General features: G+C 36.1%; 7 protein-coding genes across 7 annotated transcripts in view; 2 read left to right on the top strand and 5 right to left on the bottom strand.

Annotated features, from left to right (window-relative positions):
- LOC129239675 (palmitoyltransferase ZDHHC8) overlaps positions 1-43,642 on the top strand; it is a 44,100-nt gene extending 458 nt beyond the window's left edge. Inside the window, exons 3-9 of the mRNA XM_054875370.1 lie at positions 1-152; positions 3,631-3,825; positions 3,969-4,230; positions 17,990-18,285; positions 20,868-21,050; positions 38,321-38,550; positions 42,282-43,642. The exon at positions 1-152 is cut by the window's left edge and continues 21 nt beyond it. Of these exons, the coding sequence (XP_054731345.1) occupies positions 1-152; positions 3,631-3,825; positions 3,969-4,230; positions 17,990-18,285; positions 20,868-21,050; positions 38,321-38,550; positions 42,282-43,225 (2,262 nt within the window). The 3' untranslated portion in view covers positions 43,226-43,642. The remainder of the gene's footprint in view (positions 153-3,630; positions 3,826-3,968; positions 4,231-17,989; positions 18,286-20,867; positions 21,051-38,320; positions 38,551-42,281) is intronic.
- Positions 43,643-63,013: 19,371 nt separating this feature from the next.
- LOC129237989 (probable isoaspartyl peptidase/L-asparaginase GA20639) lies at positions 63,014-64,306 on the bottom strand. Its single transcript, XM_054873014.1, has one exon. It carries the CDS (start codon positions 64,221-64,223, stop codon positions 63,159-63,161), a length of 1,065 nt encoding a protein of 354 aa, XP_054728989.1. The 5' UTR covers positions 64,224-64,306; the 3' UTR covers positions 63,014-63,158.
- Positions 64,307-81,156: 16,850 nt separating this feature from the next.
- On the bottom strand, positions 81,157-81,889 carry LOC129239343 (60S acidic ribosomal protein P1). The gene is made up of 2 exons (XM_054874787.1): positions 81,688-81,889; positions 81,157-81,520 (listed from the first exon to the last, which is right to left on the bottom strand). The coding sequence occupies exons 1-2, from the start codon at positions 81,757-81,759 to the stop codon at positions 81,254-81,256; spliced, it is 339 nt and encodes a 112-aa protein (XP_054730762.1). The 5' UTR covers positions 81,760-81,889; the 3' UTR covers positions 81,157-81,253.
- A 1,107-nt stretch (positions 81,890-82,996) lies between these two features.
- On the top strand, positions 82,997-84,583 carry LOC129237480 (protein yippee). The gene is made up of 4 exons (XM_054872259.1): positions 82,997-83,141; positions 83,311-83,599; positions 83,736-83,895; positions 83,976-84,583. Exons 2-4 carry the CDS (start codon positions 83,482-83,484, stop codon positions 84,058-84,060), a joined length of 363 nt encoding a protein of 120 aa, XP_054728234.1. The 5' UTR covers positions 82,997-83,141; positions 83,311-83,481; the 3' UTR covers positions 84,061-84,583.
- Positions 84,584-85,068: 485 nt separating this feature from the next.
- On the bottom strand, positions 85,069-85,859 carry LOC129237901 (mitochondrial import inner membrane translocase subunit Tim9). The gene is made up of 3 exons (XM_054872877.1): positions 85,652-85,859; positions 85,477-85,572; positions 85,069-85,418 (listed from the first exon to the last, which is right to left on the bottom strand). The coding sequence occupies exons 1-3, from the start codon at positions 85,709-85,711 to the stop codon at positions 85,287-85,289; spliced, it is 288 nt and encodes a 95-aa protein (XP_054728852.1). The 5' UTR covers positions 85,712-85,859; the 3' UTR covers positions 85,069-85,286.
- Positions 85,860-88,331: 2,472 nt separating this feature from the next.
- On the bottom strand, positions 88,332-99,607 carry LOC129237249 (protein wings apart-like). The gene is made up of 7 exons (XM_054871842.1): positions 97,637-99,607; positions 92,825-95,593; positions 91,884-92,720; positions 91,656-91,816; positions 91,497-91,585; positions 89,529-89,716; positions 88,332-89,429 (listed from the first exon to the last, which is right to left on the bottom strand). The coding sequence occupies exons 1-7, from the start codon at positions 98,600-98,602 to the stop codon at positions 89,172-89,174; spliced, it is 5,268 nt and encodes a 1,755-aa protein (XP_054727817.1). The 5' UTR covers positions 98,603-99,607; the 3' UTR covers positions 88,332-89,171.
- A 7,795-nt stretch (positions 99,608-107,402) lies between these two features.
- LOC129237772 (uncharacterized) lies at positions 107,403-125,078 on the bottom strand. The gene is made up of 5 exons (XM_054872700.1): positions 124,606-125,078; positions 115,038-115,175; positions 112,020-112,143; positions 110,905-111,061; positions 107,403-107,660 (listed from the first exon to the last, which is right to left on the bottom strand). Exons 1-5 carry the CDS (start codon positions 124,738-124,740, stop codon positions 107,501-107,503), a joined length of 714 nt encoding a protein of 237 aa, XP_054728675.1. The 5' UTR covers positions 124,741-125,078; the 3' UTR covers positions 107,403-107,500.
- Between the last annotated feature and the right edge of the window lie 19,101 nt (positions 125,079-144,179).

The following is a 144,179-nucleotide window of genomic DNA, read 5'->3' as shown; positions in this document are numbered from 1 at the left end:
TGGGTGAACAATTGCATTGGACGTCGGAATTATCGTTTCTTCTTCTTCTTTTTGGTTTCCTTGTCCATACACATGTTAAGCATATTTTCATTATGCTTATTTTATATACTGAAGATAACACCACACATCAGGCAGACATCGCCCATCGTAGCGTATCCTTTTTAAAATGAAATGTGATTGATTATTTTCCACTTACTCTACCGCAAATATTAATAATGCGGGTTAAATGAGTTTGAATCTTGTATTAAAGCAAGTGTTACAGTTGCAGCCGTACAGTGCGTATGATGAACATGGTTTTTCTATAGCAGAGTTGTTTTTGTAACGCCACAATATCTTCCTTAAAAATTGATAGGTATGCTACTAGAGTGACAAATCCTTGGCGACAAATCTGGATTGTTAGAGTAGACGGTCATGGGAGGTAGTTGTAAAGTAGGGATGTCAAACGGACTAGTTCTGAACTAAATTATAATTCTAATAGAATATACAATTAGCTTGGGGAGAAACGAAATACATTATTTTTGCGTAAAATTCAAAACTTTATTTAAGATGTTTGTCATTGTGACATTTAGGTCATATAAGCATCGTTTTGTTGTATAATTTGTTGTCATTTTAAAGGTAGCCTCATAATGCCTCTTTCATGGAAGTCCTAGTCCTTATTGGCAAAAAATTCTAATAATCGATTTTTACAATCTTCTCTTAACACCAATTTCTTAGCACTCAGAAAGTTTTGCAATGAGACAAAAGGGTGTTAATCGCTTGGTGCCTGGTCCGAACTATATAGTGGATGCCCTGAAACTTTCCAACCAAGCTTTTCGGAGTTCTTGGTGAGTCACTACCGACGTGTGTGGTCTTGTGTTATCCTGATGGAACACAACACCGCTGCTGTTGGCCAATTCCGGCCGATTCTGGTCAATTACTAGCTTCAAACGGTCCAATTGTTGACAGTAGAGATCTGAATTTAGTGTTGGGCCATACGGGAGCAACTCATAATAAATGATTCCTGTCAAGACCCACCAAACACACAGTAGAACCTTCCTGGCCATTAGTCCTTCTTTGCCCACTATTTGAGCTGCTTCAACACGCTTTGACCACAATCGCTTTCTCACAATATTAACGTATGGTCGCATTTCTCATCCCCAGTCACCATAAGTTTAAGAAATGGGTCGATTTCATTCCGTTTTGCCAAGGTTTCGCAGAGGGGCAAATTCGATCCGTCATACTTTTTTTGGTGTTAATTGGTGTGTCACGCAAACATCGAACTTATTCTGTTACAGTATCGGCACCATAAACACCATTCCCAATTTTAGCTTGCATTTTCGTCTTTATCAAAGAAAAACTGTAAAATGTGTCGAATTTTCTCGTTATTGACTTTCATGTTTCTTTGTTGACTGAATGGAACAAACAAAAAACAGCAAAAATTTTGTTTTAGTGTGGAATGTCACATTGATAACGAGCATAAACTTTAAATTGTTTGATCGATACTTTACGAGATTTCGATCACTACAACCATCTTCCGAGAAAATAATGTATTTCTTTTTCCCCAATCAATATATATAAATCTTCTATAATTTTTCAATGCTATAAACTGGTTCGTGAGTAGGCACCTTTATTATTGGAAATTAAAAATCATCCTTTTTACCGTTCACACCTCATTGCACTCCTTTGAAACAGCTCGTTTCTTGGTTCAACCATTGGATGTCAATGTGAAACCTGTCCGACTAACCAACTTGCGCATGTTCTTACCCAGAAGGTGAAAACAGTGGTTTGAGCTCTGCATAATTTGAAATTACCTTATTTTTGACTTGGTTGGTTTAAAATGAAGTCACTTAGATCCTACAAAAACTCACTGGGAAGCAAAAAAAAAAAGGTTAATTTAATTCTCGAAAAATAATATTATATAGTTTGACCTATGGAAGGCCACGTGTTCAATAAATCACCAAGCGATTTGAGGCCATTCTATATCGTTCCCAAAACAATCGGTTCTTCGTTTCGCACCGAGTCGAATTTATACTCGGCCAAATGCCATCACTCCAGCAGCATGCCCTAAACATTTATGCGCAATGATTATGCTGTTACAACAACAACAGCTCATTCAATGTCTTACAAATATATAACTATGAAAAATTGTTGAAAATATATTTCGCGTAAAAGCTTTTTCTGTTTAGTTAATTTAGTTTAAATTTTATTCTATTCTATCACAGTTTGATTTGCCTTTTATCTGTTTTTAATTTTGTTTACGTATTTTATGAATTTTAATTTTTTTCTATATTAGTTTAATGTGATTTAGTTCATTTTTAAATTAAATTAAATGCATGGTTTTCATAATTTTTTTTATATTTTATTGCTAATATGTTTTCAATAAATTTAATTTTACTTAGTTTAATTTTTAATTTTTTTATTATTATTTTATTTTGTTTGTTTGTCTTTCAGTTTATCTAAAACTTTCATTTTAGCGATTTTACTACTTTATGTTGTTAATATAATATTTATTAATATAATATTTTATATCATCTTACATAATTTTTTAATTTATATTTTTTATGCAATTAATTGTTTTTAATTTATTTTAATTTTTATTGTCTTTTATATTTTATTTTACTACTATTTTATATGTTTTCAAAAAAATTAGTTTTTTTTATTATTGAATTTTTTTGATTATGTTTCAGTTTTTTTAAGATTTTTATTTTGCCGATTTGTTTTAATTAATTTAATTATTTTACAAAATATTATTTTAATAATATTTGGTTTTATATTATTAATTTTGATATTATTAATTGTATTACTTAATTGTTTTGTATTGTGTTGTCATATATTTTATTTTATGTCACTTAATTTGTTTTCAATAAATTTACATCTCATATATTGTTTGTTCATCTCTCAGTTTATTCATCATTTTTATTTTGGCTCATTTTTTATTTTTATTTAATTTTATTTTGTTTTATATATTTTTTTATTTTTTTTTGGCTTTTTTTATTTAACTTAATTTGTTTTTGCTTTAATTAAATTTTTAGTTTGTTTCATCTTATTTTATTTTAATGCAAATTAGTTTTCGATAAATTTAATGTTACTTAATTTGATTTTAACCTAATTTTAACCCTTATCGTTTTTGTATGTTTAATTTTTTGGAAATGTTTCCTTATATAATTTGTAATTTACTTTAATTTATTTCATCTTTTTTATTATTTCATTTTATTTTGTTGGTTTGTGTTTCATTTTACTTTACATTTTTTAAGTGCTTCATTTTTTTATTTTTCTGTTGCCAATTTTTAATTTATTTTATTGCTGTTGTATTTTCTTCTTTTTTTTTGCATTGCAGTTTCTGTTTTCTCATTTAATTTAATTTTTTTCTTCTTCTTTTTCTTTATATATTTTTTGTTCTTTAAATTTTTTTATTTTAATTTTATTTCATTTTATTTACAATAATTTAATTTTATTTCATTTTATTTTATTTTATTTCATTTTATTTTATTTTATTTTATTTTATTTTATTTTATTTTATTTATTTATTTTATTCTTGCATTTCTAAACACAAACATGTACAATAAGTACAAAAAATATATATTGTATGCCCACGCGCTGCATTTAATATCAATTGGCGTTCCTTAACTGATGCCTTTTGCTCGTCGACAGTATGGTGCTGATGGCCATTGTTATAATCCTAGCGATTCCGATTTTCGGTCTTACCGGATTCCACATGGTACTCGTGTCACGTGGGCGCACAACAAACGAACAGGTAACAGGCAAGTTTAAAGGCGGCTACAATCCATTCTCGCGTGGCTGCTGGCACAATTGCTGCTACACTCAATGTGGGCCACAATATCCCAGGTATGCGTACACATTAATCAACACTTTGCTTTATTAACTTATCTACGTTTCGTAATTTAAATACATTTTTCTTCTCGCACATCGTAATGCTGTTGTTGCTGTTGTTGACGTGCTAATTCTGACACCCGCGCATCGCAAAATAGTCTTCTTAAGCCAGAAAAATATGCAGCTCGTCGCTCCCATAAGGATGGTCAGGGTATTAGTGTTATCACCACCGAACGTCGCTCCAATCAGCAGAGCAGCAGTATGCGAGGCAATAGTACACCTGGAAATGCGCCGCGTTCACCGCGCGAAACGCTGAAAAACTATTACGATAGGGACAATCGACACACTCAGGTAAAGACTTATACGGACCAGGGCAATGGTTATAATCAACGGTCGGGCAGCACAACGCTTTATAGTAAGGTGGGTAAATTGATTATTGCTGGTTATTGTTGCGAATCGTTGCGAAACTATCTTTTGTAAAAACAAAAACAACTATTAAACTTACTTTTTTTCTTCTTATAAGTATGTATACGTTGTGTTGTTGTTGATTTAATGTACCTACCAAAAAATGCTCGTACCTTTGAATGCACTTGTGTATGTATATATTTGATTTAGTAAATTTTATAAGAGTACTTTGGTGTTATAGTTTCCATTAAACAAACATAGTACAGACGCACTCACAATCACACCCCCACACACACACTTGGTAAGCCATAATCGGTGGTTGGTTGTTGTGCATACATACATACATCCTACATGGCTGCATATGTAGTTGCATACATTTCTCATTAATTGCTTGCATTGTTTTTGAATGACGCGATACGTACGTACGAGTAGCACACTTTGATTCCATCAATTTATTCTAATCATTTACAATTTACTTTAATATATTAATTGAGTATTTGAACTATAGTTTCTTCCTATATTATTTCGTATTTTTTCACTTTGCTCTAATTGGTGATTGCATTTATATAAGTTTAATAGTGTTGTCACTGCCTGCCCGCCTGACTACGAGACAATATTGTTTTTTTTAATAAAAATATTTTTTTATGTACAAATCGTTGTTTAAGTATATGAATTGAATACATTTTTATTTTAACTTATAATTCGGCACTAACGAAAGGGGTTTGCCCATAACTGCTTGCACACAATTAAAATATTCGCTATTGTATGTAGAGCATTCAAAAATCTGAAAAAAAATAACTGAGCTGTTATTTTTAATTTGAATTGAGATTTCAGTCTTATACGAATTTTAATTACATTTGTTTTACCTTCTTATTTTTGAATTAATTGCGATCTAAATATTTTTCGTTACACACTATTACATGATTACAAACTAAATGATGATAGGATAGCTCATTTTCCGGCGTACTCACGAATTGAATGAAGAAGTCTGGCATTTTCAACTCACGCGTTTCTTTCGTTCGAATCACTTTTCTTTAAACTTGAGAGTTGAAAGAGTATTTATTGTACTACTTGTATTGCTAGCTGCATTCCTACCAGTTTCATTTGCTGCAGGAAAGGTGTCAAAGCTCGTTGAATGGGATCTACTTCAAATTTGGAGAACGTGAACTCAATTTAGATTGTCGTCAGTACCGTTTTAAAGCTATTAGGTGCGCAACTAAGTTTATCGCTGTTTGCCAATAGATGCCGCCATCAGTGTGTGCTAGTCGATTCTAACATAACCTAAACATCATAAACCAAGCTTAGACATATAGTAAACAAACTGCTTCGATACATTAGTGATTTTGTTTTGGTATCATGTACTTTTGGTTTCGTGAAAATGTTTGATTTTGTGCCGAATAATCGTCATTTGCGGGAAGTGTTGATTTTCCTCTTTCATTCGAAAAAAATACGGCTGAAGCGCATCGAGAGCTAAAAAAAGTTTATGGAGATACTGCTTTAAGTGAAACAACGTGCCAAGATTGGTTCCGTCGCTTCAAAGACGTTGATTTTAATGTTTACGACCGTCCGCGTGAGGAAAGGCCAAAAATTTCGAAGACGCTGAATTGGAGGCATTGCTCAACGAGGATTCGTGTCAAACGCAAAAAGAGCTTGCTTCAGTATTAGGAGTTACCCGCCAATCCAATTCCAAGCGATCGCAGGCTTTGGGAACGATTCAGAAATAGGGGACTTGGGTTCCTTATGAGTTAAAACCAAGGGATTTTGAACGTCGTTTTTTCGCCTATGAACAACTGCTCCAGCGGCAAAAAAGGAAGGGTTTTCTTCATCGCATCGTGACGGGTGATGAAAAATGGATTCATTACAGCAATCCAAAGAAAAGAAAGTCATGGGGACTGCCCGGTCATGCTTCTACATCGTCGCCTCGCCGAATATTCACGCTGAAAGGTTATGCTATGTATGTGGAGGGACCAAGTTGGTGCTATTTATTATGAACTGTGAAAACCAACCGAACCCATCACTGGGGATCGGTATCGACTTGATGCGATTGAGCCGAGCACTGCGCGAGATACCGCCGCAATACGCGGAGAGGCATGAAGAAGTCGTTCACAGCATGACAACGCTCGGCCTCACGTTGCCAAACCCGTTAAAACTTATCTGGAAACACTGAATGGGAATCGTACCCCAGCCGCCATATTCTGCAAATATTACACCGTCCGATTAACACCTGTTCCGATCGATGGGACATGGTCTAGCTGACCAGCAGTTCCATTCATATGAAGACATCAAAAAATGGCTTGATCCGTGGATAGCCTCAAAAGATTAACAGTTTTACCGCGACGGTATACGAGATCTACCAGAAATATGGGAAAAAGTAATAGCCAGCGATGAGCAATACTTTCAATGATTCACTTGTAACCAGTTTTTCAGAATAAAGTTGTATTTTCATCAAAAAACAGCGAGAACTTAGTTGCGCACCTAATATTATTCCCATAAAATTTCGATCCTTATAGGTTTATGTGTGTACATTAAGGCGGGTCAATTTGTAAAGAACGATTCTTTCGACATTGCTCTAAGCCGTTTTGAATTCTACATAAAATTTTAACAAAACAAGTCCATTAGAGCACAGTTCTAAGGGTAATTTAGAGTACCCCAAATTTAACAAAGAAACTATCATCAAATAAGACGAAGTTAATATGAATTCTATATTTACTAAAGTATTATGAATGTTATTTTTTTTTTAATAAAAACATCTTCTTGGAACTTTTTGCTACCAATAATTTTAAAAAGTCCCAAGAACAAGTTTATATTAAAAAAATAGTATTCATAATATTAAGGTAAATATTCATCTCCATATTAACTTCGTATTATTTAGTGATAGTTTCTTTTCTAAATTTGGGGGTCTCGAAATTGCACTTAGAACTACGGTCTAATGAACTTTTCTTGTTATAATTTTATGTAGAATCGGAATCAGTTCAGAACAATGTCGAAAAAAATCGTTCCATACAAATTGACCCGCCCTAATGACACTAATTGACAGTTGTCCACAAAATAAAGAGAATGGCGGCATGAAAAATATGCAATGTTAAATTTTCAATAAAAAACGGTTTTATTTCAAAATGTTTGACACAAAATAAATCACATAAGTTGCATTTATATTTCCGTTGACATGTTTCAGTCAAATGTAAACAAAAATTTGAATTTAAATTTAAGTAAAATTAAAAACTAATTTCACATAAAGATAGCAGTAGTTTTCATAATACAAGATTATTTTAACTGTTAGCATAAAATGCCTTCAAATCTTGATAAAACGAAGATACTCTAATATTTCATTGAATACCCTCGGTTTTTCTTGACATAGAGTCGTATGAAATCTTGACAACGTTTTAATGGGATTCCTTTCCATGCATAATTTACTATCTTCCATAAATCTTAACAGTTGGTTGATTTCCTTTCTGCAGTTCCAATTATACATTTTCGCCTTGAAACAAACTGTCGAAAAAGTTCTAAATTTCTAGCTCTGTAACTATTGTAAAGAAAAAACTGTTTCGCCAGGAAATTCCTAAATCAAGAGTCAGTCTCCATAATTAAGTTAAATACAATAGTTTATATTTTCCATTTCGTCCAATGATTATTTCCAATCCTGATGTATCTATAACATTTGTATTGCTTCTATAACATCTTTTTTTGTTCAAAAAATATCCAAAATGTGTTTGAAGCAAAGGAGTTGTTTGTTGTTGAATGCTATGGAATAATCTACGTTTAAATTTTGATTGATTTGGTTTAAATTAGTTTGAAAGTTGCGTTTGCTTCTTCATTATTATTTTCTACTGGTTTAATTTTAAATACAATTAAAAAAAAAATAAATAATTCGATGTGTGACCTGTGCGTTTGGCTTTTGTGTTTTATTGAATATTCTTCTAGTAATGACAGCAGAAATATCTCAATTTAGAAGGAATTGAGCAATGCAATGCGATTTTTATTTTATGAAACTTTATTCATATATGTTTGTATGTATAATCAACGGATTCATATTTTTTTGTAAATTGTAATTTGCAGTTTTTTAGACAAGCTCACAGTTTATTTTATTAAATACCTCATAGCACAAATTATAGTTTTTCCAAAAATTCAGATTTTAATGAATAAATAAAAATATTTTAAAATGGTTAATTTTTTTTTCGAATTAAATTAAAGAATCCTAATCAATTTGTACAAAAAATAAAAATAAATAAATTGGAAATTCCACTAAGCTCAGGTTCTTTAAGAACAAAAGATTTCTCAAAAAGACAAATTCTTCGGATTGAAATGGGGTATCATATCAATTGTATAAAAAATATTAAGAAAGCAATTTACGAAAAATAAATTTAAAAAATTTTGTTACAACGAAATGAGATTTCTTTTAAATAGTCGAATTTATAAGTTTTTTGTTTCGTTAAGTACAATTGAAACTTTTTATGTTGCTTTGTAGCCAAATAATTCTTTTATGTTATTTATGTTTAATGAGATTAAAAGCCTTTAATTTTCTAATATCTGCCTTTTGGGCGTTAAACTTTTTTGGTCGAAAATACAAAAATTAAATTACGAAATTTATATTTTTTTAACAAAAAAATCTGGCAGTACTGTGCACGTTGAACAATATATGTATATAGGGTGGCGCAAAATTAATCTTCCATTTTTTTAATAACTTTTTTATTGAATAAAAAAATGATTTTGCTTGCGGGTTTGTAGTTGGCAAGTGTTAAATATGATTGATGTACGACGCCATTTGCAAAATTATAAATCTTCAAACATATTTATTTTAAAAGCCAATGAACATATTTCACGGTTAATAGGCACTAAAAAAGGAAGTACAAGCAAACTATTTATAATAAATATTAAAAATTAAAATAAAACAAATGAAAAATCTATCTCAACAAATTTTGAGATTTTATTAAACTCAATCAGGGCTCTAGTAATAAGAGCATTTCGAGCATAAAGAGATTTTGTGAGACGAACATAGAAGAACTCCGAACTACGAAGAGCTCTGGCCGGAATATTAAAGAAAATTCTCTCAAGAAACACCGAACACTGAACAGCTCCAGGAATGTTTGGCCTAGCTGCTCCTGCTATTTGTGGCGTGCGTCTTGGTGTTGTACCTATATTCCGATAGGGGGATTAATTGTGCGCCACGTTGTATACATTATGTTGGGGAATAAGTTCGTAGCGTTTTTACCCAAGACTTTTATTTAAACAAAATACAATAATTATATTAATAGGTTAATCAATTATATATTCGCCGTTGCTGTTTACAAACTCTTCCCACCTCGCGACCAATTTTTTTGATGCTGCTCCGCCAAAAATAGCCTGGTCTGGTGTCAAAGAAGTTGTTGAGCCAGTTTTTAAGAACCTCTTTGTTAACGAAGTTAACACCCTTCATATGGCTTGGCAGGGAGCGGAAAAAACGGTAATCGATCGGTGCAAGGTCCGGAGAATACGGCGGATTCTGAAGGGCCTCACATTCGAGCTCTTGGAATGCGACTTTGACGACTTGTGTCTAGCGTTGACGTGAAGGAGTATGTTTAGACCATGTCGATCAGGTCTTTTCAGTCGAATAACCTCATTCACGCTAGAGCTCCTTGTTGATCGTGGCATTCTCTTCGAGCATTTCCCAGTGCACCATGCCCACCCAGTCCCACCAAACACATATCATGATCTTTTTTGGATGAAGATCCGGCTTGACCCTCGGCTTTGGCGTATCTCCTAGATTATTTCTCATCTCTCGTCACGATCCTGTACAAAAAGCGCTGTTTATGATCGCGTGTTGCTCGATAGCGGGCGAGATGCTGAGAAGGAATTTGAAGGCGACATCTTCTCCATACACGTCGCAAATGTCCCAGACGGTTTTTGATCTCTATAAGAAGCAAAGAAGAGCAGGTGCCGAATATGTTGATTTTGGCCTCCTGTGTATTCCATTTCTAAGCCTCAAAACTACTAAAAAATTAAATAACTCAAAAATACAAATAAAATAGTTTTGTAGAGCAGAAAGAGTTCTATCGAACTTTGCCAAATGATAAACAAATTATTGTAAAATAAAAAAAAATATCAAAACGATATGAACTTATTACCCAACCAATACATATGCACCTGCATATTTTTTTACTGAACCATATAATTGAGTTGCCGATGTCTGGCAAGTGTAATAAATTGGGAAAGAAGCTTAAATTCAATAAATTAAATTTTTAGCACAAACTCTACTTAAAATTTTCTTCCATTTGTTTGATATTTTTCTTAATATTTTCTTTTTTATATGTAAAAAATTTGTATTGCACATACATACATACATTTAAGTTCGAATATTTTTAAAGTACTTCTTAAATAGATAAAAAACATCAGTTAAAGGCTAATTTAATTAATTTTAAAAAAATTTACAAAATTGAAAAAAAAAACCTTCCTAATAAAATTACGTAAAGTAAGTGTAAATTTCCTACTAAGTGTTAGAGTCGTTTCCTCATCTTACCAATAGACTACACTTTATTAACCGAGACCATAAATTGCTCCTCACTTTAGAGTGCCCTTTGCTTTCTTTTCTCAGCAATCCGTTAAACAAAAATTTGTCAGTTTCGAAACTACGGCAGGGCACTGAAGTTTGAAAATTACAATTCGAACTCACTTCACTTTGAACCTAACAACAAGCTTTTAAAGTGTAGGTATATCAACTAGCTTTTAAATACATATATCGCTCCGAAAATTTGATAAGCGCTTGAGCGAACTAAAAGGTGTACACCGTCACTATAAAGTGGCCTGTAAAATTAGAGGTTAGTTGTAAAAACGGCCCTAAGGGCAACACGTTGCAATGTGCTGCTGAAATATCACGTTTTTCTTCGGCAAAAGACTCTACTTATATTAATAATGTGCGTTTTTTAAAATAGATGTGTGACTTTTTTGCTATATTTCAGGTTATGTAGCAAGATAAGATACTCTTTTTGTAAAAATGTCGTTATGATTTCTTCCGTATTTTCTGGTATTTTGTTGCTTATTTTTACTATAAATGCCCTTTGTACCACTAAGGATTGAGGACCACAAGAAATTATACCTCTATGGTTTCAATTCCCATTCAGTAAATTCAAACGCTTTTTAAAATGTGTAAAAAGGTTTTCAATGTTTTCCTCAAAAGGAGAAAAAATTAAATTTTCACTTTCACAATGTCAGATTTTATAAGAACCAACAAATTCTCATTAATACTAAAATCTTCTCAGAGTGACCTTTTTAACCTTCTTTTGTTTAATAATACAGTTTTTTTAACATACAGTTTTGGTAGCTTTAAATTAAAAATAAGAAACAAACACCAAACTTAAAAATTCTCGCATTTTGGGTATAAAAAAGCACTAAATTTATCGCGAAGAGCAAATGGTTGGCAACACTGCACAACTCAGATAATGCGAAGTCACGCACACTCTGGTGGGCGCAATCTTGTTTCTATCATTCTTGAGTCAAATCTAAATTGCGCCATTTTGTTTAATACAAAGAGAATTGATATGAGTTTTTCGTTTAACGTAGTACGCTTAATAAAAAAGAAAATAAAGTAAAAATTGTTTTGATAGCTTATAGAAATTTTATGTTCTAACAATTTTCGCCCGACAAATATTTTTCGTGTCCATTCATTAGCACGAATGCGAAAATGTGTTTTTTAAGAATTGACATAAAAAATTGATAATTAACCCTTTGCCTTAAAACAGCGTGTGGGTATCGTGATCCTACTTCCGTGCCATGAGAACCTCGTATGAGACACGTGATGACTTTTTCTAGCCAGAAGTGAGAACCTCGTATCAAATACGAGATTGTTTTTACGCACGATAAACGCTTTCACTGAAAGTGGCACACACAATCGTCGCTTGAAAACAAGGGGTTAAAGGCTGATAAAAAATGTATAACACAGTTTCAAGGTTTACGACCTACACCTGGACACTTCAAATGTGCAAAACCAATGTGCCACCATATATTTAATGCGATTTTTCGAACTAGTGCAGCATTTTCCGCTATGTCACAGTTCTATTTATATGAAAAAAAACGCATTTTGTTTGATTGTCTTTCTATTTCATATATTTTTCGATGATTTGAAGTTGTTTTTTTTTTGTTTGTTTTGTTTTTGCATGTGCAGTTTCGTTGAACTTTCTCTTCTTCGTAAATGTATGTATGTATTTAGTACGCCACCATTTACTATCACTAATTATAATTTTTGAATGAATGCACTATCGTAATGGTATGCTATCATATTAGTTAGACAAGCTCTATATTGAAATTGGTCAAAAACAAAAAAGCAAAACAAAACTCTACACTAAATGCAAGCACCGAAAAAGGTAAAAAAAAATTCTATTCTAATAATTCATTTTTTCTATATATTTTGCGAAAATACATTCTATTATTATTCATATACATATATTTGTTCTTACAACAACTTTTTGGAAATGATTTCTCTTTAATAAAAGTATCTACTCTTCATGTCATCCGTTTCTTATTAAGGTTTCCATTGCGATTTGCAAATTTCAATATATTCTAAATAACTTAATTTGTTTGTTGGTAATTTGAGCGATTTTTACTCGTATAAATTCCGTAATGATTTCATCATTCATTCAATTCGCATTCACCCATCGAAAACTCATTTCGTTCTTAACAACAATACAGTTTTCATTCTCATATTCTCATTGTTTGTCAATGATTGGTTTCGTTTTATTTATCTTTATATACACATACAAACAGACATTTTTCGTAGTGTCGTACATAGAGGGGTGATTATCAACTTCTTTTACGAATTTTCAGTTTTAGTCCTAACCGCCTTCGCTCTCCAATTTCTAATTATTATTGACGATAGATTCCCACCAAATAACTTGAACAATTTCGTTTTCATCAAGTCTTGCTTGGCTAACATCTGATTATTAAATACATAAATAACTAATTGGCGCGTACACTACTGTTATGTGTTTGGCTGAGTTCCTTCTCCTATTTGTGGCGTGCTTCTTGATGTTGTTTCACAAATGGCGGGTCCTACAGTTTTAAGCCGACGCCGAATGGCAAATGGTTTTTTATGAGGAGTTTTTTCATAGCACAAATACACTCGGAGGTTTGCCATTGCCTGCCGAGGAGCGACCGCTATTGGCAAAAACTTTTTCTATAATTTTGCCGTTTCATGCACGCAGATTCGAAGCTACGCATTCCCGAATGGTAGTCACGCATCAACCCATTCGGCTACGGCGGCCGCCAGCTGGTAATCTGTTGTGAATACTTTAAAGAATATCTCTCAAAATCTACATTTCAGCCTATTTTTCTTTGCAATATTTAAATTGAAATTTTGCTGGCCCTGATAATATTTTTGACGTATCATACCAGTATTTATTGAATACAAAAAAAATAAAATAAATATTGCTTAAAAAAGGAGATCAGCTACCAAATTTTGCCAAACCTTTCTGTGCAAGTACATATTTTGCTCAAGATATTATAAACAACTGCAAAACCCTCAAGCAGACTGCCAATTCAAAGCGAGTTTAAGATACTTTCTTGTTCTCAGGTTTCTGGTCCCCATATTGTTATTCAACAATCTCCATTCCATAGGTTCCTCTCTGTAGTTGAAATATTTGCTTCGAATTGAATAGCAAAGCGAATGCAGTGATAATAAAGAACAAGCGAGTTCCTTACTTTTGAAAGCGAGTTACAGAGAAATCAAGCTCTTATTAACATGATTAGATCGTATCCATTGTATAAAAACCTTGAATGCTCGGCTATTCAGGAGCAAACTTGAAATATCGGTACTTTGAATTTTTTTGTTTCGGGTACCATTATAAAATTGGAAGAAATTGTGAGGCTGGTTTTCATTTAATATTATATATAATATATATACATTAGCCAACTTCACTCTGGTCCACTAATGACTGAACTGAACCCAGGTAGACTAAACATTTTGGCTAACTGGGATTATAAAGCATGCAAGGTGTGACTAATAAGTAACGAAACTGATGATGCATTTTGATTTCATACATATTTACGTATTAATGCTTTATGTATATTCATACATATTCTCCTATATCCTTACAGTCCTACGTGCGAGTCTTAACCATTGTCCGTAGCAGTGTTAGAAGTATTCTTCTATCAACCCCTTTAGGAAGCCTATTATTATCGCAGTTTTTGTGCACAGCTTCAATGCACTCGAAACTCCATTTAATCCAAGTTGCAACTTAGGAGTCAAATAGAAGCAGCTAGAAACATTTGTATTGACAATGCAGAATGAGCCAGCACATTGACTTGATGGAACTTATATTTTCAAGTATGGGCCGTTTTTTTAATGCTTTCACCGAGTTTAGCAGTACAGTGAATGTAATAGTAATATTAACTAACAGTGAAGGCGTGCAAGCCCATGAACATAAAAAAACAAGCATCGTAATTTACTCACTCTAGATTTTTTAACTGTCGGTTAAGTTGGGCCTCTCGTTTCAGGATTATAAGTAAAAGAACACGGTTCGTCGCATTTTCTTTTCACAAAATGTGTGCAATTTTCAACGTCATTCAAGCTGTCAGTACAAACATTTTTTCGAGTTTCTTGTTGTTCAAATTTTAGGCACCCTTTTACCCAATAACATTTTTCCGGCGAAAAGAAAGAAAAATTCTCAAGTACCTGTTCGCTGTCTTGGTATACTAATTTGTTTATAGAAGCACGAAGTGCTGCATCTGAATTATCAGATAATCGAAGAAGAGCTTGAGAACTTAAAATTTTAATACAAAACAGAAATATTGTTGGGATTAATTTTTTTTTTTATAATCTGATAGATAATTTCATCGTATTTCTTTTTTGAATATAATAACCGGCATACCCTATGATCAGAAAGTACCGGAAATGTTTAAATAAAACTAAACAGAGTTAAATTTCAGGGAAATTTATTTTATCTTCTTATATAACCCGTCTGAAGCAGCACACATGTGCCAAAGCTTAACCCAGTCCTCCATGCACCCCTGGTAGGCCGACGAAGGGATGGCCTTCAGCTCCTTCGTCGCATTCTCTTTGATCTCCTCTATCGACTGAAATCTCCTTCCACGAAGGGGTAACTTTAACTTGGGAAACAAAAAGAAGTCGCACGGGGCCATATCAGGTGAATACGGTGTTTGCACGATGGTATTTACTTGGTGCTTGGTCGTACCGTTTGCGACGTACAGCATCTCTCAAACGCTTCGAAACGAATAAATAGTAACAGATGTGTGTCTTACAGTTCTACCAACATAAGAAAAAAATATGGGCCGGTTCCCACGTGCGCGGTTCGTTTAAATTAAATATTCCCGGTACTTTTTGATCATAGGGTATGTCCGCCGCGACTACGAGCTACGTATTTTATACGTACCAACGAGTTGAGAATGATTTTTTTTTTTTTTGCGATGTAAATTTCCACACAGTTTGCCATTCTCAGCTGTCAAACCATAGTTATCGATATCGATAATTCTCATGCAGCTTAAAAAACACGCACGCAGCTTGCATATTTCTCGCATGACAACGTCAGTCTCTCTATTTTAAGGCCTCAACTCGTTCATAATTACAGTAGTTTATAGAAAAAGTGGAAGTCAACATGAAGCGGAAGGTGGAGAAAATTCTATAGCCAAGTCAACCTACTATAAGCCACAGTGCGCATTGCCAATTTGAAAGCGATTTATTTCTTATTTATTTAATTTTAATCTCAATGAGGGCGAATAGTATCTGTAAAGCTTAGCCGGGCTCTCTATCGTTCAATCATAATTCAAAAGCCAGGACTCTTACTCTGCTAGCCATTAGCCTGTATTATTTCACGGTCTTTCGAAAGTATTTAGTGTTCCTTACCAATAGGGTGACCTATTTTGCAATCAGTTGCATTAATGTATATCCAGTGATCAAAAGAAAAAAAATGTTTCTATAAATTCCTGCAATTATGTGGAAACTGTGTTAAAAAGCCAAATTTAATCGGTTTAGGATCAAATATATATATATATTACACAATTTATATATATATATATATATACATGGTATATTTACTTCTTCCTGAAATGCGCTCACCCTAAATTCGGTGGTCCCCCAAATGCCAACAACAACATGCTCATTCATTGACTTGATGGAACTTATATTTTCATATATGGGCCGTTTTTTTAATGCTTTCACCGAGTTTAGCAGTACAGTGAATGTACCATAGTAATATTAACTAACAAGCAATGTAATTTGCTCACTCTAGCTTTTTTAACAGTCGATTAAGTTGGGCTCCTCATTTTAGGATTATAAGTAAAAGAACACGGTTCGTCGCATTTTCTTTTCCCAAAATGTGTGCAATTTTCAATGTCATATAAGCTGTCAGTACAAATATTTTTTCGAGTTTCTGGTTGTTTAAATTTGAGGTACCCTTTTACACACACACCCTTTTACACAAAAACTCAAATACCTGTTCGGATAATCGGATAAGAGCTTGAGAACTTAAAACGATAATACAAAACAGAAATAAAAAACAGAATATTAACTTTTTTTTTTGTTATAATCTGGTTGATAATTTCATTGCATTTCTTTTTTGAATTTGACTACCGGCTATGCAACTCGTAGCATTTCGATCAGTCCAATATTTGAAAACTTTTTCCAATAAATCTGAATAACAAATCTAAATGAGCCCAATTAACAAAAATGCGACGTCATTTAACACGAAGTCTTGCACAATCTGTATTTTATAGGCACGTAAGCCAAGATCCGTACGTAAAATGTTACACGTAGTCGAAGGACAATGACGACCAGCAGGTGGAAAATGATTTTTGTGTTTTTTGTTTTTTTTGCAATGTAAATTTCCACACAGTTTGCCATTCTCAGCTGTCAAACCATAGTTATCGATATCGATAATTCTCATGCAGCTTAAAAAACACGCACGAAGCTTGCATATTTCTCGCATGACAACGTCAGTCTCTCTATTTTAAGGCCGCAACTCTAATTACAGTAGTTTATAGGAAAAGCGGAAGTCAACATGAAGCGGAAGGTGGAGAAAATCCTATAGCCAAGTCAACCTACTATAAGCAACAGTGCGCATTGCCAAATTGAAAGCGATTTATTTCTTATTTATTTATTTTTAATCTCAATGAGGGCAAATAGTATCTGTAAAGCTTAGCCGAGCTCTCTATCGTTCAATCATAATTCAGAAGTCAGGATGTTTTTCAAGGAGTCTTACTGTGCTAGCCATCAGCCTGTATTATTTCACGGTCTTTCGAAAGTATTTAGTGTTCCTTACCAATAGGGTGACCTATTTTGCAATCAGTTGCATTAATGTAATATATATCCAGTGATCAAAAGAAAAAAAATGTTTCTCTAAATTCCTGCAATTATGTGGAAACTGTGTTAAAAAGCCAAATTTAATCTGTTTAGGACCAAATATATATATATATATATTACATAATTTATATAATATATATATTATATATATATATATATAGTATATTTACTTCTTCCTGAAATGCGCTCACCCTAAATTCAGTGGTCTCCCAAATGCCAACAACAACATGCTCATTCAATTCCATACTCCATACATGAAAACTTCAATTGAACTCAAAAAAATTCACTGTCATAATTTACATGCCTACATACCTACATACATATTTTATGTTAAATATTTCACCTCAAACCGCTGCTTCCATGTTCTTTTTTTTTATTAGTTCTCATGCAATTTCGATTTGAATTAGTGTTAGCTTTATACGTTCTATTTTACAAACGATTTCCCATTGTCACCTAACACCGCGCCTTTCTGCGCTCCTCCCCCTCGTTTAGCTATCGCCTGGACGTGAATGTTCGGATACGGACATGGAGCCGCAAGCATCGCAGAGTCAAGATTGTGAACCCACACCGCCACTGCAACGACATAATTCGACAAATTTCTACCTGCCCCAAGTGGAGGCAGGCATGAGCAATTTAAATAACGGTGGCATAGCAACTGGCGCCGGCATGATGCCCAACGCTGGCGGTGGAGGTGGTGGTGCCATTGTTGCACCAGGTGGAAGTGGTGGTGATTCGCCACGTCACATGCGCATGTATCATCCGCGACACAGTCCATTGGCGCGTCAGCGGTAAGTTGATTTGTTTTTTTGCAAATTTCCGATAGGTAAAAATTGTACAGTCCTTGAAAAATACTTAAGAACGTTACCGAGTTCTCTGCATTTGAAGCCTTTTTCAATGAAATCTCCTTAATGTTTTGCATATTAGGTTTTATTTTATAAATTTAAAATGTTTTCAATCTGTATCAGTCTTTTCGTCTAAGAAAAACATACATTTTTTTACTTCTTGTACAAAAGGTAATACAATTTGAAAATACTTTGAGAAAAATACTTAAGAACGAATCAATATAATAGTCAAATTTTAAAAACTGCAGCCGATTGCCGCTTGGCTATCGGAGTAAATATTTACTTTCTTGACGGCTAATACGCATGTGAGTAGCCAATCATCGGCTACCTCTGCTTGGGTACACTGCAGTGGTTCGATAACCTGATTCTGCTCCTCGCAGAATACTTCTCCGCCAACCCTTCCTTACAACTTCGAGCCATCCCTGAACAAGTTCACCAGGCCCTGTCGCCAAGTGTAGCCCCCCGTCCACTCCTCTCTTGTGCTTCTTTATGATTGGTGAGATGAACTTGGAAGCGAATGCTGAATAAAATATAATGCCACTGATTTTGAGTCCAGGATATGTGCTCACGAAGATATATCTGTCAATTCGCGTTGTCGCTGCGATACTGTTAAAAATGGCTTCTCCGTGCCAGTAGACCGTGAAGCCGTGATTCTGCAAAGCGAAGTGCAACTGTTTTTTTCGTTATTGGATTTTCCCTGTTGAACAAAAAATTCTCAATGGACGTTCTGCGTACCTGTTTTGAGAATCTAACGATCAATTCCGATTATTTCATTTCGGTTCCGCATTTCATAGGGCAGCTTGGTCTGTCGGCTTTAAAATCAATTTTGACAAGACGAAGGTGATGAGTCTGGCAAATAAGTTGAGTGAGTGTGCGGAAATTGCAGGTAACCCCATCAAAACAGTGGAGGAATTTACTCACCTCGGCAGCAAAGTTACACCGGCCGGTGGTACGGATGTAGACAAACGCTCCCGAATCGAAAAAGCCAGAGGGGCACCCCGAATGTACTCTGTATAGCGAAACAACAACCTGAGTTTCAGTTTAAAGGTTAGGCTCTTTAAGTCGAATATGCTGTCGGTACAGTTTTACCGTAGCTGTATCTGGAAAATTACCACCGCTATAGCCAGTCGCTCACAAGTTTTTGAAAACCCTCTGTCTTAGATGGGTAATATACCGAATTTTCTTACCAAAACTAATGCCAAACAAGGAATTGCTCGAAAAATCACGGAGTTGCTAGACATTTGGATTAGAAGCCAGAAATGAAAGTATGATAGATTGGTCACACTTTACGCAAGGAAGACGGTAACATAGCGAAGAAGGCAATGGAATGGAACCCACTCAAAACGAGAGGAAGAACGTCTGGCAAGCCAAGGGGAACCGGGAAAAGAACTGTGGATCGCGAGACGGCTCAACTCGGGTTAAGCTGGAAGCAGGTGAAGGTGTTATCCAGTAATTGGACGAGATGCCGCGTACGTGTTGTTGGTCCCCTATGTCTCGCTAGGAATTCAAGGAAAGAATGATGGTGATGAACGATCATCCTATCAATCTGCCGGGTAGTCTTTCGCGATTTATTTTTTTCTCGAAGCATTTTCCTTTGTTTTATACTCTGAAAAATATTTCAAAGCAAAGATAATCCGGTCTTTGGCAACTCTATGATTGTTTTTCGAAGAGCTGGGGTACATTATTTTCCTTTCGACATTATTGAATCGTTTCAACTAAAGTATGATAAGTGCGGGAGGAGTACTTGTTCTTCTCTTAATTGGCGCGATAACCGCTTACGCAATTTTGGCCGAGTTCAACAAAAGCGTGCCAGTTGTCACATACCAAGTGAAGTCAAGTCCTTCTCCACCCGATCTTTCCAACGCAAAGGAGGCCTTCCTCTTTCTCTGCTACCACCAGCTGGTACCGCATCGAATACTTTCAGAGCCGGAGCGGTTGTATCCATTCGGACGACATGACACAGCCAACGTAGCTGCTGGATCTTTATTCGCTGCTCTATGTCTATGTCGTCGTAAAGCTCATACAGCTCATCGTTCAATCGCCTGCGATACTCGTCGTCGGCAACGCGCAAAGGTTCAAAAATCTGCCGCAGATTCTTTTCTTCAAACACTCCGAGGGACGCCTCATCGGATGTGGTCATCGTCCAAGCTTTTGCGCCATACGTTAGGACGGGCATGATGAGAGCGCGGGAGGAATACTCCAGATATTTTATTTTTTACTTACTTACCATTTAAAATATAAAACAAAAAAATTCACAAAATTTTGGACAAAGAACAAATCGTTCTTAAGTATATTTCTCAAAAAATATCAGTGATCCTATAAAACACAAACAAATCAATGCGACCCCTTGAAGAAAATTAAATAATGAAGATGATCACGACAAATATATTAAAGTGCAAAAAGTACCGTTACGGCACCGTCATATATGGTTGGCAACGCATCGTTCTTAAGTATTTTTCAACGGCTGTATATACATATTTATATATATATATTTTTTTTTTATAATTATATTTATTCTTATTTCAAAGCGGTTTGGAACCACAACGCGGCTATAATCCCGCCGATCCACTGTCGCCCGATCATCCAGCTCATCCGAGTAATCAGGGCGCACAGCAACAACGCAGTGGGACAACTGCAACGCCCACAATGCAGCAACGAATAAAACCGTTGGGTGTGGCGACACCACTCGTGATGGCAAGTCCAGTTAGAAGGTGAGTGTTTAACGTAGTCTTTGCCGCTTAAACGATGTACGTACATGAATTTCCATATACGTGCGCATGTGTGCGCGCGCACGAGTGCAAGTGCAAAGTGCCAAGCCAGAAAGGATTGGAAAGAATGCAAATGCAACGGCAACTGCAACTGCTCTCCAGTGGCTTTATTGCGCTCTACTAGTTCACGCTATAATTTCTAATATCTGTCTACAATTATCTGTTATAGTAACTACTATTATATTTCTCAAAATGTACGCAAACAAATGTCATTGAGTACTTAATACCTGCCTTCTTCGTATGTTTTCCAACTCAAAACTGCTACTTTTGTTTAACCACAAAATTTATATGCGCCTTAAAAATGTGTGAATCAAAAAGAATACTTATTTACATATTTAAGCCCTACCTTTATATTCTAGCAAGTGTATGGCATAATTTGCTTTCAGTTCCTTTCGTCAAAATTAACACATAATGAGATGTTTTTATAATATTATAGTTTGCTTTCGATTTTGTGAATATATTTTGATTTGTCTATTTTTATTTTCGTTTTGCATTGAAGATGGACATAGCTGGAATTAGCGACTCTTAATTTATGCCAATGCGAAATGCAAAATCGGTAAATAACAAGAATTTAAAGAAAAGAAAATGTTGTTCTAATATTAATTTACGTCGCCAGAACGCTTTATTTGGCACACGCTCAGAGAGTTTGTATTTATTTTAAATGAAGAACCAAAATAAAAATAAATAAGCCATTCAGTCCAATGAAATCATGAAATTTCTTCGAAAAATCAATTCGATGCAATTTTGCAAGCTAAATTTCGAGGCTTTCGAAAAAAAAAAAATTATTTACTTATCACTACTTTCTTTATAAAAAAATATTATTATTTTATCACATATTATTTTTCATTTTATATTTTTTCGTTCGAGTTAAATTTACAATCTGTCTTATTATAATACAGTAATAAAACAAAAACAAAATAAATAAATAAATAATATTGGGTATTGGAATAAGTTTCCCTCCTTTCTTAGCCAAAGTTAGGAATTATTTAAACAATTAATTATATATATACGCTGCGGTCAATATAATAGCACCACGCGCAAATTTATACTGACTCCGTTTACATCTGTTTAACTGTTGGGCCGATGCAACTCAAAACAAAATAATAATTCTTTGATGTTAATGGTTTATTATCATAAGAAAATTATTTGTTTTTTTTTTCAACAGTTTATAATACGCTAATTCATTTAAACAAAAAACTTAAAAACTACACAGTCAAAATAATAGCACTTCAGTTCATTTTGAACCAAAGTTAGTAAAATAAATAAAACATTTCACTCAGATATCTTCTAGATAAATTAATTGTATGGTTTCAATACTTTGTCGCGTGCCCTTTATTTGCTATTACCGCGGCACAATGCCTTCCCATGGAATCCACTAAATGCTGGCATCTTTCAGCTTTAATGGAACTCCAAATTTTCTGCATAGCCTCTCAGAGCCCTTCAACGGTTGTTGGTTTTATTGCAGATACGTTCACAGACTGTGAAGGCCACTCCATTACATTGATAAAGTTATCGTTGAACCATTTTTTTTGCCATTTTGCTGGTGTGTTTGGGGCCATTGTCTTGCTGGAAGATGCACACCAGCGGCAACATACCCCGGACAAGCAATCAACTGTGTCACAACAAAACAGCGGTAGCAGCACCTCTTAAAGAGAGTTCTTTTTAGAATATTATTATATGAATGAATGTGAGAAATTATACACAACCATTTGTATGTGCAACACATGATTATAAACTTAAGTAACTATTAAATAGTAATTGACGTAATAGCTAAAACATGGATAATGTATGAGCAATTACTCCTTTTTGATAAGAAGTTTAACTTATATTCAAATACAATAGTACTAGTGAAGCATACGGCAACATAATTTCATCAGGGATTTTTACATAAACCGATGAATCCATAACGGTTTTGATTCAATATATAGTACCCACACCTTGAAACGAGAAGCAACCCCATACCATAATACTATGACCTCCATGTTTGATAGTTTTTGCTGTGAATTGTGGCTTGTATTCGCTGTTAGGTGGCCTACGGACAAAACATCTGAAACCCTTTCCACCAAAACGAACAGTTTTGGATTCGTCAGCCCATAGCATATTTCTCCACTTTTCTTTTGGCCAATTTAGATGCGCTTTAGCAAAAGATATCCGTTTAGCAACATACTTAGAGGAAAGGAGCGGCACTTTTCGAGGACTACAGGCATTGAGGCTGTTGTCTCGAAGTCTGCGGCGAATAGTTTTCACACCTGCCGGCACATTCAATTTTTTTTTTAGCTCTGTAGCTGTCATAAAGGGATTTGCTTTAGTAACCGTTTTACTATTAAGGGTGACAAAACTCGCTTCCTACCACGGGATTCAACTTTTTGCTCATATCTTAGGGCATTTATTATCCTTTTATTGGAACAGCCCAGCAATTCCCTTATTTGGGAATACAATTTACCCTCGGACACAAATTTTTTTATTAGTCAGGGAAACAATGCTTTCCGCGGCCCATAACTATACAATTTTTATAATATTATTGCACGATTTTATAGAAAGTATTTTAAAACAATTTTATTACCTTCCGTTTTTACTTTTTTCACAAAATTTTGCAAAACAAAAGTAAAAAAGCCTACTGGTGCTATTTTATTAACTGCACAAAATGATAAGTGTTGACAAAAGATCTTTTATAGCTGATTAACAATTACTGAAATTGAGATAGCGTAAAAAAATGTAACTGTTTTTTACACTCCAAAAAATAACATAGTAAATAGGTGAAATTTTTACATCTTTCGAATCAGAATATTGCCACTGGTGCTATTATATTGACCGGCACTGTATATATATATATATATATATTAATTGGCGCGTACACCCTTTTTGTGTGTTTGGCCGAGCTCCCCCTCCTATTTGTGGCGTGCGTCTTGATGTTGTTCCACAAATGGAGGGACCTACAGTTTCAAGCCGACTCCGAACGGCAGATATTTTTATGAGGAGCTTTTTCATGGCAAAAATACACTCGGAGGTTTGCCATTGCCTGCCGAGGGGTGACCGCTCACATGCAAAGAATTAATTATCCTTCAACTAAGACCATTACTAGGCAAAATTGAGTATTATGGAAATAACTTAGATGGCCCCAAATGACCTCAGAAATGAATTTAGATCTCAGGTGGCACAAAATTAATAGCCCTAACGGAAGATTTATACATTTTGTAAATGGCGTCGTACATCAATTATATTTGACGCTTGTGAACTAGACAGCTCTTATTGAATACTGGTCTATTTGCCAAGTCAGTGGGTATCGCCTATAATGCCAATTCCAGAAGCTCTAATACTAAAAATAAGTTTAAAATCATTAGCTCAAATCACCACAGAGTGACCAATGTGACTTAAGCTGCAATTAGTGGTGCCGTGCCTTAGCCATAACCACCGTAACCGTAGGAATCAGCTGTTCTGATCAAACATATGGGCATCAATGTAAACGAATATAGGTGCCACACCATAACACCATAGCCATAACCGTACCCGCATACATCTATTGAATTTTGATTTTTCCCGTAACTGTAAACAGCTGTGAAATAAAGGATTTTCCAATAACAGATGTTACAGGTGAATGGATTGCGTTATCGAGAGATGATTAACGATTTTTATGGCTGGAATTGGATGGTATTGAACTGGACAACGCTTATTTTCAACAAGACGGCGCTACATGCCTTACAAGCAACGATACCATTGATCTTTTACGAGAAAAATTTCCGGACCGTGTTATCGCTCGAACAGGTGATCACAATTGGCCACCGAGATCTTGTGATTTATCACCTTGTGACGTTTTTCTTTGGGGCCACGTGAAAGAGAAGGTCTACGCCAACAGCCCAGGGTCGTTTCAAGACCTCAAAGATTGAGTTCGTGAGGCTATCGAGGGCATAGGACAGCCACTTTGCAATTCGGTTATGGAAAATTTCATGAAAAGGACATTGTCCTGTAAGCGTGGTCGTGGTGGTCATTCGCCTGATGTTATTTTCCACTATTAACGGCATATCTTCCTCTTTAAAATGAAATAAACATCCACTCATTTATATTAAAAAATAGCAGTTTTCTTTGAATATCAAAATAGCACTTCTTATTAAAAAACTTTTTACTTTACATTTGTTTTTATATTTGCGATAAAAATTGAAATAATATATTAGAAATGACCGACGAAAAATAAACTGACTTAGAGAAACGTTATGCGTGTTTTTATGCTAAAATACAAATATTTCCCTTAATTCTAATTCAATGTCAGCTGTTTATGGTTACGGCATGGCTAATCAACAAATGTTATAATATTGCGGCAATGGTCAAGGTTGCGGCTATGGCGTTATGGCTACGGCACCACTAATTGCAGCTTTATTTTTTTCAATGTTCTCTAATAATTGCACAACGATAATTGACTATTTATTTATTTCTTTAGACATTTTTTTAAATTTTTTATAAAAATATAGGTAATATAATAACCAAGACGAATTTATTAAAGGTGGTGTTGGTAAATCAGCTGATTTGTGTTTTTTCTTTCGCTGTGTCCATGTGGCTGTCAGCACAGAATAAAACAAGGCGAATTAATTTTTTGCCGTGGCAATCAAACGTACAAAACATTGTTGTTTTAGGTGGTGGCACTACCACCTTCAATAAATGCGCCTTGATAATAACAAAAGCAATATAACTGAAAGTTTCAAACTTTGTACAAAATTAAAAAAAAATTTAACTCATTCAGTAAATTCAACCAATTCTCATTAAAATTCAAATTTTTTAATCGAATTTTTTAGAAAACTTCTGGGTGTGTAGTTTAGCAAATTTAAGTGGCCCAGAACTTGCATTTATTTTGAAAATTTTTTTTCTTTTGTTTTTTTTTTTTTGCTATTGCGCAATCTCTTCTATATAAAAAACTAATTCAAGCATTCATTCGTTAGTCCGCTTACTTTATTTTAACTGCCACAAAAACGGAATAGTTCCGTGATAGAAAATATTTTGATTCAAGTTTAGCATTTAGAAAATTTATTAATATTAAAATCTTTAGAAATATTAGTATATTTTAATCTTGAAACATATACGGAATGATATTTTGATTATATTTGATTTTCTTTTTTAATAAATGCAAGCTCGCTCTATGGCCGATCATCTAGTAAATGGCAATCAGTATTTTACTTGGTCGCAATTTCTTGTATATGTATTCCTAATTTTAGAGATCCATCGTGCTGCTCATAATTGTTGTAAAAGCTACAAAATAATTAAAATATTAAAAACGCACAAATAAAAAAAGTTAAAAACTGCTTAACAAACTAAAGCGTGCAAAATTTGCATAACTCAAAAAAATAATGCTTTATCCAGCTTATCACAAGCAATAATTGAATTTTGTAAATAATATTTGTGTTCTTACAGAGTGTGGTAGTTTAGAAAAAGATCATTGTTTAAAAAATAAAAATAAAAATTAAGTCAATTATTTATGTCATCGATTTCCATTGGATAGCAGAAGGTTTTTTTGTTGAGTTGGAGCATTCCCTACACTATTCACCTAACGGCGCTTATGCCTATACAAATTGTAAAATTTTCTGTGAAAGCAGAATTTTAAAGCAAAATCTTCAAAATTGCCAATACTTTTCAAAGAATTTATTTACATTTTTTTCTTTGTCTGTATAATTTTGTACTACATCTATTCTTATCTTCTTTTTCATTCTTTTTTCGCTAGTCAATTCTCAAAAACTGATACAAATTTTAACTGCTAAGCTTATATTAGTAAACTGCTACATACATAGAGTTCAAAGAAAATTGAATTTTAGTGCATATTTAAATGAAATGAATCAAAAATAGTGTTTTAAATCAACTTTTGACATATGAAATTCTGCAACACTATCTAAAACCACAATTAATCCTACTATGTACTACTACTACTACTACTACCACTACTGTGTACTACTTCTACTGTGTACTACTACTATCAATAAAACCACAACCACAATCGCCACGACCATCAACCACCACCACCTCCATCCTATTGCTCTACGACTTGAACTTCAACTGCAACTTGAATTTCTTCCTGACTATGACCGCGCTTGTGCACACAAACACACACGTACACGCCTTCACCACCACAAGTACCACCAACCGTACCTCAAGCCCAAGCTCAGCTTCAGCCTCAACTTCAAAGTCTGCTCTGCCAAGCTTTGTATAAGCTTAACGTTGTTTAGCAATCGTTTCAAAGTCGTTCGGTCGTACGTACAGTTTCCGTCCAATTCTTCTATCACCACTACCACTACTACTCTGTTGTAATATTCATTGGAGGTGAGTTTTACGTTTGTTACGTTCGATTTTCTTTTCGCCACGATTTTTTTTATTATTAAATCTAATTAATATGTAATCGACTTCCATGATATCAAAAGCAAATAATTTTCTTAACTCATTTTTTGTTTGCTCCATATATTGTCATTGTTTTGCTAGAATCGTCTTGGATCACAACAAACAAAAAAACAAAAATAAGCCGAAATTCATTTACACTCGTTTCTCTTTAACCCTATCTCTTTTGTCTATATCTTCCGTATTCTGTCCGTTCATCGTTTTATTGCAATCATTGGAAATGACCACGCTAATCTAATTAATTTTTTCATTTGTTATTACTTGGTTTTTCAATATCACGCATATCAATTTTACATATTTAAATTCGAAAAATTCAATTTCTGGGCGGTGCTCTCGTAGATTGTAGCTAAAAACTAAAACGAAACGAAAACTAATGAAAAACTAACGCTTGTCTTATATAACTACGGTATACGTGAATTGTAAAGTACAGTCGTTTCACTTGGGTAGAAAATTATTTTGTGGTCTTTAAATAAAACAACTTAAATCGACTCAGCACTTTCTACCTTTCAAGCACGAAAGTACTGTTTTGTTTTTATTATTCATAATAGCGATTTTAATAATCTTTAAATTTAAACATACAATTTTTCTAAGAAATATGGAAGTTTATTAGGTTAAAAGCAAAACTGCTAAATAAGTTATTTTGCCGAAATTCCACGCATTTAATTTTGAAAATCCCTTCTGCCAGAAAAATGTGACACACAGATGTTGCTCCAAGCAGTAAGAAGGCGTTGTTCCTAAGCAACGACAGGTGGCCATTCCCGCTACTTAGGACTGATAGTGGCAGGCTAATCACCTACCCTGTCAGAAATCAAATAGATTAACGAAACCTACGCAAGACAAGTCTTGTCGAGGCCCTATGCTCCCGAGAGGAGTGAACAAGGAAAACAAAAAATTGAAAATCGTGTACTTGCCCTAGCCGCTAATAATTCGCAGTCTTCCGATTTCTTGTCACATACACCTTATTGCGACAAACTCAGTATACCTCGGAGAGTCGGAGAGGACTGATTATATTGTTTCGACGGTAACATTTAACAGGAATTTTGCCACTCTCTTTCCATCTAAGTAAGAATGGAATAAGGGATTCTCTCTAAAGAACTTCGGCACTACAGTCAGTCGCTCTAAAAGGGATTGTGGTGTTGGAGCTGGTATATATTCTCATAGACTTAGAATTGAAAAATCTGTACGGCTTCCTAATACCAGCAGTGTATTTCAGGCGGAAGTACTGCCTTCTAGGTTACTAATCGCAGGCTTCTTAAAGGGCAATATCGCTATTCTTTCAGATAGCCAAGCTGCAATCCAGCACTGGGTTCGGCTACAACAACCTCTAAAGTGGTGGAACACAATAGAAATAGCCTTACCACCTTAAGTGAAAACCATAAAGTTATCTTAATCTGAGCCCCGGGACATCGGAACATTGAAGGTAATGAAAAAGCAGATGAACTGGCAAGTGGGGGATCTGCCATGAATAGCATTCTTGCAGAATCGGTATTCACACCACTGGGTGCAATAAATAATGCAATCTCGTCAAAATATCTCCGAATCGCTGATTGTAGATGGAGATACCAGACGAAATGCAAAATTCGCAGTACGTTATAGCCCACCTACAACCTCAAACAACCGTCAGCATTGGCAAATATAAAACGAATGGATGGTTATAGACTCACGGCAGTGCTAACTGTCTTCTAGTCCATAGGAGACCAGGCAGCCAAAATGCGTATCCCTCACAACTTACCGACACTGCCAGTTGTAAACAACCGGAGAAAAAGGATACAATCTTCCATTTCCTTTGTGAATGCCCTGCTCTATGGAAGGACAGAACAACTGCCTGGCTTAGACGTCAACAATCTGAATAAGGTTCTGAAACCGCACAGACTGGATATAGTCATGCTGTAAATAACGGTGGACAAGTTGGTAACGAGGATGTGGCAAGAAAATGGCGTGGAAGCGCTAGTTGGCTTCTGGATGAATTACCACTCTAACCAACCAACCAACAATCTGTTGCAGACCACTATTTTTTTATAACAATTTAATTCTTACCATACAAAAATCATGCAACGTAAACTTTAAAACCTCTTAAAAATTTTCAAAATTTCATCATTCATCTAATGTTGAATTTTGGGATAACAAGCGACTACAAAATACCGTTGACTTTTTACAATTTTTTTCGCTAAGGTGAAACTCCTTTTCTTCCATACTCGAATTTTTTTTATATGGAAGAGAGAGCCTAGAATTCAACTAAAAAATGCCAAAAACTTAAAGGCATTTTGTATTTACTTCAAATTTGCGTTTTTTTTTTTTTCAAATAATTTATATGGAAGAAAAAGCTTAGAAAGAAAATTTTTTTTTATCAACTGTATTTGGTATTCACTTGAAACTTGCATTTCATTATACTAAAATTCAATGGGCTATAAAACTTCATACCCAGAAAAATTCGGTTAAAAAAGTTGATGGTTTTGATGAAATTTTCAAAAATGATGTACGAACTTTGATACTTTGCGTTATATGGTTTTTGTTGTCGTATGAACTATATTTTTATAAAAAGTGGTGGTGTGTTTATAATTTTGCCACCGGGTGTATATGAGAAAAAATCGTAAACGTACGTGGCTAGGCCAAGTATAGCATTGACGCAATTCCATGTCAAGTGATCCAAATACCTTGGGCATTGCCGTCAATTTTTCTGATAACTGATTTTCTTTGTACGCCTGAATATAACAAAAAGTAAACTGAAAAAACTTCGAAAAGATTTTTTATAATTTTGACATTTATTCAATCTTGACAATTTTTGTATAAAGTTTTTTAGAGTTTTATTGAAAATTGGCTCGTTTTAATATTAACTTTTTATTTTTTATTTTTACTATAAAATATACTATAAGTATATGAAATATCTGCGGTTCCTTTTAAAATTTAAAATTAAAAAAAAAAAATTATATTTTTTGTATAAAATATGCGCTAAAAAAATGTGTTTTATTTTTCAAAATTTGTGGAGGAAATTTTTTTTGTCATTTTTAATCTGAACATCATTGAGATTGATTCAATTTTCAAGATTTTAGTGTATATAAAAAAATGTTTTGTTTAATTTTTCAGTATAAAATATGCTGCTTAAAAGAAATATTTTTTGTTCAAAATTTTTGGGAAACATTTGTTTTTTTATTTTGTAATTTTGAAAAAAAGTACCCCCTCAGAGTTTTTTCAGATTTTTTCCATTAAAAACTGAGACTACGCTCAGTAGTCCCCATAGAATCCCAATAGCTTTTCGGGTTACATTGTTCAATAAATATAATGCAAGTTTGTTCAAAATTAATCGGAAGATTTGTAATTTTTGCAAATGGCTAGACAGCTGCAGTATACAAACAGACAAGCAATGGCGCACGTAAAGGTCAAAATAAAGATCTTCACTCACTTACATTGAGTTTTTTTTTTTTTTAATTAGTAAAAAGTTATTTAAACAAAAATGTTTAATTTTGCGCCACCTGAGTTTCCAGAATACTTGGTCCACTTGGCATGGAATCGCTCATTGGCCCCTTTTGTTTTAAAGCATACTAATAGTCGGGAATTTTCCAATACATAGAATTGCGTTTGTCTACTGTTTAGCAACTAAGTTGTAAATTTTTATTTACGCTTTAGGAATAAGTGCATCTGATGTTCCACTACGAAATAATTTGGAACTCTCTCAAATGGTTATTTTTTTATCAGCGATTAACCGCGCGTGTTCACGCATATCCAACTTATTTTTACTCAAATATTTGTGTATCGCCTTTTACTTTGCCTTGAACTCGCCTACAGAAATTTTCTTCTGACATACTTCCCTTTTGGATATATTTCATAATTTTTTGATACAAATGAAAAAATTGCCGAAAAGTCTCTAAAACAAGTTGACAGATCCCAGTAAATTAGCAGCAGTTTGCATATATTTGCATTATGCAGCGTCCAAGTGATGGATATCGACACACAACCGGCGCTGATGCCTACGACGAGCGAATCCTGAAAACCTTTGATGAAAACGGCCTACCATCAGAACACAAACCTTTAACCTCGGATAATCTAAATTTACAATTGAAAAATGCCAAATCATATCTAACAAAGCCCAATAATGACTCAAACGATGTGCGTCACAGTTACGTGCCGCTATTTGATGAGCGCCTTAAAGCGCGCTTGCAACCGGATAACCGTCATGTGAACTCTGATCTGAACACATTAGTGAGCAGCATGATAAATAGCAATCCTCGTTACAAGTGTAGCACCTTCGAGGTGAACAATAGAAATGACAGTGACTTAACCAACTGCAAAAGCACCGTTACTTTGACGTCGAAGGACACAGCTTTAACAAATGGTAGTAAACACTGGAAGAATTTGTCGAAACGTGTGTCGATGCATGCAACCCGACCAGCAATGGCCACACAGGACGAAAGCGATAGCAATGACACGGACACAATGAATTCGGAACGCAACACGAGTATACACTACAAAGTTTCACCACGCACTGATTCTACCTCGAAAGCATCGTCGCGTTCATTTAACGAGGAGGTGTATAACGAATCAATGTCATCGGTATTCAGTATGTTGGGCAAGAAGACATCTACAACGCTATTAGATAGTAAGGCAAGCGATCAAGCGAAAATTATAAACGAATCTCGTTGTAGACGTACACCTTCGAGAGGTAGTTGGCCACAAGAGTCTGAAATTAATTTGATCATGCTTGGAGGACTAATGATCGGCTTATTTATCTCGAAGATACTGCAATATCTGCAAACGTACTTTGGTTGGTTCCAGGTGCAGGTGTTGCATATTCGAAACATGTTTCTAGGTCATAACGGTAGTATATGGGAATTCTGCAATTTCGATGACACGTCACGTTATGGTCTGCGTACGAAACTGTTACTGCTGCCAGTGGTGGGCACCTGTACACTTCTTTACGCTCTGAGTTCCGTATTCTACAACATCATACGCTGTTTGCGCGCACAGGCGCCGAATAGCATAATCGTTTTCATACAAAAGCTATATTTGGATGCTTGAGCTGGGCAAAATAACTGAAGAAATATGATCATATTGCATACACATATGTTCTTGTACTGGAAAATTTCCCATAGTTTATTTTTTTTTTTTGTTTGAAATACAATAAATTAGAAAATATTTTTAATGCATTAAAATGTTCGATTTATTCCGGTACGGTGAGCTGGCATTGAGCTCTAGTGGTACTTCTGAGTATGCACTCACAATTGAACAATTCCTCAATGAAGACACTTGTATCTATATTCATACATTTCATTCAACGTCGTTAATCCTTCAACGAGTAGCGGTAACCAATTAGGATGAGACTTTTAGGCTACGACCCAAAGAGTACGAGATTTTTGGATCACTCATATCTTCGGTCTTTAGGTCTGCCCTAACCGCTATTAATTCGTACTGGTCTGGTACGAGTTCTTCTCATATACACCCCGTTGCAAAATTATAAACCCACCACTATTTTTTTATATTATATAATAAAAATATAGTTCATACTATATTACAACAAAAACCATGTAACGCAAAGTTTCAAATCTTTTACAAAATTTCATCAAAACTTTCAACTTTTTAACCAGAATTTTTAGAATGTTTCTGGGTATGCAGTTTTACATCCCATTGAATTTAGTCAAGGTGAATCTATTAAAGGTGGTATCGGTAAATCAGCTAATTTTTTTTTTCTTTCACCCTGTTCATGTGGCTGTCAGAACAGAATGAAACTAGGCGAATTCATTCATTGTTTCCTACTTTGTCAATACTTTCCCGTGACAATCGTACAAAATATTGTTGTTGGTGGTGGCACCATTAAGGGGGTCCTCTAGTTTCTCGTCTGTTTTTTTCGGGTTTTTTCAATAATTTTTAACGGGCAAACGATCAAAATAATAAATCTCATTGTGTTCACATAATCTTTAGTAACATTTAAATGAGCTTTACAAATTTTTTGAAGACAAAATATATAATAGAATAAAAGTTATAGTGGCCGACAAGAAGACATAAAGTAAAAGAGGTGCTTGACGGTGACCAAAATTGCGGCTGTTTGGCTTATCTGAAATCGAAAAACCAAACGACATTTTAATCTTCATATTTAAGACTATCGATTGAACTAGAATGAATTCTTAATTACAAAAATTAATTTTTGTATACACTTTTGAAAATTAAATTCTATTTTTTACTTATTTTTTCTTAATTTTTTCGCTCATAGGAAAAAAACTATCGAAGCAATCATGATAATCCTAGTTCAATCGCTGGCTTATAATATATTAAAGATGAGGTATATATTTGAACAAGATCGGTTCAGTAGTTTTTGAAATATCGTGGTCACTATTTTGAAAAATAGTGTTTCGAGAAAAACGCGCTTCAAAGTTCGCGCAGCGTTGAGCGCGCTAAGTATACCTGCTCCGTTCAAGGCCGTAACTTGTGAGCCACTTCGAATATCGAAAAATCCTTCAGCACATACTTTTAGCACATGTTGTAAATGTGATTTATGAAAAAAAAAAAAATTCGATATTTTCGACCCAAGAAACTAGAGGACCCCCTTAAGGAATGCGCCTTGGTTTCAGTATAACAAAGTGCAAGTTTCAAGTTAGTACAAAATAGCGTTGATTTCTTTTTAATTTTTTGTTGACGGGTCTAGGCTTTTCTTCCATTTAAAAAATTTCGAGCATGCACTTTGTATGGACGAAAAGGCATGACACCTTACGTAAAGCCGCTCAAAAGTAGTTCAATGATTTTTGACAACTTTTTCGCATACGCTCTTGAGAATTTTCTTGCATATAAAAGACTTCTGAATATGTGCTTTACCTAATTTGTAGGTTGTTTGACTGAGCTTCTCCTCCAATTTGTGGAGATGGGCCTACAGCTAGTACCGCTTCCGAATGACAGATGGCTTTTTATGAGGAGCTTTTTCATGGCAGAAATACACTCGGAAATTTGATATTGCCTGCCGAGCGGCGACCGCTATTAGAAAAAACATTTTCTACAATTTCGATGTTTCTTCCTCCCAGCGCATTTCGAACCCGGGCATTATCGAATAGAGATTATACGCCAAACCAATCAGCTAACGTCGGCCTTTTTACGGCAAAACCTTATGCCATTTTAATTTTGCAATTTCCATCAGTATCATTATTTTAATCTTAGTAAATAAGAGAGAGTAAGAAGTTGCAGGCGCTATGCATTTAATTTTTTTTTAAGAGGCAATTTTCCAGCTCTGCGCTCAAAAGGCCCACCGATAACCTCCTCAACCTTTGGATGCAAAGTGAAAAAGTCAGGTTGGACAATAACTTTGTAAAAAAATTAATTTGCAGAGAAACTTGTTTTTCACGAATGGCAATTTATGTTGAAAGCTCATAGAATCCTAGTATTGCCCCGTCAAACTTGACACCTGTCACTCAGAATCTGAAGTTTTGTAACATTTCTTCATATTGGAAAACATGAATGCTAGCTGGAGGCACAGTGTGGAGAATATGGTGGATGAAAGTGCGATTCGTGGCATAATTCATACAATTCTGATATGGAAGAGAATTTTTTTTTTGTGAAAAGCTGTTCATTTTGTTTCTAATAGCTCTGTATAAAATGCGCCAATGCTCATTTACCCCTTTCAAAATAGTTGATGAGAATGACGCAAAGCCTCCAAAAAAAAATTGTTTCATCCGCGGTTACGAAACGAAGCGAAAACTTGTTCGGATTGCGATTCAGTATTTGCTGCGAATTCTGTATAAACTGATACAACGGATCCATGTCACAAGCCTGTAAACTCTTTTTCAAGCTAACGTTTCTTCACTCCCCGAACGTGTTACCCTGAATTGTATCGACCATTCCGCTTGTGTTGACCTCGATTGGGGAACAAGGAATGTTGGACTGGACGTCACTGGCACTGCTGAAATTGCGCTGGTATAGAGTAAGCTTGTGTTGTTGTAGCAGCATAAGACATTCCACATAATTTTTTTGAGAAATGCTGCTGAAGTGACAGCCCTTGGCCGAATTTACAGTTTGTCTAATGGAAGTGTAACCGCCATAATTTGTAAATTACATAGTTGACCAATTTGGTTCTATTAAACTGCATTGGATGAGCTTATAATATTATTATACGTAATATACATTTAATAAAATGTATAGTCATCACCGTCATCACTATTAGCTTTAATGGCTTCACATCTGAGAGTATGTATGTATATAATTCATGTTTTCCTTTGAGCTTTTGCTTAACTATTGCCCACACATTTTCAATAGGGTTGACATCAGGCGACTGTGAAGGCCAATCCGACATTTCAATCCCATTTTGCTGTTTTAGAATACTCATCTTCGGCTTCGATGCTTAGGTTCACTGTCTTCTTGTAAAATCCAAGGTTGGCTAGTTCTTCCAAACGTCTTCGTAACTGACGGTAATAATGTTTTTTTGACAAATTAAATCCCTTGCCCTTTTAACAGTTTGTTGAACCTGTCGATTATCAACAGCACACCTGGACTGACGTATGCAACTATTCGCCCAAAAGGAAGATGCATTCATGAATATTACTTATTGTTATCAACACTTACTTACTTCTCCCAATGGAGCATAGAGCCTCGACAATCCCCCTGAATCTAACTCTGTTTGTATTGTCATACAATTCGCTATCAACAGTTATTCGCCAGGTTTTAGCAGGGCAACCTGGCCGACAGGATCTTTGCGGGTTGCACCTTAGTGCTTGTTTTGCAATATAGTTGTTCCCTTTGCGAAGTGTGTGTCCTATCCCGATTATTATGTTTGCCCGATATTATACCTGATATTTACCTACAATTTTTTTTCAATGTGTGATAATGAGAGCAGAGATTTTTCCAATGTACTCCGAAATTTAAGGTGTTTTGCACGCAAACGTCTTCGAATCGTGTCTTTGGATACATTAACTCCACTTTTCGGTAAAACTGCTTCAGCTTCGCGGAGCGGTAAGATCGGCTTTGTTACAAACAAATCAATGATCTTCGTTTGGAGAGGTTTTTTTTTGGCTTGGCCGCCGGGTAAGTCGTCAACGTTTTTAACTTTGGTTCACCATTGCACCGACTTATTTATGAACGTCTTCGACTTCTTCAAATATTTTGCTGATGCGTATGCACGTGACATTTTTGGACATTAGTATGTGTACATAGGAACACGCATTTTTTCGATCACGCTTTCATTAGATGTAAATGCGACCAACGGAGGACTTCATGAATAACTTTAGTAATTTTCCAATTCCTCAATCGAAGCTGGTTTATCCACAAAGCAGTTAGAGTTTACATACCCCCACAAATAAAAGTCCAAAAGTGTGATATCACACGATATTGGTGGCGAATCAACTGGTCCGAGATGAGAGACAAATTGCTCACCGAAACGAGGACGCTGTAAATCCATTGTTTCACGAGCTGTATGGCAAGTAACGCCGTCTTGTTGGAACCAAATGTTGTGGAGATCACGGGCATCAAAAAGTGATTTACCATGACGCGATAGCGTTCGCCATTCACTGTTACATTGGCGCCAGACTTGTCTTTGAAAGAATATGGGCCGATGATTCCTCCAGTCCATAGACCGCACCAAACGGTTTTTGTTTTTAATGGATGCAATGGCTGTTCTTGAATGGCTTCGGGTTGCTCTTCAGCCAAAATACGGCAATTTTGCCTATTGACGTAGCCATTAAGCCAAAAAGGGGGCTTATCGCTGTACACCATAAGTTGGCCTGAGCGCGCGATGAACACTTTTCACAGAGCGTCGATTTTCGTAATACAGTTGTACGATTTCTAGACTTTGTTAAGGCGTAACTCTTTCCATGATGAAATGTCAATGAATACTGAAAACAATTATGTATTTAGTTTGACATTACTCACGCGTCATCTGTCAAAAAAAATTCTATTGAAAAAGGTACCTCCAATCTGATCACTAGATCACCAGATCGCAGTGCTAAATCCTCTGACTCATAATAATTGTAATAATAAATTTAAATTTGAAATTTGCTTGGCAAGCAAAATGTTGTATTTGAGGTGGCTATGCAATCTGTACCAACTTTCAGAGGCAGGATTGTCCCACTCTCATATAGAGGAATATTTAAAAAGTAATCAAGACAACTTTCGCTGATAAATACTTGTTTTTGTTCTCTATTCTTCAACTGTAAATAGCATACTTCGTATGAAGAAATTATTATGCGCGCTTTTCGGGCGGTCTTCTCCGAGAAATCACGCATGTTTAGAGTTTCGTGATAAGAAGTAGTGTCTTTCATTCGTTGCGTGATACTTCAGAATTAAAAAAAAAAATCATTTTCATTTACTTATGCTGGTAGCACGTAAAATGTATAATTAAATGTAAATATGTACGTGTCAACACGCGCGCATTGTGATTACTCGTAAAATAAGGCATTTGAAAGAACTAATAATTTATTAATTACCGTAATTTGGCGCGAACTCATTGCGATAATTTGATTCAGTAATTTCAGCACATTTACAGTAATTAATTATAACATCTTCTCTGCTCTATGTATGTGTGTATAACTGTTATGTGCGTGTCGTATTAATTGCATAACCATTTTTGTATTTAGTTTATTATTAAAATTAATAATCAAAGTTTGTAAGTTTTGTGGGACACAAAAAAAAAACGTATTTCTACACTTGATTTATTACATTTCATCTCAAAATTTGTTCATACTCGTACATCCATACATATTTATCTACAATAATTTATTCTCAACTAATTATTTGTTGCTAATGCATACGAATTGTCGTGAATTTAATGCTTGTTGTTGTAAATCATGGCTATTCAAAAAATTTGCAGCTTGGAAAAAATTGATTAATATTAAATTTCAAATTTTTTCCGCTTCACTTCAACTACTTTTTCTACTAAGGTCCAATCCTGGTACGCCCACCCAACCAAGACGACCCGATTTTATTGGTCTAAATACGCAACAACAGCAACAGCCGTCACAGACTTATTATGATTATACGGCTGGCTTGCCGCCCCAACATCCACAACCGCCTACCATTCAGCAACAGCAAATTATGTTGCAACAACAACAACAACAACGTGCCATGATGCAACAACAGCAGCAGCAACATCAACAACAACAGCAACAAGGTGAGAAACAGAATGATCGAAAATTTAGTAAACGATCGTCAAATGAAAACAAAAGGAAACGCAAAAAATTACTATCCATGGCCAACGTATTTAAGAGCTCAAAATCTAAGTCTAAGCCATCGAAAAGTCAGAAAAGGCGAAGCGCCAATTAGTCAGTCCATATAAAGCAAAATCAAAATGCAATATATTTAGCTACTAAGTCAGTTTTAACCGTATGTACCTATTGCATATTTTCGTACTTGTTATCTATATTAATTGTTTCTTTTTTTCATTGTTTTTTTTATAACAATATTTTTTATTTTTTTTATTATAATTTTTTTGTTTTTATTAATTTTTTTTTTCATTTTATTTTTCATTTCAATTACATTTTTAAATTAATTGTTTTAATTTTATTTTATTATAAAATTTTTTTATTATTATATTTAAATTTATTATTTAATTGTATTATTTAATTTTATTCATTTAACTTTTTTATTTCATTTTCATTTAATTTTTTTTTTTTTTTTGTTGCGTAGAGAAGAACCAAAGGAGTGAGAATAGTGAGGTTGGAAATACAAGGTGGCGCAAAATTATTCAACCAATTTTGTTTTTAAACAATGTTTTTATTGAGCGATGAAAATCTTTATTTTTACCTTTACGCGCTCTATTGCTCGCCTGGTTATATTCTGCAGCTGTCTAGTTCAATATGATTAAATTATGGTTAAATTTGATTGACATACGACGCCATTTGCAAAAATTACAAATCTTCCGCTAGGGTGAAACTCATGTCACCTTTTAAACCAGGTTTTCACCCAAATTAAATAATTTTTTCCTCCTTCCTTCTTTTCACGCTCAAACAAATACAATGCATGACAATCATTTTTTTTTTTTGAACTTTGCTTAAAGCGAACGGAATTAGTTTGATCCCTTGAAATAAGATTTAAAAATTTATTAGAATTAATAGAAATAGCCAAATTTACTCAAAATGTCGCACACCTATTTTACTGTCCATTAGGATGTCTCTTACAATAAAAACTATGATATAATAGTATACACAAGAGAAATTTATTTATTTATTCATTTATTCATATATAAATTTAGTCTACGAAAATAAAAGTTTCTTACAATAAATTTTTTGCTATTTGAACATTGCTTTCTGTTATAGTTACTAACCTTCTGTAAAACTCTGAGAATCGTACGGATAATGGTAACTCTGCGTACAGAATTTTGCAATGCAGAATTTTATAGTACTTTTTGTTTGTTGCGATGCTTTCGCACTTACAGCTACCGTCGGCTGCTGCGTCGAAAGGTGTGCCACTAAAGCAATCCCTCCTCTTCCTTTCCTGGATGTTTCCTCTGTCGCGGAACTACGATAGCATTTCATCGCACAGAGAAGATCCAAGTAGGCGTTCTCATAAAGACTGCCTCTTCTACTTTCCCTGCGTCCAGGATCGTCAGTTTTGGAGCCAGCATCATGCTATCGGCACAACTTCTAATTAGATGGGTAGGTTAAGGTTAGCATGTCGGTTAAGCATCTCTGTACGTGTCAAGTTTTTTGGCGCACGGGACTCGCTCTATGTACGTGCCAATAAGTTGCCAATTATGTGCACTTTCTACCGATGATGTTGTCTGCTCTTAAGGGACCTAGCCTGAAATCGACAGCTTCACCATGTAATTTCCATCTCTCACATTTGAAGAATGTGTGAACTGCATGTCCGTAGATATGCAATCCCGGTTCCCGCTTTCTCTATATTGTTTAGACATTTGCGATAATACCCATGTCAAGATAGCATCTGAGTAATATATAATAGAAGTTCACCTCTCCGAACTGCCTGTCATACCATTTATCTATGTTTGCTATAAGTCTCGGCATCCATTTGGTTTTCGACTCTGACTCCCAGCGCTCTTCCCATACTTATAAAAGGTGATTTTTTAAGAGCTATAGGAAATGTTTTTCAAAAAAACACACGTAAAATTCAAATTTTTATTTCTATCGATAGTACAGTCCATATAATTAAATGTTTAAAGATTATTTCATGCAAATGTTGAGCGCGACTGCGTTTCAAATGGTCCATCCGCTTAGTCCAATTTTGGCATACTCTTTCCAATGTTTCGGCCGGTATCTCACATATAAATGCTTTAATGTTGTCTTCCAATGCGTTAATTGAAGCAGGCTTGTTTGAATAGACATGAGCTTTAACATAGCCCCACAAAAAATATTCTAAAGGCGTTCTATCGCACGATCTGGATGGCCAATTGACAGGTCCCGAACGTGAAATAAAATGTTCACCGAACTCGCCTCTCAACAAGTCCATTGTTACGCGTGCTGTGGGGCATGTGGCACCGTCTTGCTGAAACCACATGTCATGCAAGTCAAGCTCTTGCATTTTGGGTAAAAAAAAGTTGGATATCATTTCACGGTAGCGCTCATCATTCACAGTTACGTTACGATCCGCAGCATCTTTGAAGAAGTACGGTCCAATGATACCTCCAGCTCATAAACCGCACCAAACTGTGACCTTTTCTGGGTACATTGGTAGCTCTTGCAATTCTTCTGGCTGATCTTCACTCCAAAATCGACAATTCTGCTTATTTACGTACCCATTGATCCAAAAATGAGCTTCGTCGCTGAACACAATTTTTCGATGAAAAAGTGGATCTTCGGCCAACTTTCCAAGAGCCCATTTACCAAAAATTCTGCGTTGCGGTAGCTCGTTCGGCTTCAATTCTTGCACCAGCTGTATTTTGAAAGGCTTCACACCTAAATCCTTTGGCAAAATTTTCCACGTTGTTGAGTAACAGAGGCCCAATTGCTGCGAACGGCGCCGAATCGATAAATGCTGGTCATCATTAACACTGGCCCATACAGCTGCGATATTTTCTTCAGTTCGCACTCTACGTAAGCGTGTTGGTGGTTTTATGTCCAATAATGTAAATTTGGTTCTAAATTTAGTCACAATAGCTGGAATAGCCGTTTCAGTGGGTCGATTAAACCGACCATAAAATGGAAGAAGCGCACGATAAACTTTCTTAACAGAACACGCATTTTTATAATAAAATTCAATGATTTGCAAGCGTTGTTCGTTTGTAAGACGATTCATGGTTAAATTATAGACCAAACTGAAGATGTTTGACAGTGAAACAAAACTCGAAACGTGCGTCAGCTGTTTAAACCAACTGTTTAAAAAGATAATAGCTAAAAAATCACCCTCACGAATTTTATTGTCTGTTCGTGTTTAGTCCGAGAACGAAACGAAAACATTGTAGCTGAATATCGGCGGTACACGTTGTTCATCTTCAAATAAATGCTTCCCTTGCTTGCCTTGCTTGCCTTGCTTGCCTTTGGTCGCACTAAACAGTACCAAGAATGTTGCTTCCATGTCTTAAGTTTATTGCGAACGTTTGTTGTTAGATTTTCTTCTCTGCCTTTTCAAAAACGCGGTGGTAAGACCTTTCCACTCCCATATTGTTTCCTCATATTTTTTTTGTGGAAGGTTTCTTTTGTCTGACGACCAGACTCTATTTGCGGCCTTAGACACTCTCATCATCTACGTAGGGCGGTAATGTCCAACTACAGTAAACTACAATATTACAAACATTATCATGGTTTTATTTTGCCTCCTCCAATTCTCGCTTCTTTATTCTTGCGTTAAAAAATTTATTTATTTAAGATCTCAAATTAATTTATTTAAGTTCTCGCACTTTTGTGACATTGCATTGATATTTTCTTCGCGCTCATTTCTTATTCACAGTTCCGCTAACACATCACCAGCAACAGGTGCTGGCCTCACAGACCTATGGCGGTAGCCCCCAACGCCGCTTTCTCTCCGAAGGTGAGCTAGTACGGCAAGGCGCTAGTGAGCTGTCGTATGCGCGCTCCAACAACACAGTGGACAATATACGCGAATTAGCGGGCAGTCCACAACGCGGTGTCTATATGTGGAAGGATACTTCGCCCGGCTTCAGTAGCAGCAGCGGAAGTGCTAGCGGTGGTGGTGTCGGTGGCGGCGTTGGCATGCCACCCGCTTCTATGGGCATCGGCAGCAGTGCCGGCGGCACAATGGGCAACAACATTCATCACGCACAGTATATCACAGTAGTGGGCAGCGGTCAGCCACATCCGTTGATAATGACTCATTCGCGCATGCATCAGCCAGGCGAGTATGCGTCGCCATCACAGCAACAACAACAATATCGATCCAATCCGACCAGCCCTACGACGATGCCACCTACCTCGTCGACATCCGCTCCAACCTATATGATGCGTTACGGTGTTGGTAATCCCGTTGCTTCACAGCCAAACAATTATGTGCATGCAACACAATCGATCGCAAATACGAACTCCAGCGGCTATCAGCCACAATTGCGCGGTGGAGTTGCCGTTTTTCCACCAAATCCTAGTGGGCCTAGCATTGGCGGTGGCGTCGTCGCCCAACTACAAACACAACCATCGCCTCAAGTGAAACGAAAACAAACACCAACGCGTCCCATGTCGTTTGTGCGCGCGCTTGAAATGACCGACTCAATGGAGATGCAATCGCTGGAACAGCAGCAACAGCAAGGCCGTGGTGGCAATATGCCAGCATCAGCCGTTGGCGGTCCAGGCACACAACATTTGGTGGGTGGCGCACGTACGACCACACCCACACCAGAGCGTGCCAGCGTTTACGACATGAACTATGAAATCTCTGTATAACCCGTGGTTGTACCGGTTGTCGTGCCACCCGCCTCAGTGACCATTTCTGCAACAGCTGCAGCGTATGCGCGCAAAAAGGGCGCAAGCGTTGTGGCGAGCGCAGCCGAGCCATCGGCATACGCATCAGTGCCAGTTATGGCGGCGAATACGCCAAATAGGCGCAAGTTCTCCACCTTCTTCTAGAGGAGAGGTGGTGCGCGCGCCTTTTCTGACGGCTATTGCCAGCCACTCAACATAATATTTAGAAATAAAAGAGACAATTTAGATTTTCTTTTTTTTCTACGTTTTACTACGTATATACGAAACCATTTTTTTTTTTAATACCGAGTCATCGTTTATGTACTATATTCACTAAACACTCTACGCTACCAAATGCAACTATCCGTATCGCCAAATGTAAATAAGTATACAACCTAAGATACACCTCCTACGAATACTGCATATACATACATACTTTATAATAATATGTAGTTGTAAAAAAAAACAAAACAAAATATCTATTAATCTTTATTTACGCCACATCAATTAGTTTTCAATTGAATATTCTCATTCGCCGTTTAATTGTAAAAGTTTTAAATATGTATGAATTGTTAAACTGCTTTTATAAATATTTATTATTCGAGTCTACGAGTGAATGTATTCAGACATATACGAATGTCCATGTAACATTAAATATAGTTTAATCAATTGGTCTAATCACAAAGAGTATCAACTAAACGAAACAAAATTTTGCTATGTACATAGATGTGTATGTTTGAATAAGTGCAGCGGCAACTGCAAATATGATATGTATGAAATATATGTACTATAATAAGTATAGCTGCTGCATATACCAATGCAATTGACAGCATGCGACATACAGAAGGGGCACGGTGTGGGAACCACTTTCTCGGTAAGAGTTAGGTGCATATTTTCAGTGGTAGTTTATCAAGGGTGAGTGCTCAAACAAAAATTGAGTTTTAAAACTTGCACTGTGTTGTGTTAAGCTTACACTGAAAAACTGCCTGTTAGTGGTGAAATTGGTTTTTGACAAAACGGTTTGATTGATTTGGTTTTGAACTGACACAATGAAATACCACTTTAGTCGTTTCATTTCCCATGTGGGTTATAAATTTGCTATTCAGCGTGCAATTCTACAAGAAAAAAAAGAGAAAAGAATGCTTGAGCTCACTTCTCGTATTCGGAAGCATTGCAGACAAAGTGGTGTGGTGAAATCTGCATGGAAAAATTGCTAATTTTTTAACTCTTTCTAATAGTGGGAAGAAAAAAAATGTAATAGCGAAATTCTACGTAGTTTGTCACCTCTTATTAAGAAGAATTTTAATTTTTTTTTATTTTATTGTAGCAGTGCAAAACATTACGCATACATTTTTTGAGTTTGCTGCTGAATTAATTACATCTTCACCTAAGAACGTGTGTGCGTGTAATGTCGTGTATGCACGTGAAATAAGCTAAACCGCTTAGCGTTTCTAATTATAAACCAATTTTACGCTTATCTAGAGAAATGCAGTTTTAACCTATTATAGATGCACTCTTAAATTAAGATTTCATATAAAATTTTAATAAACAAGTTTTTTTTTTGTAACCTTCAAGCCTTAACCCTTTTGCGTCATTTGACGGAACAAAACAAAAAGAGCGGAATAGTCTGCGCGAATAAAAACTATTTCTTACCCCAATGAACGGATTAATCGCAATTTTTTTTTTTTTTGTTAAAGTTTGAGGAAAATAAGTAATTTTGGTAGTCACTGTAACATTATTTTTCATTAGAACAAACAATTAAAGTCTTCCGTCACAAGGTCTTACTCTTTGATAATAAGCAAACTATTGAGGAAGTTATTTCCAAATACAAAAAAAGGTATTATGTACGCAAGATGTTTTGAGTACATCGCGCATTTCGAGCGGTGATGCAAAAAAACGTTTGGCGCGCCACTTGAAAACTTTCTTATACTTACCAAAAGTTTCAATATTATTATCAAAGTTTTGTCACAAACCGAATTTCACCAACTCACCCTAATTCACTGCTCCTGCCCAATATGTATGTGTGTATAGCGAAAACTCCTTACCAGGCGTTGCAGATATTATGGTTTTCAGCACTAACACATCTTATTGCTGAATAAAGCGCGCTTAAAGCCATAGCGCCTAGAACGCTTGTTACAGAGTTCCAGCTCATATTCTCCTCCCGATCACATTTGGTTACGCCAAGTGTTTTGTCGCACCATTTTGTATATTACACATATGTAGGTATTATGCCATTTTGTTGCTCGTTCATACTAACGACAACATGAAAAGAAAACGAAAATGAAAATAAAAACAAAAACTCCCTTAGTCCATCCCAGTGAGGCTGCATACCACCGCCACTTATTTGGTTAAATGGTATGCGCGCCTTCTTTGTTGTTATTGCCGGCCATTGAAGTATACAATCCATAATTGCGGTGGTAAGGTAGAGAAAGTGTAACAGGTGTACGATGTGGAAAGTAAGAAATTATTAATATAAAAAACCAAAACACAAAACAAAAACTCACCATTATGAGTAAAAAAATTGTTTGCATTCACCTTAGTTGCATCATATTGATGTTAATATTAGTGAAACAAATAGGGATTGCACACTTTTTGTATACTTGTACCATTTAACAATACACTACCTAAATTTCTGGAACTTTCTTGGCCCACCTCCGCCCATGAACTGTAGAGTTGCCGAAGGATTGTGTGGCTTTAAGCATTTGATTTGCTTGTCAACGTTTTAACTAGAGTTATAAGAAATTAAAAAAAAAACATTGCTATGAACTTTTTATAATCAAGCATTAAATTGTATGATCTGATGTTTTCATTGTAAAATTTTTGTTAAACAAAGTCGTGCGTGTGTGTGTGCTTTTTTTTTTAATAATATGTAACATATGCAACTATTAACAACAATCTTAGCATGGTTCAGTTCAGTACGCTAAAATGGCGGCAATTCGGCAATGAGATTCTGGAATGCGCAATCGCTGAATTCCCAATGCTGGAAAGTATAAAAATGTGAATGTGTAAACTTAACGCACTTCTCATACGTTAATGCTTACATACATGCATACATACATATTGTAAGCCATCTACTCGTACATATCTTTTGCATTGGCAATTTAGTGACTGCGAATTTTGAAGCCTCAAGGCTGCAGCCGCTTTTCTCATCGCAAAGCTTATTTTTGTGTAATTTCATTCTTGAATCAAACTCAATCAACTAAATTTTCTTGTAAAACTAATCACATTTTAAAGCTACTTTAATTTCGAGCAGATCAAAAGGTACCAGCGAACACGTGCTCTGAACTCTTTGTAGCCTGAGTACTATCAAGAAGGCACGTGTTAATCTTTGTTGTACCAAAAAAACAAACAAAAAAACGAAAGAGAACACATGAAAAGAGAAAATCACAATCCAAACTCAACTAAACACGTCATTTTTAGTATTACGAATTTCAGTACGTAAATTATGAATATAAGCAGAAATTAAAACAAAACAAAATTAATTCAAATAAAACTGTAAAAAGCGTACTCTACATATTAGAAATTCTTCTCAACTAACTAGTGGCATTTAAGTAGTAAGCAAACAAGTAAACATTAGAAAAAGGAGAGAAGAACTGTAAGCACCTCAAAGGTAAAGTTATCAAAAATAAAAACAAATTAATAAAATTTAAATTAGTATATAATAGTAAAAATTACAAAATTATAAAAAATAGCAAAGTATAGGAAGAAAACAAAAAAAAAAAAAAAAACAACAACAATTGTATATGAATTTTAGCATGTAAGGAATTATATTCTTGTATGTATAAATAATGTACGCCCATATGCATAAAAGAGAAAACAAAATAATTACGAAATATATGCGAAAACATGTTTGAAGTGAAATTTCAAAGAAAAGAAAAAGCAAACGTATAAAAATGATTAAAAGTTTTGTCGGCAGTGCAACGTAAGTAAGCGTGCGTAATATTGAGTGGTTAAATTCAAGGCGCATTTATTGAAGGTGATGGCACTAGACCAACAACAATGTTTTGTACGTTTGATTGTCACGGCAAGGTATTGGAGAAGTAGAAAACAAAAAATTAATTCGGCTTGTTTTATTCTGTGCTGATAGCCAAATGGACACAGTGAAAGAAAAAATACAAATCAGCTGATTTACCAACACCATCTTTAAGGGATTAGGTGGGTTTGAAAATTTCAAAAAATCGATTTTTTTTTTGTCTTATTAAATAGTATAATATGTTTAAAATATTCTCCTAAAATTTCAAATTGATCCGAGTAAAATCCTACGAAATAGACCCTGCAGAAGTTCCGCCCATTAGGCCACTTCAGTTGAGCGCTTCGCTTTAAACATGTTTATCTCAAAACTCGATTTTTTAAGTCGGTGGACACGATTTCTCGCAAAGTTATGAAGCGATTTTGTTCAAATTTTGCACACATCTTTGGAATAACATTATCAAGTTATTGAACGAAGGATTTTTTTTTTTTTACAACTAATTTTTTCGAGCCAACACATGACGAAAATTTGACCAAAAAATGTGTTTTTTTGTTCAAAGTCTGTCAAAAATTCAAATTAAATTTTTTTTTTCCCTCGTCCAGTAACGAAATTTATCCATGTACTAACGAAATATTTTTGGTTTTTTGATTTTAGATGAGCCAATAATGAGTTATGCTGTCCACGGCAAGAGCATTTTTTTGTGAGACGTTAAGGGAGATGAGGTACCAACGGCTGAGTTTTCGGAATTTTTAAATAAAAATTTCACAAAATACTGTTTAAATATGTATCTTTGATATGCTGAATTGTTTAAATAAAATATATGATTGTATATATTAAAAAAAAATAGTAAAAATACCCTTTTTTTGAACCTCTGTAACCCACCTAACCCCTTAATAAATTCGCCTTGGGTTGAATTACAGTAATTTCGAGTGTGCGACAGAATTGTCTTGCCGTCTAATTAAAAAAAAATAAAATCCAATAAAATTCTTAATTGAATAGCAGCATATGAGTAATGCATTCTATAAGATATCGTGATGGAAAAAAGAAATTTAAATAGAAATTTGAAATATCGAGCCGAGCACCGAGAGATTTAGTAACTCCTAAAACACTCAGGCTAAAAAGCCCATTGTATTTAAGGCTCTGGAAAGTTTAAGGGTAGTTAGTCGAGGAGGAAAGGAGAGAAGTACCAGAAGGGAAAAGATAGGATAGAATAGAGAAATAGAGCGAATTTTCCAGATGCTTTTGCAAATCTGAAAATGTCCTACACGAATAAACTTCGTTCTCAGGACATCGGAACCAGATGTTAGATTCTTTGGCAAATCTGAAAATGTCCTCCAGTTTGAGAGAACGAATTTTATTCGTTCTAATGACATCGGAACCCGAAATTCGCAGCCTTGCTTTAGTAAATGGGGGACACTGACAGAGAAAATACTCAATGCTATCCACCTCCTCTAAGCAAGACAGGCAAATCGGATCCGCAATGATTCCAATGGTGGTCATATGTTGACCCCATTGGATCTAAAAATTTGAAGTAAAACTACCCTCATTTTTTGTCTTCCATGGCAGTTTCACTTTATATACTCAATCCCGATTTACACAGGTAAACGCGAAGGGGGTAGAGAAAGAGGCTTTGTTTCCCGAATTCATATAGGAGGAAGCCACTAGAGCAGCTGATTTGCTTTTTTTCTATCGATTTAGTGCATTGAACGTCAAAGAAACCGGTTGTTGTTCTTTTCTCTATTTTTTTACATTCATATTGAAATTTTGATGATCAATCCACCAAATTTCAAAAACAAAACAGATGTTTGTAAATCTTGTCTGGATTCGCCTTGAATTGCCCTACTTTCAAATTGTTGGAAAAACTTTTAACCAGAAGGAGATTGAAATAAAAAGGGGAATAAATTGTAATTCAGAATTTTGTTATGCGGGTTATACTCATAAATAGTTATTTTTTTATAGCAGCCTTGCTAAGCCGTACTTTGATTATTAGATTCGAATTATTGGAGGTTTGCACTTCGACTTCGTTAAGTGTTTTCAATGCCCAAGAACCGTTTTATTTCGATAGGATCCTGTCAGTGGGAGAGAGATGTCAAATTAGTTTAAATGTTTGCCTGTATGAAAAATATGTACATCTGTGTTCAAAATAATAGGAGCGCGATTAATTACAAAGTGTAAATTTTTTTTTTATTTTTTATTTTTATATACATACAAAGCCCGCCATCTATCGTTACGGATTTGAACTAGGTATTATTTGAAGAATGGTAACACTTAGCTGTCATCTGATTTGACAGAAAATTAGTTTTATTCTTCCGCTGAACGAAAATGGTTCTGTATACGCTCAAAGAACGCTGGGAAATATTGCGACATTACTTTGAAAATCATGGTAATGTTGCAGAATGTGTACGAAAATTACGTACGGCAATGGGAAGAAGAAAAGCACCGAATGAAGCGTATGTGCGTTACTTTACGAAAAAAAGTAAGAGAAACTGGGTTGCTTATTGACAAACCAACGCGTGACCGACCAAAAACCGTGCGTACACCCGAAAATATTGCTGCTGTGGCCGAGTGTGTTCGTGAATCACCAGGAACATCAGTTCAACAATTGGACATTTGGGAGACATCATTGAGACGAATTTTGCGTAAAGACCTTGGTATGACGCCGTACAAAGGTACCGAGGCAGCCATATGAATTAAGTTGTGTTCCATCATTAACCGGAAGGATTGTACTTCAAAATAAAAACAGTTTGGAAAAATATTGAGTAGTTTCTTTTTTATAGCATTTTTAATTCCGTAAAGTTATATGGTGGACCCTTTATATATATATATATTTTTTTTTTCGTTTTTTGCTATATTTTTATAGAAGTATAGTGCATTCTACATTCTAATCAAAGCTCCAAATTTTGTACAAAATTAGCAAACATTTAACAAATTTCAAACAAAAAAATACATCAAAATTTTCAACTTTTTATTCAGATTATTACAAAAATTCTTGGTATGCAGTTTCCTAGCCCATTTACAAAAATATTAGTAAAGGGTATTTCAAGAGACGCGTCTAGCGGTTGTTTTAAAATAAAATATATTAGCATAAGATTCTTTCAGGTTTCAGTATTTTTATGCAAAAAACGGTCTTAGGAATGTGAAAATTATATCATCTACCATCAGCACTACTAAGGGCTGCCATACGAGAATTAAAATTTTCAAGGACTCCCTGACACATCATATCGAGTTCAACAATCTCGAAGCGAATGCTGTGTTTCAGCTTTGGAATCGTTGGTGGCTTATTCACATAGACTTTACTTAACCTTGCTGATCTGGACTTTACTTAACCTTTCTGGGCTCCTTTGCCTTTTCTCGGCAGACCCAGTTTTGTGAAAGGTTTTCCAGGTCGAAAGGGTGAATTGTCGACTCATTCATTCGGACGATAATTTTCCACCAAACACACGAATTTTGCGATATGTTGCTCTTAAAGCTCAACTATTTTCATAATAGGTTTCAGTAATTTTCAAGCGTTGCTCTATGGTGTAAAATTGTACATCTATCTACTCGTCACTTTTGAAAAGGGGTCTTTATTATAAAGTACAAGTCTCAAGTGGCTCAAAATTGTCGTTCATTTTTGACAAATTTCGTGCGCTGAGGCATTGAGCATTTTCCGCCATACAAAGGACCTCCAAACATGTGATTTAGGTGTGTGGGCGAAAATTCTGAACATCGTATGCACCAAAAAAAAAATTTCAAACATCAAGGCAATTTTTAAGGGGGAACACCACTGTGAACACGTGAAAATTAAGTGATTTTCATAATTTGTTTGTTTTTATAAGTAGTGATGATTATTTGAGGATCGGACAAATTATAATTTATTTAACATATATTCAACTATACTGAAAAAAAATTTTATTATTGTAAAAAAATATTAAAAACTACAATTGTTATTAATATTAATGCAATGACGTCATAAAAAACTGATGCTCCCTGGTGGTCACGATACAGCGGTAAAAAATCATCTGAAAGCAAAAAAACCAAAAAAATTCTTAATCTATACATCAATGGCTATCGTCGTACGTGGCGGTTTTTTTATTTTTATTTTATTTTTTTTTTTTGTTGAGAAAATGGTGCAGGCTTGAAAAATGAGTTTGTGTTTTTACCCTTTTTTTGTTTTCGAAAGGCTTGAAAAAATATTAATTTTTGGAATTTAAAAAAACGGCTATGTACGACTGTAGCTAATACACGTACAGAAATAAAAAAAAATAAAAATCGGTTCATAAGTGTTCGAGAAATCGAGGCCACCGTGCTCAAAAAAGTCGTTTCGAGAAAAACGCGTTTAAAGTTTTCATTGGCCGTTGTAACTCACTATCTGCAATTATTGTATTGGGTATAATAACTTCGTCAATTTTCAAGATTTTAAGTTAAAATTTTTTTTTTACATATTTTTAAATATATCTACTTTAAGAAAATGCAAAAAAACAATCGATTTTTTGAAAAATCACAGTGGTGTTCCCCTTAAGCGGCTTACATTTGTTATACTAAATTGAATTGAATTTAATTATATAATTAATTAATAAAAAAGTTGAAAATTTTGTTGAATCTTTTTAAAATTTGTAAAATTTGTTTTAAAAAGTTTGGAATTTTGAGCTAAACAGTGAACTATACTGTTATAAAAACAAAAACAAAACGTGGTTGAAACTTGGCAATTAGCCGGGCTCCTATTATATTGAACACAGATGTATCTTTGCTTCGTATGGCGGCTTCTACTAAGGACAAGCTTGAGTGAGAATCAAAATTTCGAGACTGACGGCATTGACTTGGAGTCACAACATTTTTAACAGTTAGGTCGTGCGCAAGTTCTAAAGGAAACCTGAAACCGCAGCTATCTATGTTTTAACTGTATGAAAATTCATAATTGCGGCATAGTTGTGCGGCACCTTGCGAGCCCCCGAAATTTGTTTTCTGCCGTTTAAAGTTTCAGACAATTACGACACACTTGTGAATACCCCAAATGGCTTCAAAGATTTGGAATTATCAAAGAAAAGAAAGTTGCAGGTGAAGTTTCTATTAGTTTGCTAAATAAATAGAAATTTCTTTGAATAAAACTTTTTTATAAAAATACGAACTAAAAGAGGAATTCCAGTGTATTCGCAAAGGTATGTACATACATAGTTCGTAACTTTGTTCGATCACAAGTAAATTACTGACATCAACTCATAACAAAATGTTGAATTGAAACATTGAATTTCAATTACTGTAACGAAAATGAATTTATACTAAGTATCTACAATGGGTTAAAACCGGAAAGAAGCTCTAAATGCATATCTGCCGACTCTTGGCAAAACAACTTAAAACTTTATAATAATGAAATTCTTAATTATTCGCAATAAATGATTGATAAAAATCGAATTAAGATTCTCAAATTTTTTATGAAAGTTTTGTTGTAATATACATAAGGTGGCGCAAAATTAATCACCCTCTCGGAATATTTCTAATTTTTGGCATTTGATGGCGTCGTACGTCAATCATATTTGGCACTTGTGAAATAAACAGCTACTGCACGCAAAGAGACAGGCAATGGAGCGCGTAAAGGACAAAATAAAGATTTTTATTACTCAAAATAATTTTTGTTATTTAGTAAAAAATTATTAAAAAAAAAGAAATGTATGATTAATTTTGCGCCACCTTGCATGTATGTACATACATATGTGCATAAACTAGTGGCAAAAAGTGCTTAAGTCAATTAGGTTGTTTTGTCAGCAGTAGATATGCATAAATGCACGTTAAGATTGATAATTAAATTTGGCGCATGTACTGTTAAGTACGAATTTATTATACATACATGTATGTGTGTGTACACTTTAGTAAGTATGTATATGTAAATATTATTTTTAAGTATGCATTTGTACGCGGCTGATAATTTGTATGCAAGCATGTAATGAATAATTATAATAAAATAGTATGTACATATAAATAATGAAAAAATAAAGAATGAAATCCTTGAAACTTACTATTTGAAGACTTCCTCGAAGGCAGGGCATGCGTCAACGGTGGGAAAAGTGGTTCCTAAGCCTTGCATGTGATGGAGGGAATTGGTGTATAAGATCTGCTCCGTACAAGTCACATTATAATCTCTAGCATTTATTCATAATCAAGCATTTCTAACTGCATCAAGAATTTTTTACACTCTTCAAAATACATTGACCCTTCTTTCAGGTTCAGTTACGTCACTTGGAACCACATGCAAAGCTTCTATCTTCATCTGCAAGCACTTCCAAGGAATGAAATTCAAGAAAAAACGCCACGTATTTTGAGTAAACTGCGACCTAATAGGCCGGTCACAATGGGTCCGTTCCGTTCGTTGCGGCAACGAATTTGACATGGCAGCAAAATAGATTGTTTGACCTTCTCCAAGTGTTTTTGGTCGAACGTGACCTCTGCTTCCTTGCGGGTTCCACTCCAGTGCCATTCTCGTGATGTTATCTGCTGGTTTTCCCAATGTGTGACCTATCCCTCGCCACTTTCTGCGTTTGATTTGCCTAAGGATGGGTTCCTCGTTCGTTAATCTCCACAGTACATCGTTACTGATGGTATATGGCCAGAATATTTTGCAGATGATGCGGAGGCATTTGTTGATGAAGGAGTGTAGCCTCTGTGTGATGGTGTTAGAGACCAGCCATGTTTCGCTTCGGTACAACAAAACGGACTTCATGCATGAGCCAAATATTCGTTGTTTAGTGTGCCTGGAGATTTGCGAACTCCCCCAAACTGTATGCATTCGCCCGAATGCCGCCCTTGCTTTGTTTAGCCTGCAGTTGGCATCTTCATCTGCTCCATCATCTGCCGTGATGATGTAGCGGAGGTAGCAGGCGCTTTTGACGAATTCCACCGGGCATCCGTCATCCAATATATCTGCCTTGCGTTATTGTGGTTAACTCTCATCGCCTTGGATTTGGCGATGTTGACCGCCAGTCTGACAGTGCGTGCCAGGGCAACTAGTTTGTCCGCCTTCGCTTGCATGTCAGAAAGTTTTTGAGAGAGGAGGCAGATGTCATCGGCGAAGTCCAGGTCCTCAAGATATCTGGTGAAACTCCATACGATGCCTTTTTTGGGTCAGTTGGCTGATGAAGTCATCAAGGACGATGGCGAAGAGAAAGGGACAGGGACAGGGGTAAACCTTGCCTTACGGCTGCGTTGGTAGTGAAGGGATCCCTGATATCGCCTTTGTGAACCACTGCCAGTTCGGAGTTCTCGTATAGGGCTTTGATGAGGTGGATTATCTTGGCGGAAACTCCCTTTCTGCTCAGTGCCAGCCATATTGCGTCTGGTTTGATAGTGTCGAACGCCTTCTTAAAGTCTACGAACAGCAAGTAGAGCGGGGAGCGCCACTCAACTGGTTGTTCTACTATAATCCGAAGTGTGTTGTCTTGGTCAACACAGCTTCGGTGAGGGCGAAAACCAGCTTGCTCGTCACTTAAGGAGCGTTCGATATCTTTGAGCCTGCTTTGTATGATCACGGCTACAATTTTGTAGGTGGTGTGAAGTAGGGTTATTCCTCGACAGTCACGTAGTTGCCGCAGTCACGTAGGTCGCCTTTCTTGAGCAGCTTCACGATGACGCCTTTTGTCCAGGACGGAGGCAGGTTTTCATTACTCCAGACGGCGGTGATGTGATACTCCAGACGCGATTTCCGCTGATATTTGTGGGTCGGCAATCATTAGTTCAGGCTGTATGCCATCATCGACCGCAGCTTAAATTTACCTTTTACCTTTTCGATAAAAGCTTTAAATGCTAGGCTTACCCAAGATGTGCTGAAAAATGAATGTGTGCCCCTATCTCGAAGTTATGGTCGCACTCACTGTCTGAGACTACCATGAATGCTATTAACTCTCTTTCGCTTCAATAAGCATTAACTTTATCATATATTTCACAACCAAAAAAAACCTGTTTATACACAACGAAATATGATATTTTTTCAGAACAAGAATATCTACTATTTTTAACACACTTTTATTAGCTCGGGTTGTATGTATGTATGTATGTATGTAACGGAATCTTTGAGCTTAATTTTCACTGGCTTCTAAACATCAGATCGACTTGAAATTTTGCACACCTATCAAGGACCGATGACAATGCAATAATTTGATAAAAGTTTTCCATTATCCTTATTAGGATTGCCAGGATTAATATTTTCTTTTTTTACCTGTGGGCAAAAAGTAAGGTGAATTTGGTTGTAAAATGAAAAATCTTTATTTCTAATGAAATCCGTCTTTTATGCGTATTTAACCTCAACATCTACCGTTTCTACTAAATGTGTCTTATAATACGTTCACATATAAGTAGATGATCTACTTTTTCGCGCTTAACTCAAAATCTGTAATTAAAAAGCGCGATTTCCCAAAATTTGTCTCCCAAAATCTGAGATTATAAAATAATCCTAGATAATAACGATATTTTTTGGCATACAACCCTGTGTTTACTGTGTTATCGATAATTATTATTACGAATGTAAGGACTAAACTTTTACGAATGTAAAAACTAAATGAAATGGATGCCGGGAAAGAAAACAGGTCTATCTGTCTGTCAAATATTATTAAATAGGGATTCATTTTACAGAAAAAAGCGTGTGTCCATGAACGTTTTGTCCTCTTATTACTTATTATAAAATGTAATGCAGCAGCTAGTCCTTGACGATTTGCGCAGAATACTTCAGGTCATTATCTTGCTGAAAGATCCAGCTCGAGCCTAGGCCTCGTTTGTCCACGGATGGCATCAGGTTTTGTTCCAAAATGTGCTTGTAGTAGAAGCGATCCATATTTCCTTTAATGAAAACGAGGTTTCCAGCTCCTGTGGCCGCAACTGCTCCCCAAACCATGACACTGCCACCACCATGCTTTACAGTCGGAATCAGATTCCTAGGATCCATGGCATTGTTCGGTTTTCTCCAACCTTTGGCTTTGCCGTCGTATCCAAATATGTTGTATTTGGACTCATCAGTGAATAAAACTAGTTTCCAAAATTCTATTCCCTTATAAGGTGCTTTTTTGCAAACTCCATACTAAGCTTTCAGTTTTTCTCGCTTATAAGGGGCTTCTTGCGAGGAGTTCTGCAGTTGTTACCTTCATTATTAAGGGTCCTGCTTATTGTACGTGGGTGGACAACAATTTGATACCTCTCGGCTACCTCCTGGGCCAAATCAGTAGCATGTATTTTCGGATTCTGATTCACTGCTTTGCGAATAAAGAATACATCTCTCCGGTTGAACTTCTGGGGCCGGCCACTACACGGCTCAATCTCCAGAGAATTGGCTATTTAACCAAAGGATGTCTTATTACTTCTGTACTCAACAACTAATTTTCTCCAATCAGTAGAGATTTCTTTGCGGAGCGACATTATTCCGATAGTACACTTTTTCAAAAGACAAAATGCCATAAATTTTAAGAAGAATGAAAAGTAGAACCACCAAATAAAATAAACGGTACTTTACAGTTAAGTATTCGCAGAAAAGAAGAGCAAAATAAGTGTCGTAATATAACGTATGTACACTTTTGTCAGTGCATTTTTTTGGTTTTTCGTGAATAACTTTAAAAGTAACTACTGAAATAATTTTTTTTTATATTTGTTAGACTGTTAAATAATTAGACTTAAAACAAAATTGCATCATTACATTCCTTTTGTATGCTTTAGATCGGAAGAAATTAAGAATAAAAAATAGTTAAAAAAAAAACCAAAAAACACGCTTTTATTGCTAATCGAACGCTTTTAACTCTAATTTGAATTACTCTAATTGTATCTTACTTTTTATTATAATTCTGTTCTGAGGTAGTTGACTATGACTGATCGTTCGATTTGCTATTACTTCTTTATAGGTCCCTTTGTCATTAAAATTTATTTTCTACTTTTTAGTTCGATTAGCAATAAAAGCGTGTTTTTTAGTTTTTTTAAACTATTTTTTATTTTCTATATTACTTTTTAGTTCGATTAGCAATAAAAGCACGTTTTTTAGTTTTTTTAAACTATTTTTTATTTTGTTTATTTATATGCGTTGTTTATCAGTCTAATGCGTTGCCGCAACGGACACAAAGGACCCATTGGGACAGCCCTATAATACGTGCAACTGATGCACTTTATAATTTATAGAAGTAAGATATTTTATGTATTTAATGATGGTTTCCAACCAAGACGAATTTAGTATTGTAGGTGGCGTCTTCCCAGAACAGTTACTTTATTTTTCCCGATTTTGACAAGTCTCACATCAGGTCCCTTGCCAAAACAAAACAAACAAAAGTAGGAGAAGTTACATGTCTATGAAGATTCAGTGAATGGATTGGCAATCTTGTGATTTGTATGATTTAAACTAAGCAAACTAATAAAAACGAAGCGCAAGAAACTGTGAGTGGTGCGACATAACTTCTTTGGTAGTTTGGTAGTTTCTATTGCTTTCGCCTACTCTTCCTGTTCACAAACAAGTAATTCCTTTTCCTTTTGTTCGTTTATTCATGGGCACAGCGAATTCGGAAGGCGCAACCATGTATTCTATCATCCTTGGGTTCTAACTGAGTTCTTAAACAAAATTTCAGCCCCTTCATAAAATTCATAGCATGAAGGTGGAACACTAAAACCACAGATTTACTCCCATAAAATAATTTTAGAATCTTATTACTTATTGCAAAATTGACTATTTATAATTGATTTATTTGAATTTCCTACCATGTAAAGAGAAAAGTTACTCACACGACAAGATGTCTTGAAACTCGTGCTATCCTAGTGGTGTGTTTGGATGCCAAGCTCAACCGGAAGGTTAACATCGAAAGGCGTAAAGAGAAAGCTTACAATTCCTAATATTTGTACTTGCTAGACAATCTTTAGTATAAACATAAATCACAAATTCTCGGTTAGATTCATGTCAGTAGATTTTTGCCTCTGTATCCAGTCTTTGGTAGCAGTAGTAGTTGCATGAGCAGCTTTTTAGCTGAAATACCTATTTTTAATACACTTGTCAGATTTTCAGAATGAACAGGACTGCTCTCTACCGTCATTAACAGATCAACTTCATTTCTAGAAATGATACCCCAAACCATTACTAATCCCTCACCATATTTCATGGTTTACTTAACGGTATATGGGAATGTTACATTTCTATTCAAGGTTCAACTATCTGATTGGAAATGGCTGATTTAAGTCGGTCATCAGACTAATTAACCGAATATAAAAAATATTATTTTACAGTAAATTCTTAAGGACTCACCATAGTAGAGTGAGAGCCCGCGACTCCCAGACCTTCGTTAATTTATAAAAGTTGGAAATTTTTCTATATACGTCTCCTATACAGGTATAAGCAAACCCAGATTATTAAACCTGGGTCGCGGTGGCTTTGGCAGGTAACAGGTAGTAAAGGTGAGTAAAATTGAGTCTCAAATTTGTAATAGTATAAAGCTTAGTTTTTATACATTTCAACTTACAATCATATCAGAAACTGCCTCGTCCATTGGCGGACACTTAGGGCGGTAACAACCCCTCCCCAGACACCCTAACATTCTAATTATTTATAAATCTACTTTCGTCATAGTATAAAATCTAATTTTTATATATGTTATTCAGAGATCTATAAAAATAATGTTTTCACAATCCCCAGACAGTTTCGATGGTTCCCCTATCTTCCCAGACATAATGAAGTCCACTCCAGGCGTGAGCGCGATGAATATATATGTACGTTGGTGCGAGTGAAATAGCGCGATTGGTCTACGGCGATATTTTTCTGCGCATCAGCTGTCTTATACTCTGTATAATACTCCGTATTGTATATTATGTAGTGTGAACTGTTATACGTACAGCAAGCGTTTAATAATTTATTTGCAAAATTTATTATAAAATAAGTGGTCTAGTTGTGATAAAGTGTTGTCATGGAAACGGAGGAACCGGAAAAAAACAAATTATATTAAGTTGTTTTATTTGTAAGAAAAGTGAGGGGAAATTAATATTGCTTTCTGAAGAGACATTAAAGAAGTGCCGAACTGTTTTGAAAGTCAGAAAAAAACACAACCTTAAATATGCGAATGTTATTTTGCCTGATGAATATACAGATGGAGGTTATCTCCGGGAATGCCATAAAACATTCACAGGCGTTAATAAACAGTACTACAATTCGGAGCCTGCAGATTTAAAAAAGAAAAAAAGAGTAAACAAAGAGTCGATTAGTGTAGACAATTTATCTCCAGATACACCGATAGTACCTGAGTTCACTACCGAACTCGCAACAAAATCTCCAACATCATCAGAACAAAATTTATATTCTGAAATGATAAAGCTCCAGCCTTCAACCTCCACAGAACAATCTCATTTACCGCCTCAACATACAGAACCTTCAACAATTTCACAATCGACTTTAGCTAGTGAATCAGAGGTCTTACAATCGACAAGTTATCAAAAAAATGGTGACATTAGTACACCAGATGTTACTGAAGTAAACAATGTAATTGAGGACGTAAATACTCAACCCGAAAATATTGTCAGTAGTAATGACTCTCCGATTGTTTGTATATTTTGTAATAAACAGAAGAAGAAAGTGCGCTCAAAAATGCTTCCACTTCATGCAGCTGAAACAAACCAATTTAAAGGTAGTATTTTTTCTACCATTGAAGGTTTAGAAGAATATAACGAGTTTTCAACTACATTGAATAATTACTCTGCTCCAAAAATATATTATCATACTGATTGTCGAGTTCATTTTAACAATGATAAAGTTATAAAGTTCGGCGAAAATAAGTTAATAGAGGACAGCAGTGAACAGAAGAACATTTTCAATAGTATTCAGAAAAATATATGTAGTGTATATAATGTTCGGAATGCAATTGATGTCAATTCTGCTCGAGTTCAGATGTTTATAGACTCATACAAAGTTTCCGACATTAATGAGGCTTTCAATCGAAAAAAATTGAGAAACTTTGATGCTAGCAGTTTACCACCTTGTGAAAATGAGCTACTACAGCATTTTTTACGAGCTAATTATATTTGTACGATTTGGAACAATGCTCACTTAAGAAAACCTACTTCACATAAACCTGAAAATAATGGCTGGGTACTGGAAAATGATCAATACCATTTTAAATGGTTTGAAGGAGATCAGCTACCTACTTATGTCAGTGATTCTCTACAAACTTTGTCAGGTATGTTATAATGTTCACTGTTTATGAAGAAATTATCAACCATTCATAATTATTCTAACTTGCTTTAATTATTACAGAAGCTGATGAAGACGATGACATTCATGAGGACAAATCCGCAGAATGGAGTAGCGGTGATGAAGATAATCGAGATACCGACGAGGACGATGAAGTTGATTAAATATTTTTTTTTATTTAATAATAATGTTTGACACATTATATTTTTACTTTGTATTGTAATGGCTATAATTATAAATATAATTGAAATCTTTTTCGATTGGTTCAATTACGATCTAAATTATTCTCTCTCCTTACAGTAAAACTAACATGCATACAAATTTATCTTCTTAACTTTAAACTTCTAGAATTTTACCATCAGCTGTCGATTTTTCGTATTTTTTTCTGCACAATACTAGAAAAAATTTTCGATTGATATTTACAACTTTCGTAGATCTCCACTTGACTCAATAAAAATCGCATTATTGTATTGTTGATTTAATAATTTGTTAATATGAAAATTTTTCTGCGTTCTCCTTTAAAAATTTCCTTTTTTTATCTGTTATAAATGTATATAATGAATTTTCTTGATAAATTTAGAGAACAGATCGCACTATTTCACTCGCACCAACGTACATATATATTCATCGCGCTCACGCCTGGAGTGGATTCATTATGTCTGGGAAGATAGGGGAACCATCGAAACTGTCTGGGGATTGTGAAAACATTATTTTTATAGATCTCTGAATAACATATATAAAAATTAGATTTTATACTATGACGAAAGTAGATTTATAAATAATTAGAATGTTAGGGTGTCTGGGGAGGGGTTGTTACCGCCCTAAGTGTCCGCCAATGGACGAGGCAGTTTCTGATATGATTGTAAGTTGAAATGTATAAAAACTAAGCTTTATACTATTACAAATTTGAGACTCAATTTTACTCACCTTTACTACCTGTTACCTGCCAAAGCCACCGCGACCCAGGTTTAATAATCTGGGTTTGCTTATACCTGTATAGGAGACGTATATAGAAAAATTTCCAACTTTTATAATTTAACGAAGGTCTGGGCGTCGCGGGCTCTTAGTCTATAGCCCATTCGTCATCGATTTATTAATAGGCCTTCTCTGATATAAAACGTTGGCAAAAAGTATGATAGTTGAAAGCTATTTATTTTAATGAGAAGCAAATGGATTTGCGAAATACTCCAAATAAAAAACAAATTTGTTATTTTAAGGTGGCTCTTCATTTATTAAGTACCTCAGACAGAAAATAGCAACATGTAGAGTAATTCCACTGAAAACATACCAAACATACCAAAAACTGTTACACTACCCAAAAATGCTACTAGACAGACCGACTGTAACAGGTCTTGGCAAGATATTAATATAGTTTGGGGAAAAAGAAATCCATTATTTCCTCGGTAGTAGTGATCGATATCTCGTAAAGTATCGGTCAAACAATTTAAAGCTTATGCTCATTGTTAGGATGACATTTCACACTAAAAACATTCTTTTGCTGTTTTTTGTTTGTTGCATTCAGTTGTGAATTACAGGGTGTAACAATAGAAATCAACAAAGAGAAAATTCGGTCCATTTTCAAGTTTTTTTTTTGATAAAGGCAAATTTGCGAAAATGCAAGCCAGGCCGTTGAAACTGTGAACGGTGTTTATGGTGCCGCACAGTGCGGCCGATTCCCGAAAAGCTGGCCAAAACTCAAAAAATTAAGTAATTGATTCAAAATTTCTTACTCGGGGGTTGTCGGGGTCGCTGATTAGGAATTTGATCTTAAAATTTTGAAAATCCACCCCCTTCCACCCCTATTGGCCACCCCCTCACGTGAAATAGCGTATATTCAAGAACATAATCAAGATGCATGTAAATCTATATGTTTTCGGGGTCGCAAGGTAGCAAGTGGTAGCAGCTGAATCTTGTTTTATTCAGTAACCATTACTTTTTTGAGTAACCTTTAATAGGTTTCAAAGCAGCATATGACGGCGTTGTATTACTATACAGTTTGAAAACTCAAATTTTATAAAAAAAATTACAAAATATGTATCTACGTATTGCTGCAGCTAAAAATTTTGTGTCGAGGTATTGATATGTACTAAAGATTTCTCGTATTTTACTAAACTTCCGAAGATGATTCCATTTGGTTTTGTTCAATTTACTCCATTACAAAATCTTTCAAATGTGTACAACTTTCACTATTCATCGACAGTAATACGATGCTCAAACGGCCACGTTTCGACTGAAAATACAGAGGATACTTAGGGTACAGGACGTTGCTATGAACGGTTTTCACTACTCAAGGCATACCGATACTGTAACAGATAATTACGTGCAATTTTGGTTCCGTCGATTCCGTGCAGGAATTTTTGATATTATAGAAAATGACGATAATGTCGATAAAATCACAGAATAAATCGCTCTCTCTAAATTTATCGTTACTGCGTCAAACTATAAACCACCCATCTGTATCTTATAACCAACTGTTACCAGATCAAATTCTCTAGCAAACGCTTGGAGCCCATAACTTACCAATCAATTTCAATTATCAATTCTTCTATTTTTTTAAGTGTATTCGGCCTTATTAAATATTTGTCAAAAAGGCTTCCTGTTTTTCATTACAAATATACGATTTTTATTAAGTAGCTTGAGTATATAAGTACATATGACTGTGTGTAGTACAATGGTCTACTAACTGAGTGCTTGGACTTGTCCAACCCCCCCCACAAATCTAATCTAAACATATGTCTGTAAATCTGTGATTTGCCCATTGTAGTTAGCAGCATCAAAGCATCTTAAACGCACAAGTCTAGAGCACTCAAACGTGGTTCACCGACTATATCGATATTATCTTCATCCCTATCAGTACCGTAATGTAGTTCTTCGCCGCGTTGGTAGGCCCAACTCATACGAGGTGATGTAAAGTTAATACCCAGATTGCCAGATCTATCAATGCTTATTACGCCGGCTGGCTCCCCAAAACGGTCTGTCATATCGCTTAAGGCTTGTGAGGTCGCCTCGTTTGCTGTCATATTCTCAAATTTGATTAAAGCTAAAATGCGCGAAGCCAAATTGTAACGCATTATAGTCTCGCCATAGCCAGTTGCCGAGATAGCGCCCACTTCGTTATCAGCATAAGTGCCAGCACCCAATAACGGAGAATCGCCAACTCGTCCCGGCATTTTACCTGTCATACCACCCGTAGACGTTGCAGCTGCTAAATTTCCAAATTCATCTATCGCTACAGCACCCACCGTTCCAGGTGAGCCGTATTCGTTTAGGAATGTTTTCAAGACCGCAGACGGTATTGAATTTTCTAGGCCAAGTGAACAGTCTGCGTCTGTGCGAGTCTGTGTTGTGGCATTCAAACTGTTTTTATAGTCTTCGAGTGCTTGCAGTGATTTGTTGGTTACCAAAGCGCCTTCGTCTAGTATTTGGAAATTCTGTTCCTCAGCGAACAGCATTGCTCCCTCGCCGGATAGATACTTGTGACGGGTTTTCTCCATGACACGGCGTGCCAAATCGATAGGATGATAAATGTCTCGCACTACCGACACACAACCGGCATCCAAGTCTGCGCCGTTCATGATCGCTGCATCCATTTCCACTTTGCCTTCCCAGTTGAGCACAGAACCATAGCCGGAATTTAATTGTGGATCCATCTCCATCGAACGAACCGCTTCCTGTACGGCATCCATGACGCTGCCACCGCATTTGAGTGTCTCATAGCCAACACGAGCTGCCACTTTGACGGCAGACAAAGCTATTGGAACATCGGAATCTTTGATTCCACCTGCACCGCCGTGTACAAGAACAATTGGGTCTATGCTTATCTGAGAAGGATAAATATGGGAAGCCATTGGATTAATTTTGTCGTAATCAGAAAATTTATGAAAATATATTTTTTATATTTTTTTTTTTTAATTTTTAGTTTACTTTTTATTTTACAATGACTTCTAAATAAAGTTGTAAAATTAATGAGCACAATCAAGAAGAACAGTTGCGATTAAATTAAATGAAATACATAGCCAATGAAATAAATAGACAAATATAAAATACAAAAAAATAGTAATTAAGTCAATTAAGGCAAAATTAAATAAAAACAAAAAAAATTAAATAAATAAAAAGAAATAAAACGAAGGAATATAAAGCAAAAAATTTAGTAAAGTAAAGTAAAATAAAATAAATTAAACTAAAAAAGAGTTAAAAAAATAATAAAACATAAACATATATAATTGGCGCGTACACCCTTTTTGGGTGTTTGGCCGAGCTCCTCCTCCTATTTGTGGCGTGCGTCTTGATGTTGTTCCACCAATGGAGGGACCTACAGTTTCAAGCCAACTCCGAACGTCAGATATTTTTTTTTTGTGAAGAGCTTTTTCATAGCAGAAATATACTCAGAGCTTCGCCATTGCCAGCCGAGGGGCCATCGCTATAAGAAAAAAGTGCGTGTAGCGTAGTACACATAACAGAAGTGAAACTTTCAAGGCAGATAAAGAAAGAGGGATAGACCCGAGGGAGAATGAGAGAGATAGAGAGAAAGAGAGAAAGAATATATCTAAATAAATTCACAACATTTGCAGAGAATACAAATAGACAAAATTTACAAAAAACGGAGAAGGGTCGGCCGGTGTAGGTAAACGCCGGACACAAACCGTCGCAACAATGCGCACTACTCCGAGCGTTTATCACCCGCACAAACGCAGCGGTTCCAGGACCGCAGCAACAGTACAGTAAGGCAATGGATAGCACTTTATAGTACGGACAAGCACCACCCAGGAAACGGAAATAAGCGCCAAAAAGTAGGCACCAAAAAAACCACCAAAAAAATTGGGACCAAAAAACGCCCCAAGCAGTAGGCACCAAAAATATATTTCCTACAAGTTTGCACCAACAAACAAGCGCCAAAAAGTAGGCGGTTTTATTTCTCACTAGAAGCTAGCTCTTTCTCGCTCCTCTTCCTCTACGTTATATCTTTTTTCTCCCAAAACGTTGTATGGCCTTGAAATTTGACTCTCCATTCTCGCTCGTGCATCGATGCCTAAGAAGTTTCTCTTCAAAAACTTTTTCTTCATTTTGGTGTTTCACCGTGACTTGAACCTACGATCTCTCTGAATTCTGAATGGTAGTCTGCAGTTTGCAAAAGAAAAAAATTGTTTTTCATCGGGACATGAGCAATTTTATCACAAGAGCAATTTTACAATAGGTAACATCTATGGGTAAATGTATCTATCTAGGTAAAATGGTAGTCACGCACCACCCATTCGGCCCTTTTCAGATTCTCACATTCGGTTGGGTTAGTGCGTGACTACCATTTTACCTAGATACATACATTTACCCATAGATGTTACCTATTGTAAAATTGCTCTTGTGATATGGGGCATTGTCCCGATGAAAAACAATGTTTTTCTTTTACAAACTGGGCATTTTTTAACGGATTGTTTCCTTCAACTTTTCTAAAAGGTTAGAATAATATTCATAACTTATTGTTCTACCAGTTTGCAAGTAATCCACGTATAAAATTCCTTTCGTATCCCACAAATCTAATGCCTTGAAGGCTGAACTAAACAACTTCTTGAACGATTTCTGGATACAAACTCTTTTCGGAGCCGTAGAACCAGGTTCAAAGCACTATTTAGCTTCTTGTTTTAATTTAGAATCATGGTGATGGACACAAATCGCTTCCGTAGTGATAAATCGACCCATAAAATTCCCTTTGTCCTTTCGAAAATGCTGTAAATGTTACTGAGAAAGTCGCATATGTTTTTGTTCCATTGTTAACAAATGCGGCGCCCATTGTGCACACAGCTTTCTGAAACCCAATACTTCAGTCAAAACATTACTTACACTGCCAACTGAGATGCCTACGGCTTCTACTAAATCTCTTTCAGTCACTCGACGATTTTTCAAAACGATATCCTGTATTTGATATCCTTGACGTGGATCGTCTCCAAGGCATGTACGACCACGTTCAAATTTAGCAACCTATTTTTCTACTGTACCCATGATGGCCAGAAGTCCTTGTACACTTTCAACATTCGTTCATAAATTTCCTTTGCTTTTAAAACTTCCAAAAATAAAAGTTCAGTCACTGCACGATACTTGAAAAAAGTTCTGCGGCCCATCGATACTTAATGGCTTGTAAACAAAAAATTAATTGACAGATTGAAGTCAAACTTCGCGTACGTTCATATGAAGAATCTACCAACGTAGTAAAAAAAAATTAGGCTAGTAGCAACGCAAACTATTATCAAACCGCAAAACTTGTTGAGCAACCTAGTATATGTAATACAGGTGGCGCAAAACTAATGTTCCAATTTAGTTTTTGAATAACTTTTAGTAAATAAAATTCTTAAAAACTTTGAACCCATCACCATGATGGGGGATCATTGTATACCCTCGCTAGGTCCGAGCGGAACTTTTTACATTCATATTCCTTTAAGGGAAGAGTGGGCAGGGTGCAACATTTAGAAACAGGGCATGGCAAATATGTTTACCGATGGCTCGAAGTTCGATGGAAGAGTTGGTGGGTGAGTATTCTGCGAGGAGCTCCCCATCAAGCTCAAATTTAGGCTTCCTGACGACTGTAGTGATTTCCAAGCAGAAGTAGGCGCAATTAAGAAGGAAATTGGTTTGGCTGCTCACTTCTGTAATTACAGTAAAGTAGGTAAATATCTACTCCGACAGCCAAGCGACAATTAGGGTCTTGGGCTCGCTGTTTTTGCGTTCGAAATTAGTCGGGGAATGCCTGACTTCCCTCTCGATTGCATCGAAATACTTCGATATTAGGCTCATTGGGGTTTCCGATCGCAGCGGCATAGAGGCAACCTGCTGGGTTGATGAATTGGCCAGGCAGGGCACACTTGAGACGGCTTCATCGCAATATGAGAGGATTGGAATTCCCTTAAGAACATGTGGTCTGCTACTGGAAAGGTGGGCCTCGCGTCAACTCAGCGAGCGTTGGGCTAGAACGCAAATATGCAAAGTCACGAGATCCTTCTGGCCGCGCGTGGATCGCGGGCGCTCGAGAGAACTTCTAAGGCTAACAAAGCCAGAGCTATCCAATTTAGTAGGTATCCTCACCGGACACTGTTCGTTAGGTGTCCATGCGGTGAGACTTGGCATTGCTTCAAGCCCTTTCTGCACAAGCTGTCTGGAGGACGAGGTGGAATCATCTCAACACCTTCTTCTCAGCTGCTCTGCTTTCGTCAGGCTCAAGTTTAAATATCTGGGCTCTCACTTTTTCGCTACACCAGCGGATATTGCGGGTTTAAATATCTTCACATCTGGTAAAATTCATCAGCAGCTTGAAGCGGTTAACACAAACGTAAATCGCCACTCATTGGTCGTCATGCTCAAGTCCTCTAATCCAAGCCCTGGATTCTATCTGCCTCTGGAAATCCTTATTACGCGATCCATTGCATGTCTGCTTGCAAAATTATAAATCTTCCTAGTATAAATAAGTAATTCGTAGTACATACACAATAAAAAATATATGAAAAATTATAAATTAGAAAAATAAACTGAAATAAAACACATGTAAAGAAATAAAATAAAGAAATATAAAATAAAAAAGAGAGTAAAGAAAAATAGATAATTAGGTAAATTAAATAAGATCAAGTAGAATAAAATGAATTAAAAAAATTAAATGAAATTAATTTATGCGCATTGTGCGTAAAGATAACAAAATAATTGAAATCATTTAAATGAAACTAATTAGCACAATCGAATTAAATGAAATAGCATAGAATTTAGTTTGCCTAAAAATACTTACGGCATTTGAAAGGTAACAAAAGGCGAAGAGGAAGTAGAAATTAGCCTGAAAAAAAAAATTAAGAACAGTTTAGAGTGATATCTAAGTTTTTCCATTTAATTTTTTTTTTTGTTTTTTTGTGATTTAAGTATTTAGTCAGTAGTTCGCTATATACACATACATATTCAACAAGACTCATCTGCATTGTTACACAAAAATTAAATGTTTATGTTAAACGCATCGTTGACTCATCCGACACCTATGACATTCATTTCAAAACAATTTAGCATACCTACAATTTTCTGACTCATCTGTAACAATTTTTTTTTTGTTTGTGAATGCAAAATGACTCATCCATAAATTTTTTAGAAAATTAAACTTTTTTTCAATATTCATTGGCTGAGCATAGATTTAGATGAGATTAGATTTGTGGGGGGTTGGACAAGTCCAAGCACTCAGTCAGCAGACCATTGTACTACACCCAGATAGATTTCAGTAGAAAGAATAGAGATAGGAAAAATAAAAAGTGGATTGTAAAACGGACAAATTAGTTTGAGGTCACTCTTCCCCAAATCTCTTGGATTCATTGATGAATCTTAAGAGATTCGGAAGGGGAAGAGTATGAACTTTATCCATACTCAGTATATCGCAACCCAATATCCTAAGTCTGATTCTGAAAAACGCCGGACAGCTACAGTGAAAATGCTCTGCAGTGTCGTCATCCTCAAGACAGAATAGGCATATCGGACTGTCTACGACCCCCATGGCAGCCATATGCTGACCACAGACGTTGTGCCCTTTGATTACACCCACCAGGTCCTTTCTGATGAGTTCTAGGAGAAAGGTCGCTGTTTTCCTGTTTGGTTCTTTCACAAAGCACTTGACTGCTCTGCACGAGTTCTTCTATCGGTAGATCTTATGAAGTCGTCAATCCATAATTGAATCGATGCGAAATTGACACCTAGAAAGGGTTCAGAGCCTAGTGGCATACTTGCAGAGCCTTCATTTGCCAATTTATCAGCTAACTCGTTCCCTGCAATACCACAATGTCCAGGCACCCAAATAAGACTAACTTTGTTGTGTTTTGCAACACTGCCAGCTTTATCTTACATTCACCGACTAACATCGAAGAGTAGCGTGGATTAGCAAGGGCTTTCAGTGCAGCTTGACTGTCACTACAGGTTGGTTTACAAGTTAATTCTCTGGGATTATTTATTTGGTGTTAACTGTAAAACACCAATACATCAATACTCATTATTTGTTTTTTTTTTTTGTATGAGGAAAATGCGAAAAATTGTCAAAGAAAAAAATGCTTAAATATCAATTAAATATCATCTTATTGAGTTAAAAATGCTGACTCGCAATTTTATTAAAAATTATAATTAAAAACTTTTAAATTATGATCAAAATTTACAAAAAAAAAAACATTAATTTAAGTTTAAAACTCCTGGTTGTTGTAGAAAACTAAACTTTATTTTCATAAAATTGTTATAAATGAATAAAGAAACCAAGTTCTCAATAAATTCCATGGAGCAATAATCAAAAGTGATGTAAGGTGTCTAATTTTCACGCTGTGTTAGCCATCTTGAGCTGCTTAATGAATTCGTTAAGCCCTCTTGAAAACCCACTTTTATTTCAGCGCAAATTCTGCATAAACAAAAAGTACTCATGAAAATCTTTGTTAAAAAGTTAGCAGGCAATAGTGTTTTTTTTGTGCCCCAAAACGTGGGTAAGAGGGGACGTTAACTTTATGCATGTGCCAAAAGACAAAATGAAAATAAAAGATGGGGTAAAATCATGCGGCACTTCATTGAAACCAGGGGAAAAATTTGAGCTTTTCGGCAACGGATTTCGATATCTGACCAGATCGGAAGAGGACGAAGTTGTCTAGTGATGCCCTTCCGATGGCTATCGAAATTTTCCATCGCTTGAATGAGCCCGAGAAGGCCCATCATTTGTTTGATACTTCGTCGCAAACAAAATAAATAAATTTTACAATTAATTTGAATCAGATACATCCAATCTGTAAATTTAATTCTACTTCTAAATTAAGGAGGGATAATTTTAGTGTTACATTCATTCTCGTAGTTTAAGGACAGAGGTGGCAATAGTCTATGAGTGAAGTATTGTTTCACAAGACAAGTATACATATAAATAAATAAATAAAAATATAAATAAGTAGTAAAAAAATGGAATAGCGGTATTTTATTAGGAGTTTTCCGTACTCAGTGTCACATTTCATTAATAGTAACATTTTTTTATTGTGCCAATTTTCAAAACAGCCGAATGTAAAACTAGTATTGGCGTATAGTTACAGCAAAATATGAGTAAGAAAGTGGCATAATGAGCTCACAAAAGTTGCCCCGGCAAGAGGCAGATCGGTTCTATGAACCCGGAACGACCCGGATTTACGAGGCGTGTTCAAAAAGTATCGCGAATTTTGAATTTTTGGAGGCTACGTATATTCGAATTTCTGTGGCGATATGTTGGTACTCACGTCTCTCATTCATGCCAACGAGTTCGGCCATTTTGAATGTTCAGTTAATTGTTGACAGTTGCTTTGCTTGCACGTCTTTCGGCTCGTCTTCGATTTCTACCTGTTCAAAAAGATGGATCAATGAACCTGCATCAAATTGTATGTGAAAAACGAAATTAAGTGCACGGATGCATTCCGAATGTTGACTGTGTCATACAGAGAAGCTACTTAGGGCCAAGGCAACGTTTATCGGTGGTACAAAATGTTCTCAGAAGGCCGAGAAGATGTGAACGACGAAAAACTTGCCAGCGTGCCGGACGCCCGAGCACTTCAACAACAGACGAAAAAATTGATGAAGTGAAGAAAATGGTATTGGCCAATCGTCGAATCACCGTTAGAGAAGTTGCTGAGGACCTAGAAATATCGATTGGCTCGTGCCATTCGATTTTCAATGATTTGGGCATGAGACGGGTCGCCGCAAAATTCGTACCAAAACTGCTCAGTTTCGCATGAACATTGCTAATGAGATGTTGGACTCTGTCCGTGATAACCCAAATTTGCTCCGGAGGGTCATAACTGGTGGCGAATCGTTGGTCTATGGTTATGACGTGGAAACCAAAGCTCAATCATCTCAATGGAATCTGCCGTCCGAACCAAGACCGAAAAAGGCGCGCCTAGTTCAATCGAATGTAAAAGTTTTTCTTACCGTTTTCTTCGATTTCAGGGGCGTTGTGCATCCCGAGTTCTTGCCACAGGATAAAACGGTTAATAAGGAATATTACCTGCAACTTATGCGCGATTTGCGCGAAGCAATCCGCCAAAAACGCCCGGATTTGTGGAAGAACAAAAATTGACTCTTGCATCACGATAACGCCCCTGCTCACACATCGTTGCTTGTGCGCGACTTTTTGGCCAAAAACAACACACTAATGATGCCACAACCACCGTATTCCCCAGATTTGGCCCACTGTGACTTGTTCTTGTTCCCGAAACTGAAGAGGCCCATGAAAGGTCGACGCTACGCTACGATTGCCGAAATAAAGACGGCATCGAAGGAGGAGGTGAACAAAATAAAAAAAAAATGATTTTTTGAAGTGCTTCGAAGATTGGAAAAAACGTTGGCACAAGTGCTTAATATCTCGTGGGGATTACTTTGAAGGGGACAAAATTGAAATTAATGAATAAAGAAATAATTTTTGAAAAAAACACAAAACTCGCGATACTTTTTGAACACACCTCACGTATCCGGCAGAGCACTGTCACTTCAGGCCGCATTCCCCGTATTTGTGTGGCGTATTTTTATGTTGTTACAACAACAACAACAACAACAACAACAACAACAACATGCGTTGCAGGTAAAATGTTCTTAAAATGTTCAAACCAGTTAAAGTTGTATACTCATCTCACTAAATAATAAATAAAATATTAGATCTTTGTAGTATACGAAGGTATCTCCAAAACAAAACTATAAATAAATAACTTTGGTTTCTAACTTTTTTTATAAAAATTTTTGAAAGTGGAATTTCTTCAATAAAATTGAATTCTTACAACTATGTGGCTTTGTTTCAAACTGTCATTCAGCATCTAAAATCTAGACATTCCAGAAATTCACTCATGCTCGTTATTCTCGCTGGCCGAGTTGGCTTTGTATTTATACTGCTATGTATTTATTAATATATTTGTATCATATTTATGTTACTATGTATACCACATAGTCCATACAAAAAATACGCAAGGAACCGCCACAGTAATTGCTTAACTCCTTCCGTTTTCAAGTCATAAACTACAAACTCATAATTAGCCAATTAACGAACGTTCGCTTGTTTTATCTTGCCGACTACTACAGAAAACTATTTTTGATAAGATTAAACGGTTTATAATTACAATAATTGATATACAATACTTGCAATACAATTGGCAGAAAATGGAAATGAAATGGAAAAAAAATTATATTGTATCCAATTTAAATATTTCAAAAAACTTTCAAAGTATTTACTCTTGCCACTTTCAATTTATTATCTTACTAATTAGACGTTACTATTCTTTATATTATATTTAAATTTATTTATACCAGGCGGGTACGAAACACGAATTGATAGAAATAGTTTTTTCTAATAGAGGTCGGCCCTCGACAGGCAATGACAAACCTCCGAGGGTATTTCTGCCTTGAAAAGCTCCTCATAAAAAACCATGTTCAGAGGTGCCGTAAAATTGTAGGTCCTTCGATTTGTGGAAAACATTAAGACGTACAATTCAAACCCATTCGGTTACGGCGGCTGCCATTCTTGTTACTTAGAATAAAAATTATAAGTATATTACCGCAAAGATACTGTGGACACGCGGAATTGAACATATCGGGGCTTCGTTTTTGTTGCGTCATGGATTTCCCTTAAGGGGACCCGGTGGTCTAGAAATTTCATGCGGAAACTCATAATATTATAGCTTCTACAGCCCATTAACATGAGAGAGCAGACCGCGAGCTCCTGTAACTCAAACTTTAAACTTATTTATCTCGAATCGACTTTTTTCGGCCTGGTGTTTTAAAAACAAAAAAACTATTTAACCGCATCGTTTGAAATTTGTATATGTTGTTCGCAACATCAATGGCTATCGCCCGTACTAGAATCATATTATTATTGCAATTATTTCGTATTTTTTTATTAAAAAACTGAAAAAAAAGTATTCTTTTTTAATTCTACTACGAGACATAGCTACGGTCATAGTGATTAAAAACTTTTTCAGCGCCATTTTTAAAATTATTAAAATTAAAAAAAAAAATTCTTTTTTGTATGTAAAAAAAGTTAAATAAAAAGCCAAAAGAATTTAAATATCGTCTTTAATTATTTTATTGTATTGAAAACTGTCGGACTTTCTTCTAAAGCTTGGAAGAAAAGATGTTCGGCCGATGGTCCGTATTATTACCGGACACATTCCATGGGGTCAACATATGACCACCATTGGAATCATTGAGGACCCGATTTGCCTGTCTTGCTTAGAGGAAGCGGATGACACTGAGAATTTTCTATTTGAGTATCCCGCATTTGCTAGACCAGGGCCGCGAATTTCGGGTTCCGATGTCATTAGAAGGAATAAAATTTTCAGATTTGCCAAAGAATCTAACATCTAGTTCCGAAGTCCTCAGAACGAAGTTTATTCGTGTACGACATTTACCTCTACTTCTCTACTCCTTCCTATCTTTTCCCTTCTGTTACTTCTTTCCTTTCCTCCTTGACTAACTACCCTTTTACTTTCCAGAGCCTTAAATACAATGAGCTTTTTAGCCTGAGTGTTCTAGGCTGCCAAATCTCGAGGTGCTTCTTGGCTCGACCTTTCAAATCTCAATTTGCAATTTCAAGAATATTGTGCGTTTATAATTATGCAACGGGGTGTATATATATATATATATTTTTATATACACTTAACGTCACATAATTAAGGCACTAATTTTCTAATTTTTTATAACACAAATTTTTACAATTCTCTTCTCATACGAGTTTGAGAATGTTTTTCCATATAAAGCACATTTTCGGAAGCATTTTATGTGAAAAAGCAAAAGCTATAAAATTACATACGCAGAAGTTTTCTAAATACACTGAATAAAAAATTGAAAATTTTGATATATTTTGGAGATTCATAAAATTTTTGTAAATTTTTGTAAATTTGTTAATTTTTTTAAATTTTTTTAAATTTCTTAAATTTTTGTAAATTTGTTAAATTTTTGTAAATTTGTTAAATATTTGTAAATTTTTAAAATTTTTTTTTAAACTCATTGTAAATTTGTTAAATTTTTGAAATTTTCAAAATTTTTTTAAGTTTGTTAAATTTTTGTGAATTTGTTAAATTTTTGTAAATTTGTAAAACTTTCTTAAATTTGTTAAATTTTTGTGAATTTGTTAAATTTTTGTAAACTTGTTCAATTTTTGTAAATTTGTTGGTTGCAGGGTTCAAACGACCTCCCTTAGATTATACAAATCTGTATTGCTAACAGTCCCGAAAAATATTTAATTTCGATCAATATATAATATTTATTGAATTGTTTTCTAGTATTGTTCCCAATCATAATATACGTATATAAGAAACACGTGTTGTATTTCCATCATCTGCATAAAGAAGAAAAAATTATGCAAAATCTCATTGTTTATAATTACTTTAAGAAATGACACAATGTATCGCTTATTGTAACATTTTTTGAAAACCATCCCTAAATCTGAGGGTCTGCGCAAGGGCCTGCTATATATATATATTAGGGCGGGTCGATTTAAAAATCGCTCATTGCTCTGTGAAAATCGTGTTCTAGGGATCAAAATAAGAAAGTTTGCCGAAGGAACCATACCTCTAAAACGAATTCTGATGTCCCCCAATTTGGGTCGAACTTTTTAGTTTCTTTTCTCATGTAAAGGCCAAAATTGGTGTTATTTTGAAATGATTGTATGGGGAACCCCCCAGGGGAGTTCCAGGGGGTGTGCCACTGGCATGGGTGTATCGGCCGTCCAAAGTTAGTGGGGGTCGGTCATACATTTGCACTCTAAATGGGTCAAAGTGGGATTTTTCGTTCGACAAAAATTGGGGGACATCAGAATTCGTTTTAGAGGTATGGTTCCTTCGGCAAAGTTTCTTATTTTGATCCCTAGAATATGATTTTCACAGAGCAATGGCCGATTTTTTTGCCTCCCCACAAATCGATCCGGCCTAATATATAATATATATATAATATATATACATATATAATTGGCGCGTACTCCCTTTTTGGTGTGCGTCTTGATGTTGTTCCACAAATGGAGCGACCTACAGTTTCAAGCCGACTCCGAACGGCAGATATTTTTATGAGGGGCTTTTTCATGGTAGAAATACACTCAGAAGTTTGCCATTGCCTGCCGAGGGGCGACCGCTATTAGAAAAATGTTTTTCTTAATTTTGGTGTGAATGAACTAGAGTTTTGTATAAAAAATGGCTTAATTATGTAACTACAAGACAACTTTAATTTAGCTAATTTTCGCTCCTCGATTTGTTTGTCTTACAGGTCATTGCATGATAAAAATATCGATAAGATCAAACAGTTTATAGTTACTACATATTCTTGAGAAGGATTTGTGTGTATTGGTACACACATATGGTACATATGTATGTATAAGTACATCGATACACATTCACATGTTTGTCCTGCACTTTATTTCAAAAAATTTCAGTTTTCCTGAACCTTAAGCACAGAACGATTAGAATATTCAACGTCATGTTTTTGTATAAAATTTAGAACATTTTCGCACTTAAATTTCAATGAAATTTTCATTTTTCTGCTTGCAAATATTATCTCTTCCCGATTTTCATTTCTTCACTTTTTCCTGCTTATTTAAACATTTTTTGGTGATCTCTTCAATAACAGCTTAAGGAAGTTCAAAATAAAAAGATCAAACGCTTACCACTTGTTGGCAAAAAAAAAAAGAATACGAAACGGACAAAAATGTGTGGGTTTATTTTGTGGCAACATTAAAAATACCCCATAAATTGTGGGAGAATGTAGTTGAAGAACATGATAAAATTCCTAGTCGCACCGCTGACCGTTGAACCGAATGTTGTGTGAACGAAATGTCGAGTTAAATTTAGTCGGTAAATTGCTGGTATACTCGTACATTTACTTTACATATTTATCTCGAGAAACACAAAGAAAATGGGAATATTACAGCTCCTATTAATTATTTTGCCTCTTTCACAAAAATTTATTAGAAAAATCCTCAAAATGGTTTACTTTCATTTCACTAAATCTTAAAAGATGCTTGACTAAAAGTTGCATAGTTAAATAAAACTTTAGATTCTTTTGCCAAAGTCAAAGCTTTTCAATTCATCTAGGAATTCTTAAAAATTAATTGGATTTGAGTTAAAAAAATTTTATTGTATTATATTTTCCAGTGTCCAGTAAAATTTTATGCAGATTGCTTTTATAAACGTACAGGTCCTGTAATTCACTTCCAAGTGCATTTCATTGAAATTTTCTGGCATTAGCATTGAAATTCGCTCCCGAGTGAATTACAAAACCTTCATATAGATGGTGCAAACTATTTCACCTACACGCATTTTTAACGTCTATTTGCGAATAGAAGTAACTAAAAACTGGTGCAACACGTCCACACTATTTGGTGTTCAATGAAAAACTGGTGTTACATGAAAACTTAAAAAAAAATTTAATGGTTTATTGAAAGTCTTCTGTATGTTGATAAAGTCAATTAATAAATTGTTACTTCTTATCATTATAGTACATAGTATATAAAATAAGTATAACGATGTAGGTATAATAAAAATTACCCTGGTGCTAGAGGTTTTTAACGTTTTTCCCTGCATTTATACGGGTAGCGCATTCTATGGGTCGCGAAAGGCACTAGCGTCTGCGACGATGAACAGCTTTAAACATGGCTATCATACCCACATATGTGCATACATACATACAACTACTACTACTTACATACCTAGGCTACTCTGAAGTAGGATACAGACTCGCAAACATGCTCGCTGCCCATGATTCAATTGCTAAATACAGTGCCACTCATTCTGTGCTTAGGTAGGTAGGTGGTTATAGTGGTTGTCAACTGACACACCTAGGCATGCTGTAGGCCCATTGTGATACCACCAGGGCTGTCCCCTCTCCTCACTCTACATTGTCCTCATTGAACCAAGCTGTGGCTTTAATGTATCCAACCAGGCTTGTTATTTTTAAATTGGCTACTTCTGCCAAGTTATTCAAGGAACTTTTTCCTAAAATATTGAAAAAATGTTCCTTCTTCTATCTAGAGTCCTGCACTCGCAAAGAAAATGTTCTTCTTCCATGTCGTTACTGGTATGCCTGCCAATCAGACAGTGCCCTGTTAGGACCCCAAGAAGATTTCTTATGTATGTCCTTCCTGCTCAGTTTCAACAGTCGGTTTATGCAGCCCATGTTCCATTCTGGCCAAGTCATCCTACATGTTGCATAGGTCAGGAACTGAGTTCATAGCCCGTTGGCAGCTCTGATAGTGTGTTTGTCTATAAGCATCTTACAACTTGCTTAAGGTTTAGGTATGTTCGCTTTGTCTAGTTGGATAGGTAATATGGTACCCAATCTCGCTAGTAGTGCTTTGCAGTTGCCTGCTATGTCGCTGTGACCCGGCACCCAGAGCAGGTTTATTGTAAAGAACTGTGATAGTTCTATCCAAACGTCGATACATTATTTTACTGTCTTCGAGTTAATATGAAGTGATTGTAATGCTTTTGAGGGCCCATTCGCTATCTGAATATATATTTATTTCTCTTGTGGTGAAAACACTTTTATTCAAGGCGGACAGGCCTTCCCTGAAAGACAAAATTTCAGCTTGAAATACGCTACAGTGATCCGGTAGCCAGAATGAAATGTTGGCACTCATTTCCTCAGAGTGAAGGCCTTCGCCTCATTTAGCTCGGAACCGTTACCCCATTGTCTCAATCTTCTCTCGTTGGAAAAATTGTGGTAAAGGATGTATTTACATGCACCTCTGACGAGTTACAAAAGTCTGTCGTTTGATGTAAGAAGGGGTATTCATCTAGTATTCTTGCGTAACGCTTCCTGTTAGTGGCTAGGTAAGAAGATTCTCTCAACCTAAGTGCCGATTTCGCCCCCAGCTGTTTTCTGTAGGCATCAATCGGTAATAAGAACATCATGACATTCATCGCTGCCGAGGGCGTAGTCTTTCGAACCGCGCTTATGCGGAGACTAGTATCCCTTTGAATACTTTCTAAACGTTTTACACGTGGTGGTCACCAAACGAAGACGCCATATGCCATGATAGGCCTTACCAGTGCTGTATATTGGTGCAGTGTACTATTTTTGGGGTTAAGCCCCATTATGCTCCTTCAATTCTTTTGCTTGTATAAAGCGGTGTGGCTGCTTTTTTTAATCTATCATTAATTGTTTGTTTCCACGAAAGCTTCCTATCTAATATTAGTCCTAGGTAGCTTGCTTCTTCCCCGATTGACAGTGATTCCCCCAAGGATTCCAGCTTCACAGTGTTAGCTTTGTAAGTGTAAGTTTTTAACCGTTTTCCTGCCCCAGTGCAGCAAGTGCGTCATACAATCCCAAACACCTAAGCTCAAACCAGTGGCCAATAGACTACGTAACTATTTAACGAGTAAACCTTTTGACGTGATAACGTCTTATAATTCGATTTAACAGGCTGCACGCGCGAAAAAATGTGTCGTTACCTTGCTCATTAGTGTTACCTTGCTCATTGCCGTTACCTTGAATGAACTGCAAGCGAAAGCGCGGAACGAACGACAAAGCAAACGAACGGCAACGTTCGACATCTTGCTCTCTCCTACTTAAGTGAGCGTATATGTGTATGTATATGCGCATACGTACATATATAAATTCACGTATTTGTATTTGCATATGCCTTCTTATTGATTATTATTAATTTGATTTACTTGAAGAATTTAAAATAAAACCAAGTTTGTTAATAATACCTGTTGTTTTAATGTTATTATTATTTTTTGACGTGATTATGTTATGTTATGATATGTTGTTATGTTATGTTATGTTATGTTATGTTATGTTATGTTATGTTATGTTATGTTATGTTATGTTATGTTATGTTATGTTATGTTATGTTATGTTATGTTATGTTATGTTATGTTATGTTATGTTATGTTATGTTATGTTATGTTATGTTATGTTATTTTATGTTATGTTATGTTATGTTATGTTATGTTATGTTATGTTATGTTATGTTATGTTATGTTATGTTATGTTATGTTATGTTATGTTATGTTATGTTATGTTATGTTATGTTATGTTATGTTATGTTATGTTATGTTATGTTATGTTATGTTATGTTATGTTATGTTATGGTATGTTATGTTATGTTAAAGTATATTATGTTTTAACTCATTCTCTATATCCATACAAAATATCTATCAAACAAATAAAATTAAAATTTTCTTTTCAAAAATGCAACCATTCAGTTAGTATTTTCTTATGACGTTATCACGTTAAACTATCGTCAGTAAACCGACTTTACAGACAACCTCTTCTTTGCTTACAGGTTTCCAATATTAATTTTAAATTATGTTTTAAGCCATTTGCAGTTTCTTTCCTTTTAAGTAAAAAAGTACGTTTTTGCTATTATTCTCATCAAGAGGGATGTAAGCATGTAGACGTCATCCGACAGTCGGTTCTACGTTACCGGAAGGACCCGGGTTTACTGAATAACCGGCCAAGGACTGTCACTCCAGCAGCACCTCTGTACATGCATGAAGAATGTTTTTGCTGCTACAACAACAACGTCATCCACTTCTGGGGGAAATATATGCATCATCGTCATACATATATGCATCAGACGTTAAATGTATCCAGAGGTTAAAAAGTATTTAAGGGGGGGGTAAGGGATAAACGCTAAAAAAAACACTTTTTTCATGAATTTATTGTAGCGAAACGGTTCAGTTTATTAAAAGTTGTTGCATATTATAAAGTAACATTTCAAGAATATTTGATAAAATTTTCATGTAAAAATATTGCAAAATGAGCGAATGAGAGCACATTTACGTAGACATCTTTTCAAAAATACATTTTGCAGTAGTCAGCATATCTCAGCGTAGAATCATCTGAAATCAAAAAAATCGAATAATTTAGTTAAAGTATGAGTTAAACTTCCTCCCAACGTTTATTTTGACGATTTATTTTCATTTTCAGCCATTTGGTAGTCGTTTGAAGTAAAAAGTGATTTTTGACGAAAAAATGCCGCCATTTTGTTGGGGGAGGTTTTTTATATGTAAAATATGTGTGCAAAATTTCAAAAGGATCGGTTGAGTAGTTTTCATAAGCCAATGACTACGCACTTTAAAAAAAAAGGTTCGAGAAAACCGCTCTATAACTTAAAAAGTTTTGCTCGGATTGACTTAAAATTTTAACACGGTATTTTTGAAATGTTTTACTACAATAACGTGCAAAAAAAAAATCGATTTTTATCCCTTAACCCGCCCCCAACCCGCGCGTTGGTCATTTGTAAATTTTTTATTTAATTTGCGATCAAAAACTTTTGCCGCTAAATCGACAATTAAATATTAAAACCTTCTTGCGCACATGCATTGTAAGCACAGTAGGTAAATAAGCTAAAGGGGCATTTATTTTGGACATGTTGTTGTTGTAGCAGCATAAACAATTCCCATACATATACTGGGAATGCTGCTGAAGTGACGGTCCTTGGCCGGCTTACGTAGAACCGACTGTCGTGGAAATCACATTTTGTTGTTTATAAGGCCGACGCTTTCCAAAGTTTTGAAAATCACTCCAATTATCCAATTACTGTTGCTGAAAATTTATAAGAACTACGTTAGTCCACGTGTAGATAACAAATTTAAGAACCTTAACGCGAAAACTATTAAGCTTCTGGCAGTTAAAAGTAGAGGTTCAGCTTTCCAATACTATTTTTACTTCCAAAATTGGAGATTTTCATTTCAAAGTTTTCGCCTACATTTCTATGGAAAGTCGTAAACACTTCCTCAATGCACACCTCAAGCTTTGAACGTAATACTACACTGGTTCAACAAATAATAGTAACAAATTGGATTCTCGTTTTGCGTACTCAGTACACACGTTTTTTTTTTTTATACTTCGTCAATAGGACACTTCAAAAGTTTTAATAAAAACTATAAAACGTTTAGACTTAATCGAAGAGACCGAAGCCCATGTCATCATCGGACTCCTCTGGTTCTTCCTCCTTCTTCTTCTCTTCCTTCTTGGCCTCAGCTGGAGCAGCATCTCCACCAGCAGGGGCAGCACCGCCAGCTGGGGCAGCAGCACCGACACCGGATCCAATGTTGGTGATCAAGTCCTTAACATTGATACCTTCCAAAGCCTTGGCGAACAAACCTGGCCAGTAGGGTTCAACATCAACATTGGCAGCCTTCAGAATGGTGGTGATTTTCTCTCCCTGTTAAAATACAAACATTAATATTTGACCGGCTCTGAAATATTTGTAGATCAAGTGGTGCACAAAAACTTCGAAAAACTTTGTTATGATTGTAGATATAATCCTCGATTTGTTTTCTCATAGTTCTTGTGCATCTAGTCAATCTGTAATTCAGAGAAGCAACTTACAGTAACAGCGACATCATCATCAACCAGGATGAGAGCAGCGTAAACGCAAGCGAGTTCAGCTTTTGTAGACATGGTTAAGAGGTATTAAACAATTAAAATTGGTACAAGTTGCCAAAAATTGGAATTATTTTAATAATTGGCCTTAGCTCGTAGTCGAGAACAAGTACGCTTGACAAGATCCTAAACCGGAAAGAATGAATAAAAAGTGAAGTTTGTTGTGTTTGGTTATCTGTCAAAAATGGGCAGAGTAACCAACATCAGCATGCAGTGTTGTATGCTATATTTTTGCTATCAAGCTTTTCGATATGAGGTTAGCATATGTCACAACCAATATTTTCGGCAAGAGCCCAGCACACCATAAACTTTATCGGCAGATCATTTAGCCGTTCTCTCTACAATCAAATAAAAACGTTCAAACTAGGAGGCGCAGAAGTAGAGAAATAATTTATATTCGGGATACGTAAGAAATAATGTTTTTGGGGGGAAAAAGCACACTAAGTCGGCCTGAAGTTCAGATATATTAAAATAAATATTTACGATGCGAAATTAAGACACTACCGGTTGGAACAAGATTTAGTTCATAAGCATAACTACATATGTATGTATTAGGGTAATGTAAATTGCTAATATAATGGCAACGGCGTGAAAGTATATACAAATTTTTTATCCAGCACCATTGAAAATACATGATTGAAATGACGATTTATGTTAAGAACTAATTCACTGAAGTTTTGCGTTGACTTTTCAATTCAAAGAAGAAAATTCATTTACTTCTGTAATTTTAGAAGAATTAACAAATACAATGTTTTACGATATCTGATACAAGAAAAAATCGAAGTACGAAGAGTAATCGACAGGATAATAATTACTTCGTTCAAAAATTTCAAAGAGTAGTTAAGGCTCAAACCAATGAGTGAATTAACAAAGGCAGAGAGGGACAGGCACAAATTTAATGACAACATTAATAATATAGCCTGGCAATGGTGTGGCTAAGTTTAAAATAACTTTTATATGTACTCGCGAACATCCAGCACGGATACGCTGACTAATTCAAGTGCGGCTATGATCACCGTAAAAACTTGTATGGAGTTTCATTTTTATTCTATATTTTAATTAATAAATGGTGGGTTGTCATAAAATCTGTTTAGTGCAAGTATTTATAAAAAAAACATTGTATCTATTTTATTTCATATGTGTATTTTGTACCTGTAGTATTGGTAACAGTGGACGTCATCGTTATGTGTCTAAAAAGATGCAAATTAATTAAGTCCGGCAACGTTACATGGAATTATAGCTAACTTCACAAATATTTACTGTTCATTTATTTGCTAAATAAGAGAATGAAGAAATAGTCCCAATAAGTTAAATTTGCACTTGAAAATTGCGACACAAAAGGAAGACAAGAAAATATAATTTAAACGTAGTAGAAATAAATCAAAGTCACGCGATAACAGGTACACAACGCAGAAGTGAATAGAGATTAAAACAGAAAAGAATACATTGGAAGTATAAAAATTATATAAGAGATTCGCTAAAACTCTAACAAAGAATTTAATTTTTTTTTTGCGTTGCATGCATTCTTTTCTTCCTAATATGGAACTAATTATCTATGTTTCTCGACAGCACGACGCGCTACGCCTTATTAAACTAAACCAAACCCATTTAAGGTAAAAAATATTGTGGTTAAGTGAAGACAATATTCTCCCCTGATTGTGGTTAAAGAATTGCAACAAAAGAAAATTCAAAAGTCGGTGACACGAAACAAAAAAAAAAAACTTCTAACAGAAACTAAATATGGGCCGTGTTTTTCTCGAGCATATTGGCGGCTCGAAACTGTTCAATTGTGCGCAGTGCCAAACAAATCTTACCAATCGTAGCCAATTGATTAGTACTCGATTTACGGGTGCCACGGGTGAGTAAGGCAAATTCGTTGATAGCAAAATATCACTTAGTGTAGTCGTGGTGATTGCATCTAAATTACTTAGATTTATTATATTGTGCACTTATCACTGTATATATTGTTGTCATCTTGGCTGATACTTTCACAGGTCGTGCTTATCTATTTAAACGAGTGGTTAACCTAACCTTTAGCAATGTGCAGGAGCGAGTGATGCTCACGGGACGGCATATGGTACGGGATGTCATGTGCAAGAGTTGTGATGCCAAGCTAGGTTGGATGTATGAATACGCCACCGAGGATGCACAAAAGTAAGAAAAGATTAAAAAAAATATATAATATGGTACTTTCGTGAAATATGGTTCTATTTTAACTTGGGGTTTCTTTTCAGGTACAAGGAAGGCCGTGTTATTTTAGAATACGCACTAATAAACGAAACAGAAGGTTTCCAAGGGGAAAGTGCTACAATTCATTAGAAACACATTAATTATAGTAAATTTTCATTTATCATAACGCGGGAGCCAGCATTGCATCAGCTAATTGCTAAATTGGCTAACCTAATAGAATTATTCTCATACTTAGTACTTAGTCTTTTTTCGCTAGTATTCAACAGTTACCAAAAGTCGCATTTGCATTAAGTTAGTAATCTAATCGTCACTTGGCTACACTACGTTAAAATCTCAACAACTATATTTTATTTTAAGTGCGAAACTAATATCCAAAAGGCTTTCCATAGTCTGTTAATGGAATGTGTAACTGATAGTAAAATCGTACATTTTTTGTCTTCGTTCTAACACTATCATAATTTGTAAGATATCTTTAACTATCGATATATATACATATGCATGTACTATGCATTATCTAAGTTTCTGAATAGTAATTTATATCGTTTAACATATACGAAAATATCAAAATAAAAATGCCAAATAAGCTGCATAAAGGCATGCGCCCGCTTATCAGGGCAATGAACTCTGGCATCCATCGCCACAAGCAAAACAATTTTTTATTGAATATTTTTATATGTATTTGGTGGGTTGGGAGAACAGAGTAAATGCAATAGATTGCACGGAGATGCTGGTTGTTCAGTTTGCTAAGATCTATGAATTAATTTCACTTTCGTTCGAAGCACTGTTTCCGAATTCTTATTATCGCTTTTTATGTTTTTGGACAATTTTCAAAGGTCTTGAATTTCACCACGGAGGTAATTCGTATATCCCACATACGAATGTGAATATTTATCTAAAGGTGCAAAACATTTAGATGCAAGTGCCGATCATAGTCGTCGCTCTAGCAATGCAAAACATTTTCCACAAACTTTCTGGGAATGCCACTGCAATAACACGCATATAACAAGTCCTTCTAGTTACCTATGACACGACTGTTCGAATCATTTGGTACGGCACCTTTAATTGATTTCAATCGGATGGTTCGCAACTCGTGTAAATTTTCTCCCGAATTCTTGAATTAAATAAATCTCATTATTTTGTTTTTTTTTTCATTTTGTTATTATTTCCTATTTTTATTAGTAGTTTATGAAATTCGAAAGATGGTTACGAATCTCACATTAGGAAACAGGTAGCAATCAAGTTACATAAATGTACATATCTATGCTGAGGAAATGCTTTTTAACGTAGTTCTACTATAAATCTAACATATTTCACTGTGCTTGTCGTCGATAAGCTGCTTATTACACTGCTGCACGTTAAAGTTTTCCAGTCTTTTGGGCCATCGCTATGGCATTTTCGTTGGCAATCATTTGAAACTCTTGGAACCGTTGCGAAACGCGTTGATTCATTTTCAGATACTTTTCCATACAATTCAGTGCACAGCGTTCCTAGAAAATAGAATGTGAGCAATAGCCGTTTAGATAGACGGAAAAGTACATTAGTTACCTCATTGTCTTTAACCACTCGCGAAGTAAAATCGCGCACACAGTCTGTGAAGCACATTTCGGACAGTTTGTTGTAGGACATCAAAAAATCGGAAAACTATAAAATTCAAAATAATTGTGTTGATTACTAGTTTTTCCTACTTATACACATTTTAAATAGAATTATGCAAACTCACTGTTTTCATTTGGTCCTTATCAATGTTATCAATCGAAACATTTTGCGCCGCTTCCACCATTTCAAGAATATAAATTTTATGTTATAATTTCTAAAGTTACACTCTTTTACATGAATTTCACTGAAAGTTTATATAGTGAAAGATTTTAATTCGCGTGCAATTGTCTTTTTTTTGTGGTTATGGAATACCTAGAGGCACAGCTGATATTCATATTAGAGCAAGGTTGCCACATGTAGCGAGAACTGTATATAAATTCGTTCCAATGACTGTCGGTTCTGCATTACCAGAATGACCCGGATTTAAATTCGGCCAAGAACTGCCACTCCAATATAATTCCCCGAACATTTATGTTGCTGTTGCAACAATAAAATAAATTCAAGTTATTTTCGGCAAAACAGCTTATCCGAATTCAGCAGGTTTTGCCTTTCCCGTAATAAATCGTGATTATTGGCACAAATAATAAATTTCTTTAAATTTGTATTTACATGGATTTCTAACCTAAGGGATAGGAAGGTTGAAGCTGATCCTAAGTATGATTAAATTCTTGTAAGCTTCTAGAAAAACTTTTTTTGTTTTCTTAGGCATTCTAATTTGATAAAACCCGTAAAACCCATAGTATGAACGATTTTTTCATAAATTGCGTTGCTATATAATTATAAATAACTCCACAGCAGCGGCCAATTTATACCGAAGATTCGGTCGGACTAGATTTAGATTTTCGAGGTTTGCACTTCGACCTCATGGTGGGATACGGTACACTAGACAGGGCTAGTTTACTGGGGCGGCAGCCCCTGGTCGGGAAAACCCCGAGTCATTCCGGAAACGTAGAGGCGGCTGCCATGGGAATGTCGACCTCATGGTCTTTTGCGCCCTCTACTCACCACAGTACCTCATCCAGACCCAGTTCTCTTATTAAACTTAAGATAGGGCTGGGTTGGACTATCTATGATCATACAATTTTGACAGCATCCGCTGTTATATCCGAAAACTTCTCCATTCTACTCGGCGTGGTTTGTGCTTTGATTTTTTTTTAAGAATTGTAAAGTCCCATACACTTTGATCTTAGCCATAAGGCCGAGAAGCCGAATGGTTGTTGCGAGACTATCATTCGGAATTCGGAGAACACGTAGGTTCGAATCTCGGTGAAAGACTAAAAGGAAGAAAAAGTTTTTCTAATAGCAGTCGCACCTCGGCAGCAATGGCAAACCTCCGAGTGTATTTCTGCTTGCGAAAAAGCTCCTCATAAAAAATGTCTGCCGTTCGGAGTCGGCTTGAAACTGTAGGTCACTCCATTTGTGGAACAACATCAAGACGGACACCACAAATAGGAGGAGAAGCTTGGCCAAACACCCAAAACGGGTGTACCCGCCAATTATATATATATGTATATATATATATATATAAAGTCCCATATAAATAAAAAAATATAATTATTACATTTATAAGTATAGGCGCATAATCATTGCCAAAAATAAGTAAAACTGTAGTTTATTTTAATCATAATCGATTTACTACCTGGTTTTTTGCTTAGGCCGTGTTTAGATTTAAGCCCATCGCCAGGTGATACTAAAGCTGGGCATAAGCAAATTAAAATGGAAAGAAATTTACGAATGTCTGTGCACCTAAGTACTGAAAGCTAATAAAAAAATTTCATTTTCAAGATATTGAAAGATATTTTGATTTAATGAACGATGAAAGATTGTTGATGTCCCCTAAACAGATCTAAGTAATTAGATGGGTATGACTTTTATTCGCGATAGTTTAGTTTTTAAATAACTTTTAAATATTAGTGCCTTTAGGAGCTCGGCCAAATACCCAAGCAAAGGGTGTAAGCGCCAATTATATATATATATATACTACTCCGATTTGTGGTGTGCGACTCGATGTTTTTTCACTAATGAAAGGACTTAAAGTTTTATGCTGCCTTCGAACGGCACAGCTTTTTGAAGGCAGAAATACACTCGGAAATTTATCGTTGCCGGCCAAACAACCACCGTTATTAGAAAAAACTTTCTCTATTATTTGATATCTCGTGCCCGAACCTGGGCAATCGATCGGCTACAGCGGCCACGGTGCTATTACTTTTAGTGATGTTTTTTGCTTCAAAAATTTCGTATATTATCTCTACTGCATCAGAAGCCAATGTATTATTTTGAATAGCATCCCAAACACAGGTCTTTCTTTAATTCAGTTCACAGAGACCATTTTCTCTACTTTCAGGGACCCTTATATGACAATTGATAGCTCTTGCGGACAGTCTTTTTCACATTTAATCCAATTTCGCACACGCCTTTGTTCCTAATTTATTAAATATGTATATGATTTTCTTTAAATAAACAATCTTATTTATTTACTTTCATTTGTAATTTTAATGTCAAATTTCAAACACAAAATAAATATATGTATTTATAGTATATATATTGTATGCATGTTGTGTTCCAAAAATGTATTTGTGTTTTATGATTTACGAATCTAGTTCTCTCGAATTTTTGCACTACTAAATACTAGTTGTGTGTGAAACTTTTAGTACAATCAGCTCATTTGTGTTGTTATTATTTATCATATAATCTAAATATTAAATTTCCTTCGTTTACATTTTGTAGCCTAAATTGTTGCGCCCATCGCACACTTCATTCCTCTTACTCAATGTATTTGACGTTTTTTGTTTATTGTATTGTGATTTGGTAGTTTTTTTCCAGCATTACAACATTAAAATTTCTCTCGATTTTCGCACACACATACAACATACATATATAAGTTTTACTTGCGCAACATAATTTAAACTACAAGTACGAATGTTTTAACAAAACAAACGCTATCGTCTATTTGTATGCATAGCTCGCACACGTAAAGTGTGTTACAGCATAAAAAAAAAATATAATCAGAAATATCCAATTTCTAAGTTATTTACAGTGAAATACAATAATATTGCTTAGAATTACAATTACAATTAGAATTACAAATACAGTTACTTCGTATTTTAGATAGGTAGACACTTATATATATGCATTAATATATATTCAATTAGTGTTATTTATAACTTTTTGTTCGTGTCTTTCTTATCAGCAACACATATAGCAAACGCTTATCTTGCACATAAATGAGTATAAAGTAATACTTACTATAAGCAAATTATTATATAATCATTAGAATTTTGAAAATAACCTGAAGAGAACCGATTGACTTTTAGTTTATCTTACAACTACTTACATACAATTTTTATGATTTTAAAAATATATACCAAAAAGCATGCATAATTAAAAAATTAAGTTAATTTAGATAAAAGATTGCGCAATAAAAATCTTAAAATTATATTTATAGTAAAAAGAACAAATCTTTCTTTCTTTTTTTTTCTTTTTACAAAAAATAATTAAAAACCAAATTGCAATCAATTAGTGGGAATATAGTGTTAAAATGTTTAGCAAATTTTGCTGACGTTTGCAATTTTAAAATTAAAATTCATATACAGCAAGCTGCAACTGCAATTATTACTGTGGTTTAAATCAAATTCGTCTAGTGATTATCTTTGACTGTAGCTTTTATAGACGCGCTGCGCGCCGCTGCGTGTTGCTGTCGTTGTAGGACTCTCGCCATTATCGACGAGGTCATTACTGGTATTTGCAGTATTGGCAGCGGATGTTGAAGCGTGATGTGTTTCTAAATTTAGAGGAAGCGCGCAGTCATCGGACTCATTCATTTCGTACACCAAGTCACGTTTCTTGAAGTAATCAATCAATTTCTTTGTAGATTTTATGTGCGCTACTGCGGAAGCTTCCGACTATTTGGTGAATATGAAGAAGAAAAGTGTTAACTCAACAAAATATTAACCCAAAGATACAAACACACAAAGATGGCGCATGTGTATATGCCAACTTACACAGGTCAGATCCATAAAAGTGTAATATTTTTCCAGCACACTGACAATCTCTTTGAATCCATTGCCGCGTAAATGTCTACGCACTAGTGCTTCGTACTCCTCATTGTCGGTAATTAAATGACCAATTAGTAGGGCTGCATAACTACCCTTGATAGTATGTTCCATGTGATGACCCGAGTTTTTCAGCACTGTAAATTAATTAGATTTTATAAATACTAATCAAAATAGAGCTTAGAATATAAAAATAAAAGCTTAAACTCTGCTTTCAGATTTATTATTCAATAAAGGCCAGCAACCTAAAATAATACATTTTATTAAAATATTATTTCGTTTTCCCCCCAACAGTCGGTTCTACGCTACCGGAACGACCAGCATTTACTATAAATCCGACCAAGGACTGTTACTCCAGCAGTGCTCCCCGTAACTGTATGGGAAATGTTTTTCCTGCTACAACAACAACAAGCAAATTAACTAACATAAAGTCGACGAACAAAACTAACACTCTACAAGGCTCTCATCATGCCCGTCCTAACGTATGGCGCAGAAGCGTGGACGATGACAACATACGATGAAGCGACGCTTGGAGTGTTTGAGAGAAAGATTCTGCGCAAGATTTTTGGACCTTTGCAGGTTGGCAGCGGCAAATATCGCAGGCGATGGCACGATGAGCTTTACGACGACATTGACATAGCGCAGCGAATAAAGATCCAGCGGCTACGTTGGTTGCGTCATGTCGTCCGAATGGATACAAACGCTCCGGCTCTGAAAGTATTCGATGCGGTACCAGCTGGTGGTAGCAGAGGAAGACGAAGGCCTCCTCTGCGTTGGAAAGATCAGGTGGAGAAGGACTTGGCTTCACTTGGTGTGTCCAACTGGCGCTGGTTTCCACGACAGTCGGTTCTACGTTACCGAAACGACCCGGATTTATAACCGGTCAAGGACTGTCACTCCAGCAGCATTCCCCGTATGTAAGTATGGGGAATGTTTATGCTGTCACAACAACAACTACAACAGCACGAGAAAGAAACGACTGGCGCACTTTGTTAAACTCGGCCAAAATCGCGTAAGCGGTTATGGCGCCAATTAAGAAGAAGAAGAACATAAAGTCGACTTGCTTTGCGTTCAGACTATAATCGCTATTGGTATTGAAACATAATAATAAGCATAAAGCGCACAAGTTTTTTAGGTTCGTTTGAATAGAACAATGTGTTCTCATAGACCTTCTAGGCGTGCTTGAAGCTGCTCCTCTGCCTCAGCAGCTTGAATTTGGCGCGTTTAAAGACTTTCCTATATACGATCCTTCGCAGGCAAACATGAAATTCTATATATTTGTTGAAAATGTTCATCTGCTTTAAGACGTTTGGGGAAAAGTAAATCCATTATTTTTCCGTAAATGGCATAAAACTGTTTTATGGTCGATATTTAACTCCTGGGCGATGCTACGATTATTAACATGCCGGCCAACTTCGATTATTTCTGGTTTTATCGTCATTTTCTTTAACATCAAAAATGCTTGCACGGAATCGACGGAACCAAAATTGCACATAATTAGCTGTTGCAGTATCGGCACCATAAACACCGTTCACAATTTCAACGGCCTGGCTTGCATTTTCGCATATTTGCCATTATCAAAAAAAAAAAACTATGAGATGTATCAAATTTTCTGTTTGTTGACTTCCATTGTTAAGACCCTGTAACTCACAACTGAATGGCATAAACAAAAAACAGCAAAATAATTTTTTTTAGTGTGAAATGTCATCTTGATAACAAGCATAAACTTTATATTGTGTGACCGATACTTTATGAGATATCGATCACTACAGCCGATCACTATTACCGAGAAAATAATGAATTTCTTTTTAGTCTGAAGCCTTATGGCTCCATATGAGGTATGAGTTATGTATATATGGCAGTCAAAACGGTCTGGTCCGTTTCGTATTTCGTATTTTCAATCATAGAGACACTTACAATTATTTACAGTTTCATCCACTTCCTCCTGTTTCTTTTTATTCTTGTCGGTACTATCCAAAATGGCATCTGTATTCTTTTCGACCAATCTATACAAAAATGCGATAAAAAGGATTAAATTTGAATTTTTTTCCTCCTCGTTAAATAGTTATTAATCACCTGGCCAATTCCTCGCATCTATAGAAATACTCCATCACAGCTTGCACAGCAGTCACTTTATTATGTTGGTGGCTACTGTATTCGGGTGGCGCATACACTTTCATTATCGCCACTCGATTAGGAATCGTATACATGGTGAGGTTAATTAGCAACAACAGCACCTAAAAATTAATCAAAAAAAGGAAAATAAATAAATAACAAATTATCCACTATGTATTTTATACTTACCAGAATACTTAGCTCAAAGACACATCGTTCAGGAATGTAGTTGGGTGCCTGCAATAGCAGGCGGAAGCTGGTTTCTACTACAGCATTACGTTGGCCAAGCATTTCAGCACCCAGCGCTTTCGCCGGATTAAATGTGTGCGTTAAATTGATAAGCACTTTGAGAAGTGGAAACAAAAGCTCGCGCATCACTGCACCAGGATTATCCTTAGCAGATTGCTCCGACGAATCCGAAACATGTCGCATTATTTCACGGTCACATAGCGTGAAGAGTGAGCATAAGGTATGAACTGTGGCACCTTGGCCATAAGTCAACACATAACGCTGATTCTCCTCATTAAGCTGTGTCACATTTTCTAGCACACGCATGCATCGCTCAACGGTCTGCATATTGTCGAGCAGCGATTGCGTCCAATGAATGTGTGTAGTGCCATTGCTACACTCAATAACTGGTCGACAGTTATCTGAAATGGTTTTGATAATATGTTCTAGACCGCCAAGTGAGCGTAGCTCTTCCTTGAACCAATCACCGGCGCGCTTAGAGGTTAACGACAGCAAGGTTTCCATCGCCAATGTGCCGACTGTAAGTGTGTCAACATTGAGATGGGCAGCTTTTCCTTGAGATTTAATCTCATCACAGAGTTCGCGTACTTTTTGGCGAATGCGTTCATAATTGACGCGATCCGAAGGTGCAGCTACAATCTCCGACTCGAGCAGATTCATCATTAATTCCAGCGAATCACGATCCAAATCCATATTGAGACCCTCTTGTGAGAGTATAAACATAATTGCGGAGGTGCAAAGCCCTAGACTCTGGTCCAGATTTGCGTCAGAAAGCGCCTAGATTTGGGATGAGATTTTTATTTTTTTTTAGTAAAAAATATTTGAAAATTACATGAGAATTCAGTGAAATTCTTGTTGTTAAGGTTTTATTGCTGGCTTACCTTGAAAAACTTTGTGACCACGCCGTGTGCGCGTACATGCATTCGGAAAGTGGGTATCATACACTTTGAAGCTAGCTGAAGTGCTGACAAACAGCGTGTCGGCGTGGGATTGTGCGGCCGCAGTGAATCTAGTAGATACTCAACATCGTCATCCATTTCCTGATATTCACCAATTTCCTGTATCTGATGCGCTGTCTTTACATTACGGACGACTGTATAAAATCCTTTAGCTTTACGATCCACTTTCACACTTGTTACCGTATCGCCAGGCGCATCGATATCCATTTCGTAGGGGCTGTTAGCACATATTTGTGCGTTATTCGTTTTTGTTATTCTCGTTAACTTACTAAGCGACGGACTATTCTCTCGCGACATACCGCTGGGACTTAGATCCTCGCTGAAGTCATCGAAAATAGCATCGACAGCAGTACGAGTAGCCGCTGGCGGTACGTTTGCCTCATTATTCTGCAATGCCAAAGCGTCCGTGTTGCCCGCTGTGCTGCCGTTCGCTTCAGCGTCCCAACTATGTTTGTATAGATGACGTTTAGCAGCTGCTGATTGATCTGTTTGATCTTGCGGTACAAGTGCACGGCTCTTGAATATGCTACCTTTCTTCTTTGAGATCACTAGCTTAACAGAACCGCGTTGCTGCTCTTCCTCACCATTCACGCCTGTACCCGCATCACTGCTGACACCATACACGACATGTTCGGCCAAGAGTCCTGCCGTGGGTGACTCCACGACCGCATTGCAATTCACTTGATTGTCTAGTGTAAGCGTGCGCTTGAATTTGTCTTTGACTTTGTAGTCCCGTCGAGGCGGTGATGATGGTGTTGCACTAGCTGGACGGGTGAGCGAGTTGGAATTGGAATTAGTGTCGTGCAAATCTAATGTTGGCGTTAATGATGCGGCTTGTAGTTGTGCTGTTAGTTGTGGAGAAACACAAGCATTCAAATCACTTGTTGCAGCCGAATCTGAATAATCGATACTGGCCAGTTTAATGGGTGGACCATGTTGCTGTTCCTCCAGTTCTTCTGCTGATGGTTGTAGCACTTGGGTTACTTGTTGATTCTTACGTTTTCTGCCATAGCTACGTGGTGCCTGTGGCGTACTACCTGTAAGCGGTGAGGTGCTCGTTGCGCCACTTTTAGTTGCGGCTGCTGCTGCCTCCTCGGCGGCACCTGCTTTTGCTGACAAACTAGCGGCAATTTTATTGATATTATTATTATTACTGTTCACATTATTGTTGTTACTAATGTTACGAGGCGGACGACCACGGCGTGTTGTAGGAGCTGTAGCGATTGCTGGTGTCTCAATACTATCGTTTGTTTGGTTTATTTCAAGCTCTGTCGTAGGTACAATTGCAGATTCTGTTATAACCTTTACAGGCGATTCGTCGACTTTTGCAGGTGATTGTGTGGGATCTTCGGCCACTACGGCACCCTTCTTCGGCCGACCTCTGGTTGCACGCTTGTTAGCTAACGTGTTGATATCGTCCGCAATGACAGGCGATGTCACCGTCGCGGCGGGTTTTCTTCCTCGAGTTCTGGTTAATGTAACCGGCGGTATTTTTTGTGGTGATGTGATAATGTCTTCTCCCTCAACATAGTTTGTTTTGGTACCACGGCCGCGGCCGCGTGTTAAACGACGACTTGTCGCTGTTTCTTGTCCCTTTTCTATGGCTTCTTCTCTTTGGTGATCTGCCTGAGGTTCTTTCTCCAAAACATCCATTTTCTCTATTACACCGTTCACTTTAGGCTCACTGGCCTCATTGCTGGCGGCTGCGGAGCAATGAAGACTCTCATCACCACGCAATACAGCCAGGATATCTTCCTGTAACGGCTCTTCAACCAAATTCGTTGCACGTTGGCTTACCTCACCGTCCATCATCATAGATTCCAGACGCGATTCGATATCTGATGGCGGCGCAACCAACGAGGAATGCTGACTTGTTTCTAGGTCGCTGGTGATCACGCTAGAACCACGACTGTGTATGACACAGCTCTCCTCCTGAACTGCCTGCGCCAGAAGCTGTGGTGTACTGTTGCCTTTGGACGAAATGCTACCCAAAACTGAGGATTGCGAGTCAAAGTCGCGTTCCGAAAGAGCTGGCGGTGAAATAACAGTGCGTCCTAATAATGTTGGCTGCTGGTGTTGTTCCAAGTGCGCGCTAAATGCGAGATGCGGTGATGGTGTTTTGAATTCACTACCTGTTGCAGTAATATTTGCTTGCAGCGAATTTGAAATCTGTTCCAAAGCGGCGTGTTTTAAGTGCTTATGTTTTTTACTTTTCTGCTTCTTTTCGCGCTCACCACCGGAAGTAGCACCAGATTCTGCTGCGGCGGCTTTCTGTGCTGCTGCCGCAGCTTTCGCTGCTTCGGCTGCCTTAATGGCGTTGCGTATCACGTCTGTTTTTATGATTAACTTTAAACGTTCTTTAGGCGGTTTATCCGGCGAAATCTTTACTGTTGAGTAGTTGATCTCGGGTGGATCTTCAGCGTTATGATGCTGATGCGCAAGTGATACATTTGCGGCATGCGGTGCAGGAAATGGCGGCGGCGGTAGCACAGGATCAGGTGATGGCGGCCGGAGCGGTTTAACAATAATCTTTGGTGTATTGTATACCGTCGGCGGGTGTGCGGGAGGAACTTCTTCAGTAGACGAATGCCGAGATTTGGATTGCTCGGTATCGTGTTGTTGATGCGGGGATACGATGTTGTTGCTTGCAGGCTGTTCCTCACTATCAGTGCTCACCAAACGGGAGGTACCCTGAAATATTAAAGATTATTTAGTCTAATTTATATACCATATTTCTTTATTAATAATTTAGGATTCTTTTTATTTCCGCGCACTAGTGCCCTAGTATATTATAAGCTCATTCACATAACGATTGTGGGTACTCGTATAATGGAATCAATACAGATGTATGCATGAATGAGCAAAATGTTGAGGGTCGATTTAGACATGTCTGCCCACCCTCTCGTGCACACGATAACTGGGGTAAACATAAATTTCAATAGAATTTTATTCATTTATTACTTTTTGTCCAAGGAAGTTTGGTATTAAAAATGGTCGTGTATCTCGGTAACCTTTTGGATAAATGCATGTATTTCAATGTATTGTATACATTGTGGGTTTTTGACCGAGCTCCTTATCGAGTTTGTGGTGTGCATCTTAATGTTTCTCCACAAAATGAAGGGATCTACAGTTTTATGTCACCTCCGAAAGGAAGATGGATGGCTTGTTTCGAGAGCTTCCAAAGGGCGTCCACATATTGCTATATTCGGCATAAATATTATTGAGATCAGATAAAACCCTCCCACTTTTTATAAGACTAAATTTCCGTTCGTCTATTGGATGGTACAAGATATAAATCTACAAATTTGTTGAATTCCAAAAATTAATAATCGGTTAAATTAAAATTTACTGAACTCTACGAATCGGTCCGAATTTAGCCTTCCTTTTCTGTTTATTTATTTACATAAATAAATTATTTTAAACACTTACACTTTACAAGTAATAAAATATGAATTATTTATTGAACATTTTTTAAAGAAGCAATCTTAACCAATTAATCTTTGTTTCCTATTTTTTACCAAACCGATGTATTCGAAATGAAAGAGAATAACGCCGAGTTAAAAATGCGCGCGTTTCTCCCATCGTTTGTTGTTACACTACTTTCGTGGTTGCTTTTGTGGATGTTTTTCTTCAATTCCATTTCGAGTGGTATGTATTTTCTCTCTTTTTGGCATTTGAAGCAAATTAGAACACAATCCATTGTGAATAGTGGTGAAAAAATTAAGATTTTAACATGTTGATGCATGGCGATGGTGGTGGTGGTGGGTACGGGGTCATTAGATGCCAAATTAATTTTCAAGTGCATGCCCAGTATTAATGGTTTGTTTCAAGAAAGGATAAAGAAAATGATGAAGTATTTAAGATTATAGGACTGTGAAGTAGAACTTTCTAAGAATTTGACCATATTCGCTCTGCGAGAGGTAAATATTACAAAGAGTACGAGAAGGAATAGTTGTGAGAACTTGCACGCATAGATAATCTTGCACGTTTTCATGCATCGCTATTCAAAAACGTCAAAGGAATGGAAAATTGTTAATGATATTACGTTCCAATTAAAGCACAAACACGTACACTTCTCTTATATTATCTTGTTTCTATATAAAGTTTTCACTACAGATCTTTCAAATTTCAGCTTTTTATTTGTATATTATAAGATCATATTCTTGTGAACAGCTGTTTTACTTACGGGCAAATTCTTATGAGCAAAAATTTATTCAGTAAGAACTTGCAACCCTCCCTCAAAATTAAATGTCACTTTGGTTTCTCAATTTCCCCTTATTAGCAAGTTTTTTAGGTACAAGCAAAATGTATTTAACACAGTGTGATTTAATTTGGCAGTGCTGTCATATGAAATATTCTAAAATATAAAATTAAAAGAAATTCTCAAATTTGAATTCCTTTGTTTATATTTGCTAACATTATAGTCCGTTAAAAGAGAGCCGCACTGAGTTATCAATCACACCTTATTTGATACACCAAACGTGATCGTTAGTAACAATTGGTATAAACTATCGCGCATGCAAACTTTGCAATCCGTGCACCGAGCAACGGTTTTGCAAGACAAAAATTTATAAATATAAGTGCTCTCTTATTTTGACAGCAATAACAATAATATCAATTCCGAGTGTTATATTAACCTAAATCTTCAATATCAGATACATATGTAAGCCTTTAAAGGGCTTATCAATGTATTGAAATTGGAGAACAATTAGTAAGTTTCATTGTTATATATACCTTAGAAATTCTTAGCACGATTGGCGGGTGTTCAGGTGTTTTCGGTGCCAAAGGTGGTGCGGCGGGCGTCGTAACAGCTGCAACGCTTGTTATTGAACTACCAGCAACCGACGTTGGCGCGGGTGCAGCGGGTGGTGGTAGATCTGGTTCCGCCGGCGCAATTTCTTTTATACTTTCCCCAATATTCGGCACAGCAGTCTCGTCTTCTTTAGGTGATTTATTTTTAGGATATATAATATCCTTCAGAGGAGTTGGTATGCGTTCGTCCTCATCGTCCTCACAATAGTTGACTACCTTGCGTGCACGGGAAATTATGCGTGATGGTGGTGCCTCGGGCTTTAATTTCTTTTCCTCTTTTTTCTTTTTTTGTTTTGATTCGCCAACCGCTTTAGTGGAGATTGCAACATCTCCAGTAGCGTTGCCATCATCCTGCGCTGCTAATGTTGCCGCCGTCACCGCTGCCTGCTTTGCACTTGCCTTTTTCGGGGATTTTTTCTTACGCTCACCTGAATTGGCTTTCGGCAATTTTAATTTTATAGGTTCTCGTACTGGGGTACTAAGTGAACCTGCATTAGATGTTCCAGCCGAGTAACTATCACGTATTGGCGAAGCTGGTGTTCTAGGCAGGTTTTGTATTATTTGTGCAATCACTTCAGGTGGCGCAGAGTTGCGTGATTTAAAAAACTTCTTAGGTTTAGGAGGCTCTGGTACCGATGGTGACATGTCATCGTCGAGTAATGATGCAGGACTCTGCGCTGGACTCGCTGCTGCGGCTGCCGCAGCAGCTGCTGCTGCAACTGCTGGTGAGAGTGCAGCTAAAGCGTAAGTACGCGTCGATGTGAAACCTATTTTGCCCCATTTGCCAACAGTACCTACGGAGCGCGCTACGGTCGGACGATTTGTACTTTCCTCGCCCTTGCAGAGCACATCCAGAGGTACAACGATATTTTTACCCCAACGTGACATTATACGTGAGTTTGGCTGATCGATTCCTTTCTCAGTTTTTCAATTATTGTTAGTGAACAATATGTTGTTTCACTTGTTCTCGTTTTTATATTACTTTTCATTTGTATTGCAAATTACAATACAAAAACATTTTCACAAATTACTTTATCTTTTGACCAATTTTAGTTGCAAACTTTTTGAAAGCACTTCACACAAGGGTGAATTAGTTTAAATGGTTACGGGCAGAAGAAAATTATAATACAATACGGTCTTTTTGAGATAATGTCTGATTGGATCCATTTTTTTAATTCATATTCCTTACATCATTATGCATATCTTTTAAGTTCAATGAAATTTAAGCTGTTTTTTGTTTTTGTTTTCTTTTGTATTTACTATGCAGGCGGCGCATGATATATTCATTACAATTCACCACATTGGAATTGTTTATATTTTCACCACGGCGGTCAGTAAACACAACACAAAACGTCAAATGTGTTTTTGTTGTAATATCGTGTAGTTTCCTTTCGGCGCGACTTTCATCTGCTCCCCTAATAAAATTTTCGTCCCATCCAAATTCTACCACTTTTTTCTTCTCCAGCCACCCAATCAATGGACCCGACCAAATACAATCAAATTGTTCAATGGCACAAATAAACGCTTTTTTCCACAATTATATGCTGTATGAATTATTTTGTAACATAATTTTCCGTCATAAAGTGCCCATTATCGTAATAAATAACCAACAGTTGCACGAAAATTTACAAATTTTTTCCCCGATTTGCTTTCACATTCGTGTTCAGTGCCACCGTACCTTTATGAGCTTTTCTTTGTAAGACAGACGGCGAGGGCATACGATATTAAGATCACTTTAACATAAACCAAAACTACATTAAACGCGCGTAAAATATTTGTAAACGTTTTTATGCAATATGTTTTAATTACTTGTCAAAGATTTATTCACGAAAACTGGTTTGAAATTGACATAAAAAGAAAATTATTTTTGGCGAGGTTTACTGCTTTTATGTATCGAAGCCATTTTTATTTTTCTCGTTCCTTATTCACCACTTCGGTGGTATTGCCATTCGTATAATATTCAAGAAAATATTAAAGCGTATTAAGGGATTTGAGAGGAATTAGTGTATGTTTTTTGTAAGTACATGATTTTATAATTATTATTATTTATTTATTAAATTATAAATTAATATGTTTACAACACTAGCTACCAGCCCTGTATTATTATTTGAATTGATTATGATTAAACTAAATCTTAATCTAATTGACATGCTTGTTAGCCTGTTGAATGGGTCTTTTTGATCTACGTATATTATGTACATATGTGTCTCCTTCTAACGGGGTGCGATCTCTTCGTTATGGACGTGAAGCTGATTTTGTGTGCGAGAGAAGTTGCAAGAGGATTTGGTTGGTCAGTCATTTTTTTAAGATTTTTCCCTTGCTATTTTCAATTTTGTCATCGGCCATGCGTATTTGGAGTTTCGAGTTTTTGACATATCATGACGCTGCTGTTATTGTTCTGAGTATCTTGGATTGTAGTCTTTGTACGATACCGATGTTAGTAGAAAAGGTAGTGACCCAAAGCTGTATGGCGTACACACAAATTTGGTTTATAATGGAATTGTATAACTTTGTGGTTTAGTTTAAATATAGATTTCCAGTTAATAAATCAATATAAGTTTGAAGTTTTTATTTTTATTTGCACTCTTTGGCAAGAATGTTCCTTTTCCAGGTAGGACGTGTGTCTAAGTATGTACTCAGGTACGCGACATTGATATCTTCAGGAATTGTTATATTATTTAAAACCAACAGCTCGACATGTGTTTGTCTTGAGCGTAAATCCCACATGTTTACATTTTCGCCCATTCTCCAGGCCCCTTCTACAAGCTTTCAGTGCTTTTGTAAGATTTTGATGCTTCCGTTAGGCATTTGCGTCGGTAAATAATTCTGGTATCATTCATGATTGTTGAAGTTAACACATTTCTACTTATGGGAACATCAGAGGTAAACAAAAAGCATAACACTGGCCCAAGAACTATTATTCCCTGAAGTCCACCAACCGAACAAAATTCTTCTGTAATAAAATCGTTTAATCGTGCCTTGAATCGTCTGTCAGATGTAAAATAGATTTCACACACAGGCTGGAATACCAGTTGTCGGGCATTATAGATCTTTTTATGTTGCCACTATTGGGTAGCGTTCTTGTGCAAGCGGAATGACATTCCCATGGCAGCCAGTTCTACGTTACCGGAATGACTCGGGGTTTTCCCGAACAAGGGCTGCCGTCCCAGTAAACTAGCCCTGTCTAGTGCACCGTATCCCACTCGGATTTATATTCGGCCAAGGACTGTCACTTCAGCAGCAATCTCCGTATATGTATGGGGAATGTTCATGCTTCTACAACAACAGCAATTATTATTTGGTGGACAAGAAATGTCATGGTAATTATCTAATGTGCGGTTTGGGTGCCAAAATTGGTTAAATGTAATCGGCATGGGTACCAATCGACGCATTTTGATTCAATTATTCACATATATGCCGGAGAAGCAGCGCATTTTTTTCTCATAAAAATATCCGTCGTTCAGCGTCGGTTTAAAAGTGTAGGTTCCTCCTCCATTTGCGGAATAAGACGCACGTTATAACAAGAGGAGTAACGCAGAAAGAGTAAAGCAAACACTCAAAATTCAGTAACGCACCAAATTGGAGTATTACATAACTTGAGCACTAATTGAACTTTTTTCTTGACATTTTCATCAAGATTTTGACGTGATAACGTCTTATAATTCGATTTAGCCGGCTGCACGCACGAAAAAATGTGTCGTTACCTTGCTCATTAGTGTTACCTTGCTCATTTGCCGTTACCTTGAATGAACTGCAAGCGAAAGCGCGGAACGAACAAAGCAAACGAACGGCAACGTTCGACATCTTGCTCTCTCCTACTCTCCTGAGCGTATATATGTATGTATGTATATGCGCATATGTACATATATAAATTCACGTATTTGTATTTGCATATGCCTTCTTATTGATGTTGTTTTAATGTTATTATTATTTTTTGACGTGATAACGTCTAATAATTCTATGTAGCCGGCTGCACGCATCAAAAAATGCGTCGTTATCTTGCTCATGCGTCGTTACCTTGCTTGAACAGCATGTTATGTTATGTTATGTTATGTTATGTTATATTATGTTATGTTATGTTATGTTATGTTATGTTATGTTATGTTATGTTATGTTATGTTATGTTATGTTATGTTATGTTATGTTATGTTATGTTATGTTATGTTATGTTATGTTATGTTATGTTATGTTATGTTATGTTATGTTATGTTATGTTATGTTATGTTATGTTATGTTATGTTATGTTATGTTATGTTATGTTATGTTATGTTATGTTATGTTATGTTATGTTATGTTATGTTATGTTATGTTATGTTATGTTATGTTATGTTAATGTTAACTCATTCTCTATATCCATACAAAATATCTATCAAACAAATAAAATTAAAATTTTCTTTTGAAAAATGCAACCATTCAATTAGTATTTTCTTATGACGTTATCACGTTAAACTATCGTCAGTAAACCGACTTTACAGACAACCCCTTTTTTTGTTAAATATTGCTAATTACTTCCATAAAAATATAAACACAAAAAGAGCGATGGAAATAAACTTTGAAAAATAGTGTCTGGTATTGCCACTTTATTGGAATAAATATAAATTCAAATTTGTTTATAAGGTGCCTACAATATTGGACGACCGATTTGCATATATATTAGAGGAACTCACACCAATTTCGTTAATTTGGCGGTGTTTTAGTTGGCAGTTTGTGAAATGCATTTAGCTGTGAACGATTTTTTTTACTTATTTTTATTAGTTGGGTAATGTTCTTTCGCACCAGCAGAATAACTTCCAAATTATGCTATGCTTCCACGGCACGTAATTCGCTCTCTAAATAATTCGCTAGGTAATTCTCGAATTATCCTGTTTCCACGGCGCATTTGTAGTTCACTTTGGCAGCTCTCCGTCGTGTTCTTGTTCTCTGCTTTTTATTATTACTTGTTGTGAATATCAGTGATGGAGAAAAGAAGTGTATTAAAACTAACACTTTACTTTGGGTGCATATAAACTTTTCAAACGACTTACTTTTCTCCGGGTTAAACTTTCAGAGGTTAACGATAACTTCACAGTTTCTAGAAGAGACAGTTGCAGCTATTGGGACTAAGCTAAGTAAAGGAGTTATATACAGTTAGAAGGCGGAAAAGGCGAAGTTTCCCGAATTGTTTCTGAGAAAACGTTTAAATTTATTGATCTTAAAATTTGTACACATATTATGTTATCTTTGAACTGTATTTTAAGACTTAGTATTTATTTGAAAAGGAGCTATAGCTGATCTCCGGAGGTCCTCTCAAAAAAGACGTTTTGCGGTGACCACTATATTTCTGAACTGGATCCTCTGAAATTAAAAAAGCTAAACAGATTTCGTTAAAGTAATGTTAAATCTAGTAAATAATCGAAGGAATAAGCAAAATATTTTTTTTTTTGAAAAATTGGCGGTTCCTCAAAAAAAAAAAAAAATAGATTTTTGTCCAAAATGTTGGCCTGAAAAAAAGTTGGTGAGAAAAAATCTTCGATTAATTACTAAAAAATATATTTAAAAAACTAGAAAAAATCTTCGATTAATTACTAAAAAATATATTTAAAAAACTCGTGTTAAAATTTGAGACTAATCGGTTTAGCCGTTTTCGAGTAATGTTGGTCAGCTACTTTGAAAACATCATTTTCAGAAAAACGTGCTGCTCCGGTCTTGTGCTTTCAAGCACTCTGAAACGCCTTTTCAAATTTGCGTGAACTTCGAAAATATTCACCGGAACGATATTAAATTCTCTGTGTGTATTCTTAAATACATGTTCATTAAGAAAAAATAAATAAAATCGATTTTTTTTCATTCTAACTGTATGGAATATTAAAAGTTGACACATTTTTCGTTTTAAATCTTCATCAATATTATGGTAGCTTTTCATTAACTTTCATAAGGATCAAAATTAAAATTTAAATTTAATTATTGTAATTAAAAATTAAAGAATTTCTCACGGCCTTTTGCCTTTTAATTTTCTTGTCGAGGCAATGCAGTAAGTAACGGGAGTATCACAGCAGGCAATGCCATCGTTGCTTTCAAAAAAACCGCTTAAAGGAAGAAAAACCGAAAAAAGTAGTTGTTTAAAAAATCCGCGCGAAAGAAAAACGCACAAAAAAAAAACCGCGAAAATTGAGAAACACGCAATAGTAATAGGTATTTTTTTACTTTATTACTTTACCGCCACCATAGCCGAAAAGGGTTGGTACGTGACTACCACGCGTTGGTTCACATGTTCGAATCTCCATTCATGAAATGAAGTAGGCTGCCGTAGCCGAATGGGTTGGTGCGTGACTACCATTCGGAATTCACAGAGAGAACGTAGGTTCGAATATCGGTGAAAGACCAAAATTAAGAAACAGTTTTTCTCAATAGCGGTCACCCATCGACAGGCAATGACGAGTGTATTTCTGCTATGAAAATGCTCCTCATAAGAAATATCTGCCGTTCGGAATCGGCTTAAAATTATAGGTTGCTCCATTTGTGGAACAACATCAAGACGCACGCCACACCACAAATAAGAGGAAGAGATCGGGCAAACACCCAAAAAGGGTGTAATCGACCATTGAGTATACATATATACAGTGACTCACAGCTTATTTGATGCAGCAAAAAAAAAAAAAAATTATTGAAATATCAAATATATTTTATGGTATTTCCATTAGTAAAAAGTTTTATATATTTTTATTGTTAAACAATATGCTTTATTTAATAACAAAAAATAAAAAATAAATGCTTCTTCATAAGAAAGATACCGCAAATTAAAATAATTCAGTTACAGTTTTGAGGTCACAGCTTAAATGATGCACTAAATTAAAAGTATTCAAAAAACATAAACACTTTAATATTTCGTTTTCATGATTACGGCTAATACTTAGTGGGGTATCACTTTTGATTCAGAACAGCTTTTAATCGGGAATTTATAGGTTCTACTAATTTTGCTGTATAATCGGAACTAATTTTATCCCATTCTTCTTGTAATGCCTGTTTCCGATCTGAAGCATTAGAAATATTGTGGTTTCTTATTTTATTTTCCAGCACTGACCACAAATTCTCAATAATGTTGAGATCTGGACTCTGTGCAGGTGTCTGTACTACATGTGAGCAGTTCCAGATAAGCCAAGTTTTTACAATACCAGACGTATGCTTGGGATCGTGGCCTTGGTGGAACCTAAACGAATCCCTTATGCCCATTTTATCCGCACTTTGTGCTAAATTATCTTTTAGCAGATCCAGGCACATCTCTTTATTCATGTTCCCTTCGATAAATGTTAAATTTCCGACGCCTGAATAGAACATACCATCACACTGCCCTCGCCGTATTTAACTGTAGAGCGCAAATTACATGATTAAAACGCAGTGTTTGGTTTTTTCCAAACGCAGGACTTCCCATCAGACCTGAAAAGGTTTAATTTGCTTTCATCCGCAAAAAACAACGGACTTCCAGAACGAAATGTCTTTGTTCAAATGTTGTCTGCAAAACTCTATTCTTTGTTTTCTATTACGAGCATTAATCAACGGCTTATTTCGGGCAGTCCTTCCACGAAAATTTTCTTCGCGCAGAACTCTACGAACAGTTTTTGGGTTACAGATCTTGACTTAGTATTTTTCGACTTCGTTCATTAATTTTGGAGTGCTTAAAATGGGTTCTTGTTTAACTTTACGAGCAATCCACCTCTTATCTGCATCATTAAATATTTTATTTGGCACAGATCTGCCTTTGTCTTCTATCCTGTTTTCGTGGCGAAACCTTTCTATAATGTGTTGGACAGTTGAGGAACTAATAGCAACAATTCCTGCAATTTTCGTTGGCTTCTGCCCTCTTTATAATGACGAATAACGTCTTCCCTTTTTTTCAAGTGAGGTCCGTTTTCCCATTTTAGAAAATTTAAATTTTCTCAATTTTTCTTTACAAAAATTTTTTGAGACTGTCTTAAGACGCTAAGTAAAACAGAAACAAATACATTTCACCGTTATTGCATTCTCAAAAAAAATAATAAATAAAATACACTGCATCAGTTAAGCTGTGAGCATATTTTGATGAGAAAACTATTTGTTTCCATATTTTTTCAGCAAGCTTTGTTTTTGCTATTGTTCTTTCTGCAGTGGTAAACAGTACATACGAGGTGTGTTCAAAAAGTATCACGAATTTTGTGTTATTTTCAAAAATTATTTATTTATTAATTCATTAATATCTATTTTGTCACTTTCAAAGTAATCCCCATGAGATATTAAGCACTTGTGCCGACGTTTTTTCCAATCTTCGAAGCACTTCCAAATATAATTTTTTTTATCTTGTTCAGCTCCTCCTTCGATGCCGTCTTTATCTCGTCAATCGTAGCGTAACGTCGTCCTTTCATGGGCCTTTTCAATTTCGGGAACAAGAAAAAGTCATAGAGGGCCAAATCTGGGGAATACGGTGGCTGTGGCATGATTAGTGTGTTGTTTTTGGCGAAAAAGTCGCGCACAAGCAACGATGTGTGAGCAGGGGCGTTATCGTGATGCAAGAGCCAATTTTTGTTCTTCCACAAATCCGGGCGTTTCTGGCGGATTGCCTCGCGCAAATTGCGCATAACTGGCAGGTAATATTTCTTATTGACCGTTTTACCCTGTGGCAAGAACTCATGATGCACAACGCCCCTGCAACTGAAGAAAACGGTAAGCAACACTTTTACATTCGATCGAACTAGACGCGCCTTTTTCGGTCTTGGTTCGGACGGCAGATTCCATTGAGATGATTGAGCTTTGGTTTTCACGTCATAGCCATAAATCCACGTTATGACCCTCCGGAGCAAATTTGGGTCGTCGCGGACAGAGTCCAACATCTCATTAGCAATGTTCATGCGATGCTACTTTTGGTCGAAATTGAGCAGTTTTGGTACGAATTTTGCGACGACCCGTCTCATGCCCAAATCATTGAATAAAATTGAATGGCAACAGCCAATCGCTATGTCTAGGTTCTCAGCAACTTCTCTAACGGTGATTCGACGTCTGGCCAATACCATATTCTTCACTTCATCAATTTTTTCGTCTATTGTTGAAGTACTCGGGCGCTCGGCACGCTTTTCGTCGTTCACATCTTCTCGGCCTTCTGAGAACATTTTGTACCACCGATAAACGTTGCTTTGTTGCGTTGTTTAGCATTCGGAATGCATCCACACCCTTAATTTCGTTTTTCACACAAAATTTGATACAGGTTCTTCGATCCATCTTTTTGAATAGGTAAAAATCGAAGACGAGCCGAAACACGTGCAAGCAAAGCAGCTGTCAGCAACTGACTGAACATTCAAAATAGCCGAACTCGTCGGCATGAGTACCAACATATCGCCCCAAAAAAATTGAAATTCGAATATACCTAACCTGCGAAAATTCAAAATTCGCGATACTTTTTAAACACACCTCGTACATATCTCATTACAAGTCGTATATAGGTATTTTTTTATTAAATTTAATAAATATCGAGTCATTTTCTTTTTTCTAAAAAAGTTTTACCTGCATCAAAAAAGCTGTGAGTTACTGTATATAATTTACTTTTTTTATTTTACTTTATTACATTATATTTCAATTAATTTCATTTTATTGTCGCAATTTAATATAATTTATTTTATTCCACTTGCATAAATTTTATTTATCTCAACCTTAATTTATTTTATTTTATTTTAAAAGCCTTGAAAAACAACAATTGCACGTTAAATTAATTATAATATTTATTTAATACTACTATTGTACATTTTTTTTAACTTTATAGTACGGCTTATACTGGTGCTTTGCTTAAGGCTTTAAAATAACTTTGAATATATTTTTTGCATTCTTTCGTCCATTTATTATATAAGCCAAAGGATCATCATCAACGGATTCCATTAAATTGTCGCAAGTTTGATTGATTGGAAACATGAAGGACAGGTCGATATCATACCGGGGTAACTTTTCTCTGAAAATAAACAACAACAAAACAAAAACTGAAAGTAGACACAAAGCTGGATATTTCGTCTAGCCTAGTTTTGCTAACAAATTCATACAGTATCATACTCAAAGGTTATATGAATAATTACAAGAACTAATTAAAATAATAATAATAATAAAAATAATGAACTTCTAAATTAACAATACTTTTTGTTAGTACAGGGTGCGCCATCTTTTATGTCGGTATGTAAACGCTGAATAATTTGGCAATTACCAACCGATCGACTTAACATACATGTTTTCAATACGTCCATTCAGTACAATTTCAACCATGGATCGCTTTACACCGAAACAACGGGCTGAAATAGAGACGCTATACATCGAAAATAGTCGTTCTACAGGGTGGCCGATGAATTTTGCTACATTAAGAAACTCAAATAACTTTTTTTTAGTGTATGGAATTCATTTATTTTTTTTTCAAGTTGAAGGTCATTAAATTTTATTAAATGTAGCTTAACTAGTTTTAAAAATAATTGAATTTAAATGCCCCCCCATGCTCGTTGACACAAGTGCGGCATCTTAGTAAAAAGTTGTTCATTGCTGCTTTGAGAGTTGCGACAGGAATAGCCGCAATTGTTGCCCGAATGGATTGTTTTAGTTCATCCAAATTTGTTGGCTTTGTCTTATAAACTTCTTGTTTACATAAACCCCACAAGAAAAAGTCAGGTGCAGTAAGGTCAGGCGACCTGGGGGGCCAACGAAATTCGGAGTTTCTTGAAATCAGTTTATTGGGAAATTTTCGTCGCAACTCTGTCATAACAGTCTGGGCTATGTGAGACGTTGCCCCATCTAGTTGAAACCACACAGAGTTGAAAGGAATTCTCTTTCGGCGTAGTTCTGGATAGAAAAATTCTTTCAGCATTTTCAAATAACGGTCTCCAGTAACCGTAACGGTGTGACCATTTTCTTCAAAAAAATAAGGCCCGACAATACAGCGTGAAGAAACCGCACACCACACTGTCACGCGAAGAGGATGCAATTCCGTCTCGTGGAGTATCTGTGGGTTAGAAGTACTCCATATTCGACAATTTTGTTTGTTCACATTGCCGTTTAAATCGAAATGGGCCTCATCAGACATGAAAAGGCAGTTTAACATGTTTTGGTCTTCTTCCACCATTTGCAGGATCTTCTGGCAAAATTCCAAGCGAATCGGCAAGTCTGCTGCATTCAGTTTGTTAACCATTTGAATTTTGTAGGGAAATAAGTCTAAATCTTTGTGCATTATTGTTTGCAAAGACTGTCGGCTGACACCAAGTTGAGCAGATAAGCTTCTTGTTGAAACCCTTGGATTGCTTTGTATAGCTGCAGCTACAGCAGCGATCGTTTTCTCCGTCCGAACTGGTGGGTTTCGATGACTTCTTGCGACTGTTCCTTGCTCAGCAAAATTATTCACCAGTCTCATTATGGTCCATCTGCTCGGGGGATCGCCGCCAAACATCCGCCTGTACTCTCTCTGTACCAAAACTACGGACTCCAGTGCGTGATAGCGGCGGACTATCCAAATTCTTGTTTGCGTGTCCCAGTTATCCATTTTAATAAATTTTGAAGATTAATCTGCAAATTAAAACAAAAATGGAACAGATAACTTAAAAAGAAAAAAAGGTATTAAATTTTTTTTTGGTAGCGGCTTTCATCAGCCACCCTGTATTATTCCAACTCAACGCGCATATCACAAAAAGTATCACGGGAAACAGGAACCGTCTGACAATACTATTCGTCGTTTGGTGGCGAATTTTTTTGAGCACGGGACAGTTGGAGATCGTCACCATGCCGTTCATCAACGACCAAGAAACCATATAAAGTGCAATTGAGACAAAGAATATTGCCGACAGACTATTCAAGTCGCTTGGAATGTGGCCAAACAGTAGCTCGAATGGTTGACACTGCACTCAATTTTTGGAAGCAAGTTTTAATGACTGACTAGGCACATTTTAACCTCTCTGGCAGCGTGAATAAACAAAATTGCCGCAATTGGGGAACTGAGAATCCACACCAGATCCATGAGCCATTGCATGACATAACTGTTTGGGCCGGTATTTGCGCCCAACACCATCATTGGGCTATATTTTTACCGAGAAAACGAAACGGTCGATGGAAGTTGGAAATGCGTGAGAAAGGTTTAGACGGTTACTGGTTTCAACAAGACGTTGCGCCATGCCACACTGCGAATGCAACAATTGAATTTCTGCAACGAAAATTCCCGCGACGTCTAGTGTCAAAAAGAGGCGACACCGACTGTCCCCCAGATCACCTGACTTAACCCCCCCGGACTTCTTTTTGTGGGGTTATCTGAAAAGTAAGGTTTACGCCAACAAGCCGCAGACTATTGACCAGCTTAAAGCAAACATTCGTGCCGAAATCAACGCCATAAATGCCGAAATGCTTGACAAGGTGATGAAAAAAGCAGAAAGAAGATCGCAGTTTGTGATTGCTATATTAATAAAGACCACATGATTGATATTGTATTCAAAAAATAGTTTTAAAAAATTGTAAATAACCAAACCAAATAAAAATACCTCACTTATACAAACAAGTTGTTTTTGTTTTTCAAAGTTATTCAATGTTTTCATACCGACATAAAAGATGGCGCAAAATCAATCACCCTAGTGGTAGGTTTAAAATTCTTGCAAATGGCGTCGAACGTCAAGCTTATTTGAAACTTATGAACTACAAGAAAACAAAGAAGTAATGGCGCAAGTAAAGGTAAAAAGAAAGATTTCCATAACTCAAAATCATTTTTTTGTAAAGGGTTTTTCAATTGGCGCGGGTCGATTTTGGCGCCCTGTGGCAGCCATTTTGTTTTGGGTCAAATCTTTTGTTTATTATTCAGTTGTTTATGCCAAGTCATCATGGCAAGTTACACGATTGAACAGCACGTTCAAATGATAAAACTTTATTATCAAAATGAGTGTTCATTAACGCAAACGTTGCGCGCATTGCGCCCATTTTTCCGCAGACGTGGTGGCCCTTCCAATTTCTTATGGCCCATATTGAACCATATGGACCTAGGCGACATGTGGTTCCAGCAGGATGGCGCTACGTGCCACACAGCAAACTCCATTTTATTCCATTGCAACATCTACCCGTCCTTATTGAAAAACCCTTTATTTCGTAAAAAAGTTTTTCAAATGCAAAATTGGATGATTAATTTTGCTTACTTTTATATTTATTGTACATATTTCTACTTCCATTTTTTCACTTCAATAAATTACCTCAAAAAGTTGATGACATTCTCCCCTAATTGTGGTTCCCGCGACAGCAGCAAAGCTGATAAATAACGCGGTGATTTTTTCTTCTCGGCGCAATGCATTATGAGGCCCCACGATTTGTAATCCGTATCGATGATGTAAGTGTTGTAGATGCCTTCATCTGTGAAAATAAAATGTTTGTTTGAGTGACGAGGGAAAATAATAATAAAGGCTGGTTAAATTTCAAGGGCCGATGTTGAATGTGAACCACTCCTAAACGTCAACGACACTGTTGGACTTCTTTCTTTTGGGGCTATTTGAAAAAAAAAGGTGTATGTCGATAAGTCAGCAACAATTCAAGAGCTAAAGGATGAGATAATTCGGCACATTAACGGCATAGAACCTCAATTATGCCTCAGCGCCATCGAAAATTTGTACCATCGGATGGAGGTGTGCCGCCGAAGTCTCGGCGGCTATTTGGCCAATATTTTGTTTCATACGTAATTGAGCCATACCAATATTATCATAATAAAGAGAAATGACAATAATTTCTTAAAAAAATTCTACTTTATTCAAAATCAATACCGGCCCTTGAAACTTAACCATCTTTTAGATAAGGAACTATTTGCATTTGGTGGTCTTTGGAGGTGTGTCGCCGAGGTCGCGGCGGTCATTTGGCCGATATTTTATTTCATACGTAATTAAGCCATACCAATATTATCATAATAAAGAGAAATGATAATAATTTCCTAAAAAAATTGTATTTTATTTAAAATCAACACCGGCCCTTGAAACTTAACCACCCTTTATTACAGAAATATAGACGCACACATTTGTACATTTCAAAGTAAATATATTTAAATGCGGTTTTATTATTATTTGTTCTATCAAATCTTATTGCCCGCGCTCCAGGATAACTTTATGAGATTTCGAGTTCTATTTCGTTCGATTTCTCGCTGTCGAAGAAGGAATTTTAATGATTTTTTTAACTCTTTTTTTTATTTATTTAACTACTTTAGTAATTGAAGCTCATACTAGCTTTGAGAGGTCTGTGAAAACTACTATGCTTTAAGCTTGAAATAAATGAAATGAAATCTTCATATTGACTAATTGTGACTAAGTGTCAAATTCATTCTTACAAATATCTTCCGTATGCATCCAATGTGCTGGTGTTTCGAAATCCGGTATCATCCAGGTAATGTTGCCTTGCAATTTTTCACGCAACGGATCTTCGGCAAAGATGTAACTGAAATTCATGGTGATCTAAATAGTAAATAATAAATTTTTTTAGCATAAGTAAAATAATTATAAATATCGTTAGTTGTTAGTCAAAGTTGTAGTACTCAATATTCATAATATAAAAGTTTGCTTCTTAAAATTTCCAATGGAAATAAATATAATATAATCGTTTATTTGGTTGGTCAAATGTCAAGATTTCTTTCGAAAAAGTAAACAAGAATAGAAACATTAATTCTTACACATTTGTATATATAAATATTGTTGTGTAGGATGATGAATATATGTATGCACACATAATATTTCCACTCATATGAAGGTCGATCACTATCACATTTGTGAATGAACATACATACCCAGCTGGACTAATTGCCAGTCATGTTTTGATGCCAGCCAGGCCTGACGCATGTCTGAGTGAAAAATGTGTTGACTTATTAGAGAATTCTGTCAATTTTCTCGCAGAAGTGTTTGGAGAATCTTATTTAATTCGTCATCTGACATGTTTAATAGAATTCCGTTCGATATCGTACAGACATGTCTGGCTATGGTCTGGCAGCAAAAGAAGCACAAATCCGCTTCCTAGTATGTCTCTAAATCTCCTAGACACGGCTGGTATACCATAAATTTGTTAATCCAATGAAGTGAACAATCAATAAACGTATATGTATTATATTTGCGCATAATACTGGTATAACTACATAGAAGGGATATAACAAAAATAATTTGACCAGAGCCCGTATAAACAAACACATCCTAGACGGCTGTGCACATTACAGGAAACCCTTAAAAAACACGAATCCTACAGATCCATTCCCAGGGCAGCCGGTTCTACGTTACCGGAATGGCTCGGGGTTTTTCCCGACCAAGGGCTGAATTTTTATTTGGAAATAGGAAACTTAATTTTAAATAAATTAAAACTTAGGCCAAACAATTAGCTTCTCATTAGACTTTTTTCGCGAAAACTAGACTTGCCAGCAAATAACTCAGAGTCACGACGAGTTTGTCAGATCTCTGGCAAATCTTTCCATATTTTCACTTAGAAATAGTAGGCAGTTCCTAGTAATATAAGGGGTTAGGGGTAGTCAGAATTTTCAAAAAATTGATTTTTTTTGCATTTTTTGACGTGATAACGTCTTATAATTCGATTTAGCCGGCTGCACGCGCGAAAAAATGTGTCGTTACCTTGCTCATTAGTGTTACCTTGCTCATTGCCGTTACCTTGAATGAACTGCAAGCGAAAGCGCGGAACGAACGACAAAGCAAACAAAGCAAACGAACGGCAACGTTCGACATCTTGCTCTCTCCTACTTAAGTGAGCGTATATGTGTATGTATATGCGCATATGTACATATATAAATTCACGTATTTGTATTTGCATATGCCTTCTTATTGATTATTATTAATTTGATTTACTTGAAGAATTTAAAATAAAACCGAGTTTGTTAATAATACCTGTTGTTTTAATGTTATTATTATTTTTTGACGTGATAATTCTATGTAGCCGGCTGCACGCACCAAAAAATGCGTCGTTATCTTGCTCATGCGTCGTTACCTTGCTTGAACAGCATGTTATGTTATGTTATGATATGTTATGTTATGTTATGTTATGTTATGTTATGTTATGTTATGTTATGTTATGTTATGTTATGTTATGTTATGTTATGTTATGTTATGTTATGTTAAAGTATATTATGTTATGTTAATGTTACCTCATTCTCTATATCCATACAAAATATCTATCAAACAAATAAAATTAAAATTTTCTTTTGAAAAATGCAACCATTCAATCAGTATTTTCTTATGACGTTATCACGTTAAACTATCGTCAGTAAACCGACTTTACAGACAACCTCTTTTTAAATATAACATCTTAGAAATATTGTATGAAAATTTGAAGTGAATCCGACCAATAATTTTCGAGTTATTCAACAATTAACAAAAGGCGCTCGGGCGCTCCGGAGCTCGATAGCAAAACTTTAAATGCGTTTTTCTCAAAACTATGTTTTTTGAACTTGTGATCACTGTAACTTAAGGACCGCTTGGTAGATTTCAATAAAATGTATACCGCTTTTGACGAACATAAAAAACTTGTGCTTGATAGAAGGATTTTTTCGTTTCAAAAATTTCGATTTTTTTAACAATTAATTGTCGCTTTTTTTCTCAAAAATCTGAAAAATATTTCATGACGCCGGCATATTGTTAATTTTGAAAAAAAGCTTCGATTACGCACAAGATTATTTGTTAATAAAACTAATTTCTCTTGTCGGCTTGATTTTAGATGAAGGACTCCAAGGACTTGTGATGATCACCGCAAGGGACTTCTGGAGAAACGGGGTCCACACAAACAGCGATAACTTTTACAATTATAAATTTTTTTTTTGAATTTTTGCTTAAGTCAAGTCGAAACCTGATGTATGTTTTTATTTTTGTAAAATAAAGCAATATAAATAAAGCAATAAAATAAAGCATATTGAAAATCATAATTTTTTTGGGCCTCTGACTACCACTAACCCCATAAATGAAAAAAAAACTTCAAGTGTAATGGGTTAAATCCCATCGCTGCCGAAAAGTATAACCCATACGAGTAAGTAAAAATTCATAATAATTTTCTGTTATGATTTATTTTTGTATAATTACCAAATTACCCCAATTTCGCTTCTCTTATGAGAAGTCTTGAAGAGTTTAATCGGCTTTCTAGAAGTCTTTGTCTGGATTTTACAATGCCAAGGTGTCTGTTTAAGCCACTCATTAAGTCTTAGTTATTATCAAATTAACTATATTTAATTTAGTTGTTAAGTATGTAAGTAATCTTGTACATCTGGCCAGTAAGGATTGTTACTATTGACTTAATAAATGGAAATGAATGAAAATGAAAGTGAAAATACATCGACACACGCATTGATACGTGCGGTTATACTCACATGCTGATCCTCGGCAGAGAACGTAAAATGACTATGCATGCAGGCATATTCGGGCAATTCCTCCGTCGATGCGTAGTACTGGACAACATACCAGAATCCCATCATCGATTCCAGGTCAAAATTGCGGATGGCGCGCACCTGCAAAAAATATAAGCAACAGAAAAAATAGTGAAACGTGTGAAAAGAAGTAAATAGTAGATACAGGTAAGTTCGCTTTATGAGTCAATGCAGATATTTGCATTAATTTATTAACCCTTGAGTTGCTAAATTTTGCTTCGAAGCATTTTAAAAGGAAATGTTTTCAGGATTCTTAGAAAAAATGTTTGCATTTGTCTTTTCTCCGCTACCATTTACTTTTTCTTTCACATATTTTCTCTTATCTATCGGGTGTTTTTTTAGCTGCTTGGGAAATATTGATACGGGAACTATGGTTTGACAGCTGACAGCTGAGAAGGGCAAACTGTGTTGACATTTCTGTTCATTTGAGGTTTGGCAAGTCATCATGAATCGATTAATGCCAAATTGTGGACATTTGATTCGAAAAAAAAAATAAATAAAATCTGCGATGTTCATGGAGCACTTCGTACATTTTACGGTCAACATAGTCGGTCTAGTAAGCAAGAAATTCGTGCAGTTACTGGTTTTGTTCACCGGCCTTCTCGTTGGTGTAATTTTATGTCTCTGGATTACTTTTTATGGGGCTATTTTCAGTCATTGGTTTATACCGACCACTTGCGTCACCGTATATGCATGCGGAGTCTATTTTAAACAGGTATTTTTGGGAATACTGAAATCTGGAAGTTCCTGCTGTACCATGTAGTGACGTATTTTATTAGCCTGGCCGTCCGTCTGCCGCGTGTTTTGTTTCTCCAGCGCTCTTGCCATAGCCTTATCATTTCTCCTTTAATTTTGCTCGCTGTAATTCGTTTACTCTTTCTCCCATCCTTTCGTTCTTTAATGCCCACAACTTTTTCCTCTCAAAGGCTAGTAAATCTATCGGTCTTAAACCGCGTATCACTTGAACAGCTGGCCCTGATACTGTGCGGTAGGCAGACACAGCTATCGGAGCCGCGGTTCGTTGTACCGATGCTAGAAAATTGCACTGGTAATTTGCCTTTAGCGCATTTGTCCACAGTTTCACAGAACGGAATGCGTGGTAGCCATCATTATTTTCCGTTTGCTTTGGATTGGCCCCCCCTTATGTTTGTCATCAGTCTACTTAGGAGGTATGCCATCTTGGCGGCTCCCTTTTTTCTGCGTGTTTTATTTGGGTCCAGAAGGTTAGTCTTGAAGCATTGGAAACCAATATTGTAGCCAGCATTGACTCCATATGGCCAGATTTATTGGGAAAAGTAGTCAGAAATTGGACGCTTCCATGTAACTCGTAGTCGCGGCGGACAAATGCCGGGTATTATATTCAAAAAATAAATGCCATGAAGTTATCTACCGGAGTATAATAAAAATGCATTTCAACATAATTTCTGTTTTCTATTATCATTTTAAGTTCTGAAGCTCTTACAAAGTACCCGATACATACGTACATGCATATATGGAAAAGGTAACATCCCAACGCCCACAAGAATCCGCCACTAGACAAGTTTATATGTAAGTGCATTTGCGACAATGAAAACAATAAAAAAGAACTAAACTAAATGGATCACATTTCGAGAGCGCAAACGCACTGGCATTCAGTCACAATTCGCTTGCGCCCAGTTTTGACTGGCCATGAATTTGGTCACTCAAGCTTGGCCACTTAGAAAGTGTGATTGATTTTTGGCACGGCAAATGGTATGTCGCCCAACGTATGCGCGCATGTTCATGATTGCAGCACATTTACTCTAGGCCTACACACACATATACACTTATGCATAGTGTTCGTAGATGCTGGCGCTAAGGTGACAGCAGCGGGGTACATGTCTATCTGTGAGCGCCCGTTTCTTTTCCGTCATTCTGATAAATGTTCAATGTCGCGTGTGCCGCATATTGATGAGATTCCATTTGATGAAAAACGTATTTACATTAAAATTTTCTATTTTTTTTTTTAGTTCGCTTGCTACTTTTATTGCCGTTGTTTTTGGTGTAGCTGTCGCTCAACCAAAAGGTATTTAGAATGCGAGCACATGTGGCTGCAACCGCGACAGCAACAGCATCAGCCATGCTTACATTTGTAGGTGTGTGTGCGCACATACATCCAGTACAACGCGTCCAGCTGTAGAAGCGTGTGGTGGGTAGGGGGGTTGGTACAGGGGTGGTTGTATGAAGCTGTTTGTTGTTGGTGTGCGTGTGTGTGGCATGTTTGGGCGTACGGCCAAGTGCAGAAAAGAAAGTGTATATTTGGAATTATTTGGAACTGCTATTTTCTGTTTCACTAGCCGCTTGACATCGCTTGTTTGGTGCTTGCGGCAACGCTCGCTTGGCAAGTGATGCGCGATCGACAGTGTTTCACGTCGTTGTGATCTAGTTTATTGCAAAAGCAAAAACCAAAAAAGAAAACAAAAAGCGTAGAAATAACCGCGAATGAACGCAAAATAATAATAAACGCAAACAAAACGATCGCTCGATTTTTGTATGAAAAAATCGTTTTTTATGGAATGTAAATTATTTAGAACAAAATCGAAAATGCAGCAGGAATTTGCATATTTTAATTGAATGCTTCCATTGGCACCAATTTTATGATTTATGTGTTGAATTTGAAAATTTATTGCCTAGTGTAGTTTGTGTAAACAATTTTTGCCTCCTAGAATATTTTATCGCATGGCGGGTCACAATTTCAGCTCATAACCCTGCTGGTTAAAGCTGCAATTAGTGCTGCCATAGCCATAACGTCATAGCCGCAGTAATACAGCATTGGCCGATTAGTCATACCGTAACCATAAACAGCTTAAATTGAAGTAGAATTAATGAAAACATTTGCATTTTGTCATAAAAACACGGATGATTTTCCACTAGGTCAATTGATTATTCTTCGTTCATTTCTGATATTCAAGTTTTTATTGCAAATATCAAAGCAAATGTAAAGTATTTCACAGCTGCTTACGGTTACGGATAAAAACCTAAATTCGATAGATACGAGTAGATACTACTATGGTTGTGGTAATGGCGTTATGGGGCGGCACCTATAATCGTTTACAGTTATGCCCATATGTTTGATCAGAACAGCTGATTGCTACGGTTACGGTTATGGCTAAGACACGGCACCACTAAATACGAGATGGTCTATCCACTGAACTGAGTACCAGATGGTCTATACGTGGGAAATTAATTGGTAAAGCTAATGCGTCATAGAGAATACCTGGTGAGTGATATTGGAGTGCTTTATTCGAATTGGGCGAGAAGTTGATCCAATTACACTGCGCGATACTACCTTTGGCGGGTGGGAAACTTTCTTGCAAAACGATGCCGTCAGGTCAGTATATCAGAACCCGCAATGGAATGGGTTCGAGCTTTGCAGATGAGGACATTTTTTTGGTGCTTAAATTAAGCTTTTGTATTTGTGACTAAAGTTATTCCAAAAAAGGTTTAAAGTATCAATCTGAGCTAAATATAATATTGAAGTATAATAATTCAAATTTTAAAAGTAACTTTTTCGTAGGTGGGTTTAAACCATTGTTGTCTCTCATAATGGTTAATTTTGAACCCTTGTCCCCTTTTTTGACAAGTACCTGAAATGTCATGTTAAAAAAAAGTTAGGGGGTTAAAAGTTATTCCTAGGAAAATTTCACTGTGAGTCATCTCTCGCAAAAACTTCAGGCGATAAGCAAATATATAAAGGGTGGTTAAGTTTCAAGGGCCGTTGTTGATTTCGAATAAAATATAATTTCTTTAAGAAATTATTGTGATTTCTCTTATGATAATATTGGTATGGCTCAATTACGTATAGAGCAAAATATCGGCCAAATGGTCGCCGCGGCCTAGGTGGCACACCTCCATCCGATGGTCCAAATTTTCGATGACGCTGAGGCATAATTTAGGTTCTATGCCATTAATGTGCCGAATTATCTCACCTTTAGCTCTTAAATTGTTGCTGGCTTATCGACGTAGACCTTTTCTTTCAAATAAAAGAAAGAAGTCCAACGGTGTCGTTGACGTTTAGGTGTGGTTCACATTCAACATCGGCCCTTGAAATTTAACCACCCTTTATATATATATAATTGGCGCGTACACCCTTTTTGGGTGTTTGGCTAAGCTCCTCCTCCTATTTGTGGCGTGCGTCTTGATGTTTTTCCACAAATGGGGGGACCTACAGTTTTGAGCCGGCTCTGAACGGCAGATATTTTTTATGAGGAGCTTTTTCATGGCAGTAATACACTCGGAGGTTTGCCATTGCCTGCCGAGGGTCGACCGCTATTAGAAAAATGTTTCTTTGTTTGTTCTTTTTTTAATTTTGGTGTTTCAATGAGATTCGAACCTACGTTCTCTCTGTAAATTCCGATTGGTAGTCACGCACCAACCCATTCGGCTAAGAATGACTTTTTTCTATTTTTATGTATAAATATATGCCTCTCTTCGTTTCAGTGTAGCAATTACTAATTTTTGGCATACATTTTTTTGTTAACTATAGAAATGTCGCAATTTTGTATTTCAGCAAATTTGGAAACCCCGTACATTTTCCTTTAGGCAGTGTTCGGTGGTGATACCAACCATTGTACTAATAGAAGGCCGGTCTATATTGATGAGATATATATGTAGTTCTGTGATCATTCCTTCTAAGCCTAAACCGTGTAGTTATCTCACAAGTGGACTCCACGGTCCATTTACTATTGGCTTGCGCGATGTAAACCAAACTGATGCATAGCTCGCACGAGGATAAAGGGTTTGAACTGATTTAAGATCACTCTTCCTCTTAGTTCATTCGCGATGCAATTTCTAGGAATGTCTTTGTGTCCAGGAACCCAGACAACGTTGGTGGTGCACCACTTAGACATCTCATTTGGAATAGCTCTACTTCAATTGCTACTTTGGAAGAAGTAGTAATGCACTGATTTTAAGGCAGATTAACTGTCAGTGTAGACAGTGATCGGTTGTGCTGCAACAGGCGAGTTCTTGACCCACAACGCAGCCTTCTTTATAGCTATTAACTTAGCTTGAAAGGCGCTGCAGTAGTCAGGTAGCTGTAGACTTAGGTTCAGATGCAGCGCTTCTGAGTAGATACCACTATCGACCTTATTATTTTGTTTTGCACTATCAGTGCACCTTAACGTTACCCCATTCGCATCTTACTGGAAAACTTTTTTCAAAACAGATTTGTGCAGCACTGTAACCTAGCTCCTTATATGTATGTGGAAGAGTGCCAAGAATTTTCGAGTACCTAAATCTGAAATTTGTGGACATCTTGACAAAGTTATAATACTCTTTTGCGTTAGTGCACTCGGTTATAGAAGTAAAAAGTGTCGGTACAAGTTAAGTTTTCGATAGCTTCAAAGGAAACGGCTTGAATTCATATCTGAATTTGATTTGCTTGCAAGACGACTGCGTACCCTTAGCTCCGATTAAATCTACCATAAAAGACCTGCTCAAATGCCCTTATACCAAATTCAAGGTTGAAAATGTGGCAACTCTATCGTTAAAGTAAGTATATTCTCGATTCAATCCAAGAGTCAACGTCCTAGTATTATTATATGTACTATTGTGACATGCTCGTAATTTACAATTAAGTACTAGTCTATTCACAAATTTATGTTACATAAAGTTTCAAATATTCCCTGTTTTTTGTTAGATATCTTAATTGGCTCATTGATTTATTAGTTTCGCTGATAATAGTTCTTCGTCATGTTGTCTTCGGTCGCCCTCTTCTTCCATTCCAGCACTGCGTGTGGTACCACATCAGTGCTCTTTCTCAATGTATGACCCATTCACCGGCAATTCCGGAGTGCGCTTCCATAGGTATTCATTCGAGATCCTCGTAGGCCGCCATACTCCCAGAATTTGCTTGAGGCATCTATCAACAAAAGTGTGTAACTTTCTGACGTTCATCTTTCTGGTTGATCAGGTCACGCATCCGTACAACAAAATCGATTTAACGCAAGCATAAGAAACATGTATTTTTGTGGGCAAGAGTACTGAGTTGGATCTCCACAGTTGTTCAAATACGTTTCTGGACGTCGCTGAATATTAATTGCAGTTCCTCCGTTAACGCCGACATTGCTTCCTAGATATTCAAGGTCCTCTATGTATTCTAGAGCATTTTAGAGGCCTTGGCACAGGCTGGTTTCGTTGCTTGCATTTACTCTAATTATTTTTGTCTTCGCTCTTGGGGATCAAGACATTAGATGCGTCTCAAATTACTTCTCTAAAGTTATTGAAAACCTCTGAATTTCCGTGAGTGTTCCTGTTTTCACAGATGTGGCCCTGTTGACCGAGTGCGCAGCTGCATAACTGGCTCGTCGTCTTCTGCTAAGAGGAAATGCTAGTAGTATGGAAAGGTTCAGACAGTTTCGGATGTCGGAAATCCAATCAATAACGGAAAGGATGGTGGCAGACCCACCATTAAACTAGGCAACATCGGACTCGTCGCTGGTGAAAATTAATAGATTCGTAAATTCACAACGTCCTAGAATAATAATCTTAAAATCCAGCAAAGAATCAGCACTAGGATTGCCGTTCTGTTTGGTTCATAGGAATAAATGAAGAAAGGTTCTGTGGTCACATATGGCCATTTGAGCACTATCTACTGAAAATATTTCAGATAAGATAAGACAGATTAAAATCCAGCGGCTCCAAAGGGTTGTTCTTAAAGTGGTGATTTCTGGTGATAGCAGAGGCATGGGGAGGATTATTCTTCGAGGGAAAGTCTAAGTGGAAAAGGATTTGTTTGTTATTTCGGAAAAGAAGTATGCATCATCAAGAAAGTAAGAATTGTATTATTATATTAGGTAATTAATTAATAGCCGGCTGCCGAAGCCGAATGGGTTGGTGCGTGCCTACCATTTGTACATTCGGAAGTGCGTAGGTGATTCGAGTGCATGAAACACCAAAATGGACAGTTTTTCTAATAGCGCTCGCCTCTCGGCAGGCAATGGCAAACCTCTGAGTGTATTTTTGCCATGAAAAAGCTCCTCATACAAAAATATCTGCCGTTCGGAGTTGGCTTGAAACTGTAGGCTCCTCCATTTGTGGGACAACATCAAGACGCACGCCTCATCACAAATAGGGGGAGGAGCTCGGCCAAACACCCAAAATGTGGGTAAGCGCCAATTATATAAATAAGTGTATAAAGGGTTTTCCAATAACAGGTGTTATTTTGAATATAGCGATAGATGCCACTTTTGAAGCTGTCATTTTTTGATATTTGACAAGTAGAAACTACGTGCGATACACGCTTAAACAACGCATTGAAATTATTAAAATTCACTATAAAAATGGTGAAATTTCGGCACTTGAATTGGGAACTCGAACATTTTTGGGTCATCGTGAAGCACCGTGTCGGACCGCAATACAGAAATTGGTGAAAAAATTCGAGCTGTTGGGACAAGTTAGTGATGTGAAGAATAAAGCCCGTGCACGTCGCTCAAGAATAGCCGAAAATATTCCTGTTGTAGCCAAAAGTGTTGATGAAAACCCAGGATTGTCCATTCCTCGTCGTTCTTTGGAATTAGGCATTCCAAAAACGACATTACACCGTATTTTCCATACAGATTTGGATCTTAAGGCTTATAAAGTCCAGTTAACACAAAAACTCAAGCCGGACGATCATCAACAACGTCGTGTCTTTGCTGATTGGGTCGTTGAAATGCATGAAAATTATCCGGAATTCCATCGAAAAATCATCTTGAGTGATGAGTCCCATTTCCACCTCGGTGGCTTCGTCAACAAGCAAAATTGTCGGGCCTGGGGTTCAGAAAATCCAAGAATTATTGTTGAAAAGCCTCTCTATCCTCAACGTGTGACTGTTTGGTGCGGTTTATGGTCCGGCGGAGTCAGTGGACCTTACTTTTTTGAAAATGAAGCTGGAGCAACAGTTACGGTGAATGGATTGCGCTATCGAGAGATGATTACCGATTTTTTATGGCCGGAATTGGATGGTATTGATCTGGACAACGTTTATTTTCAACAAGACGGCGCTACGTACCACACAAACAACGAAACCATTGATCTTTTACGGGAAAAGTTTCCGGATAACATCTCTTATTGGAAAACCCTTTATATATATCTATATATGTAATTAATGAATTGGCGTGAATTGTTTTCGGCTGAATATATGTAAGTAATTGTATCGAAATATATTCATATGTTTGGTTTTTATTTGTACGTACATACATATTAAATTTATTTACGAGCAGTGGAGCATAACAATTTCTTATAAGGCCTTTTCGCTCAAGGCGGTTATTTATTATTAACAAACTCGGATTAGGGTGTAAATTACATTTTATGCAAAAAAATGAAAAACAAATATAGAAAAAAAAATAACAAGACTGCCTTCGAAATGAATTTGGACTAGAAATTAGAATTGATTTATTTTTTTATGTATTATTTAGTGCTATTAACATATGGCCCCCAATATAAGAAGATTAGCGTAGAAGAAAGTTATTTCGAAACGAATTTGGATGATTAATTTTGCGCCTGTCATACATTTGTCAGATGACATTAGATTCTTACTAAAATAGGGCACTAAATTGACTATGGTAGTCAAAAAATAAACTCATTTAAATATTTAGACTTAGTTTAACTAAACTTGCATTTATCGCGGACTATGATTATGCCCTAATATGTGGAAGCCTTAAAATAAGCAGCAAAAACGAGGTGGTACCAATTTCAAGGTATGGACGCGATTTCGCGGACATGCTGATATGGAGCCGGTATATGAAAACGACACACTTATGGACCAACAAGTAGTAGAACATTGTGCTCTTAAAATATAGGAGCCGGCTTGATGATGACACAAGATCTACTTACGATTAGTGAAGTGCTGCGTGGAAGAAAATCATCATTGGATATCAAACACATTTCGAATCTATTTGAGCAGCACATTTGAGTAGAAAGAAAAGTCCTATAATCTGGTTGACACTCAATACCTCAGCAACTATTGAATTACATCAACTCCTTCAAAGAATTTTCTTAATTTCATGAAACAAAGATTAGTAGGAAAAGTTATTTCAAACTTTAAATAGAAACCGTTGATTCTCAGTCCTCGACCCAGTCTCAAGTATGATACTTTCAAATTAGCCTTGAATAATTTCCTTCTTCGGATTAAAAATTTTCAAATTTACATGATTTTTAAAACGCTTTTTTGAACGAAGTTTTTGCTTTAAATGGCGTATTGTTTTGCATTGTCACAGATTTAGGTTAGTAGTTAAATGTTTCAATGGACTTAAATGATGAAGTGTTCTTGCAGAATTCCTTTCCGTTGTTGTGTGTTTTGCTTTTTTAATGAAAAAATACTAAATGGATTAAAAGCAACTAATCATATACAATTTTGTGTACGATTTTCCTTGCATGCCTCAGGAAATACTGATAAAGTTTTTTTCATTTTGTTTTGCTCCCAACATAGTTTCCGTTCAACAAAACACATACACTCACTCACACACCCACGCAACTGATAACACAACACAAGTAAAGTAATAAAACTCACATTCGGACAACGTTTCTTCAGATCCGTGCGCTTCTTGGACACATAACTGTTGAAATTCAGCCAAGGTGAGACGAATTCAAAACTTAATAAATTAATTAAGCAGAAGAGCAATGCTGCAGCATGCCAAGTTGCCATTCTTTTGTGAAGTTTTTCGTTCGTTTTGTGTTTTTTGTTTTTGAATGAAAGACAAAATTTTCTATTGAAATTCTTTCAACTCTTTATTATTTCACTTTCCTGCTACTTTTTATTTGTTTGTAGTCATACAAAACAAATTTATTACGCTTCAATAAAAACTACAACTAAACACCAAATGGAGGTGGTGAAATTGCGAATTTAACAACTCAATTCACGCACAGAAAACACAGAACTATTTTGATTTTTAGCAGCATTTACAAAAATATTTAGAAATTCTCGTCATTCGCGATTGGCAGCGACGCGCAAACTGGCTGCGATTTTTGAATACTGAGCGGTGACGCGTTGCTGAGCTCCCTCCAGCCACTTGTAAATGGAAGCAGCGTTGGTGGAGTGAAAAAAAGCAATTAAAAAAAAAAAAAAAATTGAAATTGCGGATAAGAACACCCGCCACCTCCCGACGATTGACTTTTGCTGTATTTTTCTTTTTTGATGTATTGTTGTAGTGATTGTCGCTGTTGCCTTGGTGCCGCTGCCGATCTGTGCGCACTACCCAGCAGGAAGATCCGACCAGTAACTAAGTGGTTCACGTCTGGGGAACTTATAACAAAGAATAATTCGTGTTCATTATCTTTTCCATAAAAGCAACTGATGTATTTCTGCACAGTACTGCCTCAGGAAGCATCAATTATCCGCCATTACAGTCTTTCTTCGATGGCTACTGACAAATTCGAAGGAGGAATCCAAGTAAGTTTTGCATGATTTTTCTCCAGATAGTTTTGAATTCGTGAAGTTATACGAGTATTATTCCTCTTATTCTTTATCGGCGTAGCAACCGGCTAAGCAATTTTAGCGCCAATTGAACCACTACTTAGTATTCCAAGGCAGCTATAAAGTGTGAGCATTGTATGTCAAGAGAGGTCTGACGTCTGCTTGCCTACTCAATCCAATGCAGCACTTGTTGGCAATAGAGATTCGGTTGAAACGAAGCCCTCTACTTATTTTAAATTATAAATATAAAGTGACGCGGGTGCCAAGATGTGAGTGCGTTGACTAATGTTTGATGACAGATTGGCATACAATTCGGTTGGTCTTAGGTTCAATTTTTTTTTATATATAATTGGGGCGCCCCACCTTTTTTGGATGTTTTATCGAGGGAATCAATTGTGACTTTAACTCAAGAATGAAAGAAATGAGATTGCGCTCATCAGGTAGTGTTTCACGCCACACAATATTACTGAGTTTGATGTTTGTTTCTTTTGTAAGCTAAACTAGTTGATTCTTCTTTGAGCTTATGCAAGAATATTGGATCTACTTCTCTCAACTCTTCTTAACATTTAACACCTTTCTATAACTTTGAAAAAGCCTTTGAATTTACTGAATAGGAATTATAACCATAGAAGTGTATTCATGAGTAGAAATAAACAAAAAAACAAAGCAGATAATACTGAAGAAACCATATCGTTATTTTGTTACATAACCACTACTATAGCAAACAAGTGTTTTTCGACCGTTTTTTAAAGAGATTTTCTTAACATAAGTTTTAAATGCAAGGATGCATTTTTAAAACTCCATTTTTTTCGTACATTCCGTTGTACGTAACCCTAGATTTATTAAAAAAAAATTCACATTTTAAAGACAATTTGTAACGCATACAAAGATCTTTAAGTTATTCAAAAAAAAAAAGGTATTTTATTTTCTTTAAATAGGCATTTTATTATTTATTTATATCCAAAACTAGGCAACACTGCAGTTGCGAGAGCGAGATTTGACTGCTCGAAGGAGAAGAAGAAAAACTTGAACTTGAAAAAAAAAAAATGTAATTAAAGTGAACAAATGTCACACACAAGTAAAGCAGGTCACAGACGGCATACAAATCGAAACAGTGGGTTGAAAGTCATTTCGCCACTGTTGGTTGGTTGGTTAAGGTGCGGCCTATGCGACATGCCCCAGACTCAATTAGCACGAAAGGGGCCATTTTAGTACACCACTGTCGTTATTTAGTCAAACTATCTTGATTTGACTATAAATCCACCTATGCCAACTATTTTCTTTCCTGCAATTTTTACCAAGTTGTTCATTAAGAATTTTCCCAGCATTCTATGCCGTAGAACACCCAGACTTGTGCACTCACACAGATAGTGCAAGACTGTCTCCCTAGAATCCTCTTGATTGCAGCTTCTATATCTATCATTTACACGGCCCCCCATCTTCCTAGCATGGTCTCTGATAGGCCAATGGCCGGTTATTGTTGACGTAATTCTAAAGATGTCTGTTCTTGGCTTTCGTAACAGCTCGTCCGTTCTCAACTTGTTGTACTCTGGCCACGTTTCCGTCGCTATTTTGCAGGTATCGGTGTTGGTCCATCTGTCAACAGCTTGCTTCTGGAATTGCAAAAAGTCCTCCCTTTTGTAAACGCTTCGGGGGCAGCCCACTGCTATCACTTCGGATACTCTAAAGGAAGCCCGCTGTCTTGCCAGCTCATTTCGCCATACATCTGTGCATTTGTTGATGATTTTATTTTCTCGCTACGAAAAGTTTATGAAAATTATCTGATATTGCCAAATTTTGCTGAGAGAAAAGTAACGGGACCACCAAAAGCGCCATGTCATTATTCTCTCCATTGTGACCTCAAGAAATATGTTGTTTGTGTTTACTTTTGGGATCTGACACTGCAACACTCTGAAGCCAGATGTCGCCAAGAATTAGTACGAAATTAGCGAAGTCATCCTAATTTTGAACTAGAAATTGATTTCACTAGTTACGTGCTTTCCTACAGGGCACTTATGCACACACACACAAACATGAACTATTTTTCTATTTATTTATGTACTTTTTTAGTATTATTTTATTCTCATTTTTCCTATAGATCGTCTTGACAGCAACGCTGAAACATCAAGCACGCAATAATAATAAAATTTATGATTATTTTTAATTTGAAATGTACTTAGCAAATGCTCTTTTTTACTCATTTTCGTTCTTGTTTTGTTCCTCATACTCGTTTTTTCAATTGAAACGTAATCATTGAGCAATTTTTGAAAATTTTTTATAGCACTCACAACATGTTCAGCCGAGAATTTGTGAAATTGAGCAAAGTGCAGGGCAGATAGATGAGCAGTGGCGCTTCGGCTAAGTAGCCACACATATTGGCAATGGAAATATTATACTTATATATCTACATTTGTTTTTGCTCGTTTGTATTTGTGAAGCGACTAGGAAGTGCGTGAAGTGTACGATCACCCTGGCTAAGCAGCGCGCCAGAACTTGCTCGCCGACATACCAAACGTGATGGCATGGCCTGGCTGCGACTGCCTGCTGCTTTCTTATCTCTCGTCATAAAAGTGAAGCAGCATTTCTTTCGCATGCCATTTCACTTGAGCTGCATGCTGGAAAGCCACAGTACTTCGAGTGCTGAGGAAAATGCGTGAAATTTAGAGGGCGTGTAAACGCTTATGAGCAGTTTATCACAAATAAATCCCTGCTTACTATTATTTTCAGCTCAATGTTTGCTAGTTTTTGGTCATAAGGTTAAATACATATATACAAGGTGTATCGACCTAAGGGACCTTAAGGTTACATTATTTGTAGTATTCCAGCAAGAACACGTCTTAAAAGATGGGACCCAAATCTGTGTGTTATAGAAAACGTGTATCTTTTTTGGTACAAGATCCAACTGGAATACACACATTCGAAATCTCTTGGATTCCTTAGATAAACGTCTTAATATTATATTATAAAATGCCTGTATTACCAAAATTACAACTGTAACCCAGCTTCGCTGATCTCTGCAATCGAAGCCTTAATTGTTTTCAAAATTACCTATGGTCTTTATCTCTATGGATACTCTCCGAAATCAATATTACAAAATTAAAAACCATTGCATAACCCCCTGCGGCCATATAAGCTCTAATTGGCGGCGCCTACCGCACTACATCTATAAATAACTTGACATATGAAGCCAACTTAAATCTTATTAAATAAATTCAAGCCGAGATCTCATCACCGTAAAACAATGCAAATCAATGATTTCAAATGATCAGTCCTTTTTATCTAAGCCAAAAACCAAAATTAATAGATCTAGAAAACTCAAAAAGATTCCTTCAATAATAAATTGACTTACTAGCTATGCCAATCATTGTGGCATTTCAATAAATAATAAGCAAATATCGTCTCCTAAGTTTCCCGAGTTGGCAGCTCACAAATAGGCTTAAAACATTAAAATTCATCTGCTTAAATGGCTCCAAAATAGAAAATTGTGTCAGTTGTAGTGCAGTCTGTAATGATGAAGCAATTATTGTAGGGCAGTAACCAGCCTATAGCTCGAATTTCACGGCAGAAATTATAGTCATAAAATTTGCCAGTCACAGTCGAGGTAAATTTGCAATCACCACAGACTCACTTGCAGCTATCGAAACCATAAAAAGCCTAAAAAATAATAACATATTTGAAGACAACATAAGAAATCTACTTATAAAAAATGAAAATAAAATAAAACTTGTCTGGGTACCCACCCACGTACAAATTAGAGGCAACGAACTCGCCGCTCTAACTGCAAATGAAGCTTTGAGACGCCCCTTATTATGACGAATAATCACTTAGCCAGCGACATAGATGAAGGGTGATCAGATAGGAGATACCTTTTTCAATAGGTTTTTTGACAGATCACGCGTGACAACTGTTAAACTAATTACATCAATTTTTTTCAGTATTCATTGACATTTCACCATGGAAAGACTTATGCTTCAATAACGTTTACACATCGTACAATTGTGTTACGAAAATCGACTCTCTGCGAAAAGTGTTCATCACGCGCTCAGGCCAACTTAGGGTGTACAGCGAGGAGGCCCATTTTTGCCTACTTAAATAAGCAAAATTGCCGTATTTGGACTGAAGAACAACCTGAAGAAACTCACGAATAGCCATTACATCCATTGAACACAATCGTTTGGACTAGAGGAATCAACGGCCCGTATTCTTTCAAAGACGAGGCTGGCGCCAATGTAACAGTGAATGGCGAACACTATCGCGCCATGGTAAATGACTTTTTGATGGCGGAAGAACGGAAACTAACTCCCGTGATCTCCACAACATTTGGTTCCAACAAGATGGTGTACTTTCCATACAGCCCGCGAAACTATGGGTTTCCAGCGTCGTCGTTTCGGTGAGTAATTTATCTCTCGTTTCGGACCAGTTTATTGGCCACCAAGATCGTGTAATATCACACTTATCGACTTTTATTTGTTGGGGACGTAAAATCAAAATGCTTTGTGAATAAACCAGCTTCGCCTGAAGCGAGTCATTCAAAATTGATATTGCCCAACATTTGAAAGAGATTATCTTAAAAAAAAAAATAAATGTCATGAATGCTTCTATATAAAAATAATAAAGATTGCCCAAGCAATTTGAATTTTTGTTATTTTATTTCAATTTAAAATCCGATACCTCTAAATTAATAACTCTTTACCAGTTGTATCTGTACAACGCTTCTAAGCAGTGTCTCATTTTACGAAGTGTACGTTTTTAAAATATAGTAAGTTAGAATTTTAACTTTATATGATTGTTGATTAAAGTTAAAACAGGTAGAGATTTTTGCAATAAATCGCTAGGGAAAAAAAAATTTTTCTGGAATCTTTTATACTTTGTTCGCTTTCCTTAAAGGTGATCTTAATAGTTTCAAGTTTTTTACCGAATTGTTCGGAAATATTTTAGATATATTTCAAATTTATTTAAATTGTTTTAGGAAATGCATTTAATGCACCATATAATCGCTACTATTTCTTCATAAGGTCTGCTAGCGTTGGCCTGATATGTCAAGATCACGATAAATGAGATGTAATTAGATTTAAGGGGTAACACCACTGTAGAAATTTCAAAAAATTGATTTTTTTTTTATAAGTTTAAAAAATTCTTTGAACCTTTTAAAATACAGAACAAAAAGTTTTATACGTTACCGAAGTTTATTTCATAAATATTTGAAGCTTCTAACCAAGCGTTAGTGACCGCTACCTAACGACTTCTCCAAATTTCCAAACTTTAAACGCGTTTTTCTCAAAACACGTTTTCTGAAATTGGCACGCAGCATATCTCAAACAATCTAAATATTTTTAATCAGTTTTTTCACTACGTATGTATAATAACCTTCTTAAGAGAAGAGCGTAGGGGATTTTCGATAGATTAATTTAAATTATTGTTATAATTATTTAAGTGCCGTTTTTTTAGTCCAAAATAGAGTTTTTTCCTTCAAATGCTTGCTAATTCCACAAAAATAAATATTTTTTAAATCCCCTACGTGTTTCTCTAGCTATTCTTATCTAGATTAAGAAAAAAAATGTTTCTTTGTTCTAGATTAAAATTTGCACCCTCTGTGCTGCGTGCCGCGGAGCTCCTTCAAGAGAAACCACATTACAAAAATGTCTCCAATGCCGCCATTTTGTAAAAATCATAAAATGTTTCCAAATCAGAGTGATTGTTTTACCTTCCCTTCTATACAAAAAAATTCTTTAAAAATCGTGTTTATTTTACGCGTGTACACTGGTGTTACCCCTTAAGTTGGCACGAGAATTCTTCAGATATTCGTAATTTTAATGGTGTACCCCGCTTTTCTTTGAACTGAAACTTCTATTTGGCCTTTGCTTGAAAACTTCATGACAGAAAAAGAAATTATATGCATTTTCGGACAAAGCGGCTGATTTTACAAAAAAGTTAAATGGTTAAAGTTAAAAGTTCTTTTATTGTAAATTAGTGTTAACAACCCCTATATGTACCTTAAGCATCTGGTGACGAGTATTAAATTATTAATGCCCATGAATAATAACATCACTTAAATCAAAAAATGAAGTCCATTTTGCTGACGGTGTTGGTATATACAAAATTTCGAGCACTCGTTAAACGGAGAATATATATATATTATTTATTGTCCATCCATTTGTGGAACAACATCAAGACGCACACCACAAATAGAAGGAGGAGCTCGGCCAAATATCCAAAAAAAGGGTGTATGCGCCAATTATATATATATATATATATATTTTATTAGAAAGAAAATAAATTCAAATTTAAAAACACAGTTGTGAGGCATCAAATTGATTTTGGCTTCATTTTATTTATTTATTTTATTTTTATTTATTTATTTATTCATTCTTTCATCAATCAAAGTGCAACTCAAATAGATTACTAGTACTAAAGCTTCGATATACATAATATATCTTAAACAATACTGTGAGATACAGTAGTCACAATTCTAAAAGGGAATCTCAAGAATAAGTTTTGATTTGAAAGTCTCTCGTGAGTTAGAGAATATATCTAAATTTTTGCATAATCGGTTAGACTGCCTTATACAACGTGAAAGCGGTTCATTTCGACTAAAATTGGTTTTGTGATAAGGTAAATGGAACATATGTGTATGTGTATTGCTGAGTCTAAGGTTACGAGTGGGACAATTAAAAAGTATTAGCTCCAGGAAGAAGTGACATTTGATATGGTTCGTAACTATGCCCCTTATAAACATTACCGATGAAATTTTTCTCCTCATGTCTAAAGTTGGCAATGCTAACAAAAGACATCTACTTTTATATGCAGGCAAACTGCAAGGCCAACGAAGCGATTGAATAGCAAATCTAGTGAAACGTTTTTAAACCTCAATTCTTAAAGATGAACCCGTATAGAATGGGTCCCAAATAATGCTGCTTTTGTATGGACATCATCGCAGAAAATGGTTGATGGGCTAAAATCCGGGTTTTCGTATTACAAATGTGCAGAATTTTCAATCATATTTATTTATTGTATGAAAACAAAACAATAAAGAATTATTTTACAATACTCGTAAAAGGAACATTAGATTCGGCGCACTTTCCGATAATAATAGTTGACAGTTGGATATGATTGGTAACGTTAACAGCTGCTGAAACATACTAATTGGAAAAACTATTATTGCTAACTGGTCACCTTTTATTATATAATTAGCGTATAAATTCTTTGTCATTTATTTATTGCGATCTGTTTAATAACATTTAATAATATTTATACTTAAATCTAAGTTACTCTACGAGACATGCATGGGAAGCACCCAGTGTTGGAACGATTCCTCAATTTATGATTGTTGTTGATTTCCTTTTCAATCTGTTAAAGAAAATGGGATTGGTGGTAAATTCAGTAATCAAGGGGTTTGGGTGCGATTGAAGTTTTATACAAGTATTGTATGATGCTTTTTGCTATTGTGGGAATTTTGAGATCAAGATGAATTTCGGCATTTGTGATCATTCAGAGTTTTCGATTCGATTCTTTGAAGTATTTCGACGTTTGAGTTAGCTTCAGTGCCCCAAAGTTGCTATGTCCACATCGCACCCTCCCTGCGTTGCGTTTAGTAAAAATGTGGGTTTCCATGTAAGCTTACATACCCTATGATCAAAAAGGACCGGGAAGGTGATGTTGACTATTTTCTTCGATTGCCAAGGCGTAGTGTACCAAAACCTTGTATCGGGCCAGACAGTCAATAAGGATATTATTTATCCGTTTTGAAGCGTTTGAGAAAAAATGTAGGCAAAAAATTCTTGGATTTTGCATGATGATAACGCGCCATCGCACCGAGCCCAAAACGTGCTGGATTATTTGACCAAACACCAAGTAAATACCATCGTGCAAGCATCGTATTCACCTGATATGGCCCCGTGCGACTTCTTTTGTTTCCCAAGTTGAAGTTACCACTTCTTGGAAGGAGATTTCAGTCGATAGAGGAGATGAAAGAGAATGCGACGAAGGAGCTGAAGGCCATCACTTCGTCGGCCTACCAGGGGTGCATGGAGGACTGGGTTAAACATTGGCACATATGTGTTGCTTCAGACGGGTCATATTTTGAAGAAGATAAAATAAATTTGCCTGAAATTTACCTGCCTGTACTTTCTGATCATAGGGTACAGTCAAGATGCATTCCGAGATATTTTGCCATATTACTTTGGGGTATGTGTTATTGAGGTTTACGGGTGAGCAAGTATTTCGCTTGAGTGTAAAGGTAACTTGAACAGATTTTGTCTCATTCGATTTTAGTTTTCAGTCTTTGATCCATTGAGTTATTTCATCACGTTCTTTTTTCGGAGTTTAAGAGAAGCTACATCAGAGAGGGAGCCAATTGCGAGTAAAGCGGTGCCATCTGCAAAAGTTCCAACGGTAGTTTCTTCACTAAATGGTAGATCGTGAGATCAGCTAAACTTTCGCAGAGCTGAGATTGTTCTTCTTTTTGTTTTACAAAAAATGTCGATTTTTTAGGTAGAACTTGACAAAGATACAATAATTTGTGGGTAGAGTAGCCTTTATTTTACAAAGTAAACCGTCGGCTGCCGTAGCCGACAAGACGCACACCACAAATAGGAGGAGGAGCTCGGCCAAATGCAAACCTCCGAGTGTATTTCGGCCATGAAAAAGCTCCTCATAAAAAATATCTGCCGTTTAGAGTCGGCTTGAAACTGTAGGTCCCTCCATTTGTGTAACAACATCAAGACGCACGCCACATCACAAATAGGAGGAGGAGCCCTGCCAAACACCCAAAAAGGGGTTTATAAACCGTCATGCCAGACACGGTCGAAGGCTTGAGATATGTATATCGAGAAATGCGGCTGTGCAATACTTCTACTTTTTCAAATGCTTTGTGAATATGATTAACGCGTCTACGTACTTAGCCGATGGTACCATATCGGAAAAAGCAGAAAAGGCTGAAAAAGCAGTTGTTCGCTTTTCTAAAATCGACTAAAATACCATATCTTACAGACAATATTTTAATATAATATAAAATTAAAATGTCCGCTTTTAACAACATACTACATTTTTAGCAGTGAACAAAAATAAATTTTTCTATTTTGTATTCACTAAAATAAATGAAAGTAAAATTTTGGTATTTATTCATTGGAGTATGCTCACTGTGCGCCACATTCTTTTGCACACTTTTCCAGCAGCTAAAGGGGCTCTAAGCATTAGGCTGTCAATGTGCCGCCGCTAACGCTTCCGCTGTTGCGATTTTTCTAATTAAGAATTTCGCTGCTGCCTTCAACTTCAATATTTTTAGATATCGTCACGCACCCAGTCACCGCTGCACCACCACATTTACCCAAGCATCACCGCAGATTGCAGATTGCAGGTCATCCGAAGCATTCCGATTTGATGACTGCGAAGCATCTCCTAACACTTTACAGGAGAATACGCAGCACAGTCGGCTAAAACACATTATTACAGATTAAGTAAGTTAAGCGAATTTTCATTTTAAATTTAAATGAGTATGTGTTGGTGCACCGCACATGCATGGGCACCCTACATAGCACTACTAAGCACTTTTGACATTGCGGTGTTTGTAATTAAGCAGGTTTTTGGTCGTCAGTAATTATATTGTAAGCATAAAAAATGATTAGTTACTTTACCTTTGTAGAGTAATGAAGTTGCTATGAGAGGAAAAGAGATATAACTTCACAATGGCAGGGAGAAAGTACACAGTTTATTCCCGAGGTTAGAACAAAAATGATTTGTTCGCTAAGCATTATTCGTATCATTATTCGTAATGATAATATAAGCTCTTATTTGATATTCAGCCGTCTTGCAGGGGCATAAATACGATTATGTACATGAATGTATGTATGTATGTATGTATGTACTTATGAAAAAAAAACTCTTTCGAGATGAAGTTTGCGATAGACTCAGGATGCAAATTTACATTTGTGTGATACTGTCGCGATATACATACATATGTATGTATGTACAGGTATGTATGTAGATAAATATTTAGCACGCGTGCATTAAAATATGGAAAGCATATTTTGTGTTTTTTCATAGAGACTTTCTTGTATATCATTTAATGTACTTAATTGCAGCACCACTTCATTGGGCATTTAAGATAACTGCCACAAATTTGTTGTTGATTGCAAAAAAAATCTCAGGTTTTTATTGAATATTCTAATTTATTAAATAATACATAAATCATATTTTATTTTTTTATTGGGTGAGGTAGGATTCAAAATGCCTTGGCACTTACAGCGACCGTCGTCTACTGCGTTGAGTGGTGTGGCGACTAAAATAATCCCTCTTCTCCTTCTGGTGTGACACCCTTCCCGGGAATACTTTCTGCATTACTTCGGGGAGGGCCCAGAACGACATCCATAAAGCACCAATTCTATTCACGCACATCTAGGTCCGCCGTATTTGTAGCCAACTTTCATGCTATATGCTCGTCTACTTGGGTCTCTATTTGTGAGGCTTTGCTTTGTTTCACTGTCTATCTTTTTCTTTCGTAGTACGACCGCGATGTATCTCTTTAACGCTTTCATGTTGGAATTACAAATTCGTAGTTTAGGTTTGACTAATATGGAATTTGAAACCCCTTATCTTGTACAACTAGGAAATCGTAGCTCGAGATTTGTTGATACGGGGGGAAGATGTTTTCAATCGTTCCACCTGCTGGTGTTATTTTACTTCCGTGGTAGAAAAATTCCGTCTCACAACTGATCTCTTTTCCATAGGCGCTCATTTTGCGTACAATTTGAAATGAATTCCATCTTGCTCGCGTTTATTTTAAAGTCAACTTCGCTTGCGAAAGCACTGAGCTGGTCCAAATTTTTTTTGCAGATCTGACCTTTTGACGGACTCTGCTAAGTGTTCATAGAAGTTCCAGTGCACGCCACGTTTGTTTGTTCCCGATTTATTTAACACATCGTCGAGGACTAAAAGAAATAACAATGGCGACATGAGAAATCCAAATAGAATTTCGATCGATAAAACAAACAGGAATATCCGACTGCTTTCCATTGATTTATTCTAATGTAAAATTATGCGGAGTCCTCTCTCGACGAACAAAACTAACACTCTACAATGTTCTCATCATGCCCATCTTAACGTATGCGGAAGATTTTTGGACCTTTGCACGTTGGCGACGGCGCACCTTGCAGACGATGGAACGATGAGCTGTATGAGCTCGTCATAGACATAGCGCAGTGAATAAAGATCCAGCGGCTTCGTTGGCTGGGTCATGTCGTCCGAATAGACACAAACGGTCCGGCTCACCTATGCCGTTGCGATCAATCACTGGACCTACTCGAAGAGATCTTATGCGAAACGAAAAGAGGTGGAGCCGAAGATGAATAAGGGAATGGAAAAATCACGAGCTACGCATGCCTGACAATATATAAAGGTTGTCAAAAAAGTCTTGCGGTATTTCCGCAAGCTTGTCTTTGCAAGCGCGTAGTTCTAGTTGTATTCGTCGCATCGGTTCACGCTAGAGCTTTTTGGAAAGCTCTTTTCACGTGCTAACACATGTTTGATTAATTGTTGTTTGCTTTTAGTCGTTCGTGAGTTATAGCGTCGCAAACATGGAGCAAAATAAAGAGAAAATACGGCATATTTTACAGTACTACTACGATAAAAGCAAAAATGCATCTCATGCTGCCAATAAAATTTGTGCAGTTTATGGACCCGATACAGTTTCCATTTCCACCGCACAACAATGGTTTCAACGTTTTCGTTCTGGTGCAGAGGTGATCGAAGATGCGTCACGGTCCGGAAGGCCTGTCATCGAAAATTGCGATAAAATCGCTGAATTGATCGAAAGAGACCGGCATAGTAGCAGCCGTAGCATCGGCCAAGAGCTGGGCATGAGTCATCAAACCGTTATAAACCATTTGAAGAAGCTTGGATTCAAAAAGAAGCTCGATGTATGGGTGCCACACGACTTGACGCAAAAAAACATTTTTGCCCGTATGGATGCATGCGAATCGCTTCTGAATCGCAACAAAATCGACCCGTTTTTGAAGCGGATGGTGACTGGCGATGAAAAGTGGGTCACTTACGAATCCGTGAAGCGCCATCGGTCGTGGTCGAAAAGCGGTGAAGCTGCCCAGACGGTGGCCAAGCCTGGATTGACGGCCAGGAAGGTTCTTCTGTGTGTTTGGTGGGATTGGCAGGGAATCATCCACTATGAGCTGCTCCCCTATGGCCAAACGCTCAATTCGGACCTGTACTGCCAACAACTGGACCGCTATTTGACTTATGTTTTTTTTAATCAAATATTTGAGAAAGTTTAAAAATTATTCACAACATTCGAGCTCTCCAGTAATTACATTAAAATTGTCATTTATACTAACTCACTGATCGCTTCACTTTAAATCGTCTGAATTTGTTTTTAATTCATTTTTAAGCCTTTTTTTAATCTGAAAGTTATGTAGAAAAGTAAAATTTAATCCTGACAATTGAAATGCGTAATTTTCTGCAATTAGAAAGTGAAAGAATTTCAGATTGTGTCAAGCGGTGAAACAGACAGCGGACAACAGCGGCAACAACAAAAACAATAATATTAACAATAAAAACAACAGCAACAACACCAATAAAGCGCCTGCTTCAGTCAGCGGCAGCCAAGGAAGGGGCAGACTAATTAAGATTTCATCAACAACATCAACACTGCAAGCAACAAGCGAATCAACACAATACCTGACGCCGCTGCAACAAAGTGACGATATGACGATGACGCTTAAGTAGACAGATGAGCAAAGATCCGTTGCTGGCCGGCCAAAGACCAAATGCATAGTAGATAAATGGATGAGTGAAGACGAAAAGCCCCGTTGGTTGCCGGCATGGAGCTTGGCAGAGTTGGTTAGATGTGTCGCAGAGTTTGCGACTTTGGCTTGTCACAGCGAACGCCGCCGTGATGGGAATTAAGTTAAATGCAATTTTCCAGCAAAACGAAGAAGCGCTATAATAACACAACAACAGCAACAACAATTGCACAAATAATATACACAAAAAATTGCAATAATAACAAAGCACTGACAATGCAGTGACAATCAATGCGAATCACTTAGCAATCGCAATGACAGCGGCGAGTGACAGTAGCACGCACTTCAAAAGCCAAAAGAGATTATATCTCTACACACACACATACGTATTTAATGTATGAAATTGAACTTTCGAATCTGTTTTCTCAACAATTCAACTCAAATGAAAAGTGCAAATTGAAAATGTTCCAATGCGCAAATAAACGAAAATGCACACAAATCAACTAACTAACGTTAAGCGTGAGTGCGCATATGAGTGTGAGTGTGATGTGAATAGCGCAAAAAAGTGATAGCGCATAGAAATACAAAAAACTTCTGCCGAAATCACCACTTGCAATCACCTATTATCCACTGCTGCTGCTACAATCAAAAGTCGAAATTATGCCGCGCTTAGATTTGACTAGTAAATCCTCACATCTGAAGCTGATATAGGAAAAGTTTATATTTTTGGCTATTTCTGTGTCTAAAATGGAGCTTAAGGATCTAAAATAAGTGACGCTTTAAGGTGTCAGTAGTTCTAATTTCTAGACTGTACCTGCTTTATGTAATTTTTGACATTTCTTTTGTTATGCGAGGCTGGATTTAAGACTTCCGCCAAAATATTTGGAAAAAATATTAAGATTTATGTGAACTAGACCATTTTGAGAATAGCTCGAAAAATAGAGGTTTTCATATATAAAATTATTTTTCAAAAATATTTTTTTCAAGAAATCAAATCAGGTAATAGAAGAGTCAAAGCTTAACAGGCATACAATCTGCACACTCCAATAGCTGTTCATCAATATATTTTTTTCTCCAACTCTAGAAGAAATAGGGGTTTCGCACTAATAGGTCATGCTCCGATCATACCATCGCTCTCTGCATAATATTCTTCTTCTTCTTAATTTGCGAGATAACCTTTACGCGATTTTAGCCGAGTTCAACAAAGCGTGCAAGTCGTTTCTTACTGATGCTAGCCGGCGCCAGTTGGACACAAAAAGTGAAGCCAAGTCCTTCTCCACCGGTATCCGGTCATTTTCCCGAATCGAATTTCCCGAATGTCGCTGGCCCGAATGTCTAAAATTCCGAATAACCAAAATCCCGAATGCCATTTTCCCGAATGCCAGTTTCCCGAATCCATTTTCCCGAAAACCAATTTCCCGAATAACTAATTTACCGAATATTTTTAAATAATTGACGCATAAATGGTGGCATAACCGATTCGCGATAGTAGTGGGAAAACACCACCCAGATTTGTACTCCCTTCTGACAGAAATACAAAAAGAGCAAGCCGATACAGAGTGTGTTATTGCGGAGTTAGTTTAGGGAGATCGGTAAGAGCTGCACCAACGAAGAAATGGTATCAGCTTCAAAGCAGAATCCAAGCGATCACAGCTTCCTACGATAATTATAGAAGAGAAAACAGAGTATTGGACTATTTAAAAGCAATTTCTTATAATATTGTGCTCTAATTGGTTTACAAATATGTATATGTTCACTTTTACAAAAATTTATTGCAGTACATCCTTTATTACTAATAAAAAAAAAATTTTATTTTTCGGGGACATAGCCATTCGTGAAACTGGCATTCGGGAAAATGGCATTCGGGATTTTGGTTATTCGGAATTTTAGACATTCGGGCCAGCGGCATTCGGGAAATTCGATTCGGGAAAATGACCAATCTTCTCCACCTGATCTTTCCAATGCAGAGGAGGCTTTCCTCTCCCTCTGCTACCACCAGCTGGTACCGCATCGAATACTTTCAGCATAGAAGCCCAAAGCAATAAAAATGCGACACAAGTTCGGCCAATATTACGCCACTTGTAGGGACTGAGATGCAACTTCTGGAGGTGACAACTAATATTTTTTGTATCTTAAAAAAACTACTAGAAATTTCCGAACTTTATGTAAGGAATCCATGCGGGCTGGGAGATGTTGGCCACTTCGAAAATATTTAACCCTGCGGAGGAGTATAAAGCAATTCCATGTCAAATGATCCAAACACAATAATTTGGACACTGTCATAGATTTTTTCGAAAATTTGCTTATTTGTAGGTTTGAGTACGCGCAAGATCAAATACACTGAAAAATGTAACATCTTTGTGATATATTCAATGTTGAAAATTTCGGTATAGCGGTTTTTTAAAGTTGAATATCTTCGGTTCTTTTCTAAATTTTTATAATTTTTGTAACATTTTTTTGACAATTTTTTTTTGTTATTTTTTATAAACACCCCCCTCTGAAAGTTTATTTCTTTTTGATAAAATTTTTTTGAAAATATTTTTTTGTTAAACATTTTTGTGTTAAATTTTTTTGGTTGTTTTTGAAAAACATTCCACTCAGATTTATTTGTTTATTTTTGTACTAAAAGATGAAACTTTGCCCAGTAATCTCTGAAAATTTGATAAGTGGGATTACTTTTTCCAATGGGGGCTTGAATATTGCAATAAATCGATTGTTAGGCGCGCTGTATGGCAAGTTGCGCCATCTTGTTGGAACAAAATGTCATCGATGTTTAGCTGATTAATCTTTGAAAAGTAAAACTCCGCCAGCATGGGTCTATAGTGTCCGCCATTCACCACAACGGCAGCTCCTTCCTCTTTTCGAAAGAAATACGGGCAGATGATGCCGCCGGTGCTCTATGAACTTCGCAAACAAATTTTTTTTTTCAAAGTAAATTTCCACAATTTTGAAGCATTGTTCTGGCGTTAAACGATTCATGATGACATACCATAGTTATCGATATCAATAGTTCCCATGCAGCTAAAAACACCCGATACAAGTACGTATGCTAGCGCTTCGCTAGAGCAGTATTTAGCACAGATTTTTCGTTGAACCACTGTACCTGTTTTTATTTATTTATTTGTTAATCTACGGAGGGATCTTTTTCAAATATGTCGAAACAAATTTTCTGTAAAAATGTTGAACAAAAAACCAAATTAATTGTCAAAAAAAAAAAATTTTTTTTAAAGGTATATTTTATCCTAAAAAACCTTAAAAAACCAACATTAAACAAAAATTTTCACCGTTGAAAAAATCTTAAAAATATATGTATTAATGTTACTCCTTATCCAGCTCAAGTCAACAAATATACCAATTTTCAGAAAAATTGTCAATAATATTCAAAATCTTTGGAACACTTGATGCGGAATGGCTCTATGGACTAATTTTCTCGAAGCTCTTACCCAATAAAACTCTTGTACGCTCAAAAGAGACCTCGGGGCTTAAGATCAGTAAGGAGAGAATAACGTTCCTTGCTTGCGCAAATACAGGTGGGAGTCATAAAGTTCATAAAAAAATTTGTCTGATATATTTGTTGTCTACAAAGGAAATAAAAGGCCTCGGTTGGCTTTAGCTTTATTTGAAGAATGGTTTCACAGATTATTTGTTTAAGATTTTTTGCCAAAACAAAGAATCCGGTTTTAATCAAAAATTGCTTAAATAAACAAGAAAAAGAGTTCCTCTGTGCGCGAGATCTTCCGGAAAAATCACTTCTTCTTATTGGTAATGCTTCATGCCATCCCAAAGAAGGCGAGTTAAAGAGCTACGACGGCCAAATATCCGTGCTTTCTTGCAAACTGTAGGGCAGTAATACAGCCCATGGATCAAAAAACTATAATTCTTACTAAATTGAGCTACAAAAAGTCCCTTAAGGGTGGTCTAGAATTTTTTTTTAATATCTAATTATTTATTTTAATAATCTACCGTACAAATTACCTTACAGACTAGACACAAATGTAAAGAGAATCAAGCCAAATTTGGCAACTATAATATCAGCAATCAATGTAAATACAATATTAAGTAACTAAATTAAAATTTTTTAATTTAAAGATATAATTAGAACTGGATAATGCAAAATCAAGCAGACTGGTTTTACATAATGAATTATAGTCTCGAAGTGCGCGAGCAATGGGTGAATTACTCGCAAATTTGGTCTTAAAGTTTTCGCCATAAAAAGGGTAAACATTTCGAAGACTTCTTTGGGGAACATTAAAGCTTATCCGCTCAAGTAGATCTGGACAGTCGACGATGCCATTAACAACACTGAAAATAAACGAAAGTGAAAGAACTGTTCTTTTCTTTTCAAGAGATTCTACATTAATTAGCTTTAGTCGAGAATTATAGGATGGAACAGGCGACTCAAATCAGAGGGAACGTAATGCTTGCTTAAGAAACATTTTTTGAACGCGTTCTATTCTATTAATCGAGAGCTGGTCGTTAGGTCTCCAAATGATAACAAAGCACTCTAAGTGAGAACGAACAAGAGACGTAAACAGCGGTATTTATGGGTATACGGATCAGAAAATTCTGTTGTATTGCGACGGATGAAGCCTAGAACCGAATACGATTTTGAAAGAATAAAATTGATGTGACCACTGAAGGAAAATTTTGCGTCGAATAATACTCCATGATCCTTAAACTCTGACACACCATGTACTTGATCATTTGAAATGGTATAGGATGTGCTAAACATGCACTGACGTCTCGAACATGTTAAATGAAAACATGTTTTTAATATTTACGGACACGCGCGATCTTTTGCACCAACGATCAAGATTGTTCAAGTTGAGTTGAAGCTTCTGAACATCCATTGAGTCCTTAACAGATGAACAAATTTGTAAATCATCCGCAAAGAGCAAGAAATTAGAAAAAGTAAAACATTTGTTTATGTCATTGATAAAAATGACAAACAAAAGTGTCCCTAAGATGCTCCCTTGCGGGACACCTGAGGTAGCAACAAAGTGGTTCGATAAAGCTCCATCAATTTTTACCACACACCGTCTGTCCGTCAAACATGATTTAGCCATTGCAGAAAGATGGAGTGAAAGCCCAAGAAAGCCAACTTGTTTACTACATAAAATCTCGTGCGACACTTTGTCAAATGCCTTAGAGAAGTCAGTTTAGGCGCAATCAACTTGGAGCCCTTTAGAAAATTATGAAATACAAAATTCGTTAAAAACAGCAAGATTAGTAGTTGTAGAACGGCCAGTTACAAAACCATGTTGGTTTGGGTTAATTAAAGATTTAACCGCAAAATAAATTTTGTGCTTTACAATGCATTCAAACAGTTTAGAGATGATTGGTAATTTGGAAATCGTCTTATAATTACGAACATCATTTTTTCTTCTACATTTACAAAAAGGTGCAATGATTGTAAACTTCTAATCATTTAAGAAAGTGGCCCTAGATAAAGATTTATGAAAAATAATCTCTAGAGAAATTGCTAACGCTAGACAATTCTTAAACAAAATAGCTGAAAGACCATCCGCATCTGTATGTGACGACGGTTTGGGAGAAATTAAAAATATTAAAGTTAAACATTTTTTTTTTTTCATTTTTATATGCAAAAAATTTAAATATCGTTTCGTTTTTCATTTTATTTATTGTAAATTTTCTCTATATTAGATCACCGGGACTCCTTAAGTCACATTGTTGTTTGTAGAGAAATTATCGATGAGTCACTGCGAAATATCGACCTGAAAGATGCAATTAGCTTTTTAGCTGGTGCTTGGGATGCCCGTACTGCAACTTCAATTCAGTTAACGTTTCAGAAACTGTTTGAAAATCGGCTGACTGGGATTGTGACGATATCATTCCTTTTTCGGAGTTACGAGTACAGATAGCTAATGATGCATCCAATATTCAATTCATTGCAATTTTACG

The sequence above is a fragment of the Anastrepha obliqua genome, chromosome 2 (assembly GCF_027943255.1).
Source record: "Anastrepha obliqua isolate idAnaObli1 chromosome 2, idAnaObli1_1.0, whole genome shotgun sequence".
Classification (NCBI taxonomy): domain Eukaryota; kingdom Metazoa; phylum Arthropoda; class Insecta; order Diptera; family Tephritidae; genus Anastrepha; species Anastrepha obliqua.
This window is presented reverse-complemented; position numbering and strand designations above follow the sequence as displayed.

Coding starts and splice junctions, on each gene's coding strand:
- LOC129237989 (XM_054873014.1), bottom strand. CDS start 64,223: ATGGCTTCCCATATTTATCCTTCTCAGATAAGCATAGACCCAATTGTT.
- LOC129239343 (XM_054874787.1), bottom strand. CDS start 81,759: ATGTCTACAAAAGCTGAACTCGCTTGCGTTTACGCTGCTCTCATCCTG. Junction 81,521..81,687: donor ATGATGATGTCGCTGTTACT/GTAAGTTGCTTC, acceptor GTATTTTAACAG/GGAGAGAAAATCACCACCAT.
- LOC129237480 (XM_054872259.1), top strand. CDS start 83,482: ATGGGCCGTGTTTTTCTCGAGCATATTGGCGGCTCGAAACTGTTCAAT. Junction 83,600..83,735: donor TCGATTTACGGGTGCCACGG/GTGAGTAAGGCA, acceptor ATACTTTCACAG/GTCGTGCTTATCTATTTAAA. Junction 83,896..83,975: donor GCCACCGAGGATGCACAAAA/GTAAGAAAAGAT, acceptor GTTTCTTTTCAG/GTACAAGGAAGGCCGTGTTA.
- LOC129237901 (XM_054872877.1), bottom strand. CDS start 85,711: ATGGTGGAAGCGGCGCAAAATGTTTCGATTGATAACATTGATAAGGAC. Junction 85,573..85,651: donor ATAAGGACCAAATGAAAACA/GTGAGTTTGCAT, acceptor TGAATTTTATAG/TTTTCCGATTTTTTGATGTC. Junction 85,419..85,476: donor GAGTGGTTAAAGACAATGAG/GTAACTAATGTA, acceptor TCTATTTTCTAG/GAACGCTGTGCACTGAATTG.
- LOC129237249 (XM_054871842.1), bottom strand. CDS start 98,602: ATGTCACGTTGGGGTAAAAATATCGTTGTACCTCTGGATGTGCTCTGC. Junction 91,817..91,883: donor TCTTTGAGCTAAGTATTCTG/GTAAGTATAAAA, acceptor ATTAATTTTTAG/GTGCTGTTGTTGCTAATTAA. Junction 89,430..89,528: donor CTTTTATGGATCTGACCTGT/GTAAGTTGGCAT, acceptor TTCACCAAATAG/TCGGAAGCTTCCGCAGTAGC.
- LOC129237772 (XM_054872700.1), bottom strand. CDS start 124,740: ATGGCAACTTGGCATGCTGCAGCATTGCTCTTCTGCTTAATTAATTTA. Junction 115,176..124,605: donor TGAAGAAACGTTGTCCGAAT/GTGAGTTTTATT, acceptor TATTTTTTGCAG/GTGCGCGCCATCCGCAATTT. Junction 111,062..112,019: donor GATGCATACGGAAGATATTT/GTAAGAATGAAT, acceptor TTATTTTCACAG/ATGAAGGCATCTACAACACT.